Source organism: Oryctolagus cuniculus, chromosome 13, assembly GCF_051225735.1.
Source record: "Oryctolagus cuniculus isolate XC-2025 breed Fujian yellow rabbit chromosome 13, ASM5122573v1, whole genome shotgun sequence".
NCBI lineage: Eukaryota > Metazoa > Chordata > Mammalia > Lagomorpha > Leporidae > Oryctolagus > Oryctolagus cuniculus.
The window spans coordinates 29,770,278-29,914,456 of NC_142879.1; the positions used below are offsets into that span (position 1 = coordinate 29,770,278).

The following is a 144,179-nucleotide window of genomic DNA, read 5'->3' on the forward strand; positions in this document are numbered from 1 at the left end:
TCCCCACGTATTCTCTGTATTTGCACATTCGCGTCTTGGCCTCCACATGTGCCTCCAGGGAAGCATTCCAGTCCCAGGGCAAGTGGAGAAAGTGGCCCACAGACATGTTTAGGGCAAGTTTGCCCGGACCACGACCGCGCAGGCCGGCGCCGGAGGGTCTTCAGTGTAAGAGGGCAGGGGGCTGGGGTTGCGTGCGCAGGGAAGACGTGGAGTCCCGGCAGGCAGGCGGCTGGCCGCGAGCACATTCCCCTGTCCTCCCTCTGCGCCAGCCCCGCGGCGTGGGAAGCTCCTCCCAGGCCTTTCCTTCCTCCTCCTCCTCCTCCTCCTCCTGCTCCGCGGCCGCGGGCGAAGGGTGAACGCTGCGGTATTTTGTCCCGAGCGGTGACCCCTCCTCTCAGGCGGGCTGCGGCCGCGGCGGCCGCCGTGCCCTGCCTGTGGCGGCGGCGCCTGTGGCGGCCGGAGGCTTAGGAGAGGCCCAGGCCAGCCCGGCGGCCTGGACGCCGCGAGAGGTGGAGGCCGGGCCGCCGTCGCGCGCTGCTGCAGCCGAAGAGGCGGACGCTGGGAAGCTGGGGGAGGCTCCTCACACCTCCCGCCCTCCGGCCGCCCCGCTGGCCCTGCAGCCGCCGCCACCGCCGCCACCGCCACCGCCACCGCCACCGCCGCCACGGGCTCCCGCCCCGGGCCTGGCAGCCCCGGCCGGGGACGGGGCGCGACGTCCGCGCCCAGAGCCTCCGGAGATGGCGGGCGGGCACTGCGGCGGCTTCGCCGCGGCGGCGGCGGGCAGCGGCGAGATCGTGCAGCTGAATGTGGGGGGCACCAGGTGAGTCGGCGGGGCGGGGCGGGGCGGGGGCTGGGAGCGGGATGCTGCGGGCACAGGTGGGGAACGCGGGGCGCCGCGGGTCCCGAGCCGGGGTTGTCTGTGCTCTGGAAGGGCCTCCCGGGGTGGCCGAGAGCCGGGCGCGCGTGGCCGAGCCGCTGCCTGCTGCGAAAGCCAGCCCCTGAGCCCCTCCCTCTTTCCAGGGTGCGAGGCACCTAGGTGGCCCGCCTTAGCTAATCCCCGGGCGCATTTGAGGAATTTTAACGGGGTCGAAGCCCGGCCTGATGGTGTGGCTGTTGGTGGAGAACCTGCCTCCCTTAGCCGTCCGGCTGGAAGCTGTCGGTTTGCTCGGGCCTGTTTGTCAGGCGTTGCATTTCGGTAGCGGGCGTGCGGTGGGTTTGCAGGACGTCGTTTACTTATTGCCGGTGTCTCGGCGCGGGCGTGGACGGCCGCGTGCAACTTCGGGGGCCTTGGGTCCAGAAACCGCAGCGCGAAGCTTCTTCCAGGAAGCTTTGGATACGGGCTCGGTGCGGCGCCCCGGAGTAAACACGCTGCGCTTTCGCTGTCTCTCTGCCTTCCACTCCCTCTCTGTGCCTTACACCAAGCTTGTCGGCGGAGGGGTGGGGGTGGTGAATGATATTGTCGGTGGATTTGCTACGACGAATGAGTCACTGCTTTGAAAAAAGGCCGTTTGCCAGCTGTTGGAAGGGAGTACCCGGTAGTGGAGTGCCCGGCGTGGTAGGAGATCCGCAGGGAAGAGCTCTGGAATGTGGTGTGCGAGTATTTTGCAGTGCCTAGGAGAGTCTGGATGGTTTCTGCAAGTGAGACTTGTAGCCAGTGCTTTTATTTATATATGCATTTGAAAGGTAGAGGCAGAGGTCTTTCATCTGCCTAACCATTATTTTTTTTAAATGCAAAATGGCAAGTGTTCCATCGTGATAAAAAGGAGCACTGTACTTTAACCCTGAGCATGTGATGGCTCCAGAATGCTAGAGAATTCAACACAAGCAACAGTGACGGCCCACTCTGCCTCCTTCCTTTCCTCATCCTCTTCCCCCAAAGCAAAACCTTTAAGAGGGTGAGAAAGTAAATTATTGCCAGTATATTAATACCAGTCTCACAGAGAAGAGTTATATTTGCTAATGTAAGAAATAATTTTTCCCGGAAGCCATGGGGAAAATATTGCAGGTAACTTATGGGTGCAGAAATGGAATACCCAGCAAGAGTAGACTTTCCATGTGTTAATGCCAAAGAGTAGCAATCTGTCATTTGAAATCCCAACGTTAGTTTCTAATTACTAGTGATTGTTCCTGTTTTCAGGCATTAGAAAGGCAGCTTAGGACTAGGATAAAAATTAAGCAGTAAGGGTAGGTGTTTAGCCTAGCAATTAAGATGCCAATACCTGGATTCAAGCCCTAGGTGCTGTTTCTGATTCCAGCTTCCTGCTCTCACAAGCCCCCTGGGAAGCAGCAGGTGATGACTCAAGTGGTGGTCCCTGCCACTCAGGGGAGACTTGGAGTCAGTCCCCGCTTTCACCTTTGACCCACCATAGGCCCAATTGCTGTGGGCATTTAGGGAGTGAACCAACAGGTGGGAGCTCTTTCAGTATGTCAAGTAATTAGATAAAAATATAAAAAATTAAGTGGTATTGTTATTTACTGTGTATTGACAGTGGATAGCTTAATACTGAGTGGGACTCTTGTTCTTAATACTGTGATTGGCAGTCATGTTCTGAAATAACAGAAATGAAAAGTCAAGCAAAAATATTAGGATAAAATGGTTTTTAAAGGAATGATGTGGCCTATAAGAAACAACTTCTGACACTAAGTGTTCTAGGAATGTTTTCTAGGTTTCCTTTAACTCGTAGACTCGCAGCATTTTAGAACTAGAAGAGATCTAGAAGTCATCTCTGTACAAAATGAAAATTAACATGGTCACTTAAAAGTCAGTGTAAGAGAAAAGAGACTGAATGTCATGGAAGCTGAGGAATTGTGACTGGGAGAACCACATAGGTGTAGACTTCAAGCTCTGAAGGAGAGGGTGGAACTCACAAGGGGGAGTTTATTGGAAGCAGAGAGCATTGTGTTGTTCTGAGTTTTTTTTCTCCCCCCAAGAGAAAAATAAGGTCTTTTTTACTTTTTTCAAGAGAAAGATGAAAATGGACATAGAAAAATTATAGAAATTTCCAACTTTATTATCATTTGATACTGTGATTCAGAAAGATGAGGATTCATTTAGCATTGTTCCTTACACAACGAAAATGGTAACATGAGAGAGACCCAGTATGACTCAATTTGTGATTAAGTCTGTTTAGCTGAGTATGATTTTAGGCCTCCTATGAAGGGTCTCAGGCCAGGACCAGCCAGTGGGGGCTCATGGAGAAAGCTTTGGGGTCAGTTAGCTTCAGTTCCTAGGGTAAAGCTGTCACTAGATCAGCAACCTTGAGCAAAGGATTTCTTGATGCTTAGTTTCCTAAAGTGTAAAATGAAAATAATAGTACCATCCTTATAGGACTTATATATGTTTTTGAAGTAAAATGTGAAATGCAAGGGTTAATGTTACTATAAATGGTAATATTATAGAATAAATAGTTTTGTAAAAGATTTATTTGTAAAGCAGAGTTGGAGAGGGAGAGACAGTGAAAGATTTTCCATCTGCTGGTTCATTCTCCAATGGCTGCAACAACTTCGTCTGGGTTAGTTGGAAGCCAGGAGCCAGGAACTCCATCAGGGCCTCTCATGTTGGTGGCAGTGGCCCAAGGACTTGGGTATGTTTTGTTGCTTTCCCAGGCACATGAGTAGGGAGCTGGCTCAGAAGTGGAACAGCCAGAACTGAAACCAGCGCTCCCATGGGATGCTGGTGTTGCAGGCGGCAGCTTAAGGCACTGCACCACAGTGCTGGCCCAGAATAAATAATTTTAATTAGATTACTCCCAGGTTGATTGAGTAGAAGGCAAGTAGCATGGAGTAGAACAGTAGATTGCTAATGTCTTCAGCAGCTTTTTGTTGCTGAGACCAGATTCATGTGACCTCTTTTATTAGTAGACCAGGGGTATGAGATGACAAAAAGATGACTCATATGTGCAAAAGATTATGCTTTTCACGTTATCATATTTCCTAGTTTTCATGAAGTTACACTTGAAACTAGTTTTAGGGCTTTTTAAAAATTGTCTTTTTCCTTTTATTTAGAAAAGAAAAATTGGTGAAATAACCGTGTAGCCTCTAGGCCTAAAAAGTCAAGATTACTAAGTCTACCTCAAAATACTGATTAAAGTTGAAATTGCAGTGCAACTTTAAACAGACTTGTGCAGTTTTCTGTGTAACATAAAATTTGAATTATTAGGAAACTAATTTGCTGGGTAAGCAATAAATATGAAAGGGCCAAAGTTATAAATTATCCTTATTTGGAATTAATTTGATGGCCTCCAAAACTGAATCTTTGTCACAGTGGATATTGGATTCTTGAGGATTTTCTTTTATTTCTTTGACCAAGTGAGTCTTCTGTGACTAATGGTAATCTGATCTTTATTTTTTCTAAAGGATCTGTTAAGAAATACGCTTAGGAAAATTTGCCATGTTTTCCTGAATAAACTGTAGGCTCTTAATCAGATTAATGGACATAGGAACTGTTTAAAAATGATTATTTATAACCTATGAAACTAGTTGAGAGTTAAATTCTCTGTGTTCTTTGTAATACACCTTATTCTGGTTTATATGTAGGTATGTCCTTCGTAAAGAAATGATTTTACCATCGTTCCTACCGTAGTTCAGTGGGAGAATGCTTTCTTTACGGATTAGTAGAGTGTGGGTAGGAGGAAGTGGAGATAATCTTTTAATTGTCAATGAGAAACAGGTTTTGCTAATAGTGGAAAATTGCAGGTAGAGAATGGGAATAATGCTGTAAGACAACATTTTATGGAGCAGTTCCTGTGACCAACACAGAGGTGATATTACTCAATAGTTTGTAAAGTGGGTAATTTAGTGATGTCTTTTTTTTTTTTTTAAGATTTATTTATTTATTGAAAGGCAGAGTTGGGGTTGGGGAGAGGAGAGAGAGATCTTCCAACTGTTGGTTCGCTTCCCAAATGGCCACGATGGTTGGAACTGGGCTGATATGAAGCCAGGAGCTTCTTCTATGTCCCCAACATGGGTTTAAGGGCCCAAGAACTTGGGCCATTTTCTGCTGTTTTCCCAGGCACATTAGCAGAGAGTTGGATTGAAAGTGAAGCAGCCGAGACTCCAACTGGCACTCATACAGAATGCTGGCACTGCAGGCAGTGGCTTTACCCACTAAGCCACAGCCAGGGCCCTGTGACATCTGTTTATCAGCCGTAACTGACTCTATTGTAGCCATAAAAGGCCTGCAAATTATACAGAGGAATCACTGTTTCAGTTGTGTTCAAAACACTGAAATTGAGTACAGTGGTTGGTTATTTTATTAAGCCTTATTTTCAACAGTTACTGTGTTACTTATCACCTGCTAGGTGATAAGCACTATTGTTGGCAAGTCTTCCCCCCGCCCCTATTTATATAAAATGCATTCCTGGTAAGTGTACAGGTGTTTAAGGAATCAAACGTATATCAAGAGATGTGAGTATTTGGTTCCTCAGGTGCTTGGGTGGATGTGCAAAGTTGATAGGTGAGTTGTATCTCTAACACTATTGGTGTCTCAGGGATCACCATGGTTTTCAACCTGGCTGCAGTCTGCAGCTGTTTATTACGCCACTTGGAAGACAGAGAAGGGAAATAGAGGAAATTTGTTGTTGTTTTTTGACAGGCAGAGTTAGCGAGAGAGACAGAGAGAAAGGTCTTCCTTCCGTTGGTTCACCCCCCAAATGGCTGCTACAGCCGGCGAGCTGCGCTGATCTGAAGCCAGGAGCCAGATGCCTCTTCCTGGTCTCCCATGCGGGTGCAGGGCCCAAGCACTTGGGCCATCCTCCACTGCCTTCCCGGGCCACAGCAGGGAGCTGGACTGGAAGAAGAGCAACCAGGACAGAATCCGGTGCCCCAACCGGGACTAGAACCCGGGGTGCTGGTGCCACAGGCGGAGGATTAGCCAAGTGAGCCACGGCGCCGGCCAATAGAGGAAATTTTAAGGTTAGGCTGGATTGAACAAACAGTAAACAAACAATTTGTACTCTTCTGGTAATTCCAGGATACTGATTGAGGTGATGGCAAAGGATAGAAAGGTGATGTACTATTTGCCTATACAAGCTGGGAAACATCGTAAGCCATTTTGGCTGATGCTTGCCTTTGTTTCCCAAAGATAGCATGTGGCAACCAGTGACGCTATTCAGTCACCTTGTGTAGTTGAAGTATGGAAGAGTAATGAAAGTTTAGAAACTGCATGTAGTGCTAGGAAATGAATGTAGGGTGAAGGTAGAGATCTGCTGGGCTGTCTTCTGTGTGAGGTATCATTGTACTTCAATGTCACGTATTAAATGAAATATTCAGAGACCTGACTCTTCCTTTGTCTTGGAAGTTTGCATCATTTATTGGTGTACTGTGTTAAATATTCCCTAGAATTGGGATCATGTTGCAGATAACCTCAAAATCGTGATATTGCCAAGTCCTTTTTATTTATTTATTTATTTTTATTTGACAGGTAGAGTTAGAGACAGAGAGAAAGGTCTTCCTTCTGTTGGTTCACCCCCCAAATGGCCACTACGGCTGGTGCACTGCGCCTATCTGAAGCCAGGAGCCAGGTGCCTGGTCTCCCATGCGGGTATTGGGGCCCAAGCACTTGGGCCATCCTCCACTACCCTCCTGGGCCACAGCAGAGACCTGGACTGGAAGAGGAGCCACCGGGACTAGAACCCAGCGCCAATATGGGATGTCAGCGCCACAGGCAGAGGATTAACTAAGTGAGCCACGGCGTTGGCCCGCTGAGTCCTTTTTTTAATGAGTGAATGCAACAGTTGCAAATAGCCCAGACTATATATGTAAAGAAAGTGGGTGTTAAATGTGTAATTTACAGTGAAATTACTGTGAGTTCAGAAGGAGCTAATACAGGTATAGGATAGAGTATTTGAAGTTGTTTCAGAAAAGGTAAATCTGAGTGTATCAAGAAAGATGGGTGGGACTTGATTTATTGGACACATGGGACAGTCCATCTGGGGTGAAGAAAGCAAAATGGTGGAGAGCATGAATTGTTTGGGGGGATATAAGTAAATGCTGTCTTATTATCAGGGAAAACAAGGTTTATGTGGGAAGAAATGAAGTAGGACCTGAAGATAATCTTGAATGATATGCCAAGAAATTGAGACTTGATGTAATGGGATAGTTGTTGATTCTTTGGCAAACTGGCTTGCTGGAAGGTCGTGTTTTAGGAGCATTTTATGGTAGAGAATTTTTTATTTTGTTTAGAATCACTTAAATCTTAATGATCAATTGAAAGTAGCAAAATTTAAAAATATTAAGTGAAATATAATCAATGATAGCTATACCCATGTAGCAGCTTGCAAATCATTAGACTTATTTTATTTATTTGAAAGAGTTAGACTTGCAAATCATGAGACTTATTTTATTTATTTGAAAGCATTAGAGGGAGAGACAGAGAAATCTTCCATCTGCTGATTCACTCCCCAAATGGCTGTAATGCCCAGGGCTGGGCCAGATTGAAGCCAGGAGCCAGGAGCCTCCTCTGGGTTTGTCATGTGGGTGTGGGGACTTGAGGACCTGGACCATCCTCTATTGGTTTCCCAGGCGCATTAGCAAAGTGGAGCAGCTGGGACTCTAACTGGCACCCACATGGGCTGCCAGCATTGCAGGCCGTAGCTTTACCCGCTACACCACAGTGCCAGCCCCTTAGCCAACTTATTAAAGCAAATTAACAAATACTGAAATTTCAAATCATGTTCTTGTTTATAATACCAGATCATTTTCAATTACAGATTTAGTACCTCAAGACAAACTCTTATGTGGATTCCAGATTCTTTTTTTTCCAGGTATTTCTTCTAATTCTTTAGTAAATTTTAACACATTTGATTGTTTACCAAAATTATAATTTTGCTTGTCATTAAATTAACATTTGTATTTTTTGAGTAAAAAATTGTCAATTTTTTAAAAAATATAGAGAGATGACGTGGTTTTTGACATTTGAATAAAGAATTAGGACATTGATTCATGCTCATATCTTAAAAACTAACTCTAGATTATTAATGACTTATAGTTTACTGAGCGGAAGAATTTCAACACTTCGAGATGAAACTGGTGCTGTGAGTATATGTTGATATATTTCTAAATTGTATCAGTTAATGCTTACAATGTTTGATCCTTAGTTTAATAGTGACTTAGAAGATAGGAGAGCTGTTATTTTAATACACATTTCTTGTGGTACACTGAGTGTTTGCATAATTATGGAAGAGAATCTAGGGAATACTACCTAGAGCAGTTTTTAAGTATTTATGCTTAGGGTTGGTAGGATATGAGCTTACATTGGCAGTGGAGGCAACAACAGTTCTTTAACAAAATAATTGAACATTTTTAAAAATGACTTATCTATGTATTTGAAAGGCAGAGTTACAGAGAGAGGTCTTCAGTCTACTGGTTCAGTCCCCAGATGGCTACAAGGGCTGGAGCTGGGCCAACGGAAGCCAAGAGCCTGCCTCCAGGTCTCCCACGTGGGTGCAGGGGCCCAAGGATCTGGGCTATCTTCCACTGCCTTCCCAGGCCACAGCAGGAAGCTGGATGGGAAGTAGAGCAGCCAGGACTGAATCAGTACCTATATGGAATGCCAGCACTGTAGGCAGCGGCTTTACCCACTGTGCCACAACGCTGGCCCCAATAATTGAAATTTTAAAGTAAATATACAAATATAAATGTTTTTATATTAGAATGGTAAAAAGTTGCAAATTAGGAGACTCCTACAATTTGTTATTTTGGTGAATGACCTTAAGAACTTATGTAGCAGTGGTGCAGTGACAGAAGTGAAGAACTGTAGCATTTCACTGTAAAAAACCTGGCTAATGCCCTTAAATGGCAGTTGCAATGTGCATAACAGCCAAATGAGTAAATTACTGGCATTAATGGTAGTAGAAGCTCCCCAAAGCAAAAAGGCATTATTTTGAAGGTACCAGGTGTTAATTCGCTGTGGTGAGATTTGCAGATGAAATATGACTGTAAAAGCAGATATGCCCGTATGATATTATTCAGAAATCTTCAGTAATAAGATCTCCAGAATATGTGATGTGAATTCATCTTCTGATTGGCTCTGTTAAAAACAAAAGCAGGGGCCGGCGCCGCGGCTCACTAGGCTAATCCTCCGCCTAGCGGCGCCGGCACACCGGGTTCTAGTCCCGGTTGGGGCGCCGGATTCTGTCCCGGTTGCCCCTCTTCCAGGCCAGCCCTCTGCTGTGGCCAGGGAGTGCAGTGGAGGATGGCCCAGGTGCTTGGGCCCTGCACCCCATGGGAGGCCAGGAAAAGCACCTGGCTCCTGGCTCCTGCCATCGGATCAGCGCGGTGCGCCGGCCACAGCGCGCCAGCCACGGCGGCCATTGGAGGGTGAACCAACGGCAAAGGAAGACCTTTCTCTCTGTCTCTCTCTCTCACTGTCCACTCTGCCTGTCAAAAAAAAAAAAAAAAAAAAAAAAAAAGCAGGCATCTCATTGATTGTACATACATAGTTGATTGCAACATAGTTTTATTATTAGCTACTGCTTCCCATTCGGATCCACTAACATTTTAAAAGATGTTCAGTTTTCTAACTAGATCTCTTGTGACTGTGACTGATTACAAATAGCGTTGGTATACATTGCTGTAAAGGTTTTGAGTCATGTTTGTCACATTTTTAAGCATTTTCTTTTTCTCGTATTTGCTGTACTTGTTATTCTTTAAAAATGTGTCTGTCTTGTTACCCCTCCACAGTCCTTGAGGAAATTGAGGTGGTGAAGTGTAAATGCCACAGTGTTAGGAGAGTAATATTCTTCTAGTTTTTGTGCCAGCAGGCTGTATTTATTTCTCTTGATTTCCACTGTGTGCATTAGTCTGCCTTGTTTTAATGATTTGCGTGTGAATTACAAATTATATAAGTCAAAATCACTGTCACCAGTGATGATTTGACAATATAAGACAATATCTCAAAGTAATCAGTGAATTCTAGAATATTTTAGATAGAAATGTTTCTTCAAGTATTAGTTTTTCCAGAGGTATCCATAAGAAGATGCAACTGTCCATTTAACAATGGCTTTTCAGAGGTAGAAGACACTGCCGCATTAAATACATACAATATTAACTGCATTCCAGTTTTAAAGGTATGAAAGAGTGAAATCAAGGCAGTCCAGCATGTTAATAATTCATTCCTGAGTACTGTTACAGAGAGTGGATAAGGAGCTTTAAGATAACATGGAGTAACACAAGTCTCCATCTGCAGATATTTATTGACAGAGATCCAGCAGCATTTGCACCCATCTTAAATTTTCTTCGGACAAAAGAACTAGACCTAAGGTAAGAAATGAATTCTTTTTAAAGTAAATTCTTTCTCATAGTCTTGGTTTCTGGTATATTTTATGAAGAAAAAGGATTCTTTTGCCTAAGACTATTGTTGATTAAAAGTTTCCTTAAGCTCTCATAGGTACAGGCTACCATCATCTCTCCCTTTGGAGTACACTGATGCTTTCTGACCTACTGCCCAGCCTTCATTCTTGCATCCTTCCTGTCACATCCTTTCCTTTCCCCATTGTAGCCACAAACTGTCTTCTAAAAATATAAATCTGATGAGGTTACTATTCTGCCTAAAAGCTTTATTTAATGCTATTTTGGATTTCCTCCTGTTTTTCCATATTCTGGTCCTTGCTTAATTTTTCTTACCTCCAAACTCGGGTTAAACCTGGTATGTCTTTACTGTTTTCAACTGATACTGTTACTACCACAGTATTCATTATTCTTACTCCTGTTTTATAGTCTATCTTGATTAGACTTTAAATCCCAAAAAGGCACACTATTTATTATAAATCTAGCTCTGAGCTTAATGCATAGAAGTTCATTGCACGATTTTTGTGTGTGGAATAATGAACGATCATTTAGTTATTTAATCATCTTAACTTGGGTTTTTGTTATGAAGCTATAATTTGTATTTTGTTATCTCCTATATTGTTGAACTTTGACTAAGGATCTGTAGATCCTTATGGATATAGCTTTTTTTTTTTTTTTATTTTTTATTTTATTTTATTTTATTTTTTTTTTGACAGGCAGAGTGGACAGTGAGAGAGAGAGACAGAGAGAAAGGTCTTCCTTTGCCGTTGGTTCACCCTCCAATGGCCGCCGCGGCCGGCGCGCTGCGGCCGGCGCACCGCGCTGATCCGATGGCAGGAGCCAGGAGCCAGGTGCCTTTCCTGGTCTCCCATGGGGTGCAGGGCCCAAGCACCTGGGCCATCCTCCACTGCACTCCCTGGCCACAGCAGAGGGCTGGCCTGGAAGAGGGGCAACCGGGACAGAATCCGGCGCCCCGACCGGGACTAGAACCCGGTGTGCCGGCGCCGCTAGGCGGAGGATTAGCCTAGTGAGCCGCGGCGCCGGCCCTGGATATAGCTTTTAAAAATCTAGTTTATTCTAGCTGCTTCTTTATAATACTGTATGAATGTTGTCTTGTGTTCACTAGAAAGTAAGTTCCTTGAGGACAGTTTTTGGTATGGTCTGTTCTTTGTATTAAAATAGTATTAAAACAGTGCATAGAATCTATACGTAGTGGGTGTTTGAAGGATGAATAAAAATTTTTTTGGCCTGGTTTTGGTTGGGGAATACATATGTTACTACCTTTTGACTAAAATCATTTTGACCCATCTTGTTTGATTAAAGAAGCCTTAGTTTATTTATTTCCAGTGCCTATGTGACTAATCCGTGAGTACATCACCCATAGAAGGCAGAACTAGTTTAAATATCTGTGTTTACTGACTGCTTTTCTGACAGATTACTTCCATTTTTATTAAGGAGATCTAGCAAAGGTAAATTCTCTGAATGGTACCTTCTCAAAGAAAATGGAAAAGAATAATACTACTAATAGTAAAAACCAAGTAACTGTTCTGAATCTGTTCTTTGCATGAGATTCTTGTATTGCCCTTGTCACATGCATTATAATTACCATATTTGCTTGCTTGTCCTCCTCAGGGTACTGGAACTCCTCTGGGAATATTGTTTGTGCCCTGAGCCGCCTTATAGCTGGCCAGTGCTGTTCCACTGTTAACACAAAGGGTTTTGAAGTGGAATAAGAAAGTTTATAAGCATACTTATGTTAAACTAGTCATAACCACTTAAACAAGTCATAATCAAATTCATAAGTAATATAATTTAATATTGAAGTTGCATGTCTGTATTAAGGCTAGGAAGTATTTTTAGAGGAAGAATGGATTATAATTCTAAAATGGATCATTAGTATTGTAAATTCTGAAGCTTAATTTTACTTTTTATTTTTCTATTACTCAACTGTATAGCCATTTTGTAACTTTATCTTCATCTGGATAACTTAGGCCTTCCTAAGCCTGGCCTTTTTTTTTTTTTTTTTTTTTTCTATTCTGTTTTTAATTTTTTCAACAAATATTGATCACCTAACTGTCTTCTGTAAGTACTGGGCTAGGCATTGTGTGAAGTATACCAAAATAGAACAGAAGTAGATTATGCTTGCAGGGAGCTTGTAGTATAATTGGGGACGTTAAAATGTATAGAAATAATGATAAAAAGTTAAGGCAATTAAAGTCACAAAAGAATGCTTGCTACCTTATCAGATACTTCTTGGTAATTTGTACTATATATATAGAGCTCTAATCTCACTTAATAAATCATCTGTATGCCACTAGGTTTAAGTAGGTAACAAAATGTGTTCACGTGCAGCTTTTAATTAGACTTTTTCAAATAATTAACAGTATTATAAATAAAGACCATGAAGAGAAAAGTAAGTCTTATAAGTCCTAAGATTGTGTTCATATTAGGAACCTAGTATTTTTTCCATTAGTTTCAAGGATAATCCAAGTTGCTAGTGTTAAAGAATTAACATCATTTGTTTCTTCACAGGGGAGTGAGTATCAACGTTCTGAGGCATGAAGCTGAGTTCTATGGAATCACTCCGTTAGGTACGTGTTCTCTCAGTGGTCTGGTACATTTGGCCCTTGGTTCACTGAACTTGCGCAGATAAAATGTGCTTTCTGTCAGGTCCACATTTTTGGTGAATTCAGTGCCTAGTTTTTGTGGATTTTCATAGTAAAAAGATGTTGTCAACTCCGATGTGTTAACTTAAACATTTTCCTTTTCTTTCCTTATCCTCTAACTAGAGAAAATAAAAATGGAGTACTATTTTTCTGTTTGCATGTACTCTTGACAAGTTTGCTTTGAAATGTTTTCAGTAAGAAGGCTTCTCTTATGTGAAGAATTGGAGCGCTCATCTTGTGGCAGTGTCCTTTTTCACGGTTACTTGCCTCCACCAGGTATTTCTGCTTTATTTCGTCTTTTTAAAAAAAATCTTTATTTAAGCCAGTACAAACTTACAGATAGGAAACTATTCCTAGAGGGCTGGATTTTCCATGGCCTACTGCTTGCCAGCCACTGTTTTATAGTGCTGGTTGTCAAGACTCTTTTTGTAAAGCTCAAGAGCTCTACAGAGAAATGCAGTGTCACTTCAGCCCCACTGTGGTTAATAAGAAGAGTTCTACCTTTACCTATGTTATAGTAGGCTCGTGAACAGGATTTCATTCTTAAAATGGCTCCCTGCCAAATGAAAGATATTTGGAAGATTGGGGAAACTCCTTCCCATAGCAGTTCCATTATAGTACCTAGTATCTAGTACCTAACACATAGTAAATGTATCATGAATGTAAAAACTTGCTGACAGACTGATTGAATCCATTAAGTTAAATATAGAGCTAGGTGAAAATGGAACATCATATGATAAATCTTAATCTTATCAATAATGACATCAAATTTGTTGAAAGAATTAGTGTTTCATTTTTGAACTGAATTACATGCAATAAATTGCTATATTGGAAGATTTTATCTATAATGTTTACATTTTTATGTTTCTTTTTAAAATTTAATATTTTTAGTTTTTGAAGATGAACTTGGAAATTTTTTCTTCCATTTTATTCTAGGTATTCCTAGTCGTAAAATAAACAACACAGGTAGATCCTCTGCTGATTCTAGGAATGGACTAAACTCCTCAGAAGGTGAAGCCCGGGGAAATGGCACACAGCCTGTTCTTTCTGGAACTGGAGAAGAGACTGTTAGGTTAGGTAAGCAGAGATCACATAAATAGGAAAAGAAAAATATCTGTGTTTTTACTTCTAGATAACATTGAGTAATTGTTTTTAAAGATATGTTTTGCCATTTTTTGATTTATTTATTTGAAAGGCAGAGTTATGGAGAGAGAGAGAGAGAGAGAGAGAGAGAATATCTTCTATCTGCTGGTTAACTCCCCAGGTGGCTGCAACAGCCAAGGCTGGGCCAGTCCAAAGCTAGGATCCCAGAGCTTCATCTGGTTCTCCAACATGGGTGCAGGTGTCCAAGCATTTGGCCCATCCTCCCCTGTCTTCCAAGGCACATTAGCAAGGAGGTGGATCCAAAGTGGAGCAGCTGGTTCCTGAACTGCTGCTCATATGGGATGCTGGCACTACAGGTGGTGGCTTTACCCACTATACCATAAGGCTGGCCTTTCCTTGTATCTTTTAAAATCAGATTGATCATTTGTAGCAAAAACCTGATTTAACATGTAATTTTTATTTAAAATATTTTGTGATTCTCCATTTGCTCTGAATCATTAGTTGAGGGATTGACACTTTTTCTGCCAAGCTAGCAAATATTTTAGGCTTTGTGGGTCATATAGTCAGTCTCTCAGAACTATTCAGCTTTGCTATTGCTGTTGTATTATGAAAATGTAGTGGATGATATGTAAATAAATTGTCATGGCTATTAACCAAAACAGACAGAAGGCTGGAATTGGCCTGAGGGCCATAATTTGCCATTCTCTATTTTAGAATGGAAAATATTTCTGTTTTTAAAATCAACAGGATTTCCTGTGGATCCACGAAAGGTGCTAATAGTAGCTGGCCATCATAACTGGATTGTAGCTGCATATGCCCATTTTGCTGTATGTTACAGGTACTGTATAATTAATGACTATGTTCATTTTAAGGGTAGTTTTCAATAATTTTGATTTTATGAAGTTAGACTGAATGGCAGTTTTAATCATATTTTTCCCCTACATTTTTTACCTATTTTTGTATCACCTGATTGAAATTTGGTTTGCTTTTGTTTTCACAGCTGATGTGGTAATATTGGTGAAGGCCTTAATGTCTTAAATATGCTCCAGATGTATGAACTGTAATGTTACTCAGATGTATTAAATGTTACTCCTTCTTGCTTGTATTTGGCTTTTGAGTAATTTAACTGTTGTCTTAAGTGAATTTAGGCAGGATTGTGAATATGAGTGCCTTGATTTTTCTCTCTGTTGGTTCAGTTTTGTACTATATAGTAAAGGAGAGCAGTTGTGTTGGTTGCAGCGACCACATTGTTGGGACTGTGGTAGTGAAGCAAGATAGCTGTGGGCAACAGTGGTGTAGTTTAGTATCTATATTGGGTGAGATTTAAACAGTAGTTTTGTTTTGCTAATTCTTAACATTCGGAAACTAAAAGGTAATGAAAAAGTGTGGTGATCAGTTTTTTTTTTAAGTTGGGGAAAGGGTAGACGTTAGTTCCAAATCATTGTATGCAGTGAGAAATGGTAATGATAAGGAATTGTACATAAGCACAAAACTGGATAGAATTATCTAGTGTAGATTATGATTCCCTCTAATTTAATTGCAGAAAAATCGAAGACTACATTTTTAAAATCACTGTTGTATTTGGTTAAAAAATACAGCCACAGTAGGTTAAAAAAACACAGAAAAGTCTTCTAAAGTTTATAAATGTGATTTAATCTCAGATATGTTTTCAAATCTGTTTATTAAAGGGCTGCTATTTAATGTTAGATGTGTATTTTCATCATAATGGTGAGTACATGCAGACTTTATATTTTCAGTGTTTGTGGATTTTTTTTATTTATTTATTTATTTTGACAGGCAGAGTTAGACAGTGAGAGAGACAGAGAGAAAGGTCTTCCTTCCATTGGTTCACCACCCCCAGATGGCTGCTATGGCTGGTGCGCTGTGCCGATCCAAAGCCAGGAGCCAGGTGCTTCCTCCTGGTCTCCTATGTGGGTGCATGTCCCAAGCACTTGGGCCATCCTCCACTGCCTTCCCGGGCCACAGCAGAGAGCTGGACTGGAAAAGGAGCATCCTGGACAGGATCCTGTGCCCCAACCGGGACTAGACCTGGGGTGCTGGCGCCACAGGCAGAGGATTAGCCAAGTGAGCCACAGCGCTGGCCCGTTTGTGGATTTTTTTTTTTAAAGCTTTTATTTAATGAATGCAGATTTCATAGATAAAACTTTAGGAATATAGTGGTTCTCCCCCCACCCCCATACCTACCCTCCCACTCTGGTCCCACCTCCTACTCCCTCTCCTATCCCATTCTTCATTAAGATTCACTTTTAATTAACTTTATATACAGAACACCAACTCTATACTAAGTAAAGATTTCAACAGCTTACATCCAGTCACACACACAGCATATAAAGTATTGTTTGAGAACAAGTTTTGCAGTTAATTCTCATAGTACAACTCATTAAAGGCTGGAGGTCCTACATGGGGAATAAGTGCACAGTGACTTCTTTTGTTCATTTAACAATTAACATTCTTATATATGATGTCAGTGATCACTCGAGGCTCTTGCCGTGAGCCTCTTGCTATGACCATACATTCTGTCAGTGTTTAGACAAGGCCATAAACAAAGTGGAAGTTCTCTCTTCTCTTCATAGAAATGTACATCCTTCTTTGATAGCCCCTTCTTACCAGGGTCTCACTCACAGAGATTCTTCATGTAGGATATATTTTGCCACATTGTCTTGGCTTTCCATACCTGAAATGCTCTCATGGGCTTTTAAGCCTTAGGGGCTGATTCTGAGGTCAGTGTTATTTAAAGTGATTGTCATTCTTCCAAGTCTGCTGTGTGGACTGCTTCCCGTGTTGGACATTTCCTCCTTTTTAATTCTATTACTATTACCAGGCACTTGATGCTATTTATATGATCCACTTAATCCTATTTGTATGTTCACTTTTACACTTAATATGGTTACTTTAACAATTAAGGCGTTTTTACCACCAATTTTAATGGGATTTGGAGTCCCATGACAAGTTTTTAAACTGTACCCTTAGAAGTAAGTTTGTAGGAATGTATGCAGAACTATGCAGCTTTACAGTTACAAACTTCCTCGTCCTTCTCTTATTCCCCCTCTTATTTTTTACTGAGATCTATTTTCAATTGACATTATATACATACGATTAACTCTAAAGAGTTGCATATATAGTATGAAGAGAAAAAATAAAGTGTTCCTCAGCAGTCAAGATGAGGGCTGTTCAAGTTATTGTTTCTCAAAGTGTCAATTTCACTTCTACAGCTTTTGTTTTAGGTGCTCTGTTCTCACAGATCAGGGAGAATATACAGTATTTGTCCCTTTGGGACTGGCTTATTTCACTAAGTATGAAGTTTTCCAGATTGATCCATTTTGTTGCAAATGACTGGATTTCATTTTTTTTTACTGCTGTGTAGTATTCCATAGTGTACATATACCATAATTTCTTTATCCAGTTTTTGGTTTATGGGCATTTAGGTTAATTCCATGACTTAGCTTTTGTGAATTGAGCTGCAATAAACATGGAGGTGCAGATAGCTTTTTTTGTTTACTGATTTCATTTCCCTTGGGTAAATACCCAGGAGTGGGTTGGCTGGGTCATAGGGTAGGTCTATATTCAAATTTCTGAAGTATCTCCATACTGGCTTTACCAGTTTACATTCCCACCAACAATGGATTAGGGTACCTTTTTCCCCACATCCTTGGCAGCATTTCTTGTTTGTTGATTTCTGTATGAAAGCCATTCTAACTAGGGTGAGGTGAAACCTCATTGTAGTTTTCATTTGCGTTTCCCTGACAGCTAGTGATCCTAAACATTTTTTCGTGTGTCTGTTGCCCATTTGGATTTCATCTTTTGAAAAATGTCTAAGTCCTTTGCCCATCTCTTAACTAGGATATTAATTTTGTTGTTGTGGAGTTTCTTGATCTCTTTGTAAATTCTGGTTTTTAATTTGTAGATTCTGGTTGTTAATCCTTTAACACTGCATAGTTTTCAAATTTCTCCCATTCTGTCAATTTGTTCTTAACTTTCCTGTTTCTTTTGCTGTACAGAAGTGTCTCAATTTGAAGTAATCCCATTTGTTAATTTTGGCTTTGACTGCCTTTGCTTCTGGGGTCTTTTCCAAGAACTGTTTGCCTGTGCCAATGTCTTGAGGCTTCCCCAGTGTTTTCAGTTTGGTGTCGGGTTGTAGATTTAGATCTTTAATCCATGTTGAGTGGATTTTTGTGTAATGTGTAAGGTAGGGGTCTTGTGTCATACTTCTGCATGTGGAAATCCAGTTTTCCTAGCACCATTTGTTGAAGAGACTGTGCTTTTTCCAGGGAATGGTTTTAGCTCCTTGGTCAAATATAAGTTGGCTGTAGATGTTTGGATTGATTTTTGGTGTTTCTATTCTGTTCCATTGGTCTGTACATGTATTTTTGTATAAGTACCAGGATGTTTTTATTATAACCGCCCTGTAGTATGTCTTGAAATCTGGTATTGTGATGCCTCCGGCTTTGTTTTTGTTGTACAAGATTGCTTTAGCTATTTGAGGTCTCCTGTGCCTTCATATGAATTTCAGTACCATTTTTTCTAGATCTGAGAAGGATGTCTTTGGTATTTTGATTGGTAACACATTGAATCTGTAAATTGCTTTTGGGAGAATGGACATTTTGATGATATTGATTCTTCCAATCCATGAACATGCAAGATTTTTCTCTTTTTATATCTTCTATTTCTTTCTTTAATGCTTTGTAATTCTTATTGTAGAGATCTTTTACATCCTTGGTTAAATTTATTCCAAGGATGATTTTTTTTTTTTTTTTTGTAGCTGTTGTGAATGGGATTGATCTTTAGAAATTCTTTCTCAGGCATGGCATTGTCTGTGTATACAAGGGCTGTTGATTTTTGTGTATTGACTTTATATCCTGCTACTTTAACTAACTCTTCTATGAGTTCTAATAGTCTCTTACTGGAATCTTTTGGATCTCCTATATATATAAAATCATGTCATCTGCAAATAGGGATAATTTGACTTTCGTCTTCCCAATTCATATCCCTTTGATTTCTTTTTCTTGTGTAATGGCTCTGGTTGAAACTTCTAGGACTGTGTTGAATAGCAATAGTGAGAGTGGGCATCCATGTCTGATACCAGATCTCAGTGGAAATGCTTCTAGGTTTTGCCCTTTCAGTAGGATGCTGGCTGTGGATTTGTCATAAATTGCCTTGTGTTGAGCAATGTTCCTTCTAAACCCAGTAGAGTTTTCATTGGTGTTTTATTTTGTCAAATGCTTTCTCTGCATCTGTTGAGATGATCATATGGTTTTTGTCCTTCAATTTCTTAATGTGATGTATCACATTGATTTGCAAATCCATCCCTGTATACTAGGGATAAATCCTACTTGGTCCAGATGAATGATCTTTTTGTTGTGTTGTTGGCTTCGGTTGGCCAGAATTTTGTTGAGGATTTTTACGTATATGTTCATCAGGGATATTGTTCTGTCATTTTATTTCTCTGTTGCATCTTTTCCGGGTTTAGGAATTAAGGTGATGCTGGCTTCACAGGAAGAATTTGGGAAGATTCCCTCCCTTTCAGTAGTTTTGAACAACTTGAGAAGAATTGGAGTTAGTTCTTTAAATGTCTGGTAGAATTCAGCAGTGAAGCCATCTGATCCTGGCCTTTTCTTTGCTGGGAGAGCCTTTCTTACTGATTCAATTTATGTCTTGATCATGGGTCTGTTTAGGTTTTCTGTGTCTTTATGGCTCAATTTAGATAGGTTGTATGTGACCATTTCTTCTAGGTTTCCTAGTTTGTTGGCATATAGCTCTTTGAAGTGGTTTCTGATGATTCTTTTTATTTCTGTGATGTCTGTTACTTTTTTTTTTTTTTTTTTTTTTTGACAGGCAGAGTGGACAGTGAGAGAGAGAGACAGAGAGAAAGGTCTTCCTTTGCCGTTGGTTCACCCTCCAATGGCCGCCGCGGCCGGCGCGCTGCGGCTGGTGCACCGCGCTGATCCGATGGCAGGAGCCAGGAGCCAGGTGCTTTTCCTGGTCTCCCATGGGGTGCAGGGCCCAAGCACCTGGGCCCTCCTCCACTGCACTTCCCTGGCCACAGCAGAGAGCTGGCCTGGAAGAGGGGCAACCGGGACAGAATCCGGTGCCCTGACCGAGACTAGAACCCGGTGTGCCGGCGCCGCTAGGCGGAGGATTAGCCTAGTGAGCCGCGGCGCCGGCCCTATTTTCTTTTTCTTTAATTTTATTGATTTGAGTCTTCTCTCTCCTTGTTTTGGTTAGCTGCTCATTGGTTTGTCGGTTTTGTTTATTTTTCAAAAAACCAGCTCTTCGTTTTACTGATCTTTTGTATTGTTTCAATTTTGATTTCTTCTTTAATTTTGAACCATCTACTAGCTTTGGATTTGGTTTGCTGTTGTTTTTCTAGGTCCTTGAAGTACATAGATACATTTATTTGGTGCCTTTCCAGTTTCTTGATGTAGGTGCCAATTGCTATAAACTTTCCTCTTAACACTGCTTTTGCTGTATCCCACAAATTGTGGTATGTTGTGTTGTCTTCATTTGTTTCCAGAGACTTTTTATTTCTCTTCTGATTTCTTCTATGACCCACTGATCATTCAAAAACATGTTGTTCATTCTCCATGTGTTTGCATATGATGTAGAGATTCTTGAGTTGTTGATTTCCACCTTCATTGCATTGTATTCCAAGAAGATATATGATATGATTTCAGTTTGTTTTTTTTTTTTTAATTTGCTGAGACTTGCTTTATGGCATAGCATATGGTCAATCCTAGAGAAAGTTCCATGCAGTGGAGAAAAATGTGCGTACTCTGTGGCTGTAGGGTGGGAGGTTCTGTAGATATCTGCTAGGTCTATTTGGTCTTGGTGTTAATTAACTCTGTTGGTTCCTTGTTGATTTTCTGTCTGGTTGATCTGTCCATTGCTGAAAGTGGGGCATTGAAGTCCCCTGTTACTATTGTGTTTGAGTGTGTATCTCTCTTTATTCTGTTAACAATTCTTTTAAATAGCTAGGTGCCCTGTAATTAGATGCATATACATTGATAATAGTTGCATTTTCCTGTTGAATTGATCCTTTAATCATTATATAGTGTCCTTCTTTGTCTCTTTTAATAGTTTTTGTTAGTCTTTTGTCTAATACTAGGATGGCCACATTTTTTCTTTTTCTTTTCTTTTTTTCTTTTTTGTTTTTGTTTTTGGTTTCTCTTAGTATGGATTATCTTTTTCCATCCTTTCACTTTTAGTCTGTGAGCATCTTTGTTGGTGAGGTATGTTTCTTGTAGGCAGCATGTAGATGGGTTTTCTTTTTTAATCCATTCAGCTAGTCTGTGTCTTGTAATTGGAGGGTTGAGACCATTAACATTCAGTGTGACTATTGTTAACTACCGACTTTGTCCTGCCATGTTTCTGTGAATAGCTCTGTTTTTGTGTTTTTGGATTTCATTTGTACTTTTGCTGGGTCATTGTCTGTGTTCATCTTTTATAGTGATGGTCCTGTTTCTGTGTGTAGCACATCCTTGAGCATCTTTTGTTGGGCTGGACAAGTAGTTACAAATTCTTTCAATTTCTGTTTGTTGTGGAAGATCCTTATTTCTCCATTCATAAATGAGAGTTTTGCAGGGTACAGTATTCTGGGTTGACAGCTCTTTTCTCTTAGTACTTGGAATATGTCTTGCCATTGTCTCCTTGCCTGCAGTGTATGGGATGAGAATCCAAAGTGAGTCTAATTGGGTTTCCTCTGAATGTGATTTGTGGTTTCTCTCCTGCACATCTTAAGATCTGTTCTTTGTGTTTCACATAGGTGAGTTTTGCTACAATGTAAGTGGTGAAGTTCTTTTCTGGTCCTGTCTATTGGGAGTTCTGTGTATTTCTTGTTCTTGGATGTCTCTTTCTCTTTCCAGATTGTGGAAGTTATCTGTTGTTATTTCATTAAGAAGGTCTTCTAAGCCTTTCTTTCCACCCCTTCCAGAATTCCTAGAATCAGTAAATTGGGTGATCTTGTAAATCTCCAACCATGATTTTTAATTTTCTGATTTCTCCTTCTTGTTTTGGCCTTTTTGTATTTCCAGAAATTTGTGTCCTAGTTCTGATTCTTTCTTCTGTCTCCTCTATTCTATTGTTAAGACTTTCCATTACATTTTTTATTTGTTCTACTGAATTCTTCATTTCCAGTATTTCATTCTGGCTTCTCTTTAAAATCTCAGTTTCTTGGGAGTGTTAGATCATGAATTTGGTTATGATTGCTTCTACGTTAACTATTAATTTTCTGAATTCCTTTTCTGGCATATCCTTGATCTGTTCTTCTTCAGCCTCCATTATTGAAGAATTGTATTGTTCCTTTGGGGAGTTCATTCTCACTCAGGATTTTTCCTTTATTCTTTGACATTTGTGGATGATTTAATTTTTAACTGTGGCTTTGAGCCTGTGGTGCGATTTCCCTATGCTATGTGCTGCTATGTGTCTGTGCGTTGCAAGTGGAAGCACGCATCTCTGCCTCCTGGAGTACTGTATACTTCTAGATCATGATGGAGGCGGTACCAGAGCTTTGGTGCACTAAGTGCCACCTACAGGCTCACTTCTCACTGGTATGTCAAACAAACTCAGGTTTTCACTGTTCAGGACTACTCTTTGTTTGTAACGGTTGAGTGGTGGGGAGGAAATCACTCTGGAATGTGATTTTCGTTCCTGGGTGGGGGGGTGCTGTGAGGTAGCCCCCGCAATTAATTGGTTTGTACGGAGGAGGCAAATGTGGTAGACCCCTGCTTACACTTGAAACTAAACCATAAATATGACTTCTCCTGCTGGTTGCAGGTTCTGTGGGGAGAGGAGGAGACATAAATGGACCGTGTCGTGCCCAACCTCTCTGCCCACTCCCATACAATTTCTCCTTCCCACTTGGAACTTCAAACACAGTTCACCAAGCTTTCCCACCTGTCACTATCTGCAGCTGCATGGACTTGTGACCTCTCACCTGGTTCACTGGGGTGGGTGGGTGCCAACCTCCCTGCTGGGTCTTCACCACTTCTCCTTCCCCTTTGCTCCCTTACCGTTACCTGAGCAGTCTCTGGTGGACTCCAGGGCTACTCTGTGTAAACTTCTCATGATTCCATAACCAGCTTGTATCCCCTCTGCTTACTAACTTCCCCTGCACGACTTGGAATGTCCTTTTGCTATACTACTATCTTAGATTTTTAATATTATAACATAGTACAGAAATGACTTTGTTTTTTGGGGGGGCGGTAGGGATGACTTAAGTAAGACTAACTTACTGTAGGAATTTTTTTGAGTATTATTTTGAAATTAGCATCTTAGGATGTAAATTGCAGACAGACTTCACTTTAAATATTATATACAAATATTTATTGATAAGAGATTCTGGGAGAGTTGTAAGATTATAAGTTATCCAAATGTAACAGCAGAATATACCTTTTGTTATCGCACAGTAGTGCTGAAGATTGCTACTTGTCAGAGACACATGGTGTTGCACAATATTACACACATTGTGTGTCACACATTATGAAGAGGAATGTAGGTAGATTTCCCATCTTGTTTGCTTTTGTCCGCCATCTTTCTTTGCTTTCAGAGTGTCAGAGATAGCAGTGTGCAGAGTGACCAAGGGGAAGAATGAGTATGTACTAGACTGCGTCATGCATAGTTAAATCATCCAGTGCAATGGAAATAGATTTCAATAGAAGGGAAAATATTGACATTATTTTAGAGTGTAAGCTTTTGCAAATTGGTTTTCCCTCAAGTTTTTATATCAGTAAATTAAAAATCTTAACAAGAGTAACACAGAGAATACCTGAGTGTTCTTCACTTAGAGTCACAGATTTTCTACAGTTAGGTTTTATTTGTTTTAAGATTTACTTATTGGACAGAGTGACAGAGAGGGAGAGATGACAGACATCTTTATCTTACAGGTTCATTCCCGCTTGGCCTCTATAGCCAGGGCTGCTCCAGGCTAAAGCCAGGAGCCAGAAATCCATCCTGGTATTCTCATATGGGTGTCAGGGACTCAGGTACTTGGGCTATCTTCTGTTGCCTCCCAGGCACTTTAGCAGGAAGGTGGATCCAAACAGAGTAGCCAAGACTCAAACTAACTGTCCAGTATCAGATGCCAGCATCATAAGCAGCAACTTAACCTATGTGCCACAATGCTGGCCCCTAGGTTTTATTTTTATATCCCCTCTTCTTAGTTGGGTTTATGACGGTGTTACCTTCACAGGATAGTTTTGTAAATTGCTCCCCTCTTGCAGCTTATATTTCACTCTAGATCTTTATTTGGAATTGACTTTTTTTGGAATTTACTTATGAGATAAGAGATTTAAGAATTTATCTTGTTTTCTTCCAAATGGGTGGGTAATTATGTTCTGATAATTTATCATGAAAGTAATTCTAACTGAATTCGGCAGCCTCCTTTATCTTGCTGTGTGTAGTTGTGTATAGCTGTTTTGGGACTTCTGTGTTCTTTATTTCAATGCAAGTTGAGTTTCAGGATGTTTATAGTAAGTTTCAGGATTTCACAGGCATATCCTCTTTATAGAATTTCTTTGGGGTCTTAGCTAAACAAAGAATTCATTCTTTTCCGCACTCTCTTGACTCCAGAATGTTAGTTTACTAGGCTGTTGTAAAAAGGAGTGCTAAGACCTTAGCTCCTTACATTTTGTTTCTCTTTTTACGTATTTTAAATCTTATGTTGTATGGGAAAAAAGTAAATGTTTCTTTTTACTTACTTATAATTTAAAAACAAGTAAATTCACATAGTTTATTAATAATTAAGTCTTGTAATTGTTACATAGCCACTCTTCAATATGCTACCCTGATTATTTACCCTTCTCTGGATCTTACAATACCCTCATTTACTGTGGAGATAAACAACTTAGACATGTGATCATTGTGAAAGATTAGATTACATATGGTTTCCTTATTTATATTCTCAAATTAATGAGTGGAAGATCACATCGTGCACTTCATTAAATTCAGCATTTCTTCATTGACCTGTCCTGTGTCTGCATCTACAAAGCAACATGTTTTATTGTTCTTGAAGAATTGACAATCCCTGCTTTGTGCTCAGTCTCAGAGTCCCTAAATGCATCTATATTGCATTTCTATTTCCAAATTTGTATTCTAACACATCCCATCTGGTGCCTAAAGATGATAGTTACACATGGTACAGTGCTTAAGGAACATTAATATGTCTTTCTCAGTATTGCTTTGAAGGAAATCAGTAATTCTCCAACTAAGAAGATGGAACTGTGTATTTTTATGAATTATAGTTACATTACTATGCATAGTTAAATGAAACTGAAATGTTTTTATTTAGGTCGTTAGGTGACCGTTATTTATGAATATATAAGTTTGATTTTTTTTTTTTTTGCAGTGAGTTTGTCAGATAATATGTAAAGGAATGTTTTTTTTCCTCCATCTCTCCCTTGGAAAGCACAAAAAAAGCTTTACAATTTTGTTTGTCGTATTTTTTGAGAGCAACTTTAAAAACAGTTTTTTCATAGTTTAACTCACTATCACACAACTGTTCACATTTTAAATGTATGAAGTCATACTATATAATTAAGTCTGAAAGACTTGAATTTACATGGGTATAAATATTAAAAATTGGCAGGTATATTAGAGAACTTAGATATTATAGAATATTAGCTTTTATATATGGGACATCAGTACTCCTATAAAGTTTTGGGTTTAGATCCTTAGAAACCAATCCTCAGAGAGGTTTTCAAAGCCACCATCCTTTATTCATGAGGTTGTTGGGAGGTGTTGGAATGCATGTGGCCCACTCCCTTGTCTTGGGTTGCCTGGATAGACAAAGTGTCATCTGAAGTACAACAACCAATGGATTCCATGCATGTGGTTTCTATTAATACTAATAACTGAAAGACTAACAACTGAAAATGACTCTGAATGACTTCTCCTACCCATAAAAAATGACCATAGTGTTGTTCTTGTGTATGAAGAAACATGAAAAATGCAACCATGTTTTTAAAGTGATTAGAGGGACTTTCTTAAATTATTTTTTGGAGAAATAGAACTCTTATATCTTTATTTATTTTTTTTTTAAGATTTATTTTAAAAGAGGGAGAGGAAGGAGGGGGGAGAGAGCTCTTTCATCCGCTTGTTCATTCACTAGATGGCCACAAAGGCCAGTGCTGGGCCAGGCCGAAGTCAAGATCTTCATTTGGGTCTCCCCTGTGGGTGACAGGCCTCAAACACCTGGGCTATCTACTGCTGCTTTTCCCAGGCCAGTGGCAGGTAGCTGGATTGGAAGAGGAGCACCAGGTCATGAACTGGCACCCATATGGGATTTCAGCATCATAGGCAGCAGCTTAAACTTCTATGCCACAATGCTGGCCCCAAACTATTATTTTTTAAGTCATTATTTGTCCTATGTATGTAAACATAAAATACACCAGGGATAATACTCTGACTTCATAAATTATGTATCAGCAGAATTTTATATATGATGAAGATGGATAGATAGCTATATTTTAGGGCAGGGGAGGTACAGTGATTTGTATTGTTTAATTGGTAGTGAGTCTACCTTATGTGTTTGTTTTTTCTTAACAGAATCAAAGAATCTTCAGGATGGCAACAGGTGTTTACAAGCCCATATTTGGATTGGACAATTGAACGAGTAGCTTTAAATGCAAAAGTGGTTGGAGGTCCACATGGAGACAAAGACAAAATGGTTGCTGTTGCCTCAGAGAGTAGCATCATCCTGTGGAGTGTGCAAGATGGTGGAAGTGGAAGTGAGATTGGTAGGAAGAGTCTTGTCTATGTTGCGTTGTACTGGTCAGAAAATATTTTGAAGTTTAAGAGACAGTGATCCTAAATACAAAAACTAACCTGGATTATAAGCTAGAGCTGCTGCAGGGTCTAGTAATAATGAGACTACCCCGTGTGAGAGGAATGAACTGATAAAGGGGGGGAAAATCGATGATTTAGAAAGAGGGAATCATTTTTCACCATGTTGTTCCAACTGAAACCTGGTTCAATGTGAGAATGTTGCTCTTCCCGAATCCCACTCAGTGTGGCTGCTTTTTCTTCACCTGTCTTGGGTCACTGGGCGTTAGGTGGGGCAAATAACTCTTCTCATCATTGTTGCTTCTAGACCAGAAATTAAGTTTTGTGACCCTTAATGATCTTAAAAAATTTTCTTCAGAGTCTATGTGTAGGGTTTTGTTTTGTTCTGGTGGTCTTTCTTTTTCTTTCTTGCTTGCTTTCTTTTTTTTTTTTTTTTTTTTTTTTGATTTATTTATTTAAAAGAGTTAGATCTTCGATTTGCTGGCCGCAATGGCCAGAGTTGGGCTGATCTGAAGACGGGAGCTTCTTCTGGGTCTCCCATTTGGGTGTAGGGGCCCAAGGACTTGGACCATCTTCTGCTGCTGCTTTCCCAGGTACATTAGCAGGGAGTTGGATCAGAAATAGAGCAGCCAGGACTTGAACCAGCACCCATATGGGATGCCAGCCCTGCAGGCTGCAGCTTTACCCACTATGCCACAGCGCTGGCCCCTATGTGTAGGTTTTTATCTATTGTTATTTACCATGTTAGAAATGAAACTAAATGTTTTCTAAATACTTCTCAATTTAAAAATTATAATAAATCTATTGCATGATAACATTAAAAAAGTAATAAAATATAACTAACTGACTTTTCCAGCAAAAAAATGGACCTAAGGGATACCTGTAACTGTAGGCATCCCCACCACCACCTGAAATCCCTCTCCTATTCCTCTCCTCCTTTCTCCCTTAAGACTATTTCCAGTTAGGTCACTGAAGCACTATTTTCTAGTTTTGGGTTTTTTTTTTTTTTCATTCTTCTTATCAAATTTCACTGATCTGTCTATAATGATTTTTGCTCTGTTTCTGCAACATTCAATCTATAGTTAATCCTATCTAGTGAATTTTGTTTGAAATGTTAAAATTGACTTGGATTATATTTTATAGTTTTTCCCTACTAGAATTTCCTTTTACTCATTATGCATACTTTACTGAATCAAGCATAATCATCATAACTTTTTATTGAAGTTTTTGTCTTCTAATTCCAGTATCTCAGTCACCTCATTTTTAACTTTTAGATCACATTTTCTTCATGTTTAGAAAGTTGTGGCTTTTTGGTTTTTGAGGATTTTTGGTTTTGTTTTTGTTCATTTTATTTGAAATGCAGAAAGACAGGGGCAGACAGAGAGAAAGATCTCCCATTTTGCTGGTTCATTCTTCAAATACTTCTAACAGCTGAGACTGGGCAGAGCCAAAACCAGGAGCCTGGAATTTGATCTGTGTTTCTCATGTAGATGGCAGGGATCCAAGTACTTGAGTCATCACCTTTTACCTTCCAGGGTAAAAGTAGCAGGAAGCTGGAATCAAAAGCACAGCTGAGACTTGAACTACACAATCTGCTATGGGATGCAGGCATCCGAGGCAGTAAGTTTAACTGCTGCACCAAACACCTTCTCCTAGATTATTTTGATTAGGTTTTAGAGTTTTGCATGATGCATTATGTAGGGGTTGTGGATAGTGTCGCCTTCCTTTAAAAGATAAGAGTTCTGTCACGGCAGATAAATTACTAGAGGATCATCTTGATCCTGTTAGACTTGTTTTAATGCTTTGTTGGGGTAGGTAAACTCTTCCAGTTTTATTTCTAATTTGAAGGCATGGTTCCTTCACAAGGGTGTGTTTTTTACGCCCACAGTGCTGCCCTTCTGGTGTGTCAACTGAATTCCTGAGGTGTTCAGGAAGGGCTCTGTACTTTATTGACCTGGAGCTCCTGCTTTCTTGTGTCCCTGGGGAATTCTCATCCTATTCAGGTACAGCTGGGCCTCAGCTAAGGTCTCAGAGACATTCTCATGCAATTTTGTACCACTCTCATCACCAGCCTGGCACAGTTCCCTCTTCCTTATGCCTTGCCTACAAATTCTAGCCTCCAAATCATTGCCTTCTCACCTCAGGGAAACCATCAGTCTTCACTTAGGTGTTGTTTCCCTGTGATGAAACCATCAGTGTTCACTTAGGTTTTGCTGTGACGGAAAGTATCCTTAAGCAGAAAGCCAGAGCAGATGTGGGGCTTATCTTGTTTACATTTTCCATCTTTAAAGCCCTCTGCTGCCTGTTGTCCTTACCTAACAACAGTTGCCTGCTGTGTTTAATCCAGTTTGTTGTTTTAAATCAGCAAGTAATTTGCCACCACTTACTCCATTATGGTTAGCAGCAAAAGACCTCCCTAATAACTTTAGAAAAAGATTTTTTAGCATTAAACGTTTTTAAATTGTATCACATGGTAATTTACAGTAGGAAATACGCTATGATTTTTTTCCCTTTTTCCAGTTGCTATTTGTGATATACCAGTAAACGAAGGAGATTTTATTCCTTGCTTTGTTTTCAAAGACTAACTTGTTGGGTAGCTATGTTATGAGATGGTGCAGTACTAATTTGTTCGTGGCCTTAACAGAAGCCATCTGTTGTTAAAAATTTTCTTCAGAATTTGACACCATCCAAAGAAATTGTTAGAGCTGGTAAGTCTATAGTAGAGCTCTCCCAGAGGCAGAACTCCCTTCCTTATAACTTATGTAAGTCAGTGCTGCTGGACTGCTGCTGCAATAAGCAATATTTTACTGAGAAGGCCCCTTAAGACAGGAACTTAATCATTACTTACACTGTGTCTTCCCTGTGGATAGTGGTCAGGATGGTTGAGCCTAAGCAGGAGTGACACATGAAGCTTCGGGAGGCCATTCAGAATGTCTTCCTTGATTTCCCAGAACCTCATCCTTCTTCACCTAATCCATGTAGTTGGTTTCTTGCTGTTTCTGACTTTTTCACAGCCTATAGTACTGAATATTGTTGGCCACACGTGCTGTGAAAAATTATTTGGCATCAAAATTAAAGTACTAGTATCTAGGAATCCTTAAAATTGTATACAGTATGAAATAATAACTTTTAAAGTGGCAGGTTTCTCTCTTAATTCTCCTCAAAGGGCTTAGCTTTTTGTATGCGTTTCATTTTGCTTTTGCATTTTGGTTGACAATTTGGGCTGAGATAATGTGTTCATGTGCATGTTTATATAAATATCCATACATATATATAAGGAGGAAACATTTCTAGCAGTACTTACCAGTCTTTTTTTGTTTTAAAAATTTTGTCTAGTATACATCGTTTTTCTTTCTGCTAGATGCCTGGCTTTCTTACGATTGGTTAAGAATTTTGAAGGTAGCATTCTGCCACTGGGATTGTATATAGAAAAACAAAAAGAAAACTTAGCACTGGGATAAGATTCAGAATAAGTCAGTTATCTTTTGTGTCTTGTTCTATTAGAGCATACTGTAGTTGGTTTTAGCTGCAGTTTTACATTTAATTTTTTTTCCACATGTGTTCTTCAAGGCCTTTTATATCTTTGTTTTCTTCAGCTAAATTGTAACTTTTCATATTAGCACAGGTGCTTCTTAGGAAACATACCAATCAACCTGATACTTGAAATAGCTAAAAATCTACCCAAGATAGTATTTTATAGGTGAGTTATTGTTTCAGCATAATTAGAAAAACAGAAATTTCCCATGCAATGTTTTTCAGATAAGTAAATTGTAACATATTTAAGTTGAGTATGATCATTGAGACACTTAGTTTGGACTCTTTTGTAGGTAAGATATGTAAAGGGTAAAGAATAATTAGTTTGATTAAAAATGTTGACTTTTAAAAATGTAGAAAGGTAGCAAACAAAGGTACTTTGAGAGCCAGTATTCCAATCCAGTCTCCTGACTGCTAGTGACTCTGCTGAAGAGAAAGAACCATGTGGGGCCGTAAATGTCATAGCGAGAGAAGCTAGAATTCTCTTCTTAGGCATTCTTGAGTCTTTTGCCCTTAATATGGGATGTTTGCCCCTTTACAGCTTCCATCATCTACACTGCCTCGTCCCTTTTCTCAGGTTTCCTGGGTTTGCCTGATCCCAATCCTCCAATTTGCTGAATTCTTATTTACCCTCTTAGAACCCAGCTAAGGTTGCTTTTTTGCTAAGATGTAATCTCAAACCCCTTTCCTACTCTTTAAATACCCTGTTCATTCTTCTGTTGTGTTTGCATTTTATAATTGGTGGTTTGAAATTTTTTTCTCTAATAAACTAAGTTCCTAGTTACATACTGTCTTCCCATGCTTTTAAATAGAAGGCTTAATATAGTGCCTTTTGGATTGATTGAGATTACAGTGTTGGGAAACAAAAGGTATAAAGTAAACCCCTGAGTAAAAGGCTTGAATGTTTTTGAGTATAATGTGATTTCTTTTTTTTCCTTTCCGCTTATTTTTAGACACATCCTAGATAGATAAGATTGCCAAATCTATGTCTTCAGATTAGCAGTATATGAACATACTACACTGCATGTAAATCTCCCAAGGATTTTATGAAAATGCAGTAGGTTTTCTGATGTAATGGGTCTGGCATGGATCCCAAGATTCTTTTCAGTTTATTAGTACTTTGTTCATTTAAAAACTACCAGCTTATTGTGATGCTAGAATAGGATTGGGGACTGCAGCTTCACATAACAAGGTATCATACTCGTACTGTTATGAGATTGCTTGGGACAGACTCTTCCCTGCCTTGGATTTCATAAGCTGCTTAATGAGCTTCCCCATTTCTGGTCTGCAAAGTGTCTGGCACATAATTAGTGAAAATGAGAATCGGTTTAAATTAGTAACTTTTATGATGTCTTTAATCCAGATTTTGATTAATTCCAAAGGTGGTGACTGACTAACCTCTTTGTTTTTTCATTTAAGGAGTGTTCAGCCTTGGCGTTCCTGTAGATGCTCTCTTCTTTATTGGTAACCAGTTGGTGGCTACAAGTCACACAGGGAAAGTGGGAGTGTGGAATGCTGTCACTCAGCACTGGCAGGTTAGTGGTTTTTTTTTTTTTTTTAAAAGGTTTATTTATTTTTTACTTGAGAGTCAGAGTTACACAGAGGAGAGGCAGAGAGAGAGAGAGAGAGAGAGAGAGAGGTCTTCCATCCGATGGTTTACTCCCCAATTGGCTGCAATGGCCGGAACTGCGCTGATCCGAAGCCAGGAGCCAGGAGCTTCCTCCAGGTCTCCCATACGGGTGCAGGGGCCCAAGGATTTGGGCCATCCTCCACTGCTATCCCAGCCATAGCAGAGAGCTGGGTTGGAAGTGGAGCAGCCAGGACTTGAACCGGTGCCCATATGGGATGCCGCCGCTTCAGGCCAGGGCATTAACCCACTGTGCCACAGCGCCGGCCCCGGCAGGTTAGTTTTAATTAAAGCACATTACAGAGGTAAAGATACTTCTGAAACTTATGCTGCTTATGCGTCTTTGATTCCTAAAGAATAGTGGTTTTGGTTTTGAATATACAGAATATTGAATATATTTAGTGGTAAATTGTTTCTAGACACAAATGTGACTGTTTTCCAGAAGTTTGTTACTGTTGTTTGACATTTCTTCATTTCCTTGAAATGTTTTAAATCTCATGTTTTGGGCACAGTAGTCAAGGAACATTTTACTTCTTGAGTGGAATCACAGTCTGTGTAATTTAGAAAAGATAGCCAGCTAAACACACACAAGTTCTTGTGAGGAATACGAGGTAAGACTTAGACAATGTTAATACCTGATTCTGAAGAAAAGAGGAAAACTAAGAACAGTCAATGTAGAGTGACATCATCAGATTCATATTTTGGAAAGATAATAGTGGTGTCTACATGAAAAGTGGACTGGAGATTAGGGGAGTCTACTATAGCAGACTTCAACAAAAGAAACAGCTTCACCAAGAGAAAGATCATCCTATCTGCTGGTTTACTCCCCAAATGGCTATAATGGCTGGAGCTGAGCTGATCCGAAGCCAGAAGCTTCTTCCAGGTCTCCCACACAGGTGCAGGGGCCCAAGCACTTGGCCCTTCTTCCACTGCATTCCCAGGCCATAGCAGAGAGCTGGATCGGAAGTGGGACAGACAGGACTTGAACTGGTGCCCATGTGGGTGCCGGACTGCGGTTGGCAGCTTAACCAGCTATGCCACAGCGCCAGCCTCTCAAAGATGAGTTTGAGATTTATTTCAGAGACTTCCTAAAATGACAGGACTGGTATCTGATGTGGAGAATTAGATAAATATGTAGCTTTGGACTTTTGAGTTTTAACAATCAAGTGGCTGATGGTATTTTTGTTCAATAGAGAACATAGGAAGAGAAACAGATATGCTGGTGAGTAGGGTGAAGAATAATTAGTTTGATTAAAAATGTTGACGTTTGTGATTTTGGCATCCAAGTACAGGTTTGGGGATATAATTGAGAGAACTCCTTTGGAATTTAGAAAAGTAGAAATGTTTAGAAACAGAGACTTGTAATACAGTAGTTAGGTGATAATTTCAAAAAATGAGAATTGGTTAGAATTTTCAGTTGAGATTGTATTGAGAAGGAAAGAAAAGCCAAAGGTAAAGCTGTGGGGGAACATCAGTATTTCAGGGGCCAACGCAGAAAACCAAGAACCAGAAGGATACATGTGATATGATTGAGAAGGTCCATGGGTTTGGCATTAGGGCATCATTTGAAAATGTGTATTAATTAGATTGTGTTGGGAAACCTACATTATAGGAATTGATATCAGAACTAGAGACCACACATTCAGAGTTAGGTTCAGTACTAGGGACAGCAGCAAGAGATTTCTGACTTGTTTCAGGACTGGAGTTTTAATAAAAGGGATAAGAACGTATATAGATGGCAAGGTAACTGAAATTGTAAGATCAAGAAGTGATAGTAAGGAAGTGCTAGAGGCAAGTTAAAGAAAATCATGACTTAATGTGGAGCGAGAATTGCTGGCAAAAGTTAAGTAGTTGGGGCCAGACATTGCTTTTAAAAGGTTTTAGAGCTGCAGCAGTTTTCAGCGATGTAGTCAGTTTAAATCACCCGTTGAATTCACTTAAAGATGAAAGGAAGCTGTAAGGGACATCAGTATAAATGTTTAGATGCCAGGAGAATAATGGAGAATTGGATAAAAGTAAGCTGATCCAGGTGCCCAGAGCCTCAGCAGAGGTGATTGGCTGACCTGAGTGACAGCAGGGCAGAGTTATGATAGGTGACTATGCGGTGTGATGGACTTGGGCTGGCGGGAGTATTCTTGAGATCTTGAGTTTCTGAGACACAACAGAAATCATGAGAGGATAAAGGGATTATAATCTGGGAAAAATAGGTTTTATTTATAATGAAGATATTGAAGTCATGCTTATGAAAAACAAAATATTAGAGTGGCCTTCCACATAGGCATAGCAGAAGGCATGGTAGTGGTTGCCTATATAAAAATAATGGGCCAAGGAATGTGGGAAGGACTGGTCTAGATGTATCTAGTGTTCAGGTAGAGGAAGCTGATCATAAGGGGTCTTTTGCTGGTGACAGTTCTATAATGGAGGGTATGATTTGTAATAACTTGCCAAAGTTCTGCTCTTAGATGGGTTACTAGGTCAAGTCTGAGCTTTTAGCTGCTAGACAAATCCACTCTGCCTGTGCTATAAAAATGCTGAAGTCCATCTGGGCTCCTCAAGGCACATGCTTCATTATTACCTTCTTTTGAATTTTTATCTTACATATGAAAGTTAGGGTTTTCAAAGTGGATACTTTTAGTCTCATGCATAACCCAATACTTCTTCCTTGGTATATGCATGAATTGAAAACTGTATCTGACAAAGTAGATTTGCTACACATTTCAAGAAGACCTTGGGAAAATTGAGCATTCGTGTAGCAAACAAGCCTTATAGCCTAGCTAGATGAATTTCTTTGTAGTGTAGTGCAGAGAGGGTAAGTGATGTCTCAGCATCTGATCTGCAAATCTCAACAGACAGTGGTGACCAGAGGCTGCCTTCTATGACTTGTGGCACTGCTTCATTAGGTTCTGATTTGGCCCTTAGCAGCAGTTCTGTCCATAAATAACACAGACAAGACAACCCTTGTAAATCTGGACTCTGATTGTATTATCAAGATTGATGATGAGGTATACAAACCACTAAAGAGAGAATAAGCAAACGTGTGTATGTTTAAGCCGAAAAGCTGCTGTGAAATTTTTGTTGTATAGCAGTTTCTCAAGTCAGTTTCAGTGAAACACGAAAATTTCAGTGAAACACGAAAATTTTGCATCAGCATTGTGTCTGCTTTAGGTAAGAGAAAAAAGTTAAATGTTTCAGTTTCTTGTTTTTATTTAATCCTCCAGCGCACACTAAATTGTCTTCAAAAAAAAAAAGTAATGAGAAGGAATTAATTCATGTTGTCAAATAGGTAACCTAAGCTTAGTTTCTTAACTTGTAGGCATGACTTCCCAAACTGTTCAAGTTTAAATGCAGACTTACACTGGAAATCTAGATACTATGCATTTCATTCTCATGTAAAAGTTTGGGAAGTTAGTCCTGCTTCCTAAAGGGTTTGGGAATTCTCCCTGTTCTTTCTGAGGACTAGAGACACTCGGGCAGTGTTACCGTCTGAGTTACTGCCTAGCCTCCACGTCAACAGTAGAGTTTGAGGACGAAATACTGGCTCTAGCAGCAAGGATTCAGAATGAGTTTGTATGATCTGTTGGGCTGGCCTGGATAAGAATTGGAGAGGTTTTTTTTATTTAACTTGTCTGCTTTTCTTTGTAAGGTACCTGTAGCAGGCTTTTTTATTTTGGTTTGGTAATGAGTTTATAACCCCCCCTCATGTAGGAATAAAGTGGACTTTGGAGTCTTTGTCCCACATTTTTTTTGGGGGGAAAAACTGTCCTTAGCATTTACAGGAAGATAGTGAAAGTAACTGACATGTAAAAATACTGTTCACTAAGAAAGCAGTACGTATTTGTTTAGCATGAATAGTAGCAGTTGAACCTGCTGCAAAAATCTGGAGATTTAGGTCTGCCTCCGCTTCCAAGAAGATGGGGGAAATTTTGCTCCGTTTTTGATGTGTGGTGGTGGTAGTAACTAAGGGAACCCATCCCTTAGAAACTGAAACAAAAGTATTCAAATTAGCAAAAATTTATGAATGAGTGTCAGAACTCAGATTGAGTTGCTGATCTAGGATTATTTATGTTTCTTGATGCAGATAGAAAACCACATGGGAGACTTTCACAGGAAAAGGCACACTTTTTACTGAAAGGGAGCTTGTAACATTCCCAAATTCATAAACTGTGCCTGGAAGCAAATGAGAAGTTCATCTTCACAAAACATTTTATCTTTTCCTTACAACTTGGAAATGATTGAACAATTAGAAAGCTATTACAGAGGGACCAGCGCCGTGGCTCACTTGGTTAATCCTCCACCTGCGGCGCCGGCATCCCATATGGGCACCAGGTTCTAGTCCCAGGTGCTCCTCTTCCAGTCCAGCTCTCTGCTGTGGCCCGAGAGGGCAGTGGAGGATGGCTCAGTGTCTGGGCCCCTGCACCTGCATGGGAGACCAGGAGGAAGCACCTGGCTCCTGGCTTCGGATCCACACAGCGCCGGCTGTAGCGGCCATCTGGGGAGTGAACCAACAGAAGGAAGACCTTTCTCTTTCTCTCTCTCACACTAACTCTGTCAAATAAAAAAAAAAGAAAAGCTATTATAGAGTGAATTTCCAAAGTCATTAAAGAGGTAGAGTAAGGAGTAGACTGTAATGTAGGAATAGGAACAATCAGAAAGAAGAAATTGAGGCTGGGGGCACTGGTTCATGTCCCAGCTGTTCCACTTGCTATCCAGCTCTCTGCTAATGGCCTAGTAAAAGCAGTGGAAAATGGCCCAAATGCTTGGGCCGCTGCCAATCTTTTTTTAAAAAATATATTTCCATTTTATTGAAAAGGCAGAAACTCAGAAACAGACACATAGGCTGATAAATATTTTCCATCCACTGATTCAGTCCCCAAATGCCTGCAATAGCCAGGGCTGGGCCAGATAGAAGTCAAAAGCCTGGAACTCCAGCCAGCTCTCCCACATAGGGGGTGAAGACCCAATCATCTTGCTGCTTCCCAGGGTATGCATTAGCAGGAAGCTGGAATCAAAAGTGGAGCTGGGGACTCAAGAGACAGGCATCCCAAGAGGTATAATCAGAACTGCTGCAGCGAACACCTTCCCTGTCCCAGTCCTCCCGCCCTCCTGCTGTGATGGTTCTAGAGTAGCAGTTGAAGCTTTCCCATAGTGCTGGAGGAATTAGGAGCGTGTACATGACCTGCTTAAGAGAAGTCATTATTTTCAGATTTTACCCAGCTTTTGTTTTAAATTAGAATGAATGTAAATACTTAGTCCACACTTGATGTGTTGTCGGGCATTCTCTTTCCCCTTCATCCGCCTCACTCACAGCTGGCTTTGTCAAGCTTCACCTCTCTGAACCCTTCTTTGGTCTTTGCTCTCTTTCCCCTCTGACATTGAGATAACAGTCCTTCTGCCCTCTCCCTAGAATGGGAATCTAGTGATCATGAACAGGAGAAGGAAAGCATCTGTCTAAATACAGAAAGCAAAGTACTCTTGTAGCAAATATCACTTGAAAAAATTTAAAAGGAGCTGCACTAACGGCTCTTCACGCTTCCCTGGGGCATGAATGTGCATGTATATGTGCACCTATGCTCTAAAAGTTCATTTTCTAACTAAAACTCAATGTTGGTTGTTTATCAGAAGACTCAATTTTCTAGAAAACCGAGTGGAAAATAGAAATTATAAATGTTTCTAACATCTAATAATTTCACATCAGGTTCAAGATGTTGTTCCTATAACTAGCTATGACACTGCTGGGTCATTCCTTCTACTGGGATGTAATAATGGATCAATATATTACATAGGTAAGTTTCTAGCGACTTAATAAGCTCCTATTTGATAGGATTTTTAAATGAGAAAAAAATGTTTTAAAGTAGATTGTTCTAGTATGTTTTACATCTTGGAAACTTTTTTAGATATGCAGAAGTTCCCTTTGCGGATGAAGGACAATGATCTTCTGGTGACGGAACTGTATCACGACCCCTCAAATGATGCTATCACTGCTCTCAGTGTTTACCTCACACCCAAAACAAGTTAGTGCTTCACGAGTTGTTGCCAATTTTTGAAGTGTTTGAGAATGTGTTTATATACATTACTTTTGTTAAGTGACTTGGTAAAACTAATCAGATCCTTTATTTTTAACTGCCTAGTGCCTAGGATTTCATCTCTATTAGTCTAAAATTTATCCTGCAGTCAAATATGACCAGTAAACAAGCATAATTTAGGTGGGAAATTAAAACTGCCTTCACTTAAAAATCAGGCTTTTAAATTTTTTTTTTTTTACCAAGAAAAAGCAAAACTATTCTGTATTGGAAAATAAGCTTATTTCTCTGGAAATTTTTAAATTTGAGGAAAGGATATATGATTTGGAAGTTTAATATAAATTTCATTGCCTTTCAGAAGCCACTGCTATCAGGTTAACAGAATAGTTCTGTAAAGTGTTAAGAATTTTTGTATTCTAGAGTTAAAAATAAACAAATGGGAAACTTAAAATTTTTCTACAGTGAAAAGATTTCAAAGAAATACTGGTATCCATCCAGTAGTACTAACAGGTTTAAGTGTGTCACTTGTACAAAATCATTATTACACTGAATTTATTAGAGGAAATCATAATCTCTAGTATGAAAGAAAGTATATATAAATGCATTTGGTTTAAATTATACAAGATTTTATCTGTATTGCTCTAGGACAGGGGTTAGTAAACCATGAATTGCTGGCCAAGCCAGATTAACAGTTTTGTATAATGTCTTTGGCTGCTTTTATGCCACAGAGACAGTTGAGAGGTTGTGACAGATTATCATGCAAATTTTAAAATATATGACCTCTGCTTCTTCATATAAAGTTTGCTGACCCCTGCTCTAGAGTGAGGCATGGATTTATTTTTGCAATTTAAAAATGTAGATTAAAAATGAGAAAGTTCTAGAAAGCAAAAGCACATCTTTTGTAGTGGCAAGAACACTTTACTCAGGTGATATGACGTGTTTTCCATGATTTTTTAAAAATGATTTATGTGTGTGGAAGAGTAACCGAGAAAAAGGGATACACAGCTTCCATCCATTTGTTCGCTCCCCAGATGCCTGCAGTAGGGGTTGAAGCAAGCTGAAGTCAGGACCCAGGCACTCTGTCTAGGTTTTCCACATGGGTGGCAGGGACTCGAGCATTTGGGACATGATCTGCTGCTGCCTTCAGGCACTAGCAGTAAACTGGATTGGAAGCAGAATGGCTAGGACTTGAACCAGGCACTGTGATAGAAGATGTAGGCGTCCCAACCAGCATCTTAATCTGCTTCACCACAGTGCCTGCCCTGGAGACTTTCTGATCAAGTAGTAATAACTGGAAACGTGAAGGGTTTACAATGCTTTGTAAAAATACAGATTATTGAGCTTCATCCTATCTTTAAATTTGTGGTGGTGGTGGGGTCTTAAAAAATCCATAGCTGAACCTGATATGATTAGCTTTATGTAATTGAAGCATCATATTTAAGTATGATGTAAGCAATGTAATGTGTGTGTATATATTTCCATAGTTCAGTGTCTTGAAGCTGTTAAACAGTATTATACTTGATTATAATTCAGTATTTTGCAAAAGTAAAACAAACGGTCATTCTAATCTAGAAGTAATTCAGAATATTGCTTTAAGAATACTGTTGTTTAATGGTATTCTTGGTGTGACATATTTATTAATTCCTTCACCATGCATTGAGTCCATACTATGTGAGGCAGTCTGTAGGGTGGATAAATATGAGTGTGGGTCACATAGAAATAGACATGCAAATAAGTGCAGAATGGGCTTTGTAGAATTGTATCAGGAAGGAGGTGAGTAATGCTAACTCAGAACGAAGGTTAGAAAGGGGCTGACAAAGAAAATAACTTTTTGAGATGGCCAGAGAAATCTCAATATTTCTTTGTTCAGCTGGATTTGGGGCTGACAGAACATTTTATTATAGGAGAGCCTTTTTTTAATCCTCACCTAACATTTCACCTTTCGACTTTTGACCTTATGTAGGCGTCAGTGGTAACTGGATCGAGATTGCGTATGGTACGAGCTCTGGAGCAGTGCGAGTGATTGTCCAGCACCCAGAGACAGTTGGATCAGGTCCTCAGCTTTTTCAGACTTTCACAGTTCATCGAAGTCCTGTTACAAAAATCATGCTGTCAGAGAAGCATCTCGTATCAGGTAATGCGATTCTGTTAGTACTGGTAAGGGCTCCACCTCATATAAAACCTTGTCCTGTGTGCCATCTTTTATATTCCTGCAGATTTATAAAAGCAGTGTTTTATGTAAGAAAAATATTAAAAGAAATGGTAGAAAAGCTTAACTCAAGAAATCCTATGATTGTTTTTAAAGATGCAGTTTTTCCCAGTTTTAATATACATTAGTTTATTGGATCTTTTATTATCATTTTGTTCTTATGGCTTACCTTATTTATTTTTCATAAACCTGTTAAAGATTTAGAGAAATTTTCCAATGTTGAATTTTAATGTAAATCTTGTTGATTATCTTAAGATGTAATACTAAAGCTATAGGTTTATATATGTGTTTTGATATTTGATTATTTTGTAGACATTCTACTAATTAGAATTTTCATATTTGAAGAAAATAATATTTTTGTAGATTTCTAGTTCCTTATAGTCATAAAAAGTATTTTTAAATTTAGATAGCTAAAAGATAGTAGTTTTCAAGTTTGTTCTGATAAGGTAAAATTCATTGCATATGATAGATGCTTTTTCAAAGGCTTTGCAATAATTGAATTATGAGGCAGGTTTATCAGTAGAGCTTGCTTTTTTGAAGAGTCTTACATTAACTCTTGTAGAACATGTGCTGCCCAGCTTAAGGTTTTTATAAAGATTTTCCTATCTTAGTTTTATTTACATGAAGACTGTCTAAAAGATATGCGTCTTTAACTGTTAGTCTGATTAAACACCAAGTGAGGCTGAAATGTCTTACTCAATGGGGGAATGATTATATTTTCATTGAACATCTAGTTGTTTGGGATATAATCACAGTTATGTTTTCCTGAAAAAATTTCTTAAGTCTTTCATATATGAGATTGTCCGAGAGCTCTTTCTTAGACTCTGAGGTGTTGTGACTCCAAGATTTTTCCTTCTGCTTGTGCCCTTCCAGAAAGTTCCAAACTTGTACATCTAGTGTACCTGGCCACACTAGAATTTTTGATGGCTGAAGAACCCCCTCAGTGCACAGTATCATTTACTCATGCTGAGTATCTGAGTCAGCCTTGATTCTCCCCTTCCCTCCCCTCCCTCGTGTATATAATCTGTCAGTCTTTTAGGCCTTGTTAGAGTCTATGTCACACATGTGATCACTTCTCATTGCTGCCTCCCCAATAAGAGGGTACTTCAGAAGGTCACGATATGATGAAAAACATACATAGATTTCAGTTTTTTAACACCAAAACCAGTGCATTCTTGTACTGCAGTCTTCATCATTTCTCTTCTAAATTACTATAGTAGTCTTGCAACCCATTTTTTAATTTTGCCTTTAAATGGTACGTGTTCTGCAGAGCATTCCAAAGTATCTTTTAGTAATACAAACCATATGATTCCCACTTTGCATAGTATTTAGAATAAAATTTTACCATAGTCTCTGATTCTTCCTGTTATGGATCCCACCTTTGAAATCTTTTCCCAACTCCCTACACCACTTGTTGCTCATGACACTTTAACCTACTGGCTTTTCTTTCGTAAAAATCTCTCAGAACTTTTGCTCTTATTCTTTTCATTGTTTAGCCACTTGGCTAACCCTCTATCCAATAGTTGTTTCCTCTGACACCCTCTCTATTTGATTTCTTCATTGACTCCTCACTTGATCATTTATGTGTTTGCTTACTTATCATCTATCAATCACTTTGTTCTAGATAAGATCTCCCACCCCACTCTCTCTTCTCAATATTTAGCATAGTTCTTGGCACATAAAAGATACTGAGTAAATGTTGTATAAAGTAAAGCATTTTGATCCTATAGGCAAACACTATTTTGCAGAAGTGACAGTGTTAAAGGTTTCAATACTAATTACTATTATTTTGATGATAATAATGTTATTGTAGGATGTGATGCCAAGGAACATTTGTATTAACATCAGATAGTCCATGTAGGTTTGAAGTTTTTCAGTTTGCCAAGAAAAAGATCCAGTGTAACCAAAAATCTGAAGTATTATCTATTCTCAGTTATATAATTCTGCCACCTGGTGGATATCAACATATATGAACATATAATGACATTTTTCCTATAGTGTTTATTTTAAACCTTAAATAAAAACTTTAGATAACTAATGTAAACAAAACTGCCCAACTGAATCAACCAAAGTACCTAAATTATTTTTCTGTATTTTAGTAAGCTTACCATAAAACAGAGATTCCATTTCTAACAGAGTATGTGTTCAGAAAGAAACCAGGAGTTTGGGATGTATACCTACTTACTGCTGTTCCCAGTAAAACATAAAACTACTTGGAGTATGTTTCTTAAATACAGACTTATTTTATATAAAAATAATGCTCAGCTTTACTGCATAATCTGGATTTTCCTTAAAGTAACTATAAGATATTTCACTAATGTCATTTATGTCGATAATTATTCAATTACTTTGGATGTAGGTTAATAATTGACTTACATAAGCTGAAAGAATTTCGGTGGTTGGTTAAAAAAGAAAAAACCCAAAACTGATTAACTTTTTTTTCCCCATTTAAAAAATATTTTTCTGCTGGTTGATTCCCCAGATGGCCATAACAGCTGGAGTGCGGCTGAGCCAGGCCAAAGCCAAGAACCCCAAATTCCAGCCAGATCTCCCACAATGGTGGCAGAGAGGTCCAAGTACTTGGGCCATTTTTCACTGCTTTTCCAGGCACATCAGCAGAGAGCTGGGTCAGAAGCAGAGCAGCTGGAATTTAAATCAGTTCTCTGATACGGGATACTGTCATCACAGGTGATGGCTTATCCCACTGTACCAAATACTGGCCCCCAGACTTAATTTCAACATCTTCTTAGTCTTTTAATAAACAAACAAACAAACAAACAAAAAAAACCCTGCTGTAAGTTTAAATCCTGCTGACTATTTTTATAAGGATCCATAGATTTACTTATGTACCTTGTATTTCCAACCAGACATACTTTATTCAGCTTATGGTTATTCAGCTTATGGTTTTGGTCCCATTTTTGTTACAGAGGCACAAATAATGTACTACAGGTTGAACATCCCTAAACCAAAAATAAAATAAATCCCAAAGTTCCAGACTTTGGGAATCAAGAATGCTCAACCAATAAAGGCTGTGGAAAAACCCCAGGATCTGAAGCACTTCCACTGCCAAATGGAACAACCTGTATGATGTGTTAATGTACCTCATGGTGAAAACAGCTCGACTGTGTTTATGAAAGTGATTTTGATTGTGCCTTTATTGTCTAACAGCTCTCTCGTGTTCTCTGTCTCCCATAGTCTGTGCAGATAATAACCATGTCCGGACATGGACAGTTACACGATTCAGAGGAATGATCTCTACTCAGCCAGGTTCTACTCCCTTAGCATCATTCAAAATATTGTCTCTGGAGGAGACAGAAAGCCATGGTAGCTACTCTTCTGGAAATGACATAGGTAGGTTAGATTAATTTGGGGCAGTTAAAATGTAAAGTGATTTTTAAACAAATTTTTAATTTTGAAATTCATAACTTTCTGGAAAAGTATTATAGTACTTTTTATTGTTTAATATGAACAATTTTCATCTTATTGGTGTTTGTTTAAATAATGTCCTCTCCATTATTTTCTCCACTTTTGTTCATAACTGCACATTTGAAACCTGAAAATATTTTTCTTTTGCTGATAATTAACTGAAAATAAAAGTTGAAACTAGAAGAAAGAGCTTATTTTCTGATTTCAGCAAAAGGTACAAAAAGTTAGTTTGTATGGCATCCATACATGTGCAGTCATCAAGAGATTATTTCCATTACCCCAGAGCCCATTTGAAAGAATCTCTGCTATATATGTAGTTGTATCTCACTATCCTTACAATCAATCTATAGGACTTGGTTTGTTAATATACCTTTCTGTTCATCTGTATAAGCAGAAGTTATAGCATGAAGTACATTAGAAATAATTGTCATGAAAATACTAAACTTATATTCATCTAGAATTCACCCATAGTAAAGATTTCAAGATAATTATGTTTAAAAACTGTAAGCTACATTTAGGAAAAAAAAGTGTTAGATGATTTTATGCATGATGCTAGGAATTGCCACTTTGTGTTTTTATTTATTCATCAAGTACTCATTGAGTACTTTAGCTCCAACATTAATACTAACTTACAGTGTAGTCAGTAGGGGAAATAAAAAGAAAACAATTGTTTTGCACACTATGCTCAAGGACATAGGGCAGAAAAGCACCCAAGAGATAGCACTAAGATCTATGCTAACCTTCTTCACAACTATGGGGGGTTATATTATCCCAACTTAGTATTTTTAATTAATTTTATTTATTTGAGAGAGAGAATGATCTCCCATCCACCTGAGCCATCAGCCCTGCTTCCCCCCAAGGGTATACTTCAACAGGAAGCGGGAATTGGGACAACAGCAAAGCTGGGACTCAAACCAGGCACTCCAATATCAGGGCCCATCCTCCCAGGCCTCACTTAACAGTGCTGGAAACCGACATTAAGACAGAACACTTCTGAAGTCCTAGTTTATGAGCTCTCATGTAGAGGATGGTGGATATGGATGATTTTAGAAAGGATAGAGACCAAGAGAACCTAACAAGTTTGGAGAATGTCAAGAAGCTCACTGCCTACTGCATTACAGGGTATGTGGATAAGAATATCTGGACATGAGTCTAGGTGGATAGGCAAGGACAAGGTCACGGAGCGTCTCAAACTAAGGAATTTAGATTCCATCTTGTTAAGTAATGAGTTTCTAAGGAAATTTGAAAGTGATACTGGATTTACATTATATACATTTCATTCTCGAATGTGCAAAAAGACAGCAAGCAATGAAACAAACAAACAAACAAAAAAACCAGGAAGGAGCAATCAATTATCTAGTAAGGAGGAATCATTCAGTAAGACATGGGATAGAAGAGAAGCCTGGAGTCTTTGGAAATGGAGTAATGATGTTATTAACTGAAATATAGAAAGAGGGACTTTCTCAAAAGAAGAGGAAATCAGACTTGTAGATTTACAGTGAATGGGCCTATGGACAACATTCTTTGGTGTGAAGGTTGTACCTTTTGAGGAAGTCATGTTTACAAGTTATCAGCATATAAGAAACAGGGATTTGTACTGGGAAAGCATATATAATGTGAAGACAAATGTTTAGAAAGAGGCCTTTAAATTGTGAGATTCAGTCAAAGAAGGCAGGAAGATTTTTTCTTTCCTCTTTATAGTACTGTTTTTAAAGAATCTCCTAAGGAATAGACCTCAGTGAAACTGGAGAGTTCAGGTTCAGGAGGGTAGTATGGGTATAATCTAGATCACAATGAAATATTCCACATGGAAAGTGAGCATGAAAGGAAGTAGTGGTGGAGATACTTGGAAGATAAAGAAATTATTTGATTTATTAAGCAGGTGTGATTCATTAAGATGAACATCATCATCTTATGAACAGTAAATGGAATTATTTTAGGTAAAGAATATAAGAAAGAATTACTAAAATGTGTGCTATAAGTTTTGCATGATAATACTTTTTCTTTACATTGTTATTTGCAATCTTTCTAAAATATAATAGACTATTTGCATGCCTTCCCAAGTACACTAAAGAGAAAATAATGCAATCTTTGAAAACGTTGCAAGGTATAACTCAGTCTCAAAATGTCTTTGGACATCTGATTCTTATTTTTATAACCAGTTACCCTATAAGAAATCTTAAAAATTTGCATCTGTTAATCTAGTTAATGAAAGCTTATGATTGTATTTTAAAACTGGTGGCTGTTCAAAAAAGTAATACATTCCTTTTTTTTTGGAGTTAGAAGAATCCAGGCAGTCCTCCCAACTAGCAGATGTTTCAGTGCACATTCATGTAGTACTGTTACTGTACAGCCTTGGGCAAATTACAGCCCTAGTGCAGAAAACGTCTAACAGCTCTTGTACCATTGGATTTTATGACTGATTTTTATTTGGAATGTAGTGCCATATTAGACATGAGAAAATTTTTTATTGCTTTCTATGTATAACAAATTTTAATTAGCTGCTTTTGAAATTTTCTGTTTGCTTACCTAGGTCCCTTTGGAGAGAGAGATGATCAACAGGTGTTTATCCAGAAAGTTGTTCCCATCACCAACAAGCTATTTGTGAGACTCTCATCGACTGGGAAAAGGTACTTATGTTCTGAAGTCACTTACTGTCCTATAAAACACATGGCAATTCGTGGTGGCTACAGTGATATCAAAAGGCAAACAACCTATTGAGAAGTCCATTCTCATCTGATTGTTTTAACCTAAGATATACATACTGCTTATTCTCTAGCATCTATTTAAGACTCTTAACAATGCTGTGGACAGTTAGGAAGGACTAGGGATATATTTCCCAACCCTCCCATACAAATCTGTATGGTATACACATCTCTCAAGTAAGACATATTACAGATTTTCTGACACTTAGTATTACCTCTTGAAATAAAAACCATGAAACAACTACAAGCTGATAAATAGTAACTACAGTTTGCATAATCTTCACGTCATACAGTAAAATACCCATGTTTAATTTCATAATACCTCTTTGATGAACTTTAATATGGAGATAAATTCTCTTTGACAGTAAGGAGCTCTGTCTTCATACATTCTCTTCAGTACTCAGTGTGAATGCCCCCTCCGCCAGCTTCCAGTATATGGCACTGCAGTATGCCTCCGCTTTTGTTCAGTTACATGAAGAGCATAGTGAAGGTGATGACAGACTGAGGAACTAAATTCTAATTTTGGTACTTGTATGTAAATTAAACTTAAGTTCCTTGTTTCCTGTGTTCTAGTTACCTTGTAAAATGAGATTTAATTGTTTTGGCAGGATGTCATAGGATAAAATGAGTTAAAAATATAGCAAAACTTCTTGCATAGTCTGTCACTACACTAGAAGTTCAGTAGCAGTTGATTTTGTCTTCCTTTTGCACTGAATGAAATTTAGAATTTATATCCTTAACCAGATTGTTTTTAAAGGGAAGAAATGGTAAAGCCTCAAAGTTGCATTGATGTCAAATAAGTGAAAAGTAAAATTCTTGCAATCATTGAAAAGATTACTGATTTTCACTTCAATGTTAGTGATGCTATTGGTGTTTCTAAGATTGCTCAGGTATCTTTTCTTCAACATGACTCATGAGGTAATATTTTAGTGAACAAACCCTTTGAAATTCTCTTTTCATCAGAATTCACTGCATATAGTCATTAGCAACTATTAAATGAATTATTGACTTTATAGTATACTGAAGTTTGACGTTTTTTAAAAGAAATTATATTAGGAGCCTATAATGAAGACACCAAATAGTTAATCTCAAGAAATGCTATAAATTTCTATGATTTCATGGACTTTTCATAGTGAAAAAGCTGCTGAATGTTCATTAAAACTGGTCTTGTCACATTCTTTATCATCTCTCACCATTGTTCAATTCTAATATTTCAAACAAGAGCAGTATGTTATAATTTCTGTATTTATGATTCTAGAACAAAAGCTGTAGATATAAAAATAACAAGCAGAAATTACTTAATAGAATTCAGTAGAAAATCAGTCTTTAATGAATCTGTTTTGAATTAAAGTTTTTGGTTTACAGACAGTTCAGGCTTTTAATAGTAAGAAATGAAATTATTGAAAATGAGCTAGAAAAAAAATTGTACAGGAAAGAGAATTCTAAGGCTTCCATTCCAACATGGGGGAAAAAGAGTAAAATCAGATTCTTTCATGTACATATAAATGTTGATTTGTTTTAAACTGGAAATATAGGTGTTTCTTAGAACCATCATAAGTCAATTTATAAATATTAAAATTAAATGTAATTCACTACATGAAACATACAGAAAAATTATCTTAATAGTGCAGGAAATTTGACAAATTCAATACTCACGATTTTAAAAAATCCTAGTAATAATCATTTAAAACCTTATATGCAATACGAAATACTAAGTTTTTCCCTTGAGATCAGCAATAAGCCTAGGATACCTTATGACTCAGCCATGGAGCTTCAAACAGTTCATGGAGAGGTGTGCATTGTCACTCAGCAGATAAAGCCACCACTTGGGACGCCCTCATGCTGTATCTGAGTTCCTGCTTCAAGTTATGGCTACTGCAATGCTCTGATCCAGCTTCCTGTTAATGTGCCTGGGAGGCAGATGATAACCCAAGTATTTGGGTTCCTGCCACCATGCAGGGGACCTGGATGGAGTTCCTGGCTCCTGTCTTCAGCTTGGTCCAGCCCAGGTGTTGTGGGCATTTTATCTCTTTCAAATAAATACATTTTTTAAGTTAAAATTTACAAAAAAGAGTTAGAGGTCTACCCTCTGCCAGTTTATTTCCCAAATGGCCACGATAGCCAGGGCTGCACCAGGCTGAAGGTAGAACGCTGGAACTCCATCCTGGTCTCCCATGGGAGTGGCTGGGAACCAACCGCTTGGTCCTCCTGCTGTTTTCCCACACGCATTAGCAGGGAGCAGATCTGAAGTGAAATAGGGCCCCTGTGGGATGCCAGCATCACAGGCAGCTGCTTTGCTGCTCAACAGCAGTCACACGGCTGGGCTTCGTTTTCTATTCCTACGATGTTTCTCACATTTAGGTGGACTATATTTTCTCTTCCTCCATTTTTCTAACTACATTTGCCTGTTAACTTTTTTTCTTATTTTAAGTCCCCTCAACTGGGATAAATAATTCAGTCAAGTACAGTTCATTCACTGCTTATGACTTTGGGAAAGTGATTTACTGACATCCACTGATCTCCCCGTTCATCAGTATAGATAATTGTCCTTTCATCTTTTATGATAATAAGTGAAACAGTTAAAAATGCTCTGAAAACCTTGTCTGTTAATACAGTGGAAGATGCAGTTTCTTCATAGAGCTCTATACTTTTTCTGGTTTTAGATTTTTAAAATTTACATGTAATTTTCAATGATTTTTTTCAGGATCTAATATGATGTCTGTGCTCTCTTTAGTTTCTTAGCTTCCTTTTAAAGAATTGTTCATGCCCATCAAGGGTTGTTCTGCTTTTAAGGTTAACTTCAACTATTTGCCTGTATTTGAATTATTTATTTATTTACTTATTTTTTTGAATTACTGTTTTTTGGACTCCAGAAATCCACCCGATTTTGTCCTTAGCTTGCCTTGACTCCTTTAAGTCTGTTTTAGTTGAGGATTCAGCTATAATTTTGTAAGAAATTAATGTCTGATTTGTAAAGTGGTATCTGTTCCCTTGGTTTCTAACTATGCAGTATCTTTTGCAGAATATGTGAGATCCAAGCTGTTGACTGTACTACAATATCCGCATTTACAGTGAGAGAATGTGAAGGATCCAGTAGGATGGGCTCAAGGCCACGGCGCTACTTGTTCACGGGCCATACAAATGGCAGCATTCAGATGTGGGATCTGACCACTGCTATGGATATGGTTAGCAAAAGTGAAGATAAGGGTACGTTCCTTTACGGGATGACCTTGGGCAGGGTAAGCTGTTGAAGTAAGTCATTAAATTGAGTGTATGTTTTCCTAAGATGTAGGTGGTCCAACTGAAGAAGAGCTACTCAAATTACTGGACCAGTGTGATCTCAGCACTTCTCGCTGTGCTACTCCTAACATCAGTCCAGCAACTTCTGTGGTTCAGCATAGCCGCCTCCGAGAATCAAATTCTAGGTAGGTTAAAGGGTTGGGTATTACATAAGTTGAATCAGTTGCTTTTAGGAAAATTAACTGAAATGATAGATGGTCCAAAAAGCCATATTTTTCAAAGGCTTTTTTTTTTTAACTCAGGCTTTATATTGACATTCAATTGCATCTTTAAAATTTGACTCAAATTTCTCATCTGTATGCCTGTCAGGTTCTTTTTATAGAAAAATATTTCTTTTAATTTTTGTAAATTGCTGCCAACTTGAATGCCTATTTGACACAGAATTCAAGGAAAACTAGGAAAATACATGACAGCTTAGGTGGTATGTGCTCCTGTTGACTCAGACAATATTAAAGTGATTGCTTTATCAGGGCTAGTCTTATATTTAGATATTAAGTACTTTTACCACAGTGATTTAGCACATTTTTTTTAAATTATGTTGACAAAAAAAATCTTAAATCTAAGGAACCAGGAGTAAAATACTGATTCATATTCATTTCCTGTTTTAAATATTTTCCCTGCCTCAGCTCTTCATGTGTGAATATATGAACAGTATTAAATATGAGGTCTTCAAAAAGTTTATAGAAATGTATAATATGAAAAGTATAGATGAATTTCAAAAATTCTTATACCAAAATTATCTTTCAGTTCTATTTTCCATTAACCTTTAAAGTGTACTTATGTGTGTATATACATATATACACACAAAATACACAGTACTTGATAAGCATAATTTTATAGAGAAATATGGATTTAAAACACTTTTTATGTTTATATTGGTAGTATGATTAATGATCCATGCTCCTGAAAAATTGCAGCATGAAATCTTAACTGTAATTTTAAAAACTGTATTTCAGTCTTCAGCTTCAGCACCATGAAACCATCCATGAAGCAGCTACTTATGGTTCCATGAGGCCTTACAGAGAGAGTCCTTTGTTAGCAAGGGCAAGAAGGACTGAGAGCTTTCACAGTTATAGAGACTTCCAGACTATTAATTTGAACAGAAATATAGAAAGAGCTGTCCCTGAAAATGGTAACTTGGGCCCGATACAGGCTGAAGTGAAGGGGGCACCAGGGGAATGCAATGTAGCTGAGAGAAAGTCTCCTGGAACAGAAATTAAAAGTTGGAGAGAATCGGATAGTGGATTGGAAGCACCTAAAATAGCTGAAGGGTTTTCAGAACCCAAGAAAAGGTCATCAGAAGATGAAAATGAGAACAAAGTGGAGTTAAGGAAGAAAGGAGGATTTGAAGGGGGAGGATTCCTTGGGAAAAAGAAAGTTCCCCATCTGGCATCGTCACCAAGCACTTCTGATGGAGGAACAGACTCACCAGGTACTGCGTCCCCATCTCCCACAAAGACCACTCCCTCTCCTCGGCATAAAAAAAGTGACTCTTCAGGTCAGGAATACAGCTTGTGAAACTCTCCGAAGGAATTCTTTTGCAGAATTTACATGGAAGTTGTAACTACCCTGGATTTCAGTACATTAGTTTTTACACTAAAACTTCACAACATTGGACTTCATTTAGTATCTTTTTAACAGAATTCCCTGGAATAAAGAGATAGAATAACCATGTCTCTTTTAAAGTTTTGGAAATGTTTTTTGGCTTTAGTTTTACATTTAACCGATCATTTGTAAAACAGGAGTCCACTTAGCATTTAACTGTTCTTCGTTGGTTTTGGAAACAGGACCATGTCTTGATAGGATGATGCCCACATAGATGAGTGTCACCTTGGGGCATGAGAACCAACAGACTGCATTCCTGTCCTTGGTTATGCCTGAGACTTGTCTTGCAATGTTATCTTAAGTGAATCACAAAGTTGTCTTTTGGAACATGGCCTCTCTACCCTTACTGTGATTGAAAAGTGTTTACCAGATATTTGATGAGGTGCTATGTGTGTGAAAAAATAAAATCATGTAATTCAAAAACACTATAGACATTGAATACCAGACTCCACTGTATAGTTAGTCCTTTAGGATGATTTTATTTAACTGTGGGTCATTTTCTGATTATTGTTGTTGGGAGTTCTTAAATCTTAGCAAGCATTACCAATATTAGATGTCAAAAGTTTAAATAAACTTGAAAGAAAGTTGGAGCAATTTGTGTGTTTGAAGAGGTGAAATAAAAATAATGATCAAGGGCAAAGCTTTGTGTGCTTAGAAGGAAAAACTGGACCATTACTGATCAGCTGTGTTTTGGAAGCTACCATGTGTACTTTTTTCAGTGTTAATAATCAAGATAATGGTGACCATTTTGTTGCATTCATGGATTTTTTGGTTAAAGGTTTTGGCTGCTGTAAAAAGTGTTATTTTGATTTTTAAGAGCAGAAGAATTTTTTATACTTTTCCCATTTAATTTTCAAGTTTCTGCAAATAATATTGTAAATTTAAAGCATTAAGCATTTATTGGTGAATAATGTATATAGTCCCATTCCAAGAAATATGAGTGAGTGAAGTTGAAATAAATTCTTTGAAGTTTACTGTATTGCTAGTGGTTTCTGACAGTTTTATTATATTTATTTACCAATTAAGCCAAATAAAAATGATTCAGACAACATGTTTTCAGTTACCTTGTTTAAAGTTCACCTCCTACAGGCACAGGTATTTGGTGCAGTGGTTGGGGCACCTGCATCTCTTATCAGAGTGCCTGGGCTTGAGTTCCAGCTCTGCTTCCAATTCTAGCTTCTGCTAATGTGCAGAAGCTTCCCCCATAATATGCATTGAGCTCCAGGCTCCTAGCTTCCTCTATTGCAGCAGTGAACCAACTGGTAGAAGGTCTGTATTTCTCTCTGCCTTTCAAATAAGTAAAGTTTACCTATATAGGTTTATTTCTTTGCTCCCTCCCCATGCCAGGAGAAAGAAGGGCAGGGAGAACTTGATATGTATGAAAACTAAAGCTAAATCATCAATGAAAGAGATTCTTAGGCTAAACAATATCAAAATCACTAAGAATTTGAATTATCCTTTTTATATCCCTCCTCATTATTATAGTTAAATGCAAGTTGGGTGGGCAAGAAAATTAAAGGAAAAAATGGGGTATTTACCCACAATAAAAGACCATTAAATAGATTCTGATGGGCCTATTGAGGCACAGTGGGCTAAGCCACTGCCTGTGATGCTAGCACGCCATATGGGCACTGGTTGGAATTGAATGCTCCACTTCTGATCCAGCTCCCTGCTAATGCGCCTGAGAAGGCAGCACAAGATGGTCCAAATACTTGGACCACTCACCCATGTGGAAGACTAGGTGGAATTCCTGTTTCCTGGTTTCAGCCCTTGCTATTGTGGCCATTTGGCAAGTGAACCAGCAAATGGAAGATATCTGTCTCTCCCTCTCTGCAACTCTTTCAAATAAATTTTTTTAAAAATATAATTGTGGGGCCGGCGCCGCGGCTCACTAGGCTAATCCTCCGCCTAGCGGCGCCGGCACACCGGGTTCTAGTCCCGGTCAGGGCGCCGGATTCTGTCCCGGTTGCCCCTCTTCCAGGCCAGCTCTCTGCTGTGGCCCGGGAGTGCAGTGGAGGATGGCCCAGGTGCTTGGGCTCTGCACCCCATGGGAGACCAGGAAAAGCACCTGGCTCCTGGCTCCTGCCATCGGATCAGCGCGGTGCGCCGGCCGCAGCGCGCCGGCCGCGGCGGCCATTGGAGGGTGAACCAACGGCAATGGAAGACCTTTCTCTCTGTCTCTCTCTCACTGTCCACTCTGCCTGTCAAAAAAAAAAATAAAAAAAAAAAAAAATATATAATTGTGGAGTAAAATCCCATAAAAAGGCAACTGCCTATATGACACCATCTGTTGTACCACAAGTCAAATCTTGTTTCCTTCACCTGGGAGTTTGAACATTGTTAGAGCAGAGGCTTGAGTCTACTCTGGCACTTAATTATGTAACCTAAAGAAGAGTGTTCTACACCATGGCTAAATTTTTTATACCTCCCTCAAGCTGATTGTGACAAAGGAAGGACAAAAAAAACAAAATTATTGTGTATGCTTGATGACAAAAACCAATCTTATTATGAAAAGTTTCAAATAATTTTGTGCTTGTTTTCAAGTTTTGTACTGTTACACCACTAAAATAAGTATCATTATCTTCATTTCACAGATAAGATCACTGAGACCCACAGAGGATAAATAACTTAGCCAGGCACAAGGCTCGTTGGTTATTGAGCCAACTTTTGAACCCAGATCTTCCTGTTTTAAGAGCTAGTGGTCTTGTCCCTGGCTTTCTCATCCAGACTTCATTATCAGAATTGCCTGAGGGTAGAAACACTGAGTTGCCCAGGCCCAATTCCAGTCCCATAGAATTTAAATCTTTGGTGGCTGGGAGTCATATTTTGGAGAAAATGTACCACAATTAATTATAATGTACTTTGGGAATTGAGGAATTATCCAGGACATTGTTTTCTTAAATGGGTGCACTTTTATCATTATTTATTGCATGACTCAGGGCTGTTACTTTCTTTTTTTTTTTTTTTTTTTTTTTTTTAACTTTTATTTAATGAATATACGTTTCCAAAGTACGAATAATGGATTACTATGGCTTCCCCCCCATACCGTCCCTCCCACCCACAACCCTCCCCTTTCCCACTCCCTCTCCCCTTCCATTCACATCAAGATTCATTTTCGATTATCTTAATATACAGAAGATCAGCTTAGTATACATTAAGTAAGGATTTCAACAGTTTGCTCCCACACAGAAACATAAAGTGAAAAATAATAGATGATTTTTTTTAATGATGATGAAATCAGATCAGACCTATTGTCATGTTTAATCCCAGTGAGAGTCAAGTTGGGAGTTGATAGTTTCTTTTCTTTTCTTTTCTTTCTTTTTTTTTTTTTTTTTTTAACAGAGGATCAGTTTAGTATGCATTAAGTAAAGATTTCAACAGTTTGCACCCCCATAGAAACACAAAGTGAAATATATTATTTGAGTACTCGTTATAGCATTAAATCTCAATGCACAGCACATTAAGGACAGAGATCCTACATGAGGAGTAAGTGCACAGTGACTCCTGTTGTTGACTTTACCAATTGACACTCCTGTCTATGGCATCAGTAATCTCCCTATGCTCCAGTCATGAGTTTCCAAGGCTATGGAAGCCCCTTGAGTTCTCCGACTCTTATCTTGTTTAGACAAGGTCATAGTCAAAGTGGAGGTTCTCTCCTCCCTTCAGAGAAAGGTACCTCCTTCTTTGAAGACCTGTTCTTTCCACTGAGATCTCACTCACAGAGATCTTTTGCCAGAGTGTCTTGGCTTTCCATGCCTGAAATACTCTCATGGGCTTTTCAGCCAGATCTGAATGCCTTTAGGGCTGATTCTGAGGCCAGAGTGCTATTTAGGGCATCTGCCATTCTATGAGTCTGCTGAGTATCTCACTTCCCATGTTGGATCACTCTCCCCTTTATTTATTCTATCGGTTAGTGTTAGCAGGTACTAGACTTGCTTATGTGCTCCCTTTGACTCTTAGTCCTTTCATTATGATCAATTGCGAACTGAAATTGATCACTTGGACTAGTGAGATGGCATTGGTACATGCCACCTTGATGGGATTAAATTGGAGTCCCCTGGTATGTTTCATAGATGCATTAAAACCCACCTTCCCCACGGACACCAAATCATCAAACCTGGCTCACATTTAAATATTTATTAAACCATCTAATTTACATATTTGTGCATTGAAAACTCATTCATAGGTAACAAAACTAAGTTTCTTATTACTGAATTATTCTACCGTCCCTGTTTGATTTATAAGTTTAAGGATGTCTACATGATTTTTACATCATCGTAAGGTACTATAACAGATTCATGTTTAGGTCCTCCATTTAGTGGAAATTACAATAGATCATTTATAAACTCTTACTGTGGTTTATAAAAATGTGCTCTTAATAGTTAACTATTACAACAAGAAATGGAGTTCTTGAGAATTTGACATAGAAATGATTAGACACAGACCGGGAGATTTATAAGATTTTAAGGGTTCACAGAGAACTGCTGGAAGTTTTGATGTGTAAGGGAGAAGTCCTAGGTCAGGAAAAGAGTGCCTGTGCATAACGTAGTGCTCCTGTACCTCATGTGTTTCAGGTTGTTTTACCTCACATGTTCTCAGGGTTACCAACACCTGGAACTTTTACAAGTACTGATGCCTCAGCTGCACCCCAGATCAGTTGAATCACAGTCCGTAGGTTTGTGTCCACACAAATAGATGGTTGGTGTACAATACCACTTAAAATATCAAAACAAAATTTTAGCATTCTCTTCAATAAATACAAGTAATGGGGTTCCAAGGTGGCAGAATAGTGACAGGATGATCCAATTTATGCAGGATGAACTAATAGTTAAAAAAGGAGAGTACACTCAGGATAAAGCTGCAGGAGAGGCATGGTGGAAGACCCTGCCAGAGCAGTGCAGGTGGTCTGGACCCGTACTGAGAGAGCAAAACACAACAGAAGACCCTGCAGACTCAGATCTGGGGAGGAGGACATCCTCCCCAGCAAGCCAGGTGAGGGGGGCTCCAAGGGCCCATGGTGCTACCGATACAATGGGAGGGAGGGCTTTAGTGAACTGCTTTTGGAGTTCTACATGAATCCCCTACAACAGCAGGCAACTGATCACCCAGAGGCATGATTTAAATTAAAAAAGGTGGCAGCACCACGTCTCTCTCCCTCCCCCTGTCTCTGCTGCTGTGGAGACCTGTGGCCAGGTCTGGGAGGAGCTGATGCCATTTTTGGAAACAGGCAGGTGGCAGCCACCCTACCGCCTGTTAAACTGCACCCAACAATATGGTCACCCTCCACCCAGCAGTTCAGGGGAAGCCAAGGAGGAGGGCCTCCATTGTGCCAGTTGCATGGCAATGGGAGGGGAGGGGAAATGCCACCTGCGGGACTTTCCTACCCACCCAGCACAACTGATAACCACAGACCTATCCAGAGAGAAAAACCCACCTTCCCCACTGACACCAAATCTGGTTGGGGAAGGACCACAGAGAGACAGTGGCTCTGGGAACACCTTAGTTTCCTTATAGCCAGGACTGAAGACTGGCTAGTGGGGCAAAGAGGCCCCACTGGCACCCCATGACCTGGAGAGCCCTGGGAGCTGAGTCTAAGAAAACAGTGACTCCATAAGAGGAGGCAGAGCATGGCTGGCTTCTGGGCAACCATAGAGCACTTCTCTGCACTCTCCGAACTCCTCAGTTGCCTATAGCAGCTCCTAGCGAAAGGAGCTGTGCTCACAGGAAAGACCCCATAAATCAGATGTACAGTTCATAAAGCAGTGCAAGATGAGTGCTGAGCACACTGGAGACTAACACCTGGGCGTTCCTTGGCTGGGAAGAGAAGAGCTGGTGGCACCAACAGAGGTGCCATTCCTTTCAATCCAGTTAATCAGAGGAGAGCTGCCATGCCCTACTGGAGTCTTTCTTACCCTGGATACTTGCCCTACCCTGGAACACTGAAAAGAGCAACCTGGCCACACCCACCACACACCTCTGGATATTCACTGGAAGTGTAGATGACCCACTAAGCCACAGAGACATAAATCAAAGATAAGAGCCATCAGACAACAAAAATTCAACAATGCCAAAAAATAAAGGCAAAAATTCAAAAGAACAAGGAAGACACTATGGGCCTCCCAAAAGAATATAACAACATTTCACCATTACATTATGAAGATTAAGAGATTGAGGAAATGTCAGAAATGGGATTCAAAAAACTACTCAAATTACTCAAAGCAATCAGAAGCAAATTCACCAACAAAGAAAACTACATATGGCATGAATGAAAAATTTTCCCATTAAATTGAGACCTTAAAGGAGAAACCAAAATGAAATACTAGAAATGAAGAATTTAATAGAACAAATAAAAATACAGTGGAAAGTTTAACAACAGAGTTCATGAGTCAGTCGGAAGAAAGAATATCTGAGCTAGAACACAAATCTAAATTTTACAGTCAGACCAAAAACAATAAGAAATTAGAAAACTAAAAAAACATTGTTGGAGTTCTACAGGATACTATCAAATGACACAGCATGCAGGTTTTAGGAGTCACTGAAGGCATAGAAAGAGAGAGGATTTTAGAAGGCCTTTTTAGTGAAATAATAAGGAAGTTTCCCTAATTTGGAGAAAGTAAGGGACATCCAAGTACAGGAAGCACATAGAACTCCCAAAAGACATGACCAAAAAAGATGTTGACCACAACACATTGTAGTCAAACTCTCCACAGTATAACATAAAGAAAAGATTCTAAAATGTGCAAGAGACAAATGCCAGATTACTTTCAGAGGATCTCCAATCCGACTCACAGTGGACTTCTCATCAGAAACCCTACAGGCTAGGAGAGAATGGCAAGATATATTCCAAGTCTTAAGAGAAAAAAAATAAAACTGTTAACCCAGAATACTGTATCCTACGAACCTCTCATTTAGGAATGAAGGTGAAATAAAGACCTTCTAAAACAAACAGAAATTGAAAGAATTTGTCACCACTCACCCAACCCTATTAAAGATGCTTAAGGATGTGGTGCACACAGAAACATGGTCATCACTATGAAAGAAGGTGAAGACAGAAAATCTTCCAGTAAAAGTACTAAGGAAATCCAAAATAAAAAATAGGAATATTTATTGGAAAAATGGCAGGACAAGATTGTTACTTATCAATAGTCACTTTGAATGTAAATGGCCTCAGCTCTCCAGTTAAAAGACACAGACTGGCTGAATGGATTAAAAATAAAACCTATCTATTTGCTGCCTACAAGAAACATCTCACCAAGAAAGATACCCACAGATTGAAAGTGAAAGGTTGAAAAAAGATATTCCATGCTAACAGAATCCAAAAAAGAGCTGGTGTAGCCATTCCAATATATGACAAAATAGTATTTAACATAAAAACAGTTAAAAGAGACAAAGAAGGGCCCTATGTAATGATTAAGGGATCAATTCAACAGAAGAAGTGACTATTATAAACATATGCACCTAATTACAGGGCACCTGGCTATTTAGAAGAAATGTCAAGGGATCTAAAGGGAGACAGACTCCAATACAACAGTAATGGGGGACTTCAATACCCTGCTTTCAGCAATGGAAGATGAACAAGACAAAACCAGCAAAGAAACAACAGAATTTATCAACACTATAGACCAAATTAACTTAACAGATATCTACAGAACTTTCCATCCTACAGACACAAAATACACATTATTTTTACCAGTGCATGGAACTTTCTCTAGGATTGAACACATACTAGGCCATAAAGCAAGCCTCAGCAAATTCAAAAAAACCAAATCATACCATGCATCCTCTCTGACCAAAATGGAATGAAGTTGGAAATAACAACTTGGGAATCTCTAGAACCGATGCAAACACATGGAAACTGAACAACATGCTCCTGAATGAACAGCAAATCATTGAAGAAATCAAGAGAAATCAAAAAATTTCTTGAAATGAAGACAACAATATAACATATCAAAACTTATGGATACAGCAAAAGCAGTATTAAGAGGAAAGTTTATAGCAATTGGTGCCTATATCAAGAAACTGGAAAGGCACCAAATAAATGAGTAATCAGTGCATTGCAAGGACCTAGAAAAACAACAGCAAACCAAACTCAAAACTAGTAGGAGAAAAGAAATTTTTAAAATTAAAGAATAAACAAAATCAAAAGCAAAAAAAAAAAAAACAATGCAAATAATCAGCAAAATGAAGAGCTGGTTTTTTGAAAAAAATAAACAAAATTGACATTCCATTGGGCCAACTAACCAAAGAATCTAGAGAAGACCCAAATCAATAAAATTAGATATGACAAAGGAAATGTAACAACAGACACCACAGAAATAAGAATTATTATCAGAAATTATGATAAAGAGCTGCCAAAAAAAAAAAAAAACCAAAAAACAAGAAACCTAGAAGCCATGGATGGATTCCTGTCACATACAATCTACCTAAATTGAGCCACGAAGACATAGAAAACCTAAACAGACCCTTAAACAAGACAGAAACTGAGTCAGTAATAAAGCATCAAAAACAACAGAAGCAGCCCAGAACCAGATGGCTTCACTGAAGAACTAACTCCAATTTTTCTCAAGCAATTCAAAACAACTGAAAGGGAGGGAATCCTCCCAAATTATTTCTATGAAGCCATCATCACCTTAATTCCTAAACCTTAAAAAGATACAATAGAGAAAGGGAACTACAGACCAATTTCCGTGATAAACATAGATGCAAAAATCCTCAACACAATACTAGCCAATCAACTCCAACAACACATTAGAAAGATCATTCACTTGGTCCAAGTGGTACTTATCCTTGGTATGCAGGGATGGTTCCACATTTGCCAATCAATCAATGTGATAAATCACATTAATAAATTAAAGAAAAAAGCCATATGATTATCTCAATAATGTAGAGAAAGCATTTGATAAAATACAGCATCCTTTCATGCTGAAAACCTTAAGCAAACTGGGTTGGAAGGAGCATTCCTCAACAAAATCAAGGCCATTTATGACAAACCCATGGCCAGCATCCTATTGAATGGTGAAAAGCTGGAAGCATTCCCACTGAGCTCTGAAACCAAATAAGGCTCCCCACTCTCACCATTGCTATTCAATATAATCCTGGAAGTTTTATCCAGAGCCATCAGGGAAGAAAAAGAAATTGAAGGGATTAAATTGGGAAGGAGGAAGTCAAACTATCCTTATTTGCAGATGATATGATTATATATACAGGGGACCCAAAGGACTCCACTAGGAGACTACTGGAACTCATAGAAGAGTTTGGTAAAGTAGCAGGATATAAAATCCACACACAAACATCAACAACCTTTGTATACACAGGCAATGCCACAGCTGAAAAAGAACTAAGATGAATCCCATTCGCAAAAGCTACAAAAAAGATCAAATACTTTGGAACAAATTTAATCAAGGATTTCAAAGATCTCTACGATGAGAATTACAAAATATTGAAGAAACAGAAAATACAAAAAAATGGAAAAATCTTCCATGTTTATGGATTGGAAGAATCAATATCATCAAAATGTCCGTTATTTCAAAAATAATTTACAGCTTCAATGAAATACCAATCAAACTACCAAAGATATTCTCAGATCTAGAAAAAATGATGCTGAAATTCAATTTGAAACAAAGAGATCTTGGATAGCTAAGGCAATCTTATACAACAAAAACAAAGCCAGAGGCATCACAATACCATATTTCTTTTTTTTAAACTTTTATTTAATGAATATAAAATTCCAAAGTACAGCTTATGGATTACAATGGCTTCCCCCCCCCCAACGTCCCTCCCACCCACAACCCTCCCCTTTCCCTCTCCCTCCCCCCTTCCATTCACATCAAGATTCATTTTCAATTCTCTTTATATACAGAAGATCAGTTTAGCATACATTAAGTAAAGATTTCTACAGTTTGCACCCACATAGAAACACAAAGTGAAAAATATTGTTTGAGTACTAGTTATAGCATTAAATCACAATGTACAGCACATTAAGGACAGAGATCCTACATGAGGAGTAAGTGCACAGTGACTCCTGTTGTTGACTTAACAAATTGACACTCTTGTTTATGGCATCAGTAATCACCCTAGGCTCTTGTCATGAGTTGCCAAGGCTATGGAAGCCTTTTGAGTTCACCAACTCTGATCATATTTAGACAAGGTCGTAGTCAAAGTGGAAGTTCTCTCTTCCCTTCAGAGAAAGGTACCTCCTTCTTTGATGACCTGTTCTTTTCACTGGGATCTCACTTGCAGAGATCTTTCATGTAGGGTTTGTGTTTTTTTTTTTTTTTTTTTTTTTTTGCCAGAGTGTTTTGGCTTTCCATGCCTGTAATACTCTCATGGGCTTTTCAGCCAGATCTGCATGCCTTAAGGGCTGATTCTGAGGCCAGAGTGCTGTTTAGGACATCTGCTATTCTATGGGTCTGCTGTGTATCTCACTTCCCATGTTGGATCCTTCTCTCCCTTTTTTATTCTATCAGCTAGTATTAGTAGACAGTAGTCTTGTTTATGTGCTCCCTTTGGCTCTTAGTCCTATCATTATGATCAATTGTGAACGGAAATTGATCACCAGGACTAGTGAGATGGCACTGGTACATGCCACCTTGATGGGATTGAATTGGAATCCCCTGGTATCTTTCTAACTCTACCGTTTGAGGTAAGTTAGCTTGAGCATGTCCCAAATTGCACATCTCTTCCCTCTCTTATTCCCACTCTTATATTTAACAGCGATCACTTTTCAGTTAAGTTTCAACACTTGAGAATAACTGTGTATTGATTACAGTATTCAACCAAAAGTATTAAGTAGAACAAACAAAAAATAATACTAAGAGGGATAACATATAAGTTGTTCATCAACAGTCAGGGCAAGGGCTGATCAAGTCACCGTTTCTCATAGTGTTCATTTCACTTTAACAGGTTTCCTTTTTGGTGCTCAGTTAGTTGTCACCAATCAGGGAGAACATATGGTATTTGTCCCTTTGGGACTGGCTTATTTCACCCAGCATAATGCTTTCGAAATTCCTAACAGGGATCACTTTTCAGTTAAAATTTAAACACCTAAGAATAATTGTGTGTTAATTACAGAGTTCAACCAATAGTACTAGAACAAAAAAAAATTACTGAAATGGATAAAGTATTACATTGTACATCAACAGACAGGACAAGGGCTGATCAAGTCACTGTTTCTCATAGTGTCAATTTCACTTCAACAAATTTCCCCTTTGGTGCTCAGTTAGTTGTCACCGATCAGGGAGAACATATGATATTTGTCCATTTGGGACTGGCTTAATTCACTCAGCATGATGTTTTCCAAATTCCTCCATCTTGTTGCAACTGACCGGGTTTCATTGTTTTTGACTGCTGTATAGTATTGTATAGAGTACGTGTCCCATAATTTCTTTATCCAGTCTACCGTTGATGGGCATTTGGGTTGGTTCCAGGACTTAGCTATTGTGAATTGAGCTGCAATAAACATTAAGGTGCAGACAGCTCTTTTGTTTGCCAATTTCATTTCTTTTGGGTAAATTCCAAGGAGTGGGATGGCTGGGTTGAATGGTAGGGTTATAGTCAGGTTTCTGAGGAATCTCCAGACTGCCTTCCATAGTGGCTTCACCAGTTTGCATTCCCACCAACAGTGGGTTAGTGTCCCTTTTTCCCCACATCCTCGCCAGCATCTATTGTTGGTAGATTTCTGTATGTGAGCCATTCTAACCGGGGTGAGGTGAAACCTCATTGTGGTTTTGATTTGCATTTTCCTAATTGCTAGTGATCTTGAACATTTTTTCATGTGTCTGTTGGCCATTTGGATTTCCTCTTTTGAAAAATGTCTATTGAGGTCCTTGGCCCATCTCTTAAGTGGGTTGTTTGTTTTGATCTTGTGGAGTTTCTTGATCTCTTTGTAGATTCTGTTTATTAACCCTTTATCTGTTGCATAGTTTGCAAATATTTTTTCCCATTCTGTCAGTTGCCTCTTCACTTTCCTGACTGTTTCTTTTGCAGTACAGAAACTTCTCAATTTGATGCAATCCCAAATTTTGGTTTTGACTGCCTGTGCTTCTGGGGTATTTTCCAAGAAGTCTTTGCCGGTACCTATATCTTGCAGGGTTTTTCCAATGCTCTCTAGTAATTTGATGGTGTCGGGTCGTAGATTTAAGTCTTTAATCCATGTTGAGTGAATTTTTGTGTAAGGTGAAAGGTAAGGGGTCTTGCTTCATGGTTCTGCACATGGAAATCCAGTTTTCCCAGCACCATTTATTGAATAGACTGTCCTTACTCCAGGGATTGGTTTTGGATCCTTGATCAAATATGAGTTGGCTGTAGATGTTTGGGTTGATTTCTGGTGTTTCAATTGTGTTCCATTGGTCTATCCATCTGTTTCTGTACCAGTACCATGCTGTTTTGATTACAATTGCCCTGTAGTATGTCCTGAAATCTGGTATTGTGATGCCTCCGGCTTTGTTTTTGTTGTACAAGATTGCTTTAGCTATTCGAGGTCTCCTGTGTCTCCAAATGGATTTCAACATCATTTTTTCTAGATCTGAGAAGATGGTCTTTGGTATCTTGATTGGTATCTCATTGAATCTGTAAATTTCTTTTGGGAGAATGGACATTTTGATGATATTGATTCTTCCAATCCATGAGCATGGAAGATTTTTCCATTTTTTGGTATCCTCTTCTATTTCTTTCTTTAAGGTTTTGTAATTTTCATCGTAGAGATCTTTAACGTCCTTGGTTAAGTTTATTCCAAGGTATTTGATTGTTTTTGTAGCTATTGTGAATGGGATTGATCTTAGAAGTTCTTCCTCAGCCGTGATATTGCCTGTGTATACAAAGGCTGTTGATTTTTGTGCATGATTTTATACCCTGCTACTTTGCCAAACTCTTCTATGAGTTCCAATAGTCTCTTAGTAGAATTCTTTGGGTCCCCTAAGTAAAGAATCATATCGTCTGCAAAGAGGGATAGTTTGAGTTCTTCCTTCCCAATTTGTATCCCTTTAATTTCTTTTTCTTGACTAATAGCTCTGGCTAGAACTTCCAGAACTATATTGAATAGCAGTGGTGAGAGTGGGCATCCGTCTGGTACCAGATCTCAGTGGAAATGCTTCCAACTTTTCCCCATTCAATATGATGTTGGCCGTGGGTTTTTCATAGATTGCTTTGATTGTATTGAGGAATGTTCCTTCCATACCCAGTTTGCTTAGAGTTTTCATCATGAAAAGGTGTTGAATTTTATCAAATGCTTTCTTGGCGTCTGTTGAGATAATCATATGGTTTTTCTTCTGCAGTCTGTTAATGTGGTGTATCACATTGATTGATTTGTGAATGCTAACCCATCCCTGCATACCAGGGATAAATCCCACTTGGTCTAGATGAATGATCTTTCTGATGTATTGTTGCATTCTATTGACCAGAATTTTATTGAGGATTTTTGCATCTATGTTCATCAGGGATATTGGTCTGTAATTCTCTTTCAGTGCTGCATCATTTTCCGGCTTAGGAATTAAGGTGATGCTGGCTTCATAGAAAGAATTTGGGAGGATTCCCTCTTTTTCAATTGTTCTTAATAGTTTGAGAAGAAATGGGATTAGTTCTTCTTTAAATATCTGGTAGAATTCAGCAGTGAATCCATCTGGTCCTGGGCTTTTCTTTGTTGGGAGGGCCTTTATTACTGTATAAATTTCTGTCTCAGTTATGGGTCTGTTTAGGTTTTCTATGTCTTCCTGGTTCAATTTTGGTAGGTTTCATGTGTCCAGGAATCTATCCATTTCTGATAGGTTTCCCTGTTTGCTGGCATACAGGTCCTTGTAGTAATTTCTGATGATTCTTTTTATTTCTGTGGTGTCTGTTGTTACGTTTCCTTTTTCATCTCTGATTTTATTGATTTGGGTCTTTTCTCTTCTTTTTTTAGTTAGTTGGGCCAATGGGGTGTCAATTTTGTTTATTTTTTCAAAAAACCAGCTCCTTGTTTGGCTGATTTTTTGTAATGTTTTTTTTTTTGATTCAATTCTGTTGATTTCTTCTCTGATTTTAATTATTTCTCTTCTCCTACTAGATTTGGGTATGGTTTGCTGCAGTTTTTCTAGGTCCTTGAGATGCGCTGAAAGCTCATTTATTTGGTACCTTTCCAATTTCTTGATATAGGCACCTATTGCTATAAATTTGCTTCTCAATACTGCTTTTGCTGTATCCCATAAGTTTTGATATGTTGTGTTGTTATCTTCATTTACTTCCAGAAAGTTTTTGATTTCTCTTTTGATTTCTTCAATGACCCAGTGTTCATTCAGGAGCATGTTGTTCAGTCTCCATGTGTTTGCATACTTTCTGGGGTTTCCTGAGTTGCTAATTTCCAGCTTCATTCCGCTGTGGTCTGAGAAGCTGCATGGTATGATTCTAATTCTTTTAAATTTGCTGAGACTTGCTTTATGGCCTAGTATGTGATCAATCCTAGAGAAGGTTCCATGCACTGCTGAGAAGAATGTGAAGTCTTTAGATGTAGGATTGAAAGTTCTGTAGATATCTGTTAGATCCATTTGGGCAATAGTGTTGATTAAATCTGCTGTTTCCTTGTTGATCTTCTGTCCGGATGATCTGTCTATTTCTGAGAGTGGAGTATTGAAGTCCCCCAGTACTATTGTATTGGAATCTAAATCTCCCTTTAAGTCCCTTAACATATCTTTTAAATACCAGTGCCCTGTAATTAGGCGCATATACATTTATAATAGTTACATCTTCTTGTTGAATTGAACCCTTAATCATTATATAGTGTCCCTCTTTGTCTCTCTTAACAGTTTTTGTATTAAAGTTTATTTTGTCTGATATTAATATGGCTACACCTGCTTTTTTTTTTGTTTTCTGTTGGCATGGAATATCTTTTTCCAACCTTTCACTTTCAGTCTGCATGCATCTTTGTTAGAGAGATGTGTTTCTTGTAGGCAACAAATAGTTGGGTTGTGTTCTTTGAGCCAATCAGCTAATCGGTGTCTTTTAAGTGAAGAATTTAGACCATTAATCTTTAATGTGACTATTGATACATAGTGACTTTGCCCTGCCATTTTCCCGGAGATATTTTCTAGTATATGCTTTGAGCTTCCCATGCTCTTTTACTGGTAGGTGTTCTTCCTTTACCTTCTTTCATATAGCTGGCCGCGTTTCTGTGTTTCTGAGTGTAGCACATCTTTAAGCATCTTTTGCAGGGCCGGATGAGTGGCCACAAAGTCTTTCAATTTCTGTTTGCTATGAAAGGTCTTTATTTCACCTTCATTCACAAATGAGAGCTTGGCAGGATATAATATTCTGCGCTGGCAATTTTTCTCTCTTAGCACCTGTGCTATGTCTCGCCATTCCCTCCTAGCCTGTAGTGTTTCTGATGAGAAGTCTGCTGTGAGTCTGATTGGAGATCCTCTGAGAGTAATCTGACGTTTCTCTCTTGCACATTTTAGGATCTTTTCTTTATGTTTCACTGTTGTAAGTTTAATTACCACGTGTCATGGTGAGGATCTCTTTTGGTCATGTTTTTTGGGGGTTCTATTAGCTTCCTGTACTAGGATGTCTCTGTCCTCCTCCAAACCTGGAAAGTTCTCTGCTAGTATCTCACTAAAAAGGCCTTCTAATCCTTTCTCTCTCTCCATGCCTTCAGGAACTCCTAGAACTCGAATGTTGATTTTTTAAATAGTATCCTGTAGATTCCCAACAATATTTTTTAGATTTCTAATTTCCTCTTCTTTTCTTTGGTTTGACTGTATGTTTTCCTGTGCTCTATCTTCTAAGTCCGATATTCTCTCTTCTGCTTCACCCATTCTGTTTGTAAGGCTTTCTAATGTGTTTGTCATTTGATCTATTGAGCTCTTCATTTCATTTTGATTTCTCTTCACTATCACACTTTCCTGTTCTACTAGTTTCTGCGTTTCATTTTGATTCTTCCTTAAAATTTCATTTTCACGAGAGAGATTTTCAATCCTGTCCAATAAGGATTTCTGTAGTTCAAGGATTTGCTTTTGAAAACTTCTAAATTATCTTATCATAAATTTTTTGAAATCCGTATCTTGCATTTCTTCTATCTCATCATCTTCATAATCTTGGCTTGGTGTGTTTTGTTTATTTGGAGGCATCATAGTGTCATCGTTGATCTTGTTCCCTCGATTTCTGTGTTTGTTGCTTGGCATAGTTAATTCTTCTTTCATCACTGTGCTTTTTTTTTTTTAATTTTTTTTTTATACTATGTCCGTGTTAAGTGGACTGCCTGCTGTTGGAGGAGCCTTGGAGGCTTGAGATGGGTGTGGCCTGAGAGCTCTGCTTGGTTCTTCCTGGTTACGGGTGTGCAAAGGTGACACCCTCAGGTTATGCGTGGTAAATCTCTCTCTCTCTCTTTATTTATTTATTTATTTATTTTATTTTATTTATTCAGGGGGTAAGTAATACCGCACAGCATGGCTGTGCAGAATTGATGGTATTTAGCTTCCAGTCTCTGGCTTCTACCCAAAGAGTCTGTGTAGGCTCCGTTTCTCCTCTGGACTCCCACTGGGTTGCCTAGGCTACTGAATTGTAGTGACTCAGTTCCTTAGCTCTCCCCTGTTTTTATGTAAATCCAGAGAGGGGGCCTGCTCTTTGTCTCTTGCAAACTCTTCAAGCCTTGCAGCCTAGCAACCTTTGCAAGGTTGGCGGAGAGAGAAACCCCCAACCTTTTTTTTCCTTCTTTCCGGTAGTGAGTCTGCTGCACTTTCCGGCTCCCCTCTAGATTCTGACCCCCGTTTCCCCGCCAATGTCTCCGGTTATTGAGCTCACCTCCCCTTCCAGCACTGATGTGTGGACTTGGAGCCCTGGACGTCCCAACTCTCCCCGCTGGCGTCTGTGTGACATGCACTCCCCTTCCTGCACTGGCGTGCAGACCCTGAGGCTCCCGCGGCTCCCGCGGCTCGGCTTCCGCGCGGTGGGCGACCTTGTTCTCCCAGTAGGTCCTCCTTTTCAAAGCCACTCGATCCAGGAGAGTTTCCTCTGCAATATTTTCCTGGTTCTTTTTCTGAGGCTACCATAACTCCCCTTTTATTAAACTAAATTTTCCCGGACTATCGGTGCGCGCCCTCACTATTCTGCCATCTTGGCTCCGCCCACGGATCCATATATCCTTCCTGTGATCTTTTGGTGAGAGATTTCCTTCATTTAACCTTCTTTCATATTGATGACTGTGTTTCTGTGTTTCTGTGTGTAACACATCTTTAAGCATCTTTTGCAGGGCTGGACGAATGGCCACAAAGTCTTTTAATTTCTGTTTGTTGTGAAAGGTCTTTATTTCACCTTCATTCACAAATGAGAGCTTAGCAGGATATAATATTCTGCGCTGGCAGTTTTTCTCTGTTAGTACCTGCGCTAAATCTCGCCATTCCCTTCTAGCTTGTAGGGTTTCTGATGAGAAGTCTGCTGTGAGTCTGATTGGAGATCCTCTGAGAGTAATCTGACATTTCTCTCTTGCACATTTTAGGATCTTTTCTTTATGTTTCACTGTGGTGAGTTTAATTACCACGTGTCATGGTGAGGATCTCTTTTGGTCATGTTTTTTGGGGGTTCTATTAGCTTCCTGTACTAGGATGTCTCTGTCCTTCTCCAAACCTGGGAAATTTTCTGCTAATATCTCACTAAAAAGGCCTTCTAATCCTTTCTCCCTCTCCATGCCTTCAGGAACTCCTAGAACCCAAATGTTGGGTTTTTTAATAGTATCCTGTAGATTCCCAACAATATTTTTTAGATTTCTAATTTCCTCTTCTTTTCTTTGGTTTGACTGTATGTTTTCCTGTGCTCTGTCTTCTAAGTCTGATATTCTCTCTTCTGCTTCACCCATTCTGTTTGTAAGGCTCTCTAATGTGTTTGTCATTTGATCTATTGAATTCTTCATTTCATTATGACTTCTCGTCACTATCACAATTTCATTTTCTACTAGTTGTTTCATTTCATTTTGATTCCTCCTTAATATTTCATTTTCATGAGAGAGATTTTCTATCTTGTCCATTAAGGATTTCTGTAGTTCAAGAATTTATTTTTGAGAACTTCTTAATGTTCTTATCAATTTTTTGAGATCTGCTTCTTGCATTTCTTCTATCCCATCATCTTCATAATCTTGAATTGGGGTGTCTTTCATTTGGGGGTGTCATAGTGTCTTCCTTGTTCTTGTTACCTTGGCTTTTGCGTTTGTTTGGCATATTGGAGATATTCTTTGGTTTTTTCTCGTTATACTGTGACTCTAGATTAAGAAGACTGTCTGCTTTTGATGGATCCTTAGAGGCTGTGATGGGTGTGGCCAGAGAGCTCTGGTTCTACAGGGTTAAGGGTGTGCCAAAGGTGATTCACCCTGATTGTTTTCTTGCTCGCTCTCATTCTCTCTTTCTCTCTCTCTCTCTCTTTTTTTTTTTTTTTTTTTTTTTTGACTCAGTTGGGAAGTAATTCCACACAGCTGAGTGGACTTGAGAGTAGTTGATGTATGAAATCTGGCCCCTGTGGGTATTGGTTTGCTTGCCAGAGTCAGGTTTTTCTGCTTGGCTAATACGGGGCACCCGCTTTACATATGCAAAATGGCGTGCGCTGCTTTACTTACTTAAAATGGCACCTGCCCTTTGTCTTGCTCGGCTTTATAAGGTGAGTGCAGAGAGAGGCTAAATGTCCGTGCTGGTTCCCCTTATTTATTCGATTTTTTTCTCTCCTCCAGCCAGCCTGGTGAACTTTCCCCAGTGTGCTTTCAGGCCTCATTCTCTGCAGGCTCTTTCTGCCTTTCCCCGCCAATGTCTCAAGTTACCGAGAGGTTTTTGTCTCACCTCCCCTTCCAGCGCTGGTGCACAGACTCTGCAGCTCCGGTGGCTCCGGCGGCTCCGGCAGCTCCTGTGGCTCGGCTTCCACGTGGTGGGCGACCTTGCTCTCCCCGTAGGTCCTCTGAGTCACAGCCACTAGATCCGGAAGAGTTTCCTCTGCAATTTTTCCCTGATCCTTTTCCTGAGGCTACCATAACTCCACTTTTATTAAACTAAATTTTCCCGGACTATCGGTGTGCGCCCTCACTATTCCGCCATCTTGGCTCCGCCCCACAATACCATATTTCATGACATACTACATGAGTTATAATCAAAATAGCCTGGTACTGGTACAAAAACAGATGGATAGATCAATGGAACAGAATAGAAACACCAGAAATCAATCCAAGCATCTAAAACCAACTTATATTTGACCAAGGAGCTAACACCATTCTCTGGACCAAGGACAGTCTCTTCAACAAATGGTGCTGGGAAAACTGAATTTCCACATGCTGAAGTATGAAGCAGGGCCCTTACCTTACACAAAAATCCATTCAAAATGGATTAAAGACCTACATCTATGACCCAATACCATCAAATTACTAGAGAGCACTGGGGAAGCCTGCAAGACATTGGCACAGGCAAAGAGTTCCTGGAAAAAGACTCCAGAGGCACAGGCAATAAAAACCAAAATTAAAAAATTGGATTACATTAAATTGAGAAGCTTCTGTACCACAAAAGAAACAGGAAAGTAAAGAGGCAACGGACAGATTGGAGAAATTATTTGAAAATCATGTAACTGATAAAGGTTTGATAACAAGAATATATAAAGTGATCAAAAAAACTCAACAACAGCAAAAGAAACAACCAAATCAAGAAATGGGCAAAGGATTTAAATAGATATTTCTCAAAAAAGGAAATCCAAATGGCCAACAGACACATGAAAAGAATGCTCAGGATCATTAGCCATCAGGGAAATACAAATCAAACCACAACGCGGTTTAACCTCACCCCAGTTAGAATGGCTTTCATAAGAAATAGATCTCCCCATGAGTGAGATCTCAGTGGAAAGAAGGGGCCATCAAAGAAGGAGGTACCTTTCTCTGAAGGGGGGAGAGAACTTCCACTTTGATTATGGCCTTGTCTAAATAAGGATGGAGTTTGTGAACTCAAGAGGCTTTCAAAGTCTTGTCAGCTCATGACAAGAGCCTTGGGTGATTACTGACGTCATAAATAAGAGTGTCAATTGTTGAATCAACAACAGGAGTCATTGTGCTCTTGCTCCCCATGTACCCCATGTAGGATCTATGTCCTTAATGTGTTGTACTATGAGAATTAATGGTAAAATTAATCTTCAAACAGTACTTTATACTTTGTGTGTCTGTGTGGGTGCAAACTGTTGAAATCTTTACACAGTATAGAGTTGATCTTCTGTATATAAAGATAATTAAAATCTAATCTTAAGAATGGGATGGTAGAGGGAGTAGGAGATGGGATGGTTTGCAGGTGGGAGGGTATTATGGGGGGAAGAAATGCTATAATCCAAAAGTTGTACTTTTGAAATTTATGTTTATTAAATAAAAAAGTTTTCTATTAAAAAAAAGAATGGCTTTCATACAGAAATCAACAAACAACCAATGCTTAAGAGGTTGTGGGGAAAAAAGTTACCCTAATCCACTGTTGGTGGGAATGCAAACTGGTAAAACCACTGTGGAAGACAGTTTGGAGATACCTCAGAAATTTGAATATAGACCTACCATATGACCCAGCCATCCCACTCCTCAGAATTTACTCAAATGAAATGAAATCAGCAAATAAAAGAGTCATCTGCACCTCCATGTTTATTATAGCTCAATTAAATCTAAGACATAGAATCAACCTAAATGCCTGCCAATGGAAGACTGGATAAAGAAGCTATGGGATATGTTCTCTATGGAAAACTACACAGTGGTTTAAAAAAATGAAATTGATACATTTGCAACAAAATGCATAAATCTGGAAAACATCATACTTAGTGAAATAATCCAGTTCCAAAGGGACAAATACCATATTTCCCCCCGATCCATGATAATGAACACAGCACCTAAAAGGAAACCTGTGGAAGTGAAATTGACACTATGAGAAGAAATGACTTGAATAGCGCTTTTTTTGACTGCTGAGGAACAGTTTTTTATTTCATTTTTTTTTTCTTCTACTTAATACCATTGGTTGACCTCTTTATTTAACATAGAATTGATCATAGGTATATTAAGTCAATTGAAAATAGATCCCAGTTAAAAATAAGAGTGGAAATGAAAGAGGGAGGAGCTGTACAGTTTTTCACACATTCCCATGGACTTACCCCTAAGGGTAAAGCTAAAAACTTGACTTGGGACTCCAAATCCCATTAATCTGGATGGTAGTAATCCCATTTTATGTGATAAAGAGATCATATTAAATGTGGAATTGATCATATAGATAGGATTAAGTGTCAAATGGAAAACATAAATAAGACCAATTGTCTAATAATAACAATAGAAAGAATTAAAAAGAAAAGTTCCAACATGAGAAGCAATCTATACAGCAGACTCATAGAATGACAAATGCCCTAAACAGCACTCTGACCTCAGAATCAGCCCCTTAAGGCCTTTGAGTCTGGCTGAAAAGCCCATGAGAGCATTTCAGGCATGGAAAGCCAAGACATAGTGGCAAAAAATGTTTTGCATGAAGGATCTTTGTAAGTGATACCCCAGTGGAAAGAAGGAGTCATCACAGAAGGATGACTTTTCTCTGAAGGGAGGAGAGAACTTCCACATTGCATATGGCCCTGTGTAAATAATGTCAGAGTTTGTGGACTCAAAAGGCTTCCATAGCCTTGGCAGCTCATGTCAAGAGCCCCAGGTGGTCACTGACATTAAAAATGAGTGTTAATTATTAAATCAACAACAGGAGTCACTGTGCACTTACTCCCCATGTAGGACCTCTGTCCTTAATGAGTTGTACTATGAGAAATAACTAAAACTCACTCTCAATCTGTACTTTATACCTGGTATGTATGTGTGGGTGCAAACTGTTGAAATCTTGACTTAGTATAGAGTTGGTCTTTTGTATATAAAGTTAATTAAAAAATGAACCTTAATGAAGGATGGTATGGGAGAGGGAGTAGGAGGTGGTACGAGGGTGGGGATGGGAGGCCGGGAATGGGGGAAGAACCACTGTATTACTAAAAGCTGTACCTATGAAATTTGTATTCATTAAATAAAAGGCTTATAAAAAAGAATCAATATCATCAAAATGTCCATACTACCAAAAGCAATTTACAGATTCAATGTGATACCAATCAAAATACCAAGAACATTCTTCTCAGATACAGAAAAAATGATGCTGAAATTCATATAGAAACACAGGAGACGCGGAATAGCTGAAGCAATTTTATACAACAAAAACAAAGTCAGAAGCATCACAATACCAGATTTCATGACATACAACATGGCAGTTATAATCAAAACAGCCTGATACTGGTACAAAAACAGATGGATAGACCAATGGAACAGAATAGAGACACCAGGACTCAATCCAAATGTCTACAACCAACTTATCTTTGACAAAAGCTAAAATCAATCTGTGGAGCAAGGACAGTCTCTTCAACAAATGGTGCTGGGAAATTGGATCTCCACATGCAGAAGTATGAAGCAAGACCCCTCACATCTTACACAAAAATCCACTCAAAATGGATTAAAGACCTAAATCTATGACCCGATACCATCAAATTATTAGAGAACACTGGGGAAGCCCTGCAGGACACTAACACAGGCAAAGGGCTCTAGGAAAAGATCCCAGAGACACAGGCAATCAAAGCAAGAATTGACCAATGGGATTACATCAAATTGAGAAGATCTGCACTGCAAAAGAAAACATTCAGCAAAGAGGCAATCAACAAAATGGGATAAATTATTTGCGAACTATACAACTTATCTGATAAAAGATTAATAACCAGAATATATAAAGAAATCAAGAAATTCAACAACAAAATAAACTACTCAGTTATTAAATGGGTAAAAGACTTAAAGAGATATTTTTCAAAAGAGAAAGTCCAAATGGTCAACAGACACATAAAATTATTCTAAGGATCACTAGCCATCAGGGAAATGCTAATAAAAAAATACCACAATGAGGTTTTATCTCATCCCTGTTAGAATGACTTTCATACAGAAATCAACAAGCAACCAATGCTGGAGAGGTTGTGGGGAAAAAGGTACCCTAATCCACTGTTGGTGTGAATGTAAACTGGTATAGCCACTGTTGATGACAGTATGGAGATACTTCAGAAATGTGATTATAGACCTACCATATGTCTCAGCCATCCTACTCCTGGGAAATTTCCCAAAGGTAATGAAATCAGCATATGAAAAATTATCTGCACCTCCATGTTTATTGCACCTCAATTTACAATATCTAAGACATGGAATCAACCCAAATGCCCATCGACTGAAGACTGGATAAAGAAATTATGGGATATATACACCATGGAATACTACACAGTGGTACATAAAATCCAGTCATTTGCAACAAAATGGCTGAAACTGGAAAATGTCACACTTAGTGAAATATTCCAGTCCCAAAGGGACAAATACCGTATATTCTCCCTGATCTATAACTAATAGAGCATCTAAAGTACAGTCTGTAGAAGTGAGAAGCAATGGCTTTGAACAGCCCTTGTCTTGACTTTTGAGGAACAGGTTTTTTTTTTTTTTCATACTATTTGTTGAACTCTTTACTCAACATAGAGGTAATCATATGTGTATAAAGTTAATTGAAAATAGATCTTAGTAAATAATAAGAGCGTGAATAGAGAGGGAGGAGGAAGGGTGGTGGGGGAGTAGATGGAGGGCGGACACCGTGGGAAGAATCATCATGTTCCTAAAGTTGTAGTTGTGAAATGTATGAAGTTTGTAACTGTAAAACTGTATTGTTCTGCATACATTCCTACAGACTTACTTCTAAGGGTACAGTTTTTAAACTTGCCATGGCACCCCAAATCCCCTTAAGCTGGGTAGTAAAAATAGCATTTTAAATGTTAAAGTGGGGGGGCAGTGCTGGGGTGTAGGGCATAAAGTTGCTTCCTGTGGTGCCAGCATCCTATATGGGCACCAGTTCGAGTCCTGGCAGCTCTACTTCCGATCCAGCTCTCTGATATGGCCTGGGAAAGGAGTAGAAGATGGCCCAAGTCCTTGGGGCACTGCACCTCCGTGGGAAACCCAGAAACAGCTCCTGGCTCTTATCTTTGTATTGACCCGCTCCAGCTGGTTGCAGCCACTTGTGGAGTTAACCAGTGAATAGAATACCTCTCTTTCTCTCTGCCTCTTTGTAACTCTGCCTTTCAAATAAATAAATAAATAAATAAATATTTAAAAAAAAATTTAAAGTGAGCATATGGATAGGATTAAGTGTTAATGTGATCATATAAATAGGATTAAGTGTTTGGTAATCATAATAGAATTAAAAAGGAGTGAATGCTCCAACATGGTAAACAGTCCATACAGCAGACTCACAGAATGACAACTCCCTTAAGTAACACTCTGACCTCAGAATCAAGCCTTTAAGGCTTTCAGATCTGGCTGAAAATCCCATGAGAACATTTCAGGCGTTGAAAGTCAAGACACTGTTGAAAAAACTGTCCTACATGAAGGACCTCTGTGGGTGAGACCCTAGTGGAAAGAAGTAGTCATCAAAGAAGGATGTACTTTTCTCTGAAGGGAAAAGTGCATTGTTTATGGCTTTGTCGAAATACTGAAAAGGTTTCTGGATTCCAAAGGCTTCCATAGCCTTGGCAGCTCATGTTAAGAGCCTTGGGTAGGGCTGGCACTGAGTGTAGTGGGTAAAGCCACTGCCTACAGTGCTGGCATCCCATGTGGGCACCTGTTTGAGTCCCAGCTGCTCCACTTCTGATCCAGCTCTCTGCTGTGGCCTGGGAAAGCAGTAGAAGATGGCCCAATTGCTTGGGCCCCTGCACCCACGTGGGAGACCTAGAAGAGGCTCCTGGCTCCTGATCAGTGCAGCTCTGGCCATTGCCACCAATTGGGGAGTGAAGCAGCAGATGGAAGACTTCCTCACCAACCTCCCTCCCTCCTCCCTCCCTCCCTCCCTCCCTCCCTCTACTCTTTCAAGTGAATAAATAAATTAAAAAAAAAAGAGCCTCGAGTGATCACTGATGTAATACACAAGAGTGTTAATTGTTAAATTAATATAAAAGCATCACTGTTCACTAACTTACCAAGCAGGACCTCTGTCCTCTAAGAATTGGATTATGAGAGTTAATCATAAAATTTGTTCTTGAAGATTTACTTCATTTTAGTCTATTTAGTGCAGGATATTCTTATGTCTCATAAGCTATATTTATGTCTAAGTGCTTACAAAGGATGTATCATTCTTGGGTCTTTCTTCAAAGTTAATTAAGTTGCTCAAAAAAAAAAGAATGTTCAAAAATGAAAAAAATATAAATTAAACCTCAGAAAGGTTTACTTTTACGGATTTAAAAAGTATTTTTTCCTTATTATAAAAATAAGCCTTCTGGTTTTCTATTGCACAGTAGGCAAACAATAATTAACAGTAAAATGCTGTATGTTTCTAAATAGCTAGAGAAAAGACTTTGGAATGTTCACACTGCAAAGAAATCTTGAATATATGAGGTAATGGATTCTAATCATCCTAATGTGATCATTAAAATGTACGCATATATCAAAATGTTACATTGTGCCCCATAAATCTGTACAATTATTGTGTCAATCAAAACAAATAATCTAAAAAATATACAAGTAAGGTTAGGAGCATTGCAGGAGGTGATGTTCTGAGCAGAAGCTATAGGGCCTCTGTATACTCCACACTTTGGAATTAAAATGTGAGTGATTCACCTAATTGAATTATTATAATAACTACTTCAATGTCGAATTAGATGCTTAAGTGGAGACTGATCTCCCTGGCAGTTTTCTACCCATGGTATTCTTTTGCAGTTTTATAATGTTCTTTAAATAACATAGAATGATAAGCATATCTGATTATCTTTTCAAAAATAAGGATGAGTTCTGATAGAACAAAGACATAAGCCTCAGCCATTCTTGCTCATTGCCCAAGAGACAGATAAACATTGGAATGTATTCCTTGCCCTTGAATCCCAATTGGGTCTCATACCCTTTGCCTTTATTCCCCATCCTGCATTATTTTCAAGGTTCCCAAGGCCCTGCCCAGTTCCAGGAATTCACCTCTGCCTGCTGCCCCCTACCTACCTCACCCCCATCCCTAGCCCTCCTAAAATATAAAAAGGCCCAACCCTGGGGGTCAGGGCCTTCTGCACGTGTTCCGTTAATGTGCACACAGGCAATTGGTCATCCTCCTCTACGAACTTATTTTCTCTGAATAAATTCAGTCTGGCTGTAAATTTGTACACTGCCTCCTCTCTGTTCTGCACCTCTTTTCCTAACATCTATGGTAATAAGCTCAGTTTCAACTCGACCAGTGACTCACATTTAAGGAAGAGTCCATCAAGGATAAGCTTCCAAGTGTGTGACTAAAAAGACCACCTGCTCTAGCTCTTAAATAGCACATGTGAGGCGGGCATTCAGCCTTGAACAAAGCTCACTTGTGTCAGCTTAACAACTAATTTACCCAGAATCAATAAACAGGCAAATGAAAAAAACTAAATTAATTAGCCAATCCTGGGTTTCCACATCAGAAAGTATATAAGTTTTGGCGAAAACATACCTATATATCATAATTTGCACAGCCACTGCCAAATGTGCATTACAGATGTGTTAGCTTACAGGAGTTATAACAAAGAGGCAGAACATGCGCTTAATACTGGCCACTCATTATTCATTTAACTAACAGCATCACTGCCAAACAAAGCCAAGGGAAAAATACAGTATTTCTACATTTTCCACAAAATAAGCATAGCAGATCAAGTATTTTTACATCAATATTATCCCTCATTTCAGACAATCAGAATAACAACATTTCTCAAATTTCCACTAGAGAGGAACTATTTCCAAAACAATCCTCTTTTTTTAAGGGACCACGGAATAACAAACAATGATTTTTCAGCATTTATGATGTGTCAGCCAATAACTCAGGAGCACTGGGGCGTGAGCCTGCTTCCCTCACAGATGAGTGTCGGTGAACGTGGTGTGTTCTTTCGTGACCGAGCTGAAACCTTTGATAGCATTCATCAGGTCCTCTTCATCCACATACTGGAAAAGAAGCCAATCATCAGTGGTTACAATCTTGGCTACACAGAGTAGCTGCTGTCAATGGATATTTCTATCACTTTGATTTAAAAGGTACTTAGTATTTATTAAAGGCTTGAAAACCTGTGCTCAACACTGACAGAGTTCTTGCCTTAAATTTATGCTATTGAAAGAATCACATCACAAAGCACACATGAACTATAGACTAACCCAAAAATGTATGTGATTTGATTTCATTAACCTTTCTAAGTCTCAGTTTTCCTCTTCTGTGTAGTGGGGAGATCACACAACATATCTATATGAACAGGTGGCTTGCCAAGTACTAGCACCTCAAAAACTCTTATTGAATCCCTTTGCCCACTGCCTATTACTAGTACTGTAAAAACCAAGTAGAAATGACAACATCAGTAGTTACAGATTGGAGTTGTGTAGTCAGATGATCTTTTTAAGATCCCAACTCTAGGGATACAATACTTCTTAGCTATGTGTCCCTTGGGTAAATTGTTACTGTCTCTGTTCCTCAGTTCCTTCTGTAAAAATAATGATGACAATAGAACCTACCTCATAGAGTTATGAAGATTAAGGGATGTAATCAATCCAAGCTCATGTTGTGTTATGTTAAAATATCAAATTGCCAATTTCCATGTTAAATACAATTGGCAATTATTCATATTTCAAAAAATGATTAATAAAATGCTTAAATAATTGTCATTGAAAAAGTTTAGAACTAAAATGGAATCTAAGAATTTAATAGTTATAAAAACATCAAGCAGGCTTATGATTTTTAAACATACATTATATATACATATAATTATATATAAAATTCTAAACATCCATGAAAGACTGTACATTTTCATTTTTGATGGTGACAGGGTACTTGGAGCCAAATATTTCCTTTTGTTATTTGCCATTAGTCAAGAAGGGCTTTGTGGCAGTCAACTTTTCAGTGAAAGCAAAGTGAGAACTTGGGAGAGAGATGAGTGGGAGGCTAAGGGCTAAAGAAGCCAGCGGTTAAAAGAAGTAGAGATGAATAATTCAGCCTCAGAGGAAAATACAGAGCAGCTAAATTCCTAGTTGGCTGTCTACTTATGAGCCAGTTCATGGGACTGGTTCTCCAACAGACATCTAGATAGACAGCATAATGACAAAGTTTGGTGGCTGGTAAAAATTCTAGCGTTTAAGCCATCTTAGCCACTAGGAGGTTAGATAATGACACAGTTACCTTTGAAAGAGTCAGAGATTTGTACCCAGTGGACTGAAATTATGCAAAAAAGAGGCTCATAAATAGTAACAATGTAATTTATCATGATCTTTCTGAGTTTCTTGAAAAGGAATCATTTTAACCTGTTAAGAAAACACTCTTGGGGCCAGCGCTATGGCTCAGCGGGTTAAAGTGCTGGCCTGAAGCGCCAGCATCCCATATGGGCACTGGTTCTAGTCCCGGCTGCTCCTCTTCCCATCCAGCTCTCTGCTGTGGCCTGGGAAAGCAGTGGAAGATGGCCCAAGTCCTTGGGCCCCTGCACCTGTATGCGAGACCTGGAAGAAGCTCCTGGCTTCTGACTTCAGATCGGCACAGCTCTGGCCATTGCAGCCATCTGGGGAGTGAACCAATGGATGGAAGATCTCTCTCTCTGTCTCTGCCTCTCTCTGTAACTCTGTCTTTAAAATAAAGAAAATAAATCTAAAGAAAGAAAGAAAGAAAGAAAGAAAGAAAGAAAGAAAGAAAGAAAGAAAGAAAGAAAGAAAGAAACTCTCTCCACTCAAGAAAAGCAACCTTGGAGTCATTGCTGACACCAACTCGTGTTTCCATAGGACACATCTGCAGTCTTTACCAAACTTGCATGATGTTGGCAAAATGCTTGACCGTTGTGTAGGGCTCACTGTTTCTAAGCTACATAAACTTTCTCTGGAAAGCGTCAACTAAGCATAAAGGTTGCTTAGAATTCCATCAGCCTATATGAGTTTCCATACTTAAGTGGTCACTTGAAGTCTGTCAAAAAGATGGAATCGACTTTTACCAGAATCAGTTCAAAAGTTAACTTTCATACAGGATTAACGCTGAGGACTTATTCTGACTTCTGATTGTTGGATGTGAATTTTGCTTTGTTTCTGAAAATTGTCACCTGCGGTTCTATTCTGGTCTGGTCATCCCTGTGGTGGTGGTTAATAATCCAAGCACCTGTATCCTTCCTTATGATATGAGCCCCTGAGACTAACTTTCAATTCTGAATGACCTACCCTCTGAATCACGATTCCATTCTTGTAAATATTAATAAATGTTAAGCACCGTTTGTTCAAAAAATACTCTTTTCTTCTCCAACAGTAAATCAGTTGTGGGGGGGGAGGGAAATGCACTTTTTTTTCTTTTTTTAGTAAAACAGGTACTTGTATTTCATGCCTTGTTTTAGGCTAGTTCGAATGTTTCCAGTCCCCTTCTGCCTCAGGTTATTGAAGCATATCCCACCTTGCTTTGTTAATTCATCTATCTGTTTTCTGAGCTTCTGCCATATGTGTGCCAGAACCAGGCAAGGTTTCAGGCAACTGTAGTATTAAACAAGTCCATTCCAACAGTACCGGGTGAGTGAGCGCCCAGAGGGACACACCAAGTGCCACAGGGCGGCACTGAATGAAATGCAGGACGTTTCCTGCCATGGCTTTATCCATATCCCCCTGGGATAGTGCATCACGGATCCGCAATAGGAAATCAACTTACCAGTCCACTGCTGTGGCCCATGATGGTTTCCCAGAGCGAGTCATCGATCACGACTTTCTTGTCCTGAAGGTCCAGGAGCTGGCTGACGCTGCGGTGGAGAGAGCCCTGGGAACAGGTTCGGCTGACTTGGCTTTGACTGGGGATCCGCAGTACAGACAAGCTGCGGTTGCTCCGGATACTCACAGGGGTCCCCGACTGGGGAATTTTGGTATCAGCTAATCCCTGAAAAGAAAGTTCCTCCTGGTGATTAACAGAGAAAACGGACTTGAACTATGACAGAGAACTACTGTGTCTCACACACGGTCGACAGAGAGCATGACTGAAGTTCTACAAAACTTAATGTCTGTGCACTTGTGAACACTCTAGCCTTGGACTCTTGGTGAGGGTGAGCTGATGCATCGACACGTGTGTCAGAGCTCCTGCCCTGGTGCTCTGGCTATCGTTTCTTGGAGGCGGGAGTGGGGGCGATACTTGCTGCTGTGCCAAAGATGTAGTGAGGGGTGCAGGCTGGTCAACAAGTTACTCTCGTCTTGTGAATCAGCATTTCCCAGAGCAGTCAAAGGGAACAGCTACAGAGTTCTTTCCTGGGTGCCCAATAGGTTGGCATGGTCTGTCTTTCACTTTAGAAACCCTGGATATCTGTGGGGAAATGGATACTTCCCTCCATCATCCCTTGTTATAAGGATTCCAGCCTCCAGTTGAAATTAGGTCTTATTTTAACATTAACATCAGAAAGATGAGGTGGGTGTTGTGGTGCAGCAGGTTAAGCTGCTGCTGGGATGCCCCCGTTCCATATCTGAGTATCAGTTAAAGTCCTGGCTGTTCTGCTCCCAGTGCAGTTTCTTGTGAAAGAATTCTGGGAGGCAGCAGGCGATGACGCAACTGCTTGGATCCTGTCACCCATGTGGGAGACCTGGATGGAGTTTGAGGTCCGGGTTTCAACATGGCCCAGTCCTGGCTGTTAAAAGTATTGAGAAGTGAACAAATGGATGGAAGATACTCCCTCCCCCTGCTCAGCCTTTCAAGTAAATAAGAATAAATTTTTTTTTTAGAAAACTTTTATTTAAAAAATGAAATCCGGTCATTTGCAACAAAATGGAGGAATCTGGAAAACATCGTGCTGAGTGAAATAAGCCAGTCCCAGGGGGACAAATATCATATGTTCTCCCTGATCAGTGACAACTAACTGAGCACTTAAAAGGAAACCTGTTGAAGTGAAATGGACACTGAGAAACAATGACTTGATCAGCCCTTGTCTTGACTGTTAAGGAACAACTTACTATTTTCTTCCTTTTAGTATTTTTTTTATTCTACTTGATACCATTGGTTGAACTCTTTAACTAACACACAATTATTCTTAGGTGTTTAAATTTAACTGAAAAGTGATCACTGTTAAATATAAGAGTGGGAATAAGAGAGGGAAGAGATGTACAATTTAGCACATGCTCAATCGGACTTACCCCTAATGATTCCACTGGGATCTCATTCACAGAGATCTTTCATTTAGGGTGGTTTTTTTTTTTTTTTTTTTTTTTTTTTTTTTTTTTTTTTTTTGCCAGAGTGTCTTGGCTTTCCATGCCTGCAATACTCTCATGGGCTTTTTAGCCAGGTCTGAATGCCTTAAGGGCTGATTCCGAGGCCAGAGTGCTATTTAGGACATCTGCCATTCTATGAGTCTGCTGTGTATCCCGCCTCCTATGTTGGATCGTTCTCTCATTTTTAATTCTATCAGTTAGTATTAGCAGACACTAGTCTTGTTTATGTGATCCCTTTGACTCTTAGACCTATCAGTATGATCAATTATGAACTGAAATTGATCACTTTGACTAGTGAGATGGCATTGAAGAGTAAACTTTTTAAAAAATCAGAAAGATAAAATCACTCCTTGATTTGAACCTAGAATGTGCTATGTGATAGAATGTAGCTCTCGGAATGTCTGAAGGTTCTGATTCTGCAGCTCCAGGCAATGCAAACCTCCCCATTTTCACTAGGCAGTCCACATGCATGCAAAAGCTCATGCATTCATGCAGCACACAGAGGTACCTCAACGTGCATGGTGTAACTTTTTAGGGTGACGTTGCTTGACACATCAGATATATCAGCCACAGAATCAAACTGAGAATAAAAGGGGGGCTGTCAGTTCATGTCTGAAACACTTTTAAATAAATTCTTTGTACTTTTCCAATTACAGCATAATTATTCTCATACTTTAAAATTTTAAAACCCTAACCCTAACCCTTAACCCTATATATATATATATATATATATATCTGTTTGTATATGTAATATAAACATAAAAGCAGGATACATAAATGACATAAGTAGATGATAGATAATAGAACACTTTTGCAAGTAAAACTTACATGGTTTGGGGAAACTAATTGCTTAGTAGTCTAAGGTGAGTACCAGTGGTATTATTTATTTAGTATTACAGGAGAATGAAAGGATCTTCCAATCATAACTGAACTGCAAGTAAAACCTGCACTTGAACTTAACTGTGGAGTAGTGTACAGGGTGACTGTGAAAAACGTTCATAAAATACAAAATACTCTTGTGTTCCCTTTTGCCCATGCTCACAATTTGTTGTTCAGAGGGGAGCCTTAAATCCTTTGGCCAGGTAGTGTGTGATGTTCCAGGGGTCCCTCACCTGTTCAGAGGGCTGGGGTGCTTCGGGTTCACAGCAGCACTGTAACCAGAGCCTGACAGGTGAGAGGCACAGTGATCTTGAGGTGCGGTAGATTAGTGTCTCACTGAGCCACCCAAGGGAAAAGAAAGCCGGTGTGGGGGAACTGAGCAGCTGGATCCAGCTCGTCCCTGTGTAGACCCTGCCCCTTGACGCTGAGTAGATCAGGAGCCTGTGGTCACCAACAGAGATGCTTCATCTGTTGGCCTAATGCAAACCAGGCTCCTACAGCCTGCCCGATTTCTTCTTGTGGTCTCCAACTTTATAAGAGCAACTTGGCTTTAAAATATTTTTAAACAACAACAGAAGAAGACGTCAATACATTTTCTCTACTGGGTAAGATCAAACTGAGAGTCAATGGATTCTGGGGAAAACTGCCCACTGGTCTGGTCCACCCCAGCTTTCACCGCTGCCAACCTGCACCTCCCAGGCTTGGGAGGGGCAGTCTCACTGCAGAGAGAAGCCAGTGCTCTGGGCCAAGAGCGCCCAGCAGCCATTCCTTCTCCTCCTTACCCCTCACTCAGTCTTGCCATGCAGCAAGAGCTGGTCTTTTGGGGGTCACCCTGGTTTTCCGTGACGGTAAAGGCTGTAAAGGAGACAGGTGCACCAGTCCTTTTGTCTACTTGTCCCAGGAGTCTCTGTCTGCCCTATACCCTTTCAGCACTGTAGCATCTAATCAGTGGCCACACCCCACCCCAAACCTGTTTCTATTGGCGTTCAAGCTGTACACACTGCTTACAAGGCATGGTATTGAATTTTTAATTCACTACATGGCATCACTCAAATCCCCATGGATATCAGACTTGCTGAAATGCTGGCTAAAATGGTAGAGTCTTGAGTTTCTTTTCAGACCTGTAGGTACCGCAACTATGTGATCCTGATGCAGAGAGTTCAGGGCCCTCCCTTGGACAAAACAAAGCTTAACAAGACTCATTAAAACCCGATGATGGGTTACATCCAGAATAACATCCCAGTTCCACAGAAAGGCTGCGTTGTTTCTTGATTTCTAAGTTAACCACATACAGAAGATGCAACCATCCTCATCAGGATTATGATGCATGGGCACCTGCCTAGAGGGAGGCGGTCAGGGGACAGGGCAGGAAGATTTAGCACCAGTGAGTTCTGGACACTATTGGCGTGTGGCTAAGTTTTTTCTGGAACCATGCTCCATGCTACAAAGTAGATGTTCCCAGCAGTGCTTGGGAAGGTACCTTCCACTTTCTGCATGCACTCAACAGGACCTGGAGGTCAGTGGACTCATCAGCCAGGCTAAACAAATGTCCCCTGCTGTCTTCACACATCCATGGCTTCCCTCCAGCAGCCCAGCAGCCTTTGCTTAAGAGCTTGGTCTCTTCAAAGAAAGTTACCCTTCAACAAGGGGTGATTTGGAAGTATCTGCTCTTCCCTGAGCTTCTCATGTCTGTGCACTGAACAGGAGCAAAAGGGAGCTCATGGCTGGAACAGACCATTCAGTATTCACCTCTTCAAGAAAGACCTTTGTGGAGTACCTATCATGAGCCAGCACTGCTGTAGCTGCTGGGACACAAGAGTCAATGGCCCACAAGATCCCTGCCCTCAGGGAGCTTATATTCTGTATCAGAAGAGTCAAATGTATCTGACATAGTGTCATGTGGTGGTAAGTGCTTTGGAATAAAACAAAATGTGGGTTCAAGGACTAGGGAATTGTATTTCACATAGCAGGGGAGGTGGCATTGATGTAAAGATTGAGCAAAGCTGAAGTGTGAGCCCAAGTGGGCAGAAGTAGCAAAGGCCCTATAAGAGGAGCTGTTTGATGGGCTGAAGGGGGGAGAAGGCTCATGGGAGTGAGGGGGTGGGCAGGGAAGAAGAGTGGCTGCACAATGAGCTCAGGTCCAGGCTGTGCAGGCTTTGCCACCTCACCACCCCCAAGTCAGTACCCCATTGCCTGGTCCACCACGCCACAGAGCATGGCCCTCAGAGGATGTCTGCACTACATGTGGCCACCAGCTCACTCAGACCTCTGTGCACAACAGAAAAAAGATACTCCCCTCAGGTAGATGCAGCCCCTGGGGTACACAGCTAGAGCAGCAGACTGGTGCCTGGTAAGTATTAGAAACTGGAGCCTTGGGGAAGGCATTTGGTGTAGCAGCTAAGACACTGCATGGGACATCCACATCCCATGTCAGAGAGCTTGGGTTTAAACCTTGGCTCTGCCCCGATTCCAGGTCCCTGCTAGTGTGCATCGTGGAAGGCAGTGGATGATGGCTCAAGGACTTAGGTTCCTAAGTACTTGAATGGTAGACACAGATTCAGTTCTCAAACCCTGGTTTTAGTCTGGCCCAGATCTGGATGTTGTGGGTGTTTGGGAAGTAAACCAATATATGGAACAGCTATTTGGAAAAAATAAATAAATAAAAGGACAAAAGGGAAGAAGGGAGGGAGGGAAGGAAGGATGGAAGAGAAATCATAGCATTTTCTCCTTCAGGTAGACACAGCTGCAAGTCAGTGTACCATGGAATCCAGTCACCTTTTACCCCTCCAAAAGTGCCCTGTGTAAGCTCCTTCCTGTACCACTCCAGCTGGGGTCCCCACCCTGACCTTTGCCTGATCTCCTGTCTTGGGAACAGGTTGTGTGGAGCTATCAGGAGCTGTTTGTCCCACAGTGAGGGCCCCTACTGGAACCAGAATTCTCTGGATGACTCATCCTGGGCAGTGATGGTTTCTAGAGCTTCCCAGGTAGATCTAACGCACAGCCAAAGTGGAGAAAGCTCCAGTAGGGTTAGCTTCCCTTACTGCCTGCATGTAGTCACACAGAACCATCATCTACTTCCTTGTTGCTAACATTATGGAAATATTTCCCTTAAAGAAAAACGAGTCCAGTTGGCAGGTATCGTAGACATGGCCTCAAACAACCAAATGTAGGTCCAGAATATTTTATAAAAAGCTTTGTTCCTTTGTCATCATCATTATTCCTTAAATAATACAGGCATACAATTGTTTTAAGCATTGCAAGCAATCTAGGGAAGATTGACGTCTACAGGAGGATGCAGGTGGTTATATGCAAATAGTAAGCCATTGTGTATAAAGGGCATGAGCATACAGGGATTTGGGTATCAGAAGGCGGTGCTTGAACCAATGTCCCTCAAATACCAGGCAACAACTAGGACTCAACCTGGTGACCAGGACACGGGGCCATGCCTTTACCGACATACCATGTGGGGTTCGCCCGGTGGGTAGACACTCAGTGCAGACATCCTTTTCTGAACAGGCACCAAGGGGGGTCTCTCTCTGATGTATGGTTCTCTGTGGATCTTCCTTTGCAGTATCAGGGACAGAAAAATGGCCAACAATATCAAGCCCAGCACCGCCATGAGCACAATGAACCACAGCTCACTGTAGAACTCTGTGACTTTGCTCTCCGAGCCTCTCTTTTCTCCGGGAGTTGTGAGAACCAGGCCTGCAAAATCCAGAGAAAGCAAAGGGAAACATTATCAGGCCAGAAAGTGACTGTGTAATGTCTGTTGTTTGGGAATGAATTGGGAGGGAGTTGAAAGCAGTTTGTCTCGTGGTCACTGCTGGCGCTTGAGTGCAGGCTGGGGTAATGGGGCAGTGTTTTGCTGGGTTGGAACAAGAAGCTTCCAGACCTCACTGGCACTCTTGGCCTTGCTATTCAGGGTGCTCATCATCACTGCCGTGGCAAGTCCTGGGAAAGACGACAGTCTCCACTGTCATCTTCGGTTGTTTAGGAACAATTTTTTTTTTAAAGGTTTGTTTATTTATTTGAAAGGCAGAGTTACAGAGAGGCAGAGCAGAGGCAGAGAGAGAGAGAGAGAGAGAGAGAGAGAGGTCTTCCATCTGCTGATTCACTCCCCAGATGGCTGCAACGGATGGAGCTGTACCCATCTGAAGCCAGGAGCCAGGAGCTTTCTCAGGGTCTCTCACGTGGGTGTAGAGGTGCAAGCACTTGGGCCATCTTCAACTGCTTTTCCAGGCCATAGAGCAGCTGGGACTTGAACCAGTGTCCATATGGGATTCTGACAGTGCAGGCAGCAGCTTTACCCACTATGCCATAGTGCCGGCCCCCAGAAGCAATGTTTAAAAGGGGTTCCAAGGTTGCCTGTTTCATACCATGTGCCCTGGGAGCAAAGTCCTTTCTTGTGCAGTGGGCTGTCCTACAGGACAGGAGCCCTTAATGTGACTGCTACATAGTCACATACATGGCTAATACTGTGGATATCCTAAGTCCCTCATTTCACATCACAGCTTTGTTTGTGAGATGATTTGTGCAAACTGGATTTTGAATCATTAGATATCTGTTTCCATTGCATTAACAGCCTTAATTGTTAACGTTCACTAACAAGGGGCCTTTATATTTCTTGTCCCATGGCCTCTGTAGACAACAAAGAGCTCTGCAAACCTTCACTCGAGTGTGCTGGGAGAGCTGTGCATGGAAATTCTTCAGCAATGGGATGGCTTACCCTGGATTTGCATCCTTGTGTGGCAAGCTGATGAGATTCTCAGCACATGAGACTCATGCAAGTAGCTCCCATTTTATGAGCTTTTACCTGCTCTGAGCCAGGCCCTATGCGAAGGACTTCCCAGGCATGAAGAAAAGGCAGTGGCAGGATTGTGGAGTCTCTCAGATGTGGGGGATGCTGGAACAAGCCAGGGCAGGTAGGAAAAGTCTTAAAGGGGTCACTGTGGAACAGCACATGCCATCAGCTGGACAAACAGTGTTTAAGGGGTCTGGAAGCTCAGCTTCTGCCCACATGCTAGGTGCAGCCAGGGAAAAACCTGTGGGTCTGACTCAGCTGCTACCCAGGCTGGCACAGAGCCATGAGCCAGAGAGCTGCCCATTGAAAGCAAATGCAGAGGCAGAAGGACAGATAGATGCAGTCCCAAATGCCTGCTCTCTCAGCACACAATCCTTCCCCTTTCCAGCACCTCAAGACATTCACACTCGGGGAAAGGGTTCAATGGAAAGAGTTCAGAAATGGGGTGAAGCTATTTCAGGAAGGGGAAACGGTGACTGAAACTAAACCCTGACCTGGGAGGGGAGGACTACTTTTTGGTAGCCCTAATATTCTACTCAGATCAGCTCTGTGGAAAAAAAGGAAAACAAGCACTGACTCACTGGGCCTCTGCGTCCTCATCTCCAAAAGGAAAGGTTGGAGTTCAAGCTCTGATTAGCTCCAGAGTAGGTCAGACTGTCCTACGTTAAGAATCAGTGTTGTTCACTTCAAAACAAACAAGGGGTGGGCGTTGGACCTAGCTGTCAAGATGCCTGTGTTCCATACAGAGGACCTGGGGGTGGAATCTGCCTTCATGTCCTCACTCTAGCCCCCCTGCTAATGCCAGCTCAAGATACTGCCTTCCTCTACCCATGTGGGAGATCTGGAGTGAGTCTCTGCTCCTGGCTGCAGCCCCCGTTGGGGGCTGGTGCAGCCACGAGGGGAGAAAACCTGCCAATGGAGGTCGCTCACTCTCTGTTTCTCACATAGATGAAGAAATGTTAAAAACACAAGCAAAAAGCTTAGGGTTACGTTTCCTCTGTGGCTGACGCAGGGCAGGAACTCTGAAAACTGATGCAGTGGGCCCAGTAGGCCCCTTGCTCAGAAACGCACAGGAGAGCAGAGGGCAGGCCTGCTCCAGAGAGCAGCAAGGGCAACAGCCCTAGGAACAGTGAGGGGGAAGCGAGCGCACTGCCGCTTTCCTGCTTGGAGGCTGCCTTCAGGCAAAGAGCAGGAGCATTTTGAAAGGGGTATTACAAAAATTAAAACTGACGATGGCTGTCAGGTGGGCAGCACACCTTGGAACGTGCACGGTCCTCAGCGTCCCTCCCCTCTGCTCTGCCCAGGGCCCAGCCTCCAGACAGGACAGCCACTTTTCACAGTTGGCTCCTCTGCCACGGAACCTCAGTTCCTACTCATGAGGCCACCGGGGATTTCTCCTCTTTCAGGAAGTGCTTGAAATCAGGGTGGGGTTTCTGCATCCTTTTGAAGCCCTGTTCACCTTCAGGGACCCCACCACGCATCCAGTGGGAGGTTCATGGTCAGGGGTTGGACTCCAGTGGCTGAGCCTCCATGCTGGAGAAAAGCCCAGTGCACAGCTGGAGCCAGAGTGGGCCCCTCGCTGACGGCTGTAGGAGGAGGTATTGTTCAGTGTGTGGCTCTGGGCCCCTGTGTCAGGACCGCCAGGCTCCCTGATCCGAAACCTCTGCCTGGGGACTAGGAAACTGTATGACAAACAAGCGCATTGAGGAGATTCTGAGCCTTCCCTAAATTGGAGGAAGATCGCTACAAGGTCCTGGGTGAGGAGACAATTGGAAAAGCAGGCCTGGGGCAGGCATTTGGCACACTGGTTAAGATACTGCTTATGAAGCTCTCCTCTCAGATTGCAGCGCTTGGGTTGGAGTCCTGGCTCCGCTTCTGATTCCAGCTTCCTGCGAGTCGGCACCTTGGGAGGTAGCAGGTGATGGTTCAAGTTCTTGGGTCCCTGCCACCACATGGAAGACCCAGATTGTGTTCTGGGCTCCTGACTTCAGTCTGGCCCAGCCCTAGACTACTGTGGGCATTTAGGGAGTGAACCAAGAGATGGAAGATTCTCTCTCTTTCTCTTTGACTTTCAAATAAAATGAAAATAAATAACAAAACAAATAAATACAATTGATGAAGGATTATGTTAAAGGTTAAAAAAGAAAAAGGGAAATTAACAACCATGTCAAGTTCTCATCCTAGCAACACACTGTGTAGCATTCCATGGTGAGTTTCTGTGCCCCTCAGAGCTCCGTTCACCCACTTGCATAAACACTGCAGCACCAAAGAGCTCCAGGGAGTCTTTCCTATCTCACCCAGCTGCTGTCAAATAAAATCGGATGCATGATGTGTGGGGAATTCTGTTGGTTCTAAGAACTTTTATATGGCATTCAAACAGGTAAACTCAGGAAACATGGGGTAGTAGTTTATTATTTTTACACATTGAAGCTTTTCTTGATAACCGTATGTATGTTTCAGAATTTTAGGACATGTTTCCTTTTCAAAAGCATTGTATATAAATGGGATATAGCATTATTTTCTGGAATTTAAAATAGGGTATCAGAGGGCTGGTGCTATGAGGTAGCAAGTAAAGCTGCTGCCTGCAGTGCCGGCATCTCATATGGGTGCTGGTTTGAGTCCCGGCTGCTCTACATCCAATCCAGCTGTTTGCTCTGGCCTGCGAAATCAGTAGAAGATGGCCCAAGTCCATGGGGCTCTGCACCCACGTGGGAGACCTGGAGGAGGCTCCTGGCTCATGGCATCAGATCAACCAACTCGAGCCATTGCGGCCATTTGGGGAGTGAACAGGAGATGGAAGACCTCTCTCTCTCTCCCTCCTTCCCTCACTCACTCCCTTCCTCCCTCTCTACCTCTGCCTCTCAAATAAATAAATAAATCTTTTTTAAAAAATAAGGTATCAGTCCCAAATCTGTTCTAGTGGCAAAGATTTGGCATTTCCCTAATGTGCTTCTGAAATAGTAAAGTATCGCGGATAGAACTCAATTTAAAGATGCTTCCTAAAAATTACAGTTCATCTCTTCAGCTGAATTATTCAGTATTAACAAATAAGCATAACCTTTTATGGCAGATACAAACTAGAAGTGCCCCTCATTTACCACTGTAGGCTCTGAGTCCAGACTGTTATCACAGTATGATCGACACAAATCGGCAGAGCATCTTCTCCCTTCTGCTGACCCCTTTTTCATTTAACTTCCTCTAGAAATCAACTTTTTCTGTACACAAAGTCATACAGCGCCATCCTGACAGGATATTTGGTTAGAAGAGTTTAGCCAGCTCCCTGTGGCCTCCCTCTATCTACTGTCTGATGAGTTGGCATCTTAAGAGTGGATTCCAGCTCCTTACGTAATGCAAGTTCCAGTTAGTCTTACTACAGTTCCTTCCATAATCTATGCTACTATATCGGCACAAGCACATACACACAAACCCATGTATGGGTCTTGAGAAGAACGAGTTTAGAGCTGCACTAAAGGTAATACAAGTATGAGTTAGAAGCTTACCAAATCCAGTAGATGTATCATATTGGATCATTGGTGTCTTAACGCTTCCTTCATCTGTAGTGCAGGTGACCTGGAAAAAGAAAGCTGAACAACAGGAACAACTGGTAAAGGACTTGGGCATTCGGTACTTATAAACAGGGGACCTACTTTCAAAACAGCATTAAAAATTCTGTAAATAGGATTCCAGATCAAGATGTTAGGATTTTACCAAATACGAAAACTCATTGCTCATTAAAAATTGTCAGAAAAAAGCTACAACTAATATAACTAATAACATGTCTGTAGTAATAATAAAGAGAGCACTTATATAGTAAAGGAAATAATTCACACACAAATTAGGTCTTACTTTGCATATGGTCTAAATTTGTCCTTTAAAACTGACTGACACATGGACCTTCCATCGAGTGATCAGTTTCTTACTGCATAGGAGAGCTCCAAAGGGATGTTGGAAGGTACATGGTCTGAATTCCTTTTTCAATAGCCAGGACCTGGAGGGAAGTGGCTCTTGAAAAACCACACAGATGGTTGGAGGCCTGGCCAGGTAGAGCCTGGATCTTCCAATTGTCAGACCATCTTCCCATTGCAACAAGCTGCCAGGTGACCAAGGACTGTGACCATGAAAATGGGCAGCCGATTTGTGCTGAGACTTATTGTTAAGTTCCAAATACTCACAGGTGAAATGCTGGCGCATTTACTTCTACCCTTTGCCAAAATAAATAGTATTTTCAAGTAAACTGAAAAATGCCCACTAATTAATTCAGCATATAATTTCAGATTGCTTAAAATGGCTGATGAATTCAATGTATAGTCTAGATTGCTTAAAATGGCTGGGTATCTATTGGTCCTGTGACCACACTACTTACTAGAAAATACTTAACATGAGTGAAAATTTTCCTCATTTCAATTGAAAGGAACATGTAATTAATCAGGGAGAAGAAGTCTGGTCTTGTGGGTGGGAGAAGGCTCTCCTTTCAGAAGCTGATATTGAGGGACACCTATTTCCTCTGATGGTTGGATAAGGTCTGTGTCTTACTGGGTGAGGGGCTCTGTTTGGAGCTGGGGATTGAGCAAGATCCTGGAAGTCCCTACCAGAGTGTTATTTTAAGATACTCATTGATTGTGTGGGTGCCACTTCTCTCAGAGCCACCATCTGCCCTTGGATCTTGGTCTTGTCCCTTCCTGGGGACAGCTTGGTCAGCTGGAGGCGGCCCTTGTCTCTGGCTCCACTTTGAGACTGTAGGGTAGCAAGCCGCTCATGGGAAGGAAGACCTTGTTTACTCTGAGTAGTAACTTTTCCACGGGAAGTGGCCACTTAAACCAAGACATTTTCACCATGCACACCTCCTGATCAACTTTCAGATTTATTGTCTCAACTTTCAGATTTATTGACAAGCCACAGAGGCCCTTTCACACGAGAAATGTGAATGAGAAACTAACTTTTGTCCGCTGTCCTTGGTATGTACAGGGTGGTGTCCACGCCGCTGTACACACGCTGGCCTCCATCGGTTAACACATACTCCCTCAGCGGGCCATGCAGAAGGAAGGTGCCGCTCCAGTTCACCCACACCATAGACAGATTGCTCTCCACCGAGAATGGGGCTCGGTACTGAGGCACTGTTGGGAGAAAGTTGTGTGTTTTCATTATGGTAAAACTGCTCAGTGGGTGCACATATGTGCTTTTCTGGAAATTCATATGAACCAAACCAAACCAAACTAAAGCAAAACCCCAAACCCCCATGCTGTTGGACACCTTCACTTTGCCCTAAGTGTTACAACACAACCAGGATTGGCAATGAGAATTTTTGTGAAATGCTTTTTCAGCAATTTTGCACCTGCTTTCCGAAAGAAAAAAAAATCAATAGAGTGGTGTTTTATAAATAAAACTATTAACATAAAGTAGAGCTGCTCACTGACATAACCCTGGAGCTCATATTTTATTGCATTTTCCCTCTTTTTAACAGGAAAACTATCCTTAACACTATTAACTACAGTAGATAGCTATTTTTCATATCGAAGCAATATTTATTGCTACAAGCCCCAAAGACTAGATGAAGTTAATGTTGTTGTTTTTTTTTTTCCCAAACCAAACTACTTAGATGGTGAATTATGTCCTTTTGGCACCCATTTATTTTTAAAGCTTTTTCTTGAACTGTTTGTTTTCTAAGATAGTTAAAAAGCCTTGCAAACAGCAATTTGGGTATAATAATTCATTGCCCCAACTAATCAATCAACAGCATAGTACGTTAGTACATAATCAAGCTCAGGTCCCCTAAATATTATATCAGATATAGAACAACTCTGCATGTCTCTTACCAATATGTTCCCTTCTCATTTGCAACTCCTTAATAAAACAAAGGAAAACCAAAATTCTTAGCTGAGACTCCTCATTAAATGGAATTACTGGAGAAACAAGTGAAGGGATCCCACATCATCTTGTCAAGTCAGAAGAGATTTATTTCATGAGATCTCATTTTCTCCAAAATAATCAATACATTTGTAAAAGCATTAAGATCCATCTAAACACCCAGTGGGCTTTTAAGACAGGAGTAAGTGGTAAGAATAAATTGAATATCACTTTCTTCTTTTAAAAAATAATAAATTCATCTGTTGCTTATGTTGGGACATGTAACAAAGAGTAATTATGCTTTTCCAATCATAAGATTCAACCATAAGAACATATTTGATTTGTATCTTTTGAAATAAGACATTTTCATAGAAGCATAAAAATAAATTTCTGTAAATACAGAATCAGGAGTTAGCAAGCATTTAAATTTCTCTGCTTTCTTTTTTAAAATATTTTTTTATTTATTTGAAAGAGTTACAGAGAGAGGTAAATACAGAAAAAGGTCCTCTATCCGCTGGCTCACTCCCCAATTGGCCACAATGGCCGGAGCTTCGCCCATCTGAAGCCAGGAGCCAGGAGCTTCTTTCGGTCTCCCATGTGAGTGCCAGGGCCTAAGGACTTGGGCCATCTTCCACTGCTTTCCCAGGCCATAGCAGAGAGCTGGATTGGAAGTGAAACAACCGGGACTAGAACCTTTGCCCATATGGGATGCTGGTGCTTCAGGCCAGGGCTTTAAGCCACTGCACCACAGTGCTGTCCCCTCTCTGCTTCCTAACACTAATCCTGCCTAATATCACAATGAAATTCATTTCTGTTTTTGTTTATGGCTTCCCTCTAACATCTTCCTTTAATTTCCCATAGAATATAAAGTAGGTTTCCACTCCTCCTATATAACATAAGAGTGCAAGTAAGAGAAAGCTTGTAAATAGCAAGAAAAATAGGAGTCTTGGAGAATCTGGAGAACTTCCTGAGGAAGAAGTAAGCAATCAAAATAATCAAGAATAAGGGAGTGATGTGACCTCGCTTCAGGGTGCTGAGAAAATGGGAAGAGCTATTGTGCCCCTGGCACTTGGCAAACCTGATCGCATTTAATCCTCAAAGCAATCCAGTAAGGATGGGTTCAGGGAGGACAAAGGTCTTGCCTCATTTCAGAGGCTGGTAGGAGACCAAAGGCCTGCACCAAGGCCTGCTTATCGCTGACGGCAGAGTTGCTGTGTCACAGTCAGTGTACATTCATCTAAACGAGCACAATTTAGCAGCCAATCTTGTGGCATAGCAGGTCAAACTGCCACCTGCGATGCCAGCATCCCATATGAGCACCAGCTGTAGTCTCTGCAGCTCCACTTCGGATTCAGCTCCCAGCTGGGAAAGCAGCAGAAGATGGGACGACGCTTGGGCTTGTGCCACCCACACGGGAGACCTGGCTAGAGTTCCTGGCTCTGGGTTTTGCCAGGATCCTCCTAGTCTTCTGGGGAGTAAACCAGTGGATGGAAGATCTTTCTCTGTCTCTTTCTCTGTAACTCTGCCTTTCAAATAAATAAATAAATCCTTTTAAAAAAGGTAATACTCAAAATTTACAACTTTTTTTGTAATTTCACTACATTTTACTATCATCCATGCCCTTAAGCTTATTTACACTTATTGTATCTAGATGCTGGAGATATGTGATACGTGACTACCCTGGTCTTCCCCACCCCTTGCTTAGTGCCACCTTGCTGTTAACCTGAAATCAGCAATGCAGGGGCTATTTACACCATGGGTATTGGCAGGCACTTTAGATCAGGACGTTATTTTCTCAAGGAAGGCCAGTGGTGGCCCACACACGTCACTTCTGCTCTTCCACTGAAGAAGGGGTAATTCAGGCAGAGGGGCCAGGAGGTGTTGCTACTGCTTTTCCAGACCCGCTGCTGAGTAGTCATGTGATCACCTCCACAGAACACTGCAGAGGTTTCTAAATTATCTCTGGCTTGTCTGCTCTGCTCCCACCTTCTCTCTTCCAGGGTACATACTGAGTGATAAATAGCTTAGTGACGGGAGTCTGGCCTTGAGCTGAAGCAGCTCCCATCCTGTATCAGAGTGCCTGACATCAACTTCCAATCTCAGCTTCTGACCTAGATTCCTGATAATGGACCCTGGGAGGCAGCAGGTTATGGCATAAGTACCTGGATTCCTGCCACCTATGTGGGAGACCAGGATTGGGTTCCCAGCACCTGGCTTCAGTCTGGCCCAGCCCTGGGCATCTGGGAGTGAACCAGCAGATAGGAGTGTCCTTTTCCCCTCAAATATTTTTTGAAAAATTTCTTTTTTAATTTTTTAAATAATTTTTAAAATTTATTTAGTAAATATAAATTTGCAAAGTACAGTTATGGATTACAATGGCTTTCCCCCCCATAATTTCCCTCCCACTTGCACCCCTCCCCTCTCCTGCTCCCTCTCCCATTCCATTCACATCAGGATTCATTTTCAATTGTCTTTATATACAGAAGATTGATTTAGTATATATTAAGTAAATATTTCATCAGTTTGTACCCACACAGAAACACAAAGTGTAAAATACTGTTTCAGTACTAGTTATAGCATTACTTCACATTGGACAACACATTAAGGACAGATCCCACATGAGAAGTAAGTACACAGTGACTCCTGTTGTTGACGTAACAATTTGACACTCTTATTTATGGCGTCAGTAATCTCCCTAGGCTCCAGTCATGAGTTGCCAAGGCTATGGAAGTTCTCTCCTCCCTTCAGAGAAAGGTACCTCCTTCTTTGATGGCCCCGTTCTTTTTGTTCTAGTACTATTGGTTGAACTCTGTAATTAACACACAATTATTCTTAGGTGTTTAAATTTTAACTGAAAAGTGATCCCTGTTAAATATAAGAGTGGGAATAAGAGAGGGAGGAGATGTACAATTTGGGACATGCTCAGTCGGACTTGCCCCAAATGGTGGAGTTAGAAATGTGCCAGGGGATTCCAATACAATCCCATCAAGGTTGCATGTACCAATGCCATCTCACTAGTCCATTTGATCAATTTCAGTTCTCAATTGATCATACTGATAGGTCTAAGAGTCAAAGGGATCACACAAACAAGACTAGTGTCTGCTAATACTAACTGATAGAATCAAAAAGGAAGAGAACAATCCATCATGGGAAGCGGGATACACAGCAGACTCATAGAAAAATTTCTTAAAGTGCTATGCAAGGTATTTTAAAAAGCCTTTTTATAATTGGCCATTGCTTGTATTTTTTTCATATCTGTGGATCCAATAGTGAGAATAAGGGATCCTTTTCTCATTAAGTGATTGTCTAACTGTTAGTGACTTCAGTTTTTAAAGAACAGAGAAGAAATAAATCTTAAATAAATTTATATAAGAAATTTTAAATAATATAATAAATTATATATTAATTATATTATTTATTATATAATAAATTATTTATTATTTGTTATTTCAGCATAGGAAAAACAGTTATCTGACAGAAGCTGAGCTTTATGACTAAAAAGAGAATTGGTTATAACCCATAAACCTCATATACCTGTTCTCTGGCCTTCTGGAAAATGCCCACAAAAAAAACCCCAGAAATAATTAACAAAAGCAGCTTATGAATGTATTGTGAAGGGAATTAAAAAATTAACCAGTAGACATTATGAACCATTGCAATTTGCTTTGATTATAGTATGGGAGACAGAGAGTACTGCTTGAATAGTGCCATCCACAAACAGGAGAGGGTTCATATGTACTCACTCATTCATTAAACATTTGGGGAGCCTCATATGCTGTGCCTGGAGTGGACCCAGCCAAGAGAAAGTGAGAAGCCAAGACTACAGGGGAATGATGGTTGAGGGGAAAGACGGAAGCTCCGTTAGGAGCCTGTCACCTTTAGCTGGCTGTAAGACCAGAGGAAGGTGTACAATAGGAGGCTGGGGGCAGGGGTCTGCATTTCAGAGCACAGAACGTGGGTGGGAGATGACCCTTTGGGGCTCAGCCTTGGGAACTGAAGCGTTGGGATAAATGAACCGACTTGAAGAGGGTGGAGAGAAGAATGCAAAGAAGGGAAGTGGAGAGGAAAGACTGGCACAGGAAGCTAGGATTGTAGGTTGAAGAACTTGGGATCAAACAGCAAGCTGCTTTAAAATGAATATTCAAAGAGGAAGGAAATTAGGAGTTTGTCATAGAAATGAGGCTAACATCACTTTTCAAAATATTATTTATTTGAGAGGCACAGAAAGAGACCCGGTAGAGACAGGAAGCGGCAGCTGTCATCTATAATTCACTCTCCAAATGCCCTCAATTGCTGGCCCTGAAGTCAGGAACCAGCTTTCTCAAGTGGGTATCAGGAGCTCAGTTGCTTGCACCATCTCTGCTGTCCCCCATGCTCTGCATCGGCAGGGAAGCTGGAATCAGGAGTGGGAGCTGGGGATCAAGCATAGGCACCCCAGTTTGGGACAGAGGTATCCCAATCCTTGTCATAACCACTAGGCCAAATGTCCATCTCGAGAAAATCACTTTACAAAAAAGGATTGAAGGTTCAACTGCATTGAATGATCCTGAGACGTCAATGACGGTGAGTACTGGAGAAAAATGCCTACCCGATTTGTCAATAGGGAGGTCAAGGGCACAAATAGGAAGAGATTTTCATCCAGTGGTGAGGAAGTTAGGGTGCACATGGGAAGACAGAAAATGGGCAAGGCACACATAGACTACTCTCTAGGCAAGTTTTGCTGTGAAGGAGGAGAGAACACAACAGGCAATAACTGTGCATGTTCGCTTTAAGGTCAAACAGAACCAACTTTGAATCTAAGTAGGACACGCTGAAGGTAAGGAGAGCCAAAGGTGACTGTACTGAAGGGTGTGGTATCTACAGTCCAGAAAGCAGGTGTATTTCGTATTTTACACAGAAAGTACCAGGATTACCCTTTCTTGTGGCAGGTATAGGTTTGTTTGTCTGGGTGGGAAGGGAAGAAAATTACTGATTTCTGACTCTTCTTTTTTCTGATGAATTACAAAGTAAGGAATTTGTGAAGAATAAATGCTGAGGTGGGTAGGCTTGATTGAGGGCATGCGGGGAGACAGGGTGAGAGGTAGGAGGGTGGAGTGGTTTGTCTTTATTTTTAGACATATTTGTTCGAAAGGCAGAGAGAGAGAGAGAGAGAGAGAGAGAGAGAGACAGAGAGACAGGGAGAGAAATCTTCCATATGCTGCTTCACTCTATAAATATCCACAATGACCAGGGCTGGGCCAGGCCAAAGCCAGGAACCAGGAACTCCATCCTGGTCTTCCATGTGGGTGGCAAAGGCCCAAGTACATTGGCTATCATCTGTTGTTTTTCCCCAGGCATATCAGCATGGAGCTGGACTGGAAGCAGAGCACCTGGGACTCAATTTGGGATGCTAACCTCCCAAGCAATGGCTTAATTTGCTGAGCCACAATGCCTAGGACTGATAGAGAAGGTTTGAAGTCTGAATTGCAGAGAGACAGAAGAGAATTGTCACGAGAAACATAGTAGTTCTGAGGGTGCAGCCAAGCCTGGTAATCTTGGGTTAGGTGCAACTTTGCTTATTAGACATGGAAAGTGGCCAAGTGATTTCAGATGGGGCCTCAGGTCAGGGCCAACTCATTGTCTATGTCCAGATCCTGGTCTATGTGAAAGGTATTCTGGAATTGTAACACACAGTTCATGCACCTGCCTCTGTTTTTTCCTTCTGTAAATTTATGTAATAATAATAACTACTCATAGGATTTAGGTCAGGATCTCTTGTTAAATGCTTCAACAGTGTCAAGAGTAAGCCAAGTCCCCTTTAACTAAACCTGTTACAACATCCTGTCATGTCATTGCTCAGACATATTTAGCAACCTGCAAGAGGTATTGGACTTTAGTGAATGCATAATGTGTAATTTGAAAAGTTTGATAACATTCACTGTGCTACATAATATTTTAAGTGAGATTATAATCTGATATAATTTTGGAGGGTGGAAGAAAATTTGTGTCAAGTATCCAAAGATTTCAAATATTAAAATATTTGAAGTGATAAATTTTGTTTCCAAATATTTAAATATAATAAGATAGACATAGAAACCAAGATTCTCCCCACTGCATCTATCAATTTGGAAGTGCCAAAACCATTTTTTTTCTTTGTTCACAAAGATTATTTTCTAATTACATTTATAAAAGGGAAATACTAAAACTAACCAAAATGTCCAAATAATTCATGCATGAAATATTATACAGCTATTAAACCTGGTGGGTAAAGAGCTTTTTAATGTCATGGGAAATGCAAATAAAATAATATCAAGTATGAAAATTAGACTACAAAATTTTAATTATAGGGGCCAATGTTGTGGCTTAGCGGATAAGGCGCCACCTGTGATGCCGCCATTCTGCTCCACTTCCAATCTAGCTCCCTGCTAATGGCCTGGGAAAGCAGAGGATGACCCAAGTGTTTGGGCCCCTGCCATCCACATGGGTGACCTGGATGAAGCTTTTGAATCCTGGCTTTGGACTGGCCCAGTGCTGGCTGTTGGGGTCATCTGGGGAGCAAACCAGCAGATGGAACATCTCCCTGTCTGCCCTCTCTCTCTCTCTCTTTTTCTCCCTCTCCTTTTCTCTCTCCCCACTCTCTCCCTGTAACTCTTTAAAAAAAACACACAAAAAATTCAATTGTAGTGTGATCTCAGCCACATAATAAAATATGCCTAAAAGAAGACATTGAAGGAATTGATTATGTCAAAATATCAAGGGTCGTTGCCTCTGAGTGGTGAGATTATTGGCAGAACTGGCTTCTCAGCTCAACTTGTCTAGTTGCACAGCCCCACACACAGAAGAGACCTAGGTTTATTCTGATGTTCTGCTGTTGCTGTTTCAGGGTTCTTAATGGTTTTTGAACAAACAACGTCATGTTTCTATTTTCCAGTAGCCTCCACAAACAATATAGCTAATGCTGATAAGTACTTACTTTATTCTTAATACTTTCTATATTTGTCATTCATAAACAATAGATAAATATCTTATAAAATTTTAAAAGAAGTTAATTTGTAAAAATGTGAAGAGGCCCCTAGATAATTAGCAGATTGGCCCTTTCTGCACTCAATTGCCCTTTCACTTTTCCTGATGGGCCATGGCTCAATGCTTTTGGAAAATGCCAGAAGTTGTATAATGTAATTTGAAAAGAAAATGGAGTGACAAATCTTATTTTAAAAAGTGCTCTATGAGAGGCCAGAATTGTGGCACTTTGGTTAAGCCTCCTCCTATAATGCTGGCATTCCATAAAGGGCACTGGTTCAAGTCCTGGCTGCTCCACTTCTCATCCAGCTCTGTGATAATGCACCTGGGAAAACAGAAGATGGCCCAAGTGCCTGGGCACCTGCCACCCACAATTAGTTCCTGGCTCTTGGATTCAGTCTGGCCTAACCCTGGCGGTGGTAGCATTTGGGGAGCAAAGGAGCAGATGGAAGATCTCTCTCCCTCTCTTTCTCTGTACATCTGCATTTCAAATAAGTAAGTAAGTCTGAAGAAAAAAAAACTGTCTATGAGAGTGACATTTGCCATAGTGGTTAAGATGGTGCTTGTGACATTGGCATTATATATTGTGATGCCTGGCTTCAAGCCCCGGCTCTATCTCTGATTCCAGCTTCCTGGTGGTGCACACTCTGAGAGGCAGCAGGTCGTGGTTCAATTACTTGTGTCCCTGCTGTCCATGTGGGAGGTCCAGAACACGTTTCAGATCCTGGTTTCAGCTTGGTTCAACATTGACTCTTCTAGACATTTGGGGAATGAACCACCGAATCAAAGATCCCTGTCAGTCTGTCTCCATATTTCAAATAAAATTAATTCACTGATTAAAACTTTAAAAATGTTCCATTTTCTTTTTTCCTATTCATTAACTTCCTCTAGCTTGGTTTTTGCCCTATCTGCCCTTGATCTCCATGTTATTAGATTCCATAGACATTTTTGTCCAACAGTCCTCTTTATAGATGATGTCTTAGTGGCCAATCAATGTAACAGAATAGTCACTCCAGCCTTTCAAAAAAGTGACTTCCCCTGGCTTTCATGGCAAGCCTCTTCAGGCTGCTCTCTGGCTTCTGGCAGAAGCCCTTTCTACTTACATTCTTTGTGCGTGACGAAGCTGATCCATTCAGAAGCTGTGCTGCCCACCTCGTTGTGTGCCACCACTCTCAGCTTGTAGGTGGTATAGGGCTGGAGACCCCCAAGGCTGGCCTGCTGGTCTGGCCCAGCATACTTTGTCTCTGCTTGACTGGGAGTACAGGGCAGGGCTGAATCAGAAGGGCATGCCGCATAGAGTTGGAGCTCATAGCTAGAATGAGAATGGACATTCAAGAAGACGGGCAACAGAATTAGTCTAACCCCTCTTTTTACAACTGGTTTCATTCTGTGAGGAGAGATGTTGTTTTCAGGGAACAACAAGGTCTTCAGAATTTCCATTTAGGGGAACCTGCTTACAGAAACAGTTTCTTCAGTGCTGTTGAGAAGGAGCAAGAGATGCAACCAGAGAAATGCTAAAAGAAGCCAACATCTGTATGGGCATCACTCTCCACCAGCCACTAGCAACTCTGCTTGTCGGCACAGGTAAGACGTGAAGTAGCTTCTTTATTCTAACAGTGGTTCATCTCCACATTCAGAATTAGATCCAGGAAGCTCTGATTTAACCACGGAGGCTTCTAACTGTTTCAGCTAAGAGCCAGGAGGTGGAGCACATTCATCCAGTGAATGCACACACATACTGCATTGTCTTATTTAAATACGATCCTAAACTATCATTAGTGAATTTTATGACTTGAGCCCTTTGCAGGTAGTAGTACCACTCAAATCAATTTATTTTGATTTAAATGTTTGTTCAATCAGCAAGTCCTTCTTGGGGGTGTGCTGGGTGACTCTACCTATGTCATGCCTTGCTTTGCCTTATTCATTACCTTTGAGTGACACCATTGGGGGACAGCGGGGGGCTCCACTGGAAAGAGGCCATCCTTGAGGCCAGCGTCTGGATCTGGGGAGAGGACAATCCTGAGGGTGGGGCAGGATGAGTTCTCAGCTCAGCCGTGGGCCCTGTGCTGCAGCAGTTGAAGCAGGTGCAGGCCTCCAGCCCAATGGAGTAAGTTGTGAAGGGCTTCAGGCCATGGAGAGTCTGCTGGGTGGCCAGGCCTTCAGACAGCTGCAGGAGGAAAAAGAGGACTAGATGAGGCAGTGTCCCAAGGCAAGGACAACGGAGACATATTTATTAAGACTCCCACCTCCACCTCCTCTCTATGAACAGAGTTCCGTGCCAGGTGCTCTGGGAGATGCACCAGGGTATTTAGCGTAGTATTTACTCTTAAGGAATTTCCACTCCAGCTGGGGAGGTGTGATTTGCACAGGGGAAGAAAATGTTTAAATTTAGAGCAGTTTAAAAAGTTAGAGGCTACAGAATAGAAATCACAAAGCACAGTATCACCCCATGACCTCAGACACATATTAGAAATGGCACAGAAAATATTGATCAATTTCTATGACTCTCAGAACATTGTCTTTTCACAAAACAAAATGCACATTTGAATTATATGTCTATTCACCATTTACTAAGGTAAACATAGATTCTGCTACGGTTACCTGCATGTCATTTCTGTGAAAAAAAAAAAAATCCCATCTCATTGTGGTGCAGCAAGTTAACCACTTCTTGGGATTTCCACATCCCTTATCAGAGTTCAGGTTCTAGCTCTGACCACTCTGCTTCCTTTCCAGATTCCTACTAAGGAATCTTGGGAGGTAGCAGATGATGGTTCAAGTTCTTCAGACCCTGCCACCCACATGTGAGACCCCAATAGTATTCTGGGCTCCTGGACTAAGCCTGACCCCTGGCTGTTGTGGGCATTTGGGAAGTGAAAAGTATGGAATCGCCCCACCTCCCCTTCTTTCCTACCCTCCTTCCCTCCCTCCCTCCCTCTTTCTCTCTGTTGCTCTGCTTTTTAAGTATAAGAAAATAAATACATGTATAAACATTTTTAAAAAGTCCCTTCTGATCAGTGTAGAGTTAGGTATAGCTATTTTAGAGCATGAAAACTCATTAATTCCTCTAATGGTGCTGATTTTTACAAAATATCATAGTCTCTCAATAATCTTTGTAGTAGTATATACTTTTATACTTTGAGCTTCTTTGGAGCAAAGCTGTGACTTCATTGTGGTTTTATTACATAATCTTTGGAAAAGAACTGTTCAGAAACTTGGAATTAATCTTCACACATTGACATAAATAACACATAATTAGGAAGAGCTATTGGTTATTTTAGAAAATGCATACAATGCAGTCCAAATATAAATTATTTTGGTTTATTAATATTATCATTTCATGAGAATGGCTAATCAAGGGTTGATTATATTTACATCATCTATATTTATTGAATACAAAGGCCTCTAGGAAATATGCTAATATCAACATTTAATACAACTTTTGTTATAGGTGAGTCATCTTTTGAAATTGTATTTTAATGCCTGGCACTCTGGCCTCAGAAGACTTCTCCATACTTGTCCAAATTGCTCCCTAAATTGGTCTAAATAATTTATAATGTAATGCTGAGATCTGCACAACCTCTGATGGAGTTTGTGTGCACAGAGTATTATTATCTCCACTTATTCATAACAAATGTGAGGGTAGCATAGGATGTACCATGGACAAGAAACTTCAGTCCACTGTCTCTTCATCTCTGCGTTTAAACAACACAGAATTGGTCAAGTGGATTATTAATATTTCTTACCGCAAGTGCCTTGGCTAAAATATAGTGTGAAAGATGATTTGCCTTGAACCATCTCTCCTGGTTCCCCACGATGCCCCAACCATGTTAATAAACAGACAATGGAGCCAGAGCTGTGCTTACTGGGCCATTCTGCTATTTCTTCCAAAGGACTAGAACCTTCTAGAATTCATGAGAAGAGAGACTGAGCTTTTAATGTGTTGTCAGAGATTTTTACATGTCAAAATGAGGATTCCAAGAATAGTCTTCTATTTAGTCTTTTTCATGTTAACATTTACAGACACCAAAAATGATCATCTGTGGGTCCTATATTATGTGCCACCACTCTGTTAAGTGCTTGGCCTACATTACCTAATTCAAATCAAATTCATTTGATTTGCTTAACCCTACAGTCTTGGGTTTCTTACGTTTGTGGCATTTTTAATACACCATCTGCATTTCACTCACTGAGAGCTTGCAGTTTCTGTGTTCCCTAACAACTCACCTTTTTCCCAAGGATCTATGTGCTACCAAGGTCAGTGTGGGCGGGTGATTGAGAACAGAAGAGATAAGGATCAAGAAGAAGAAAATGCAGGGCTTGGGCTGCAGTGCAGGAGCTCAGCCCGGTCTCTGCCTTCAGCACCGGCATCCCATATGAATGCTGGTTTGTGTCCAGGCTGCTCATCTTCTGATCCAGCTCCCTGGTATAGCCTGGGAAAGTAGTAGAAGATGTCCCAGGGGCTTGGGCCCCTGCATCCATGTGGGAGACTTGAAGAGGGTCCTGGCTCCTGGCTACAGTTGGCCCAGTTCTGGCCGTTGTGGCCATCTCGTGTGTGAACCAGTGGATAGAAGACCTTTCTCTCTGTCTCCCTCTCTCTATCTCTGTAACTCTACCTCTCAAGTAAATAAATAAAAAAATAAATAAATAAAAGAAGAAAAAGCAGCTTACCATGCTACTGATCATAGAAGATAAACCAACACTAAATTTTTTACCCCAGAATCCTCTGCTACTCACCACAGTCTGGGTCCCACTGGTGTTGCTGAAGAGCCTGTAGAGGCTGATCACCCCATTGGGCTTCTTGGGAGCACTGATGTTGATCACTGCGTGCGTAGACGATACTGTGTGGACCTCGGGGGCTCTGAGACCTTCTGGCGGGGCAGGCCCTGTTCTACACCATGTCCAGTTACTGGGAGCTTTTCCTGCTGAGTTCACTGCCCAGACCTCCAAAGGAAAATCAACAAGACCAGTCAAAAGCAAGATAGTTTCAGGCTGCAAAGACGCTGACAACCCATAGCAGCCAAACACAACAGAAAGAGAGAATCATTGATCTAGCAACTTGGTACTCACAAAAGGCAGTGGGTTCTTCTTTTTTTGTTTTGTTTTGTTTTGTTTTGTTTTGTTGTTTGTTTGTCTTTTGTCTTTGGCTATGTGCACATAAAAAAGGGCTATTTAGGACTTCTGAATGCAGCATGTTGAATTAAGCCTAGTGAAAAACTACTCATCCTTGTGTGGGAAGTGGAGTGATTTTGTCAGCTTCTGCAAACTGGTTGGATGTGCAGACTACACAAAACTCAGCAATTCTCAAACATTGTCCCTACTAAATCTGCATGAAAATTAAATTTCCTTTCATCAAGGAGGGAATAAACATATGGAAGGATGCATAATCTTATTTATCAAGAACTATTTGTATAATTAAACACGAATATCCTAAAAGGTTGCCTTAGGTCATCATTTGCATGAGTAAGTAATTTGTAGAATGTCAGGAACAATAGACAGAGTAGATGGATGTCTGAGTGTATAGGGTTAAATTAGGCCCAATAATGGCCAACTACACAGTGATCAATCAGAATGATAGATCTAAATGGCAATACAAGAAGACTGTCTGTGTGTTTAGGAGTAGGGGAATCCCTTAGTAAGCTTTCATGTGCAAGTCTAACTTCACAACACTTTTTTCTCATTGAGTGTCTTCTATACTATATATATGTGTGTATATATATATATATATTTGTGTGTGTGTATATAATATGTGTATGATGTAACATATATTATATGCATGTATATATTTAAAAATTTTGCTCTGAGCTTTTAAAGATGTCTGGAAAACTGGTTTGATTTTATAGCACACACATTCTAGGCATGAAGTATTAAAAAAGCACATATCGCATTATGAGCTATTTAGAAGAAAACCATCACAGAATACTTTACAGTGGGACAGTTTAGTTTTGTTCTTTCCCTGTTTTACATCAGTAATATCTTCAAGTGAGAAAGCGTTGGAAAAATTTTTAACAGTTAGTCAACTCCTATCAGTGCTTCTATTCCATCCTTTTTTTTTTTTTTTTTTTGCCTGATTCCTTGGTAAAATTTCTCACATTGAATTGTTTATAGGTTTCTGTCAAATGTACATTTCCAGCCTCTAGCTGACAAGATCACCAAGGGTCTGATTTTTAAAAGAGACAAATAACCTATTTATATAGCCACACCTGCTCTTTGGAGAGTTCAGATTTATCCTTTCAATATTTGTACAATAATCACTACATCTGCTGAAGCTCTACACTTTATACAGAGCACTTTTAAATGGCTTAGTTAGACCTCAAAAGGGCAATCTGGTAAAGTGAGTGCAGCCTGGACTATCTGCCCACTTTTACAGGTGAGAAAATTGAGGCTCAAAAACTTTGACTATCTTGTTGAAGGTGACCGCAGTTAGAAGAACCGAAACTAGCATTCTGCTCTCCAGCACTTTGTCCAGTGAAATACGCTTTTGACTCTGTGTGTCATCCATATGCACACCTAAGATATGCAGGATCAGGAAAATTGAATCACTTGTCCATAGGTGAATACCTGTGATTCCGGATTAGCTTGCACGGATGGATAGACACTGTCTTGGCTGAGTGGGGTCCATTTCGACAGCACAGGAAGGAAAGAGCAAGCAACTGTGCTAGCAGTGGAAACGGCGGCCTAGAGTCTAGGCAAGAATCCAACTTAACTGCTACGGCAGTTCCTTCTGACATGGCCATGGTCAGTCTTCCAATAAGGAGAGTAGATATAGGAGGCTATTGGTGATGAGGAGGGGTCCTGGGCTCCTCACTCTGCTCTAGGGCAACCCCAAATATCTTTCCATGGGGTGAGATGGGGACATATTTTATTACACGATGAGTGGCGAGGTTTAAAAAGACACTATTTTGGGCAATGGGATATAAAGTGTAAATGTTGATATCAAATTCTTTGCCAAAAGCAGGTCTTTGGTAAGTGATTTAAGCGCATGTAGAATTTTAATTGAGCACACAATGGATGGAAGCAAAATGAGGAGAAAAGTGCCACAGGTACAATAAAAGAAAAATCCAGCATGCTGCCAATTAGTTACTGGGCACCAATAGGAGATAGCAGGAGCACAGGCATGGGGTACTGGAAGAAACGAAATGAAATAAGAGTACTTCATAGACGGTATCCAGGACTGTTCTGGTCTAGGCTTATGAACATTAACTTTCTTTCATTTTCGGTGAGATGTAGAATCATAAAGACTGTTAAGGCTTTCTAATGCTGGTGCTGGAAATGGTACTAAATTTTATGACTTCCTCTATCGTAAGGGCTTTTGTTAGGTGGGGTCTAGTTCCCAAATATGTTGTGCTCTATGATATTTAGAAAGAGTTGGGCTTCAGTATTATGTATATAGTGTTTTGTTGCATTTCTTCAAAAATAGTCTGGTAAAAACTTGACAATATAACATTCTCCTTCAATCATTGCGAATATATGGAAGACCTAGTGTCTTTTGTCTTTGACAGGAGACTTTCATATTAAATTACTCTTTCTCCTAGATTTTCTTTTTAGTATTCAACCAATTTGAGATCAAAATGGCATCCATATAAATCAACATGCTTATGCAAAGTAGGATCAGCCTATTTACATGAACTCCTGTGAAAATGAAAGCAGTCACAATGAAGAGAAAGCTGACGAAGATAATGAAACATTATGGATCTCACACAGCTTGTACCACAGGCAAAGTCTCTGTATTATCAAACCACCCAGAGTAAAGGAAAACAGAAACTGCAGGACAATCTTTTCTTCTTGTCTTTCTTTCTCTCTTCATTGCCATAATAAAATCTTTTACCCAAAAACCACTGTGGATTTTTGTCTATGCCCAGCTAAGAAAGAGAGAAAGGTTCAGAACAAAACCACTAACAGCTTATGCTTATGGTTTCTACTGAGAAACAATGCTCCAAGACTTAAATCCATCTTTATAGGGAGGAGAAATAGGAAGCAGGGATTTTGCATGGGAAGTTTGGGGCAGTATGTCCTTTCAGTTTTAATGAGCCAATACAAGAATCAAGAAATGAAATATCTTATAAGCAAAGAGCTGCTTACGTTATGCATCTCTACTTACTTCTGTCTACCTGCTGGGGCTCAGAATAGGATACCCCAAAGTATAATGCATTGGTTTGTGACGACTCTGAGTAAAGGACTTTGGAAGGGCTCAGGAGTGAGGCTTCTCTGACCTTTTCCTGCTCTCCTGTGGCTCCTCCTTCTAACTCACCTGAAACGAATCATAGAAATCACAACTCCTCTCACCCAAGGCAGCTGATAAGAACTGTAACCCCCGTTTCCCTTAAAGCCAGACATAACACTGGGAAAGACTGCTCTCTGGCTTTTTCCCATTTCCTTTGAAACCTTCCTTCCAGAGTGGTCCTGCCCCAAACCTGAGAGAAAGGAATACTGCACAGAAAGGCCAAGAAGAATCTGGACAGAACTTGCTGGGTTTGTCTTGTCAGTCTATTAGGATTAGAAGATATACTTTGTTCTAGTCACATTTCTACATATTATCCATTTCTCATTGAATCTGTACACAGAACTAGCTTTTCCTAGGCCTTTGAATCTTCATTTCTGAAAGCTCCCAGTCACACAAAACCTGTTAAATAACTTTGTTATGCTTATCTATTGTTAACCTCTCTTCTATGGTAGGAGTAATGGCTATGACCCTCATGCTGGGTGATGAAAACACTATACTACATCTTTCTGTCCCTACATGTATCATCTAGGTTATCTGTCTATGTTTCTATCACTTATCTATAGCATCTATCTATTTATCATCTATCTATCTCTATCGTCTATTTGTATCTCTCATCTCTATTTATGTATCTATCATCTATATATTTGTACTATCTCAGTCAATTATCTATTATTTATTTATCATGTATTACCTACCTACCTACTTTTTATCAAACTGATGAGCCAATCCATCTGGTTTATACCTCAAGATTCTCTAACATGATCATTGAGAGCATCAATATAGTGCCTGGGCTGCTCACAGAAAGGAAGAGTTTTTGGGGAGAAGAGAAAAAAAGTATGACTCATAAATCTAAAGGCTGGGAGAAGGAAAGATAGGATATTTTTCATCTTTGATTTATTCAGAATATATGTCTACAGCATCCAGAGTGAGCATATTAATTCTTTTATATAAAAAATTAAAGATGACTAAGGTTTCCAGAGAAATGCTTATTGCCTGGTCTGGTAAACACTTGCACACATGACTATGACCATAAGAGTCAGGAATTTCTGGGGCTGGCATTGTGGCATAGTGGGGAAAGCTGCCTTGTGATGTTGGCATTACACATGTGTACCAGTTTGCCTCCCAGCTGCTTCACCTCTGATCCAGCTCCCTGTTAGTGCATCTGGGAGAGCAGTGGAAGACGGCCCAGGTACTGGGGTCCCTGCATCCATGTGGGAGACCCAGATGAAGCTCTAGCTTCATTGCAGCCACTTGGGAAGTGAACAAGTGGATGAAAAATATATCGCTCTCTCGGTCTTTCCCTCACTGTCTGTAACTCTGATTTTCAAATAAATAAATAATCTTTAAAAAAAAAGTCAGAAGAGCAGTTAAAAATGAAAACAAAATCCAGTTGGAATGCCCAGCTTCTGACTTTGGCCTGGGCTAGCCCTGGCCGTTGCAGTCATTTGGGGAGTGAACCAGTGAATGGAAGGTCTCTCTTTCTCTCTGTGTTTCTGTATGTGTGTGTCTTTCCTCATCTCTCTCTGTAACTCTGCTTTTCAACTAAATAAATAACTCTTTTTTTACCATTTACTTGTTCTTTTTTTTAGAAAACTTTTATTTAATAAATATAAATTTCAAAAGTACAACTTGTGGATTATAGCGTTTCTTCCTCCTGTAACATCCTCCTACCCGTAAACCATCCAATCTCCTTCTCCCTCTCCCATCCCATTCTTCATTAAGATTTATTTTTAATTATCTTTATATAAAGAAGATCAACCTAGTATATACTAAGTAAAGATTTCAACAGTTTGCACCCACCCAGACACACAGAGTATAAAGCACTGTTTGAATACTAGTTTTCCCATTGATTCTCATAGTACAACTCATTAAGGACAGAGATCCTACATGGGGAGTAAGTGCACAGTAACTGCTGTTGTTAATTTAACAAATTGACACTCTTATTTATGACATCAGTAATCACCCGAGGCTCTTGTCATGAGCTGCCAAGGCTATGGAAGCCTCTTGAGTTCACAAACTCCAACTGTAAGAAATCTTTTTTAAAACAATGAGAACAGGCCGGCGCCGTGGCTCACTAGGCTAATCCTCCGCCTAGCGGCGCCGGCACACCGGGTTCTAGTCCCGGTCGGGGCGCCGGATTCTGTCCTGGTTGCCCCTCTTCCAGGCCAGCCCTCTGCTGTGGCCAGGGAGTGCAGTGGAGGATGGCCCAGGTGCTTGGGCCCTGCACCCCATGGGAGACCAGGAGAAGCACCTGGCTCCTGGCTCCTGGCTCCTGCCATTGGATCAGCGCGCTGCGCCGGCCGCAGCGCGCTGGCCGCGGCGGCCATTGGAGGGTGAACCAACGGCAAAGGAAGACCTTTCTCTCTGTCTCTCTCTCTCACTGTCCACTCTGCCTGTCAAAAAAAAAAAAAAAAAAAATGAGAACAATTTAACACTAATGACGCTAGGGTGTTTTCTTCCCTAAGGTTTTGCCAGTGACCATGAAAGAGTTACAGAGTAAGATATCACAGAAAACATAGAGGAACTACTTTGAGAAAATGTAAAATAAAATGTTTAACTACAAAATTCTAGAGTTGACTAGCAAAATAGTAGATTAATATGCCATTTTACATTTCTGTAATGTATTTTTAACCTCACTAGTGACTGTTACCATCTTTGCACTTGTTATCTGATAAAAAATAAAAGTGTTCTTTTATTTATTCCTTCTTCCCTCAAGACTAATTACTGTATTTTGCCTTAAAAATGTTTAGTTTCACGAAGTGTCAACATCTGCCACTAAGCTGCCATAATCATACTGCTGTAAAACCAATGAATTTAATCATTTGTCCTCCCTTGAAAACTGTTTCCTAGACATCTGGGAAGGGTAGGCTCTTGGTGCAGTGGTTAAGACACCACTTGGTACACTCACATCCTACATCAGAGTGCCTAGGTTTGAGTTCTGGCTCTGCTTCTGATTTCAGCTTCCTGCTAATAATCATCCCAGGAAGCAGCAAGTGATGGCTCAAGTCCTCGTGTCCCTGCCACTCATGTGGGAGACCTGGGCTGAGCTATTGGCCCCGGCTTTGGCCTGGTACAGCCCTGGCAGTTTCAGGAATTTGAGGGAGTGAATCAGTAGATGACAGACCTCTCTGTCTCTCTCTACCTTTTAAATAACTCAATAGGGAAATCTTATTCAAAATATATTCATTGGCCTTGAGCACCAAAGTCATTTTGGGAACCTCCATCAGAATTTCTGGTGTGGGGACCTTGGAAATTGCTCTTTCAACCCATGAGGTACCTTAAAAAGTTTTAATAAAAAGATGTTTATTTTGGGCCGGCGCCGCGGCTCACTAGGCTAATCCTCCGCCTAGCGGCGCCGGCACACCGGGTTCTAGTCCCGGTCGGGGCGCCGGATTCTGTCCCGGTTGCCCCTCTTCCAGGCCAGCCCTCTGCTGTGGCCAGGGAGTGCAGTGGAGGATGGCCCAGGTGCTTGGGCCCTGCACCCCATGGGAGACCAGGAGAAGCACCTGGCTCCTGGCTCCTGCCATTGGATCAGCGCGCTGCGCCGGCCGCAGCGCGCCGGCCGCGGCGGCCATTGGAGGGTGAACCAACGGCAAAGGAAGACCTTTCTCTCTGTCTCTCTCTCTCACTGTCCACTCTGCCTGTCAAAAAAAAAAAAAAAAAAAAGATGTTTATTTTGGTGAAAAAAATTTTGAAATTTATTCATATCCATCTTATATAATCTCTTTGAAGACTTCTCCTTTGCATGGATTTAATTTAAAAATTTTAATTCCATATAATTTTAAATTTCCATCTTTCCAAAATAATTTTTAGTTCCATTTTCCACAAGCAAAGCTTGTTGAAGTATCTTTGTTTTGTCAGGGGCTTCTTGTGCCCAATATTGTTTGAGAAACACAAAGGGTTGTTCTCTGCAGAACCAAATACAGAAATGCAAGCACCAGACATTCCCAATTCCTATCCCCATGTGTCTATGGGGAGTTGTATTCTGTATTACTTTTGCCATTACCTTCAGTCATTCAGATAAACACAATAAGCAAAGCTCTTTGAGTATATTCCAGTTGCAGTAATCATAGAATTTGCCACTGCATGCATCACACTGCCCAACAGAACCCCATGTCATTGACTTGGGAGGGCCTCCAATGCCTTCCAGTTTCTGCTTCAGGCGTCATTTTCTGAAACTCTGAGAATTCTAGAACTTGGTGGACTCACGTTTTCCCTGCAGCTCAGATGAACATGATTTTCAGTACGCCCAGTTCCTCTCAGCCTAACAGTTTTCCTTCTAATTTTATCCCAGAAGGAAAGAGTCATGGAATGCTATTTGTAAAGGAGAAAGCGAAGGGGCTACTACTTTGCGTAGGATGGTAGGAGGGGCACTGTGACTGCTGCTAACTTTTTTTTTTTTTTTTTTTTGACAGGCAGAGTGGACAGTGAGAGAGAGAGAGACAGAGAGAAAGGTCTTCCTTTTGCCGTTGGTTCACCCTCCAATGGCCGCCGCGGCCTGCGCCGCGCTGATCCGATGGCAGGAGCCAGGAGCCAGGTGCTTTTCCTGGTCTCTCATGGGGTGCAGGGCCCAAGCACCGGGGCCATCCTCCACTGCACTCCCTGGCCACAGCAGAGAGCTGGCCTGGAAGAGGGGCAACCGGGACTAGAACCCGGTGTGCCGGCGCCGCTAGGCAGAGGATTAGCCTAGTGAGCCGCGTTAGCATGCTGCTAACTTCTCACACAGTAATGGGCCTTCAGGCACTGACACCATTGTGCTCATCATTTTTTTTAAGCACAGTCTCCACACCTGACTGTGGGTTTCACTTCAATGGTCTCACATCTTTCTGCAATAACCCTTCCTTAGGATAGTCTTACTGGAAGTGAAATTTTCATGTAAATTTCAAGGGAGGTGAGTCTTTTTGTGCTTTTTCTTTTATAAGAAAAACATCTCTTAATGGTTTAAAAATACACATATTTTATAATCCTTTTGGCTGAGCAAATGCTTTAAGTCTTGTCAAAACCGAAGGAATCAGTGATGTTTCTTATGCCACCAGCATCCAGCTGATGTTGATTTGTTCATGTATTTGTTATCTTTTTCCCTATAAATATGGAATACATGAATAAGCAAATTCAGCCAGTGGGCTTTTACGAAAGTCTCTAATCTGTGGACTTGTAATGTAAGTGATCCTGACTGTCCTTACCCTTGGAACAACTTGAGATTTTGCTTTGTTCCTGGGCATCTTATTATAAGAGTTACATTCTATATAGCTGTGAACTTCCAGAGGATTAAGAGAGAGATTCTGAACTCTCTGCAACTTCTGTGAGATTCGATACCAAGCATCCTGTGGAATAATGTCATTTTCTTTTTCAAAAAAATTTCAACAAATCTGAGTACCAATTCACAACAAGTAACATGAAGGAAGACAACATCACTGGTAATAAAAACTGGAGGAAGTGACTGCGTGTTTAGTGACTTTCCACATCAGAAATAAACAAAATACCAACCTGAACACTCATGCCAATAATGAATAAGTAGAGTAAACAGGTTGCATGTTAACAGGCAAACAATTAAATGATTTGTTTCCTAGGGGCATGCAATGAGATTGTTATCTTATTCCCACGAGGGAGACAAAGAGATATTAAAAAGGTCTTTCCAATACCTGTATTGGCCAAGGCCAACAGCTAATTCAATAGATTCGATCAAAATCACCGCTTCTTTCACTGCTCCTGATTTATGACTTTGGCTGTGGTTAGTCATCACTCACTGCAGTTTGCTCTCCAGTGCTCATAAATTATGCCTCATAAATAAAAAGATACAATCAAGGAAATCATATCAATTCATCTACAATGCTGGAGTGCTTTTTTTCCCTTGGCGAGCACACTAATGCCTTTTTAAAGAGTGGCTGCTCGTTGGTTTTTGAATAGATCTGACTCGAGATACGCCAAAATGGGCTTTGCCAGATCTGTGGTTAGAGAGATCCATAGCTAAAAAAAAAAAAAAAGAAAAGAAAAAAGGTAACAAACCTGACATTGCATGATTACAAGATTACTGGATCTCACTAGCAGCCCGTGGCCTCCATTCATGAAGGAGTAACTTCCCGAAGGGCTCTGTCTCACTGACCTCTACCTACCTATCTGGTTTCCTTTCATCCTCAAGTGGACTTTCTCAGCACCATCTTGGTTTGCGTGGCACTTGGCTGGTGATGTTAAGTCCCTGTATTCTAGGTTCCCTTCATCTATAAGGCGTTGCCTCAAACAAGATGGATCATGATTTTAACTGGATTCTGGGACCCAGTGGGAAAATGGTACAGCAGGACGTTGCCTTCTTTTCTACTGGCACTTTGGGAATTCCAAGGTGCAAACCTATTAAGGAAATGACAAGACATCTCTCTTGCTGGAAAACGGTGTCTTCTGTCACTACCGCCTTGCTCTTTGGAGTCACTCAATCAACATGAATTGGACTATTTTCTAAAATAGGAGGAAGGGGCAACTGGCTTAAATATACTGAAGTTTTGGTGATAATGCCCTTGTAATCATGAATAATGAAAGTCTGGGATTTCTCTCGTGCTATTGTTTTTTCCCTTGCTTAGATCTGCCCTTCCTACAATGGAAGGTGGCCTATCCAGTCCTCGTGGAGGATGTCTAAAGGTACCATGGACACGTGTAAATGTAACAGTGGGACACGTGTTTCATCTATGCAACTTGGAAAGAGGTAAGGCCAGCCTTCCAAAGCAGTTACGGAATTTGAAGCCCCAGACTCTCCACTGGTTTCTCTGCAAGGCCTGTAGGAAATATGCTAATATTCCTTTATAAGCTGGGAAGGGCTGGATGTACCTTGCAAGTGTTTGCGTCATTGCCCTTGGCTTGTCGTACTGCCCAGCGAAGACTGGCTGTGTCTCTGGTGTCGGGCAGAAAATGTGACAGTGGAAGTGATCCCACACCTCGCGGCATCCGTTCCTGATGCCATGTACATGCTTTAAATGTTACATATTACACAAAGGCAGGTACTGCTCACATACCTTCCACCCTGTTAAAAAAATGGTGTTCACTACATCCTAACTGATAGTGCACGTTTTCTCCACAATCAGTTGCCAGGTGAGCTAAGATCACAACCACCAACAATGATTAATACCTCCAGGAATGCAGCATCAGTAGCTAGATAAGACTATTATTCGTGATTTCAACAGACATTGATTGAGTCATTCCTATACATCAGACAACTGTCCTGCGAGCTGGGGATACGGCAGTGAACAAGGCTGGAGTTAACATCCTGGTGGGGAGAGGCAGTCGTGAAACAGACACAGTAAAACACAAATAGAACAGATGAAGAGGGGCAGGCATGTGGCTCAGCAGTGAAGTCACCACTTGGGATGCCTGTGTCCCATATCTGAGTGTCAGTTCGTGTTCTGCCTATTCCATTTCCCTTCCAACTTCCTGCTAATGCACACCCTGGGAGGAAGCAGATCACAACTCAAATACTGAGACCCTTCCACCCATGTGGAAGACCTGGATGGAATTCTGGTCTCCTGGCTCTAACCTGGCCCAGTCCTATCTGTTTCAGGCATTTAGTAAGTGAACCAGCAAACAGAAGACTCTTTCTTGCTCTCGCTCTTTCTGTCTCTCTCTCCAGACACACACACACACACACACACACACACATCTTTATCTCTATCTCTCTATATTTCAAATAAAATGAAAATAAATATTTAAAAACATTTAATAAAACAATGAATGATATACCCTACAAAGGGAATGATTTCTATGTAGGGTGATGTATACAGGGTGATAGAGAATGGTAGGCTTGCACAGGAGGTTTTCTCAGGAGGTGATAGTCAAATGGAGATGCAATTGGCAGGAGGTCACTGTATAAAGATCTGGGTGAAGAACATTTTGTACAAAAAGAAGAACACGTGCAAAGGACCTGGGGCAAGGTTCTGAATGAGACTGATTTGGTTGGCTGTGGTGAGTAAGGGTCAAAGAATGATGAGACAAAGACAGAAGGAGACAATGAAAGGCCTCATGGACCCAGGACCCAGAGAGGAGTCTGCATTTTACAGGAAACTAAGGGAGGATTCCCAATAGGGGAATGACTTCATTTGATTTCATTTTAAAGAGATAGCTATATATTGAATATTTCCTATGTATTACTATACAGGATTAAATTTAACTTTATGTACAAGTGACAATGGCCTAGCCTTTAAATGAACTTACTAAAAGTTCTCAGCAACCCTGAGATACATCCTTTCACCCCAGTTTTACAGATGAAAAACAGGCTTAGTGAGTTTGAACCACTTGCTGGGTGACTTGGTCACTCGCTGTTCCAGAGCCAGAAAGTCAACAACCAAGATGGCAGCTCCAGTTGTCTTCCCAGGGCCATGGTCTGTGCTCGCCATGGAAGTGACTTGGAGAAGCTGTTACTCAGCACAACCGGAGCTGGGTGTGGGGTCAAAGTGCAGACCCGAGTTCTGACTCTGCTGCTTTTGGACTGGGTAACTTGCTGAATCATCCAGGTTTGGCAATCCTCAACTCACAACTATTCTGAGACTTACACGCAGTAACGTTTGTGTAAGTTACTGAGGAATGGGGTTTGGGATGCATACACTTACGGATCTGTCATCATGGTTTTCAAAGCCTTCGATCTACACACACATGCAATTGGAGGCAACTGGGAAATAACACTCAGGAGCACAGTCTTTGGAACCTGAATCTCCAAGTTCAAATGTGAGTCCTTCACATCTCAGCTCTATACCCCCGGGCTTGTTACCTCATTTCACAATGTCTCAAATTTCTCTTCTGTTATACAGTATTAGTAATCCCAGCTCAAATGGTTGTTAACAGACTAAATTAATGCACACATATAAAGCTCTTCACATGGCTCTTAGTACATAGCAGCCACTAAATAGATAAGTGATTATTAGTATATTATTTGAGTGAAAGGACAAGAGAGTGACTTGACAGAGAGTAATTTTGCAACTCATGTCTGGGTTCCACTTAGATAGTATGAATCAATAAGAGGTTGGAAAACCTTTGCAACACTCTGAGTTTACCCACAACTCTCTCTGTTTCTAAGCTCTTCTTCCCCCAGAGCATGGAGGGTTGGAATAGAGGAAAGCCTGACTTTTCAGAGATATTGTTTCTACATTCAATTTGTTCACTGGATAGGTTGTCTTCTTTGTCTTATTATTAATCAAGATTTCTTCAAAGAGTCCCCAAGCATGAGCACAAGAAAACAATTGGAGCAATTCAATCGATATTTCAGAAAAAAGAATTTTATTTCTAGTACCCATTACAAATATGCCTGTAGGCATCAGGGAGAGAAGTGCATAGTTTCTGAGATGTTGAGATGTTTATATGTGTCTTAGTAATGACCAGATCCATCAACAGATGGATAAATCAATAACAAGACGAAATCTCAGCCATCTTCTTAAAGATCTGAATTGAAGGCACCTGATTTACTTAGATGTGTTAATTCTGTTTCCACTTGTAGGCTGGATTGCTTCCTGCAGACCAAGACAATTACTTAGAATATAATGGAAATATACCATTGGTTCAAGTACTGAAGTGCAACCTGCCTTAAATCTTCAGAATTATTATCAGTACTCCCAGTGTGGGAGCCCAAAGCTTGTCAGGTGATCCCTTAACCCAGAGAGCATTCTACTGGGGAAAGTAGCTCCTGACAGAGGCATGGGGGATGCCTCGTGTTTTTCCCCTAGCCACTCTAGGCCTTTCTCTGGGATACTCCATACCCAAAAGGCTCACTTTTTCAGACAACCCCACCTGGAACATTTTCTCTGACTTCATTCCAGTTGGGTTTGAACAAAGGGAGAAGAAATTTCAAGGACTTAATTCTCATGCTTCTTCCCCTATGAAACACTGTTGGCCAGCGTTGTGTTCCTTCTGGGTGGTCCAGCTTCTTCCATGGACTCATGAGGCTCTAAAGAGGCTAGCTTCCGGCCATTGCTGTTCCCTGGGTACATTAGCATCCCTCAGTGATTCTCTTGATTCTTCCCACATCTCCATAAGTAGCCTCTTCCTTAAATCCTCTTCCAATTCCCTTTTGAGTATGCCACATCTCAGGGTCCCTGACTGGTGCAGTGGAGAACAGGTTGAAGCATTCACACAGGTACCCAGGACAGTGGGTGGCAGAAAGAGGTCTTTGACCATAAGGATGGAGATCTGGAAGGGCATTGTTTTTCTTTTTATGGAATTGAAGACAAAGAGAGACAGTGCCTCTTCATGTCTCTGGGGAATGATTTTGATGCAGTTTTTTAAGTATTGAGAGGCCACCTGTGCTGCACAAACTCTATCTGGCCAGAGTAGTTGGGGAGTGGTTTCGGAGGCTGGTGTGGCACTAATGGTGTCCCTGAAGAGAAGGAGGCCCTGTCTTCCTCCCTGGGCCTGCTTTGCCATCACTTACAACTTTCAAACATCTATGATCAGAGCTGCATTTTTAGGACTATGTAATTCATGGGCATGTTTCTTTGTCTTGACAACTAAACTCCAGATCCTTCTGCCTCAGTTCTACTAACTAGGTGTACATTTGGAACATGACAGGTGTTTAGTTATGGCAGGCTATTATATTCTCAGTAGGATAAAGGAAAATAAGTAAAGCCCATCTCTTCCTTGCCTGCATGCTTTCAAGGGCTCTAAGATTCAGATGGCTTTGGCACCTTGACTTTTGTGGTCATCTCAGCTGACAGGAACCATTTGTGAAGAGCCATGGAGGCAGCTGGAATTACCCTCTTCTACTTTCAGTGGGAGAAAATTCTCCAGTGTTTCACATTTTATTCCTAGCAAACAAGCATCCAACATGGAGCTAGGAGGCTCATTATGGGCTTCGATGAAATATCAATCTGGGCCCACGTATGTGAGGGTGGGAAGCAAATCGTCTTCGGGTGGATCACTTGTCTGGAAGGCCCCAAGCAGGTGGGCAACATTTGCAACTTAGGAGAAGCGCCCTCAGGGATTCCAGGAGAGAAAGAGCAAGAACCCAGACAAACAGAGCATGCCGCTGACTCCAAGGGTAGATGCAACATTCTGTGAAATAAAACACCTGATCACAAAACATGATTTGACCCCTGGCCTAGTGGCAGACTTCTGTTTTCTATTCCTGGGCATGTTCTGAGGGCCTTAAGTCTAAGCTGGGCACTGAGGCCCTCAAAGTTTTCGAATGCACTGGCTGAGTGCGCTGCCTGAGTCAGACAATATCAATAAATCATTTAAAACCGTGAGCTGTGGGAATTGGGGATGGAGGGAGCTTAGTTCTTGTGGGAGAAAGTAACCAAACAAAAGCCTTCGTGCTGGTCAGAAATACGTTAGTGAGATTAATACCTAATTAAATGCAAGTCCAAAACCAAACAGAAAACATGCTCAGTAAGTTTTCTGTAAATGTGATATAGAAACTGCTTAGGAAGGGGACAGGGTGATGGGGATAGAAATAGAAGACAAGCAACCTGAAGCAAGTAGCAAGTGACAGAAGAGTAGAATCAAACCATCAGAGCTGGCAGGGGTTTTAGTTATGGGTATATGGGTGAATTATTTTTTCCTAGGAGAGACTGCAATCATGAGGAGGGTTGAACTGCCTTATTGAAGGGCTGGCTTGTGTTTGGAGCAATTGTGCTTTTGATTAGAGGTTATTACATTATATTTGTATGGATGATTTGTTACAGAAAAATTCTCTTATTCTGTCATTTTTCCCCTCTTGGAAGAAAGTAACTCTTTTCTTTAACTACTGGGGGGCCATGGTTGATAAGGCAGTGGCATAGATCTAGGCAGCAGATACTCAAGACTTCTTCATCCTCCTACTCCACCCACTTTTAACGAGAAAAGTGAGGTTTTGAGAAATGAAGGATCTTGTCCAAGCTATGTGATCCTAACTCAATTTATTCACCTGGAAAACAGGAAAGTTTTGAGCATTCAAAGGGAAAAAGCATAGGAGCTGTAAGTATTTCATAGGTTTAGGGTATTTGTCAGTAGGGTTGGTGTGTGCTGCACTGTAGCAGCTCTTGCTATCAGAGCATTCCCCACAGATGTCAGGAGCCTTGACTGTATGGGGTAGCCCTGGAACCAGGGCTGCTCAAACATGTTTCTCCATCCTCTGGGTTCAGAGGAAGGGGTGTGGTGCAATAGCATCAGCCAGAGTCCTGCTCCTGGTCGGCTTACGAATTTTGGAAGAGAGAAGTCCTCTTTCCGCTATAAGGTGGGGTGGTGCTATGCTTTGAGTGCATCCCACAAAGGTTTGTGTGCAGACACTTGGTGCCCAGGATGGTAGTGTTGAGGTGGTGGAGTCTTTAAGAGGTGGGGCCTGGAGCAAGGTCATGGGGCATCGCCCTCAGAAGAGATCAATGCCCGTAGTGCAGAATGAGTGAGTTACCTTGACAGTGGGTTGTTAGAAAGTGAGACTCCCATATGTGCTTGGCCATTTCTGCACAGGGCCATTTCCTTTTCTAATTCTTGACCCTGTTGTGATACAGCCAGGAAAGCCCTCCCCAAGAGGCTGAACTAATGGGGCTGCTCAATCTTGGATTTAAAAAGCGCTAAGTTGCCTAGCCTCAGATATTTTGTTGTAGCAATAGAAAACAGAGCAAAATGCAGGGTTACATAACCATGTAACTAACATCTAACAACTAGGATTGCATTTGTTGAACAGTTTCCTACATGAGGGACTGTCCTAGGTGAGTTCACACATTCATGAACTCATTTAACTTCAAAGCAAGTCTATGAGTTCAGAACTATTCCTATCCTTATTTGAAGGACAAGGAAACATAGGCACAGAGAGAATTTGAATCTAGGAGTGCCAGTAGTGATTTTCTCTGATTCCTAGGAACAGCCTATGCAGAATGAAGCCAAATAGAGACAAGCTGAGATGAGAGAGGGAGGGAGGGAGGGAATGAATGATGCCAACATCGACATTTGCATCTCAAGATTCAAAGGCCTGGTGTTCATCCTTTTTCCATGACTTCAAGGAATTCCTCTATTCTCCATATCAGACATATGAGTAGAAATAGAGGGAATTATTACTATTATTCTGTTTCATTTTGTGTAAGTTGGTTTTCTATTACTTTTTTTTTTTTTTTTTGACAGGCAGAGTGGACAGTGAGAGAGAGAGACAGAGAGAAAGGTCTTCCTTTTGCCGTTGGTTCACCCTCCAATGGCCGCCGCGGCTGGCGCGCTGCGGCCGGCGCACCGCGCTGATCCGATGGCAGGAGCCAGGAGCCAGGTGCTTTTCCTGGTCTCCCATGGGGTGCAGGGCCCAAGCACCTGGGCCATCCTCCACTGCACTCCCTGGCCACAGCAGAGAGCTGACCTGGAAGAGGGTTTTCTATTACTTTTAACACAATAGTCATGACACGTTATTGAAGGTGTGAGTTTTCTCAAGGACATTTATGGAATTCTCATATATAGTAAATGAAAAAATAGGTTTGTTACTTATTTACATTTATATTGTATATATTTATAGTTTGAAAATAAACTTAATGGCGAATAAACTAAGCTGGGTTCCAGTAAAAGACAACATTGCTGATATTCCCACATGTCCTTTTTGGAGATGGCAACTGTACTACTATTTCTTGCCTGAAGTTGATTGCACATACTCACTTGCATCAGCACAACTTCAAGCTAAATACTAGTAGAACATCCTGCTGTTGGGAGTCAGAATTTATTCTGTCAGATTTTGTAACTAGTAGATTGCAAAGGCCATCAAGAGAAGATGTTTGATTAGAATTTCTAAAAATAGTATGCTGTAGCTTACCTCTACTTAGCCCATAGAATCTACAACTGGGGGCTGGCACTGTGGCATAATGGGTTATGCTGCCATCTGTGATGTCGGCATCCCATACAAGTACTGGTTCAAGTCACGGCTGTTCTACTTCTGATCCAGCTTCCTACTAATATGACTGGAAAAGCAGTGGAACATGGGCCAAGTCCTTGGGCCCTGAACCCAAGTGGGAGACCAGGATGAAGCTCCTGACTCCTGGCTTTGGCCTGGCCCAGCCCTGGCCATTGTGGCCATTTGGGGAGTGAACCAGTGGATGGAAGACTTCTCTCTCCCTTTCTCTCTGTAACTCTACCTTTCAAATAAAAAATAATAATTTTTTTTTTCTTTTAAAGAATCTACAACTGGAGGGAGCTCCTTTAGGTGAGTGTGATGGGCTAAATGTTCATATTCCCTGATTTATATGCTGAACCTGGTTCCTGTGGCGACAACAGGGGGTGAGGGAGCTTTGGGGAGGAGACTTCATGAATGGGTTTAGCATCCTGATAAGATGAAAAAGGGACTACAGTAGCCTCCCTCTGTTCCTTCCACACTTCCCTTCTATCTGTCTTATGAAGGGACAATGAGAAGACAGCTGTCCACACACCAGCAAGTGAACCCTCACCATACACTTGCTCTGCACTTGCCTTGATCTTAGACTTCTCAGCCGTCAGAACTGTCACAAACAAGTTGAAGTCACCCAACCTGGGGTATTCTGTCATGATAACAATGATAATAAAGATAGGCCCAAAGACATAAATTTGCTCAAGGATTCAGCGTAGTGAGTAGAAGCTGCTGTCTCTTCTTGCCCATTCTCCCTTGTCACCTACAGTTGGAAAGGCTTTCACAGGGATTGGCATGGGGAAATCCTCATGGTACCCTCCTGTGGACCCCAGCAGCTGCCTTTGGCAGATGGAGTGGGATCCCCTTCCACTTCTCTCTCGCCACCCTTTCTTCTGTCCTCCATGCGGGAACAGTGTGGTCAGATGGCTGCCTGTGTGGCCTCCCACAGCACCGGCCTCCCCCACGATTGGCCCCCCTGCAGCTGTGAGTCATGGGGTTTCCTCTGGGGCTGACCTGCAGCTTCTCAGTCACCCAGCCATCAGCCACCAAAATCTTCAGAGGCCCTGAGTGTGCGTGGGTGCTTCTCGCAAAAATCTGTCAAAGCAGAGAAGTTTCATGAAAACTAATTAAGTCACTGACAGCATGATTCAGTGAAAGGGGGAGCTGGCAGGCCCTGGCAAACTCCGTGGTGAGTCATTGCCTTAAGCGAGAGTATGAATATGAATGCACAATTACTGTGAGCTACTCATTAGCCTCAGTTCACTCCCCGGAGGTCAACGGCGAAATGTCTTATGGAGTAGACTCACACCCAGGCCCCTCTCCAAGCCTGTGGGCAGACAATTGTCTTAATTTGCTGGCTGAATAATTAGGAACTTCCCCATATAGAACCTGGAGGTTTCTAGGGTACATATTAGGAGCCCCGTTTTGAAAGGATTGGAGACAGAAAGGAGTATTGTCTGCATGGAAAATCCTATTGGATTTGTAAACATTCTGCTGCACTGAATATGCCTGTAATCTCTGCTTAAGGAAAAGCTCTGGGCACAGGAAGAGTTTTGTTTTGATAGAAGCATCTCATTTTTGTATGAAACATGCACTATAGAGTTGCCTGGGCATTAGATTTTTGGTAAACTAAATGGTATTTGGAATCTCAGAGCACGTTTGCTTTCTTATGGGACTCTGCGCTACTTGGCTCTACACAGCAACCCATCCTCATGAAACAGACAAAGACACTTTCTAATTTTTGCAATTAATACCTTAGGCCTTTCTGGATTTAGTGAAGCTGATTCTTTAGAGTTTGATCCTTCAGATCACTGGCCAACTGATCTGATGAATTAATTTAGACTAGGGAATGCTGTCTTGTTCTTCTCACATAACTAAATGTTAGCAGCTGCCTTCAACGACTTCACAGAAACACAGAAATGAATATGGTGATGTCAGGCAGCACAGGGCAGTGGTGCTGGGCCACCTCTGACACCCTCAGGGTGCATCAGCTATGGCCACCTACTCAACCACAGAGTGCCACTGCCCTTCTGGTGAAAACTTTGGCAGCTCTGGGAAGTCTCCCAGTTCTTCATTCGAGTTCCCTACAAACATGTGGATTACCCCAAAAGCAGGATCTGCAGAAGGGTGAAGTCACCGTCATACACCGAATGAACAGATGTGTGTAGGACAAGGAACTTCCTTTTTCCAAGGTGACTTGGAGATGAATTGACCCTCAAGTGGATATGAGAGCAATGCACATTCATGTCAAAGAGAAGATGCTCTTTTATTAAAGGGGAATAGATTGTGTGTCTGGCATTGTGGCACAGCCATTTAAACTGTTGCTTATGATACCAGCCTCCCATGTGGGAGCACCAGTTTGAGTTCTGTTCTGATTCTGATCCAGCTTTCTGCTGATGTGCCTAGGAAGGCAGCTGAAGGTAGCCCAAGTGTCTGGGCCTCTGCTAGCCATGTGGGAGACCAGGATGGAGTGCCAGGCTCCTGGCTGTGGCCTGGCCAATCTTGGTGTTGCAGCCATTTGGGGAGTGACAAACGGAATAGAATTCTCAATCTCCCTTTCTCTCTCTCTCTCTCTCTCTCTCTCTCTCTCTGTTGCTCTGCTTTTCAAATAAATAAATCGCAAAAAAGACAGAGAAATGAATCAGCTTAATATATAACATCCTAAATGATATATGTATGGTTCTCAGGGTCCATACAGATCCAGCACTTATAAAAGCTAAATAAGCCCAATATTTTAATTTGCTTATTTTGGCATTAATTCTGTACTTTTCTTTTTCCTTTTTTTTTTTTTTTTTGACAAGCAGAGTTAGACAGTGAGAGAAAGAGAGACAGACAGACAGAGAGAGAGTTATAGACAGTGAGAGAGAGAGACAGAGAGAAAGGTCTTCTTCCATTTGTTCACTCCCCTAATGGCTGCCACGGCCAGCGCTGCACCGATCCGAAGCCAGGAGCCAGGTGCTTCCTCCCGGTCTCCCATGTGGGTGCAGGGCCCAAGCACCTGGGCCATCCTCCACTGCACTCCCTGGCCACAGCAGAGAGCTGGACTGGAAGAGGGGCAACCGGGACTAGTACCCGGCACCCCAACCAGGACTAGAACCCCGGGGTGCCGGCGCCACAGGCGGAGGATTAGCCAATTGAGCCACGGTGCCGGCCAACTCTGTATTTTTCAGTGTCACTTTCTGGGGTGGACATGGTGCACAGCAGTCCCCTGAGGGCAAACTTTGTGACACAGAGGTTATGCTATCACTTGGGATTCCCAGATCTCATTTTAGAGTCCCTGGGATGAAACCCCGTCTCTGCTTCCCATCCCTCTCCATGCTAGTGTGCAACCTGGGAAGCAGCTGTTGACAGCTCAAGTGCTTGAGTTCTTGCTATCCATGTGGGAGACCCCGATGAAGTTCCAGGCTCCTGTCTTTGGCCTGGCCCAGCCCTGGCTATTGGAACCATTTATGGCGTGACCCAGCAAATAGAGGATTTCTCTATCTCCATCTCCTTCTTTCTCTGTCATTCTACCTACCTTTCAAATAAATAAAGTTTAAATGAAAGATGCCACATGGAACGCCTACATTCCACACTGGAATGCCTGCTTTGGAGTCCTGGTGATTCCAGTTTCCTGCTAAAGCACACCATGTAAAACAGTCGTGATAGCTCAGTGATTGGGGCTTGATCACCCTTGTGGCAGAGCTGGATGGAGTCCTGGTCTCCTGGCTTCAGTCTGGCCCAGCCCTTACTGTTGCAGATACTTGGGGAATTAATCAGTGGTTGAATGATCTCTCTCTCTACCTGTCTGTCTCTATCTCTGCTTGCCTTTCATATTAAAAAAGAAAATAAATAAATTTTAAAAACATTTTCCATAAAAACTGGGTCTTTGGGCTGATAGGCTAGATTTGTGTTTTTTCTTGGGATTGGCTGATAAATGCAAATTTGTGATCAATTTGTTATAAAAATCAAATTAAAATTCTCATTTAGGTGTGAAACATACAAAGGAGGAATATGCTCTATAGCTGACAGTAAAGTGCTAAAAGAGACAACCCGGCCTGAGATTTTCTATTTGCCCCTCTCTGAAATATGCCTCCCTTGATTCCTGGTTGCCCTTTGCCCCTGGGCTGAAATCATACTGGAGATAAGACATGTGCTTGGAGTTTACTACTCTAAAAATCCACAGATCATGAAGCCAATATTTAACCCAATGACAACACCTCATGCCAAAGAAGCCACAACACTGGCTTACTTTTATTATCTTAAGGTACTTTCCTTTTGTTTAATTTGGGGCCAAAGATTTCATGTTGATTCCATCTAGATCTCTCACAAAGGTATGCTTTATTCATAAGGGAGACCACATCAGTGAGAACAGATGGGTCTTTGGTAACTTGACAGACTTCAGTAAAGATAAGGAGAAAGGAAGAAGAGACAGCCATACAGGTCCTGGCTGTTTCTAACAGTGTTCTGTTTCCAACTGTGCATCAAGAGATGTTTTATGCCTTCATGTCATGAACCACAGGCCTCATCCTAAACTCTGGGGGGCCTGAGAGGAAGTTAAAAAATTTTTTTTCTAGATTTTAGAACTATAATTAAAATGTAAATACTGTATTATTTCACAATATCTCAAGCATGACCTGGTTAACTATCTTGTAATAAAACATAACGTATATGCTTAAAACATATATTCATATTTAAGTGGAACAAGTAAATGCTAGTCAGAAGTCTGTTTAGATTAGGTTTTATTGACAAATGAGTTGTGCCAAACCAAGAAAAATCTTTTAGTATAAAGAGATTATTAGATTTGGAATGACTAACAGGCATTATGGATTTATATTTGTGTATTTCTCTGAACCATTCAAAAATTTATTTATTTAAAAGATTTATTTATTTATTTGAAAGGCAGAGTTAGAGAGAGAGTCAGACAGATAGACATACAGACATACCTTCCATCTGCTGGTGCACTCCCCAAACGGCCACAAAGACTCGAGTTGGGCCAGGCGGAAGCCAGAAGCCAGCAGCTTCTTCTGGGTCTCCCATGTGGGTGCAGGGGCCTAAGCACTTATGCCACCTTCCACCACTTTCCCAGACCATTAGCAGGAAGCCAGAGCAGAAGTGGAGCAGTTGGGACTCTAACAGGTACCCATAAGAGATGCTGGTGCTGCAGGCCATGGCTTAACCTGCTACACCACAGCCTAGCTCCTCAAGAATCTATTTATATATTCAGTCCTCGCTAACTTTATTGGTTACTTTATCCCATACATTACTGCTCTAAAACATACTCTTTTCACGCTTACAATGTTACTTCTAACCATTATACTCCTGGTGACTTTGTGATTTTATTGTTTCTTGTTATGATAAGCTTTTTAAGGCTCAGTTTCCCTTTTCAGAACATTTCTCTCAGCATTGTTTCTGGTGCTTAATGCTTGTATCAAAAAACAAGTTTCCTCTGACTGCAAGCAAGAGGAGCAAACCCTGAATTAAACAGAGGAGGCTTTTTTTTTTTTTTTTTTTTTTTTGACAGGCAGAGTGGAGAGTGAGAGAGAGAGACAGAGAGAAAGGTCTTCCTTTTTGCCGTTGGTTCACCCTCCAATGGCTGCTGTGGCTGGCATGCTGCAGCCAGCGCACGGTGCTGATCCGAAGCCAGGAGCCAGGTACTTCTCCTGGTCTCCCATGGGGTGCAGGGCCCAAGCACTTGGGCCATCCTCCACTGCACTCCTGGGCCACAGCAGAGAGCTGGCCTGGAAGAGGGGCAACCGGGACAGAATCCGGCACCCCGACCGGGACTAGAACCTGGTGTGCCGGTGCCACTAGGAGGAGGATTAGCCTAGTGAGCCACGGCGTGGCTGCAGAAGAGGTTTTATTGGGAGTACATGGATTCAAAAGGACAACTGGAGATGAATGAGAAAAATTTTTAGATTGAAGTAAAATAGTTATTTATTTATTTTTAAAAATTTATTTGGAAGACACAGAGAGAGATGTTCCATCTGCTGGTTTACTCCCTAAACGCTGGCAAGAGCTGGGTTTTAACCTGGATGAATTCAGGACACTGGAGCTCAATCCAGGTCTCTCACATGGGTGACAGGGACCCAAATACTTTGAGCTATCACCTGCTGATGCCCAGGGTGTGCATTAGCAGGATCTGGAATCACTAATGAAGATGGGACTAGAACCTAGACACGCAGATATGGGACACAGGTATCCTAAGTGGTGCCAAATACCTGATCTTGAGCGATGGATGGTTTGTCAAGATTTCTCACCTCTGCCTTTTAAAATTCTGAGTCACTCTGCTGAAGATTAGGTCCAAGTGAGACTTAGTGGCTAAATGTGGCTCATGTGTCACCCATCCACACCCCCTCTCCATCCTGTCCCCCTGCCAAGCTCTCGGCTGGCAGACAGCCTGACTTGTGGGCTAAAACACTCATTGAACCTGAGCAAAAGGTGAGGGAACCACTGAGAGTGGGGGATGGGGGAAGGAGGAGATTGCTTTTATAGGAAGAATGCAAACTGATTTTGAAGGGAAACAACCCAAGAGATGTCTTCTATGGATTTTAAAGTATTTTCAGAATATTATTTCAAATATTACTCTTAATTACTGGCTTTGAAAGGATATTCAAAATTCCAATTTTTAGGTCAGCCTCATCCAAAACATACTTCTTCTTCAAGCACAGATTGGCAGATAGGTTGTGTTCCTCTAGACTCTTCTCAACACTCCATAGCTTTCTGGAGTGCAAAAGCCAGAGGTATTTGCTATGAGACTTTATTTTATTCTGTGTTGCTATAATTAATAAGTTATTTCAAAGTGACTTTTTTAAAAAAAAACCTTAATTTTCTTATTATATTATTACTATTACTACTATTATTTATGTTATTTTCTTGAGAGGCAGAGAGACAGAAAAGTCCCATCTACAGGTTCACTCCCCAAACCCCTACAATGGCTTCTGGTTGATGCTAAAACCAGGAGCCAGGAACTCCATATGGGTAGCCAGGACCCAACCACCTGCTGTTTCCCAGGGTGTGCATTAGTAGGAAGCTAGAATCCAGGGTGGAGCTGGCACTTGAACCCAGGCTCTCTAATATGGATGCAGGCATTCCAAGTAGCATGTTAACCGCCATGACAAATGCCTGTATACCAAAGTGATCTTTAACAAGGAGTGACTCCTACCAAGGCAACATTGACAGAGGGATGCTCCATAGTGGAAATCACTTCATTAATAAGTAATGCAAGCATGTCACATGGAATCTACAGAGGAAACACAAGCATGTATAATACCGCTCAAGACAATTAAAAAAACAAGGAACATGGTCTTTCCTTCCTCATTTACTGCTTAAAAATTGCTAAGGGATATTATTACCCTCCTTAAGCCCCACATTTCTTTAAGTGGCTTTTCAAATTGCAAGCAGTTTTTCCAGGCAGGTGCTGCTGGGTGCATACGATCAATCTCAGCCTGAATTGTTGATAATAGATATTTCTTACCTGATACTCATACTCTGTGAAAGGCAACAGTTCAGAATCCAAAAAGGAGCTTGTGCTTCCATTATAGGTTAGCACAGGCTTGGCTTTTCCAGGCTGAGTGGCTATTTGTCTCCTGTACAATTCATAGTACAACACTTTCCCATTGGGCTCAAGTGGTCCTGTCCACCACAGGGAAATAATGGGCTGGAAGCCTCCTGGAGCCGTCTGCACCTCCAGATGTGGAGGCAGCTGCATGACAGGTGCAATCTCAGGGGTCTGCGTGGATGTCCAGTCACTTGATGCACAGCCCTGGGCAGTGCAGGCTTGAATGCGTACCTCATACCTTCAGGACACAAGGCAGAATTTACAGATCAGCACCAAAATTGATTTTCATGGGATGAATCTTTAAAAAGACAAAGCGTATTTTTTAAAGACATATATTTACATTTATTCTTATCTATAACTAACCCTTTTAAAGAATCATAACATCATATTTCCATGGAAGTTTTTAAGCATTTTAAATCCTCCTGGCTTTCTAAACCAAAAGGAAAAGATTCCTGTCTGTTTCAAAGGAGTGGGCATAATTCTTTCCCAAATAAGACTGCATAGCATAAACAAATGCCCACGCTTCTCTCCAGCATGAGAATTCTGGTCTCTGCAGAATTACTTCACACAGCAATGAGGAATGCACACCTTGGGTATCTGCATCACTCTGAGCAGTCCCGGACTCCTCTTACCTCTGCAGATAGGAATGTTCCCAGGTCAGGGAGAAACACCACGGAGTGAAGGTGTCAGCAGTAATAAATCCCTTCACCTGATACCTGACATCTTAAAACAGGTGCTCTTATGCCACACAAAGACCTTTAGGGGCCAAAGTTAACCCAGCTCCTCACTAGATTATCCATCATGGAGACACCTTATCACCATCCAGTTAAACTCAACCAATCAATTATGTGCTGCCTCATAGCTGGTCCCCGCCACTTGGGAAGGTCTATTTACATATCAGGGACTTTTCCTTTCCAACAAAAGGGACTTTTGTTAGGACTAAGTGCCTGTGGTGCCAATGACCACTTTTTTTCTTTGTTCTCAGTCTCTGCTGATTTTATGACATCCTAACTGTCCCTCAATCATCAAGCACCCTTTATCTTCCTTTCTCCTTCATTTCTTTTGGTTCCAGCCTTTTCTTGTTTTTTACCTTCCCTCCTTGCTCATCTAACCACTGTTGTTTTTTTCCTCTCACTGTTTTCTGTTTCACTTTTTGGCTTCTTGATCATAACTGTCTCTTCCTTTGTGACTTCTTTTGTGCCTTTTTTTCCCTCCTCTTTGCCCTCTCCTTGTTTGCCCACCTCCTCCTCGATGGCACCCTTAATTTATTGGTGAACTAATCCATAGCTGGCAGGGCAGTTCTGACTCATAAGCCATTCTGTAAAGTCAGTCTTGATTTTTCTGCATAGGGATGGCTCATTTTCTGGATTGATGGTAGTAGTTTTAAATCCTGGGTCAGATTACTTCTGCCACTTAGGACATTCCCAGGCTACTTCTTACCACTAATCAGCTAGGGGTGCCCAAAGGAAGACACAGAAATTGTTAATATTTTAATATTTAGTAAACATGAACAGGCTAGGAGAAAAAAAAAGAAACAAACTAAAAAACAACATGAGCCCCAACTGCATATAGAAATGATATCTTGTTTTGCATTATCAGTGTCACTTACTGCCTCAATCAGAGTTGATAATGTAGAGATCTTGGTGCACCCTTTAATATCACTGCTAAGTTTATCAAATGAATTGAACTGGTATTTTTTTTTTCTCCCTAGCCTGGGGAAAGTGCCTTTCTCATCTCTAGAAAATATTTTTATTTTCTAGAAATCTTCTTGAATAAGAGTTTCAAGGGGGATCAAATTGATATGATTTTTGAAACAGGTCAAGAAGAAACTAGTATAAAATGTAGCTCTGCAGCCAGAGTGGACTTTTTATGCCTTGAATTAGTGTAAGATAAAAGCCAGCTCACATAGCACGTGGATTAGCTATGGGTGATACCTGAGGAAGTTTTAATTACTGTTTAATATTTAATTCGACCCTAAATAACAGTAATGAGTAGATGCATAAGACCATAAATGTTTCATTTAAACAGCACTATATATCAGAGATAATTACAGGAAGGATCAAATCTACATATCAGTAGATAACAATAATCACTGGATTTTACCTGTGCTGCTTGGAAATCAACATTCTTTCAGCCTTTAATTTTTTAAGTGGCTCCGTTCATTTTACTAAATTTTAAGCATAAAACGTCTTTTATTACTCTTCTCTCTGCAGATGTAAGTTACTTAAAATGTGATGGGGAAAAATGCCAAGCCATTCTTTAAGCTAGGGGAACAGGGCTGAGGGTAAGATTCCTTTGTGTGGAAAGCAATTCACTTCCACACATGTTCCAGAGCCCAGATGGAACCTTGAAGAAAACATGAGCTAGCAACATGGCACCATGTGAGAAACCAGGAAAGCAGGGTTCAGGGAGTCCTGTGGGGGCCGAGGAGCCTCATTGTTCCTGGAAGAAGTGCTGGGTTGACAAGAGGGACTCTTCCCTCTCAGACACATTTTGTTTCAGTCCAATCAAGTCTGGCTGATAATAGCTCTCATTGATTGGCATACTTTTTGTACTTTAAATTAGTACTTCATTTGCTTACAGCTTGGGTCAGATTGACCCTACTGGGCTTCTCAGAACTATCCAAGGGCTGCAGGTTTTCAAGAAAAAACAGATTTAGGGAACTGACACCAGCTCTGCACTAATTGTCCCAATACTGCAATGAGCCAATGTTTCTGAAACACTGACTCTGCAAACATTGCTTACAGGATTCTTTTTTTTTTTTCCTTTTTTTAAACTTTTATTTAATGAATATAAATTTCCAAAGTACAGCTTATGGATTACAATGGCTTCCCTCCCATAACGTCCCTCCCACCCACAACCCTCCCCTTTCCCACTCCCTCTCCCCTTCCATTCACATCAAGATTCATTTTTGATTCTCTTTATATACTCTGTAGAGATTATGCAAGCAGCCACTATGGATGGGTAAGTGGCTGGAGGTTGGGGATATCATGCATCTTATGTTTACAGTCATCAGTAGAACTGATAGAGGGTTTACCCAGTAGCAAGGACAGTAACTTGCTTTCAGAACAACACCCAGACAGCTACCTACCTGTGAAATGGCTTCAGTTGCTTTACTACAAATGACTGTGCACCAAAAGAATTATGAGTTGTGTTTATGTGCACAGTTTTTGTTTCTCTTTCAAACAGCTCCCGGATGAACAGGGTATAGTTGACGATATCACCATTTGCCCTAATGGGAGGGTCCCAATTCACTAAGATCTCCTGAGGTCCCCTTGCCTGCAGTTTTGGACGTTCCATCCCAGAGGGTGCTGAGGGGCTAGTTCGATCTTTGACAAGCGAACTCAAGATCCCTCCTTGGCCGTTGTTGGCAGTCACTGTGTAGCCATACTCCACACCTGGAGTGAGAGTAAAATCATGATAGCGAGTCTCTAGGCCACTATATACAAGGGTTCCATCCCGCCTAAGTTCGTAACTTCTGATCTGGCCATTGGGGCTTCTTGGAGGTTTCCAGGTGATTTCTATCGATTCTGAGCCTGTGACTTGCAATGTTGGGGGATCCATGTCCTCTGGTGGGGCCTCCATGGTCCTGGCAGAGTTTGGCTCACTTGCTGTGCAACCTCCATTGGTGCAGGCTACAAGAGAGAAATTGTATTGAGTATAAGGCTGCAGGTGGGAAACCAGTAGGGATAGGCCTTGCCCAGCAAGGTACTCCCTCCCATCACATCTAAGCAAGTATTCAGTGACCTTTCCATTCTGAATTGATGGTGGTGACCAAGATGCATTTATCTGACTGGCACTGATGGTCCAAAGAATTGGAGGGCTGACTCCTGAAGGGGCAGCCTCCAGAGTTGTGATGTTGCTGGGTTCGCTGGTGCAGCAGCCTCCGCTCGTGCAAGCGAGGACTGCATAACTGTAGGTAGAAAAAGGAAGCAGGTCTTCATCAGTGTAATTCAATGTCACGGCATCAAAGCTGAAAGGATGCAGCACAGCATTCCTTTGAAGCCTGTAGGACTGCAGGATACCATTCGAGTGCTCTGGAGGAGTCCAGGAAATCAGTAGTTTTGGGGGGCTCACAGATATGTAGGAGATCTCAGGTGGAGAGAGTCCTTCTGGGGGTGCTTGCAACGTCCTTACTGCACTCCAGGAGCTACAGGTATGCCCTGCTGAATTCCAAGTGCAGATCTTGTACTCACACTGTATCCATGGCTGCAAACCTGTGTCCTCATAGAGAAACGGACTCCTTTCAGTATTATATTCTGTGAAAACAATTTTCTCATCGGCCTGGATTGTCTGATTCCCCCAAGCTTTCTCCTTGAAGCATCTGCGAATCACTTCATAGCGAATTATGTTTCCATTTGGGTTAACAGGCTTGGACCAGCGCAGCACCACGCTGGTGGATGCCACAGCCTGCACCGTAGGAGCCAACTGGGCATCTGGAGCAGCTTGCTGGGTCCACAGAGGCTGGGGCACTGAGTGTGCACAGCCTGCACTGGTGCACGCCTCCAGGGTTAGTGTGTAGAGCGTGAAAGGAGCCAGGCGGCGGAAAAGAAACTGGAGATTCAAGCCCGAGTACTCCAGCAGACCATCACTGAAGATGCTGTATGTCTGGAGGAAGAATAGAAGAGAGGGAACAGTTCATGGCACACGATGCCTTGGTGTGGCTTTAGTCCATTTTGAACCTCTCACCCCATGCCCTGCCCCTGTTCCCTATCTTGATGTCCCTAACTGAGAAGAAGTATTTGATACTAATTTTGAGACTGCTGTCTTTTCCATCTTGCATAGGGTCCCAGGAAGAGGAACAATGTTTTTCTTTGCCTTTCAAAAAAAAAAAAATGGTTGGACACTATATGAAAGTATTTATCTAAAAACTCAGGGCTTTTGAATCTGATTCTTTGACTTAAATAGTACTCATGAGTTTTCCTCTACTTTGATTTTGTTGAAGCAGAGAATTAAATTCAAACCTGCTACCTTATGGGTCCTTCATGCTTCTGATTTCATCCTGACTAGTGTGAACAGGATCTATCTACACTGTCTATCTTCTCTGGCCTTTTCTGGGGAATGGAATTTAATGCTGAATCATTTGTTGTTACGGGTTGCTGAGGCTGACAATGTGTGTGGATATACATTACATGTATAGATAACATATATACATACATGTATATAGGAGGGAGCCCCAGGAGTTTATGGGAAGGACACATTAACTTTTGATTCCAGTTTTCCATGAACATTTTGAAACATCCTTGTATATCCACATATATAAACTTCAAGGACTAACAGATGGAAAATATACTTCTCTTGCATCCTATAGAAGAATTGATTGCTGCTTTGTTGCGAAGTATTTTTTTGCTCTGGGGACAACCACCAAACATCCCTTATACAGATGTAGAGTAAGTTCCATCTCTGTATTATTCATTGCTTTTTTGGAAAGACAGGACACAACTTAATTTGGATGAAGATGATTTGGAGCTCTGGTTTCCCCCGCTTTTCCCTCTCACAGCATCCGGGAGACAGGACACACGCCTGTGGATGACTCCCTGCCGTGGCTCCTCTCAGAAGACAGGCACACTGCAGAATCCCTTGGAAACACATCTAGCACAGAACGTTCCCTATGTGGGAGGCTCCTCGGGAAGCTTAACTTAGACTGGATTGTTAATATATTGTAATATTATTTAGGATTAAATATCCCAGACTTCTAGAAATTGATTTATATTAGATTACTGTAGTTTGGTGTGCTTTTCTTAGAGGGGTTCCTGGGGAGGTGTGAGGGGTATATTTTCTGAAGGGAGGTTATACCACATAATCAATTTGTAAGCATCTGTGACTCCTGGCACCCCTTGCTGCCCCTCATATTCACTTGACAGATCTAAATAGCATTAAAGTCAGCTCTCCCTCTACACCCAGGCTCTGAATTGGTTTGGAGGAAAAAAAAAAAAAAACACACTCAAACAGGCTGACTGGTCTCTTTTTAAATTTCTTCTTACTGTAGTTTTTAAATAGGCGATTGCCAATTTGTAATCCTATTCTATTCTCCCATGTGTTTGCTCTCTCGTTTTCCAAGGTGATTATTTTCTATCTTCTCCTTTCCCCACTAATTGCCAACACCCTCTTCCCTCCCTCACAGTGGGATGTTGACATAACCACCGATTTCATGGAGAAACAGAAGCTGGTGGAAATGAATGTTTTCATATTATATATTATTACCACTATTTTCATGTGAATCTGGACTTACACTATTTTCCTTTCTTCCTTTCCCTACAGATGAGGCATCTCTGCCTGTATTAAAGCCCTGTACCATTCCCTTCCTCCCTCCTAAAGACTTCCTGTCCATAATTATTGCCCCTGCCCTCTGCATCACTGATTCATCTCCTTTTACTGCTTATTTCCCTTTGTTTCTAAAAGTATTCTCATATCCTTCATTGATCTATTAAAGTTATTTATATTTTTGTTTGAGAAGCAGTAAGAGAAATAGAGCTCTCATTTGCTGGTTCACTCCCCAAATGCCTGGAATGGCTGGACTGACCCAAAGCCAGGAGTTGGGGACTCAAAGCAGGTCTTCCAGGTGGGTAGAAGGAACCCACTACACAAGCTTTTGTTGCCTCTCAGGGTGCACAATAGCAGGAAGCTGGAATCAGGAGCTGGAGGTGGTGCGGAACCCAGGCATTCTAAGGTGGGACCTGCCGTTTTCAACTGCAAGTCCAGACACCTGGCCTTTTCATTGATTTTTAAATAAAACTGCTGGATACACCACAGTCCTCTAGCTGCTGCCCCATTTCTCTGCTTTGGCTTCCCTGTAAGCTGCTTCAATGAGTTGCCATCCATGTTCTCTCACTTGGCATTCTCTCCTCAAGCCATCCCGCCCACCATTCTATCACCCGATCCTTTTGTCTAGATCACAGTGATCTCTTTCCCAAATCCAGGTCACTGCCTTATTTATCCCAGCAGCACTGGGCATATTTTCTTTTCACTTTTGGGATACTCCGCCCTCCCCCCCCCCCCCCCGCCCCTTTTCCTTCTCCGTCACTTGCCTCTTTCCATCTCCCTTGCTTGTTCTCTTCTTCCTCTTGACCTCCAAGTTCCAGTCTGTCCCAGGGCTTGGCTACAGTTTCTCCATGACTGATGTCTTCCAGCCAGGTGGGTATAAATACCATCTATCTCACAATGATTCCCAATAGGTATCTCAGTGATAGCCTCTTGCAGGCCATCCAACTGCCTATTTGATCCATCAAACCTGTTCATCCTCCAACCTTTTTTTCCTAGTTAATGGCTCAAGGCCACATTCCACAAGTCATCTTGACATGTTCCTTTTCTTTCATATTTCTAAATACATCTCCAATTCACCCCTATTTCTCAGCTTCCCAATTGCCACTCCCATGTGAGCCATCATCAATTCTACCCTGAATTCTTCAGTGGCTTCCAAATTCTATTTGTCTCTTTCTAGACCATTTTCCATACAGCAGTCAAAATAATTTTTTTAAAAACATTTGATCATGTAATTCGTTTGCTTAAAGACTTCACTAATTTTTCATTGCCCTTGGAACAAATTCCAAACTCTGGCGCTGCCCTCAAGGTTGGGCACAACCTGCCTTCGACTGGTCTCTTCTAGTGCCAGCTTTCTCTCCCCTGCTGTGCATCATCCACACTAGCTTTCTTCCCTTTCCTTGAGTACATCAAGTTCATTCCTGGCTTCAGGCCTTGCACTTGATGTTCACTTTGTCTGGAACATTTTGTTCTCATATCTTGACATGACTAACTCTGTCTTGTCATTCAGGGCTCAGCTCAAATGTCAACTCAATTCAAATGATTATCCATTCTAAAATAGCCTGAGCAGGCATAATTACATTATTCTATTTAATTTTCTTTATAGCATTCACCACTCTCTGAAATGTCCTTGTTTATTTACAAGCTTATCATTTGCCCCACCATTCATATACTCCCACACACTTATTCATACACACATAAGGTCTGTGACAGAAGAGACCTTGCCTGTCTTGTTCACTTGAATAGGTGCATGGAACTTAGTAGAAGCTCAATAAATATTTGGTGAGATGTAAATGAAGGTATGAGGAGTCAATATTCCTCTTGTCAATCATACTAGGAAGAAGCAGACGCTGAGATGGGACAAAACACAAGGAGGAGCGTTGGTGGATGTGAGCGGAGGGGCTCTTTTCCCAGATCAGGGCTCTAGGGCTGTGATTTGATATTTTAAAAATTTAAATTACTGATTTGAAAAGCAGAGAGACAGAACGAGACAGACAGAAAGACAGGTCTTCCTTCTTGTCTCTCCTCAAATGTCCAGGAGCTAGGAACTCAATCCAGGTCATCCATGTGGATGGCAAGGACCACCCACCCAAGTCATCACCAGTTGCCTTCCAAGGTATTAGTAGGGAGCTGGTATTGAAAGTGAAGCCTGAACTCAAATCTAGGCTCTTCTATATGAGATGCAGGTTTGGATTTCAAGGTCATGGATCCTAAGGTGCAAGTCTCTTGCCCCAGGGTTGGGGCATTCTGGCCTCTGGCACAGGGAGGCAGCCTGGTGGACAGAGCTTGCCTCCACTTCTCCAGGCAGGGTGGCAGGCAGCCCACATAAGGGTAGATGTGGGCTTGTGAAGTCTGGTTACCGTAAGCACTGCCATGCCTCTCACAGGTCGTTCAGGGAAAGGCTTAGCAAAAGGAGTAGTTTAGGCTTAACTGTGCTGATTGGGATTAACATGGGAGTCTTTGCCATCTTAATAAGGACTGAGAGAGGGGCAGGAAGGGACTACAGCAGCTGCAGGTTGGAGATTCTGCAGTCCCAGAGGGAGACCACGGGGAAGGTCTAAAGAGTGGCCCAAGGCCAGAAGAGGCTGGGGCTGAGGCACAGCAGAGACTGACAGGTGAGTTTCCACACCTCAGTTGAATGTCAGAAAGGGAGTGCAGAGCTAGCTTTCCTGCAAGTGATGGTTCAAAGCATCAGATGTGGGCGACAAATGGAGATGCAACTTCCTTTGTACTCACAGGCTGATGAAGCCTGGGATATAGGTGTGACACTGAGAAGACTCTTCCTCATGGCCACCTAAGGGGGTGGGGCAGTTAGCAGACGTGTTGTCTTTCTTAGAGAGCTCTGTTCAAAGGGCCAACCATGCAAGGATTATGCAGATAACTGAGGAGGATGATTGAGGAGCCAGTAAGAACACAGACATTTAAAGTTCAGTGCTGGTCTGAATTTCTGCCTTCAAATCCCAACCTGATCATTTACAATGTGAGCTTGGGCTGTTATTTAGCCTTTACATGCTTCAATAGGGCTGATGGGAGGTTTGCATGAGATAATCCATGGAGAGCATTCAGCCCAGTGTTGGATTCATAGGAAGCAAAGCACACACACATCCAAGATAGTTTTGTTCTGATCTATGATTAAGAGCCTGGAGGGGCCATCAGAGAGAATTAAACGGGCTGTGAAGGGAGTTTTCCCACAGTGACCTGATGGCATGTCAGGACTCATCTATTTATCGGAAGAACACCAAACATGATTTAATGTGCATGGTAGACATTACCTTAATCACCCCATTGGTTCTCATAGGCTCTGACCACTGTAGTAGCAATGCCCGGCCGTTCTCTTTCTGTTCTACTGTCAAGTTGCTCAGTCCACTTGGCGAAGACTCTAGGGTTTGAATCAGAGTCCAGGGGCTTGAAACTTCTCCTGCGCTGTTGGCGGCCACAATACCGATGTAGTATGTTGTGAATGGTTCTAACCCAAACAGGTGGGCTTGATGGCTTGTTCCCTGTAAGAAAGTTGACAGATTAGGTTTCTTTTAGGAACTGACAATAATTACTAGGGGGTTGTTCTCTAAACTGCATAGCCAAAAGTACTTCAGTACCATAAATTCTATAGCAGAGTCTCACGTGTTTATTTTCTTGTTGACATCTGATTATAAGCTTTGACATATATATTGTACGATTTCAGACACCTAGAAATTGGATCAGATAGGATCCTTGCCTTCTCAGAATTGTAACCCATGGGATGTGATATATGAACCTGAAACATTATTCTTGAAGTCAGCTCGTGGTGAAAGCAGGTGGTACAAATTTGCATGTCAGAGACTGGGATAACTGCTTACAAGTGTATCTTAAGGGTTTGGAGATTTAACCTGAACCACCCTAATTCTCTAATCCCCAATATTATTTATTATGAGTAACACTCTCTCCATTTGCCCAATTTCCTAGTGTGTATTTATACCTTACAAAGTCAACAAAACAAACACAAGAAAACAGTAACAAGTCAATTGAACTACACATGTACAAATATGCTTACAAAAGTCTATTATTAATATAAATATAAAATATTCTCATTTATTGAAAGTACTGTAAGTTAAACCATGAAATGTACCTGGTGCAATTGTTACATAGCTCTGATTATTTAATCATTATTTAAAAGAAAATAAAAAGGAGTAGCAGAATTTTTTTTTTCTGCTTGGAGAGCATCATTGAACATATTTTACATAACTAAACTGGAGCTAAGAATCCTGTTGTTTTGAAAGGCTCTAGGGCACTGTTATCTCATCTGGAGTGGATGGATGTGTCTGTTCAACATAGAAGTATGTCTGGAAATGGGGTAGCAGTGTGCGTTTAGGTAAATGCATGAGAGCGCACACACACACACCATTGTGTATCATCACCATTGGACGCAAATAATCATGAGGAAATTTTGACTGAGCTCATAGAATATTTACACGTAATGATGTTGTCTACCTGTGATAGAGTCTCCCATTGTCTTCTTTTCTTGGTGAAAAAAGGAGGAAAAATGTGTGGTTGGGAGGAAGGAGGAAGATATTTATAAAGAACAACAAAGTGATATATAAAGAAATTTGCCATCATTTGGGGCTATCCAAACATCATATAAAATATATAAAATCTAAAACAAGGGGCAAAAATCAAACTGAACTATTTTCAAGTAAACTGGTTAAACAAAACCCACAACACTGTAGAAATAATTTTCAGCACTATCTTCTCTTATTCTTGGTGATAAATTTCAACCGTGTTAATGTTCCCTATTATGTGTTAAACATAGGAGGAGAAAATACAATTTTCTTTATGAATCAAAGACTTGTAAAGTCCATTTTCCTATTTCAGTAAGTTCCATTATGCTATTACATGCTAACCTCTTGAAATCTTTTAATATTTAAACATTTGCTAAGCGACCAGACTCTGAAACAAATTTTACAGAAATACTAATTTCTCTTTTTTAAAATATTAAAAGTTGGATCATAAATATTTAAAAACTTATTTCTGCACAACATTGGATTGGTCTTTTAGATAAATACAGCACAGAAATAGAATGACCATAATGAATATTAAATCTGAAGATGCCACAAGTTCCGATTACAAACATTCTTTTCTGATAAATGATTCCTTTTCTTTGGAAATAAGGCAAACATGGGCAAGATTAATAATGCAAAAAAGAATCATTCTTTGTTCGGAATATTCAGTAATAGATGCCCAAAATGCATACACTCCAAAGCAAATAGTAATCACCTCTAACCGATTATATATTTAAAAAAAGGTAGGCTATTGGGGGACATTTAGAGATGGCTTTTGTCATAAGAAACACGAAAAACATGTGGACTATAAAGCAAAAACATATGTATATTGTCAATGGCAGCACCTGCTCAATTACAGTTTATTTCAGAGCTGAGAATTCCATTCAGCCCCTAGATGGCAATGCTATCAAACGCTTTTGGTAACATGAGTACTTAATGATTAACAACCAGCATTCTGTCATCCAACACACTCCAGGCAACCATTAAAAAAATAACAAAACTGATTTCATTATAGATTCTTTTAATAAACATTTATGGCTCAGCTCCTTGAAAGCAAGAGTATTCAAAATGTGCGGGCTGAAAACCTCCACTGCAGAACGTGGAAACATGACCTGGTGGTCCCAAGTGGAAGTTCCTGCGTGTATGGCACAAGAAAGGGTTAGAGGTATGTTTCTGCAAAGGGTGCTGTTTTACTTAATCTGGTCTGTGTTTATATGTTTTTAAAGAATGGAAATAACCACATAGTGGGATGCAAGGAATTTCTTTATCATAGTATTGCACTGAGGTAAAGTTTTCATATTACATCAATTTGTTATTTCTGAAAAGCTACCAAAAAATCACATGTACACATATACATACACACCCCTTAAATAGAATTCATTAATAACTTTGCTTTTTGTCAACGATTAGTAAAGGCCATATGCAAAAAAGGTGAAGAAAATGTAAAAATTGCACAACAGTCCTTACCAATTAATTCAGCGACATTTTAGGAAATAGTCTACATTATTGTCTCCTGAATAGATTTCTAACACCAAAGTTCCTTATTTTGGAATCCTTCTGCAAGATCTGGACACAGTTTACTCTTTGGACTGGGTTGCATCTTGTTCATTTATTCAGTTATTTGCTATTTTCTTTAAACATGGAGTATCTGCTTGAGCACTGCAGATCTTATGTGCTTCATATTCAGTTTCTTCCTTTGGACATACAGCTTTCTGTCCCACTGACTAGGGAAAGTGATCATGGAAACCATTTTTCTCCCTTTCTCTCAGGTGCCTCCTCTCTCCTCCTTTACTTCCTTCCTCTTTGGCCCTGCCTACCACTCTCTCTTTCCCTCACTCCCTTTTTGCTATGGAGATTATCTTAATTCAACTCTGTTACTTCTTTGTCTTTATCATCATTATTTTCATATTGCTTTCCTTTGCTCTTCCAATATCCTGAATCTTTTTATCCCGGTTTCTGGGCTATCAACATGAACTTGCTTCCATTTTTGTCTCTGTCCATTGTATGTCCATGTCCATCTCCTATTCAGATTTTTTAATTCTAGAAGTACATTAGTTCTTTTTTGGTTAAGAAGAAATACTTTAATAGGGATAATCTAGTCCCTGCAATTTAAAACTTCCAATGAGATTTAGCCATATATATATATATATATATATATATATATGCGTGAGGATCAGAGGCTGGATACAAATCAGTGCATCATTTTCAGAGACAAAAAGCAAGAATCTCTGGAACAATCTGCTAGTTGAGGATCTACTGGCAATTTAAACTACATTTTCACTCTCTATTCCTAGGGACACATGAAACTACCTGGAGTCTTCAGCTGTCTGACAATTTTACACCATTTTCTCTGATTATTTTTGATGACTTGAAGTGCCCCAAAGGTGGCCATGGGGTCAATAGGTTTATGTAGGTTGAAAATGATCAAAAATTAGCATTGATCTGTAGCTGTCAATAAAAGACTGGTGGGGATACTCCCTGCACAAATGTTTAAACTGCATAAAGCTACCTAACTTAGTCATCTTTGAGTCTATTGATCTGATGATCCAGCAGTTTCCAGAGCTTTCCCTTTGGTCTTTGTGGTGCATTTTCACTAAACCCACTTAGGAATCTTTTCAATTGGCTCCCAGGAATAAACTAAAACAGGGAAGTGTAGGCACAATGTTTTCATCAACAGGATGTTGTGTGTGCTTCTTACATACTGGAAAGGGTTAATCTTCCTGGTCACCATCAACCTCACTCCAAGCCAATTGGATTTCTCTTGCTCTTTTGCCTTTCATTTACTATTCTGCCTATTC

General features: G+C 40.8%; 2 protein-coding genes across 6 annotated transcripts in view; one reads left to right on the plus strand and one right to left on the minus strand.

Moving 5' to 3' along the window:
• The first annotated feature begins 329 nt into the window (after positions 1–329).
• Positions 330–52,257, plus strand: KCTD3 (potassium channel tetramerization domain containing 3). 5 transcript variants are annotated; one of them, XM_051820562.3, is made up of 18 exons: positions 330–820; positions 7,710–7,763; positions 7,988–8,033; positions 10,187–10,260; positions 12,820–12,878; positions 13,149–13,229; positions 13,890–14,030; positions 14,805–14,895; positions 26,616–26,806; positions 31,806–31,921; positions 37,709–37,796; positions 37,908–38,024; positions 39,997–40,167; positions 43,438–43,593; positions 46,202–46,298; positions 49,396–49,580; positions 49,660–49,798; positions 50,630–52,257. In XM_051820562.3, the coding sequence occupies exons 1-18, from the start codon at positions 738–740 to the stop codon at positions 51,189–51,191; spliced, it is 2,451 nt and encodes an 816-aa protein (XP_051676522.1). In that variant the 5' UTR covers positions 330–737; the 3' UTR covers positions 51,192–52,257. The 5 variants fall into 5 exon arrangements, with proteins under 5 accessions (XP_051676522.1, XP_051676523.1, XP_089168309.1 ...); XM_051820563.3 differs by having other exon boundaries at positions 606–820; positions 49,666–49,798; XM_089312183.1 differs by lacking the exon at positions 330–820 and adding an exon at positions 1,071–1,209.
• Positions 52,258–78,040: 25,783 nt separating this feature from the next.
• Positions 78,041–144,179, minus strand: part of USH2A (usherin) — an 870,853-nt gene continuing 804,714 nt past the window's right edge. Inside the window, exons 63-73 of the mRNA XM_089312189.1 lie at positions 140,119–140,346; positions 133,677–135,193; positions 130,502–130,823; positions 105,761–105,967; positions 102,955–103,193; positions 102,130–102,338; positions 93,121–93,297; positions 91,684–91,767; positions 86,843–87,087; positions 80,969–81,190; positions 78,041–78,258 (exon numbers count right to left, since the gene is read on the minus strand). Coding sequence (XP_089168315.1) covers positions 78,169–78,258; positions 80,969–81,190; positions 86,843–87,087; positions 91,684–91,767; positions 93,121–93,297; positions 102,130–102,338; positions 102,955–103,193; positions 105,761–105,967; positions 130,502–130,823; positions 133,677–135,193; positions 140,119–140,346 — 3,540 coding nt within the window. The 3' untranslated portion in view covers positions 78,041–78,168. The remainder of the gene's footprint in view (positions 78,259–80,968; positions 81,191–86,842; positions 87,088–91,683; positions 91,768–93,120; positions 93,298–102,129; positions 102,339–102,954; positions 103,194–105,760; positions 105,968–130,501; positions 130,824–133,676; positions 135,194–140,118; positions 140,347–144,179) is intronic.

Bases quoted from the DNA above. Each gene is read 5' to 3' on its own strand.
- KCTD3 (XM_051820562.3), top strand. From the start codon at position 738: ATGGCGGGCGGGCACTGCGGCGGCTTCGCCGCGGCGGCGGCGGGCAGC. The intron at 26,807-31,805 runs GTAGGAAGAGTC...TTTTCATTTAAG, and splicing joins TGGAAGTGGAAGTGAGATTG to GAGTGTTCAGCCTTGGCGTT. The intron at 49,581-49,659 runs GTACGTTCCTTT...TGTTTTCCTAAG, and splicing joins TAGCAAAAGTGAAGATAAGG to ATGTAGGTGGTCCAACTGAA.